Source organism: Rana temporaria, chromosome 8, assembly GCF_905171775.1.
Source record: "Rana temporaria chromosome 8, aRanTem1.1, whole genome shotgun sequence".
Classification (NCBI taxonomy): domain Eukaryota; kingdom Metazoa; phylum Chordata; class Amphibia; order Anura; family Ranidae; genus Rana; species Rana temporaria.
In genome coordinates, this window is record NC_053496.1 from 102,913,720 (window position 1) to 103,057,898 (window position 144,179).

General features: G+C 44.2%; 3 protein-coding genes across 8 annotated transcripts in view; all 3 read right to left on the reverse strand.

The window, feature by feature from the left end:
* ZSWIM8 (zinc finger SWIM-type containing 8) overlaps positions 1 to 345 on the reverse strand; it is a 137,059-nt gene extending 136,714 nt beyond the window's left edge. For 5 of the 6 annotated variants that reach the window (XM_040320444.1, XM_040320442.1, XM_040320443.1 and 2 more), the window contains exon 1: positions 1 to 268. This exon is cut by the window's left edge and continues 1,022 nt beyond it. The gene's annotated coding sequence lies outside the window, so the exon portion shown is untranslated. The other variant, XM_040320440.1, reaches the window with a different exon arrangement.
* Positions 346 to 23,440: 23,095 nt separating this feature from the next.
* On the reverse strand, positions 23,441 to 106,336 carry LOC120908932 (neurotrypsin-like). The gene is made up of 15 exons (XM_040320445.1): positions 105,704 to 106,336; positions 92,285 to 92,330; positions 87,527 to 87,769; positions 85,166 to 85,304; positions 82,944 to 83,116; positions 80,828 to 80,975; positions 61,804 to 61,982; positions 50,715 to 50,856; positions 49,874 to 50,079; positions 49,303 to 49,444; positions 40,918 to 41,117; positions 35,780 to 35,858; positions 33,109 to 33,231; positions 27,431 to 27,708; positions 23,441 to 25,002 (listed from the first exon to the last, which is right to left on the reverse strand). Exons 1-15 carry the CDS (start codon positions 105,773 to 105,775, stop codon positions 24,692 to 24,694), a joined length of 2,481 nt encoding a protein of 826 aa, XP_040176379.1. The 5' UTR covers positions 105,776 to 106,336; the 3' UTR covers positions 23,441 to 24,691.
* Positions 106,337 to 135,415: 29,079 nt separating this feature from the next.
* CHCHD1 (coiled-coil-helix-coiled-coil-helix domain containing 1) overlaps positions 135,416 to 144,179 on the reverse strand; it is a 12,091-nt gene continuing 3,327 nt past the window's right edge. Inside the window, exon 3 of the mRNA XM_040320446.1 lies at positions 135,416 to 135,676. Within this exon, the coding sequence (XP_040176380.1) occupies positions 135,569 to 135,676 (108 nt within the window). The 3' untranslated portion in view covers positions 135,416 to 135,568. The remainder of the gene's footprint in view (positions 135,677 to 144,179) is intronic.

Here is a 144,179-nt window from a genome sequence, read left to right on the forward strand (position 1 = left end):
CAGCAGCACCCCAGACGAGGTGACACACGGCGAGCCCAGGCCTCCCTCAGGGAATCTGTCAGCTGCTTCTCACTAAACAAAAGCCCCCCCCTGCTGCTGCTCTTCCCACTGGACACAATGCCCCCGTGTGGCCGGGCCGGGTACGCCGAGTCCTCTGGCCTCCTCCTGTTCCCTATGCGGGGCGCCTCGTCAGACTGCACTCCGGGTCAGAGTCTCCATCCGTCCTATGGCCAGCCCTCCCCCGCCTGCCTTGGCTTTCTCTCCCCGGCTCTACCTGGGGACAGCTCGATCAGCTGATCTCCGCTTCCGCTCTCCGCCTTCCGGCGTTCTTCACCACAGAGGGGGCTGAGTGTGCGGTGGATGAGGACGGGAAGCGCCGCTCTATAGTGACTTTGCTGTTCTATGGTACGAGGAGGACCCGGAGCCTGCATCTGTGTTTCTAAATAGAAAATGTTTGCCATGAACACTCTGCAACATGCAGGGCTCTATGAAATGTACTCGCATGTCTGTACATTTATTCATCAGTTTTATTCTACATTTCACCCGAAAAAATATTTTTAACCTTAGATTAATGCTCATTTTGCCAAGGGGAATCGGGTAGTTTTTTTTTTAAATCTAAGCAGTACTTACCGTTTAAGAGAGCGTTCTTCTTTGCCGCTTCCGGGTATGGTCTTCGGTACTGGGCGTTCCCATTTGATTGACAGGCTTCCGACGGTCGCATACATCGCGTCAATAGTAGCCGAAAGAAGCCGAACGTCTGTGCGGCTCTATACGGCGCCTGCGCACCGACGTTCGGCTACTTTCAGAAAATAGTGACGCGATGTATGCGCCTGTCAGAAGACTGTCAATCAAATAGGAACGCCCAGTCCCGCAGCCCATACCCGGAAGCGGCGGAGAAGATCTATCTCTAAAACGGTAAGTACTGCTTAGATTTAAAAAAAACTACCCGATTCCCCTTGACAAAATGAGCATGAATCTAAGGTTAAAAATTAACTTTTCGGGTGAACCTCCACTTTAACCACTTCAATACCAGGCAAATACACCCCCTTCCTGCCCAAGCCAGCTTTCGGCGCTGTTTAAATGACAATCGCGCGGTAATGCTACACTGTACCCAAATAGAATTTTTATAATTTTGTTCCCACAAATAGAGCTTTCTTATGGTGGTATTTGATCACCTCTGCGATTTTCATTTTTTGCTGAACAAATAAAAAAAGTCCGAAAATTTTGAAAAAAATAAGTTGTTCTTTTGTTTCCGTTATAAAATTTAGTAAATAAGTAAATTTTCTCCTTCACTGATGGGCACTGATAAGATGGCACCGATGAGGTGGCACTGATATGCAGCACTGATGGGCACTCAAGGGTGGCACTAGCAGGGCCGCTGATAGGCCAGTACAACTGGCCCAGTTGTACCGGGCCCGGCCAGCAGGGGGGCCCGGCAACCTGAACAGATAAGTAGTTAATTGTAAAAAAAAAAAGAAAGACCGACCAGGGTCCCTTAACAACGTCCAGCAACGAAAAAAAAAAAGAAAGACCGATCAGGGTCCCTCAACAACGTCCAGCACCCACACTCTCCCCGTGAAGAGAGAGTGAGGCAGTAAGGCGACTCAAGGGGAGCAGCGCCGGCAGAGGATATAGGCAGAGGCATCCTATGATCATCTACTGGAATAGTTTGTGGACCCTCAAGTCCAGGCAGCAGCAGGATCAGGAATAAGTGACTCCTTGAGCCCATCCAACAATTACACAGGTCAGGTCAAGTGTGTGCTTGCTTGGGGGGGAGCAGTAGTATCCATATACATTGTGGCATGGGTGGCTCTGTCTGCCCATAATGAATGTGCTGCCTGCAGAGACAGTGCCACCCATGCCGCCAAATCGCCAATGGCGTAATGTGCTGCAGACAGTGCCACTCATGACGCTAAGGCCAAAATGCATGTGCTGCCTGCAGAGACAGTGCCACCCATGCATTATGCAATTGGCAGCATGGGTGGCACTGTCCGCAGCACAATATGGCATTGGCCGCATGGGTGGCACTGTCCGCAGCACAATATGGCATTGGAGGCATGGGTGGCACTGTCTGCAGCACAATATGGCATTGGTGGCATGGGTACCACTGTCTGCAGGTAGCACATGCGTTATATACCATAACGCATGTGCTGCCTGCAGAGACAGTGCCGCCAATGCCGTAATGTGCAACAGAGAGTTTCAAGGCGGAGTTTGGGGAGGGGCCAGGGCTGAAGGCGGGACCAGGGGTGGAGCTGAAGGGCCCCTGTCAGGTAGGCTGTACGGGGCCCCATGATTTCTATCAGCTGCCCTGGGCACTGGTGGGCACTGAGAGGCGACACTGATAGGCACTAAAAGGCTGTGCTGATGGGTACTTATGAGAGGAAATAATGGGCACTGATACGTGGCATTAATATGCGTCACTGATAGATGGGACTGATAGGCATCCCTTGTGGCACTGGCATTGTGGATGGGCACTGATTGGCAGCTGCCTGGGCACAGATTGGAATTTCCCTGGTGGTCTAGGTGGCATACATGGTGGTCCAGTGTAGTGGCCTTCCCTGGTGATCCATTCCGGCGTCCTGGGCGGGCATCCAAGAGGGGGCTGTGCTGATAAACAATCAGCACAGACCCCCTCCCCTCCCTGTCAGGAGAGCAGCCGATAGGCTCTCCTCTACTTCCGTCTGTCAATGGCTCTTCCTGTTTACATCGTGATCAGCTGTGATTGGAACCTCTGTAGCGGTGTGTCAGACTGACACACTGCACCACCGATCGCCGCGATGGGCGCGCAGTGGCTGTTATTCTGCTGGACGTCTTATGACGTGCAGTCAGGATAACGCAACCACCGCCCGGCTGTCATTCTGCTGTAGACCGGACGGGAAGTGGTTAAAATAGAACTGAAGGCAAAACTTTTTTTCTTCATTTTGGATAAGAGAATTATAACCCCTGTAAGGTTTATTTTTGCCATTTAGGTTTCATTGGGGAGATTTTCTGCCCACATAACCAAAACAGCAAGTTAAAGAAAATTCCTCTAAAGTAAAGGAATCCAGGACTAGTGTCCCCATTGGAAAATATCCCCAGTATTCCTGTTTTGGGGACAACCTAAAATGTGGGCATTTCCTTTTACTTTAGCTTTTATCAATAAGGCTCTGTTCACACCAGGAGGTTTTGAATCTGCCTGCAATTTCAAAACGCTCTGCTCAAATGACAAATCGCACAACACGAATTTCAGATGCCATTCACTTTAAAGGCACCTAAAAATGCAGTGCAATTCTGCCGTGTTCTGTCACCCAAAAAAGGATCAGGAGCTTCTTTCAGGTGACAAGCTTTGCACAATGCCATTTGCCGGAATTGCAGCGCGATTTATCGCGGCAGAACCAAACTACGTTTCTAGGTGCCATTAAAATGAATAGTATATGACATTTTTCAATCAGGGGCAGAATCGCGGTACCCAAAAGTCTTTACTCTAAACGGTGACCTTTACCAAAAATGTCCTATGCAGATGAGGGACTTCTGCAGATAAAATTAACCACTTCAGCCCCGGAAGATTTGCCCTCTTAATGACCAGGCCACTTTTTGCAATACGGCACTGGGTCGCTTTAACTGACAATTGCGATGTCGTGCGATGTTGTACTCAAACAAAATTGATGTCCTTTTTTCTCCGCAAATAGAGTTTTCTTTTGATCGTATTTGATCACCTCTACAGTTTGTATTTTTTTGCACTATGAACAGAAATATGTTGAAAAAAACATAATATTTTGTACTTTTTGCTATAATTATTTTTATTATTATTATTTTTTTTTTGTTATCAGTTTAAGCCAATATATAGTCTTCTACATATTTTCGTAAAAAAATCGCAATAAGCCTATATTGATTTGCACAAAAGTTATAGCATCTGCAAAATAGGGGATATATTTATGTAATTTGTATTATTTTTTTTTTTACTAGTAATGGCAGCTATTTGCAATTTTTATTGGGACTGTGACATTGTGACGGACAGGTCGGACACTTTTGACACTTTTTTGGGACCAGTGATATTTATACAGCGATCAGAGCTAAGATTGGCCACTGATTACTGTATAAATGTTACTGGCAGGGAAGGGGTTAACACTAAGTGGCGATCAAGGGGTTAAATGTGTTCCCTCAGTGTGTGTTCTAACTGTGAGGGGACTAACTGGGGGAGGAGGCATATCACTGTTCCTACTTAGTAGGAACACACAATCTGTTTCTACTCCCCTGACAGAACAGGGATTTGTGTGTTTACACACACAGATCCCCATTCTGGCCCTATCAGGAGTGATCGGGGGTGCCCGGCGGACATCACGCCTGCCAGTCACACAGGTTTCCCTGCCTATAATTTGCATGGTAGGAGATTGTGACCGCCTCTCTATAGAGCCGGTTCACATACAGTATCTCTGCTGTGGCTCCTGTGCGAATTTGCACAGGGGGCCTGTTTGTCTTTTGCTCCGAATTCAGGCCAAAAATTCAGGCTGAAATCGGAGCTGATACAGTGAACAGGGACGCACCGGACCCCTGCTGTGAGCCGCATGCGGCAATAGTGTGAACCCAGCCTCAAAGAAAGGAAGAAGGAGAGACTGGGAAAGTTTGGAAGTAATGGTGGTCTTTGTTTCTCTTCTAGTCAATTTGTTCAGAAGGATCCGAGAGTTTCTCCAGAATCTGATACTCCTGAACCTATGCAGGTTGATGCTAGTAAGAGATCCATGTCTGCTCTGGAGAAAGAGAGAAAACATTCAGAGAAGGTATGTCTATATTGTGAGGACTGTGATGATTACGCAGTTAACTGTCCCAACAAGGTACGAAGAATTGCTGTGACTGATGTGATTGTGCCTGAACAAATAAACTCCATTAGCCAGTCTCCCCATTGATTCATGAATAGAATGAAATTAATTCTCTACTATCTAATTTTGTCATCTCTATTACTCTTATCTCCAAGGGCATTGGAATTCCTTGCTCTACTAGGCTCAGCAATAATATCCAATCAAGAAATAAATCTGCCCCTATCAACGTGGGGACGGTTGATGGTTCACACTTAACTTCAGGATCTGTTACCCATAAAACAGTTCCTCTGGTACTCCAATTTGAGGCTGACCCTCAAGAGACTATTAGTTTTTAGCTGATTAGATCATGCAAATTTCCTGTCAACCTGGGCATTTTTTATGATTTTCCACCCATAATTCCTCAATCAACGGAGAAGCACATCTTACATTTTACTGTACTCCCCCTATTGCAAGAAATACTGTAGAGAACCTTGTTAAACAAGTTCTCCACCAATCAAGGAATCACAGGTGGATGTGGTTACCACGCAGTTATATGACAACCTGCCACCACAATATCATGAGTTATGGGATGTCTAAGGTGAATGCTGATCAGTTACCCCCTCATCACCCATATGATTGTCCCATTGAACCGATCCCACGGGCTGAAATACATTTTGTTTGTCTTTTCACTCTGTCTGCTTATCTGCCTCCTCCCTCCGATGCCACATTTTGCACCTTTTGGGAGGGAGGGGGAGCGAGTACCAGCTCCTACTTCTGGGTGATCCCGAGGTAGGGAGATCACCCAGAAGATCGGCCCCACTCCTCCTTCCCCCACTGCCGGGGCAATTGCATGGGCAGTAGGAAACTGACTGTGAAGCCACAAGGCTTCACTGCCGGTATCCCTCAAAAACAATGGTGGTGGTAATGGGTGCCAACATGGCTGGATTTCTAGACAGGTAAGTGTCCTAATATTAAAAGTCAGCAGCTACGGGTATCATCTAGTCTTTATTCCTGATCTCTCTATCTCAACTCCAATTATTTTTGTTACCAACAGCTTAACTACATTGCAGGAGATTTAGGAGAAACTGATCAAGACTTTGAGGGAGGCTTAGGAATGTTAGAAGCAGGGTGCTGATAAAATCGCAGATCACTTCCTACTTTTCATGTAGGTGACAAAGTTCAACAAAAAAATTTGAAGGTCCAAATTCCATCTGCAAAGTTGGGCCAAAAGTCTGTGTGACCTTTTCAGATTTCTGTTCAAATTAATCCAGTTACCTTTCGCTTAAAACTGCCTGACCCTGTTTTTCACATATAACTACTCCAACTGTTTCATGAAAATCCCTTTTCTGGAAGAATTCTTCCACCTAGTGAGGTACAGGATGAAGAAGAATTTGTAGTGGAGAAATTGTTTGATTCCAGGATCTTTAGGAACAAATTGCATTATCTGGTTCAATAGGAAGGATATGGGCCAGAAGAAAATTCTTGGGAGCCTGGAAGAACGTTCATGTTCTTAGATTAACAAGAGAATTCCAACAGAGGTTTCCTCACACACCTGGCCCAAAGAAATTCAGGGGGTGTTCTGGGAGGAGGGGAGTACTGCCAGAGCCTAGACTTGAACCTGGGACCAAATTTGTGTCTGGCAATGACTCTTCTCGCTCAGCTACCTGAGATGCTGGAAAGCACCCTGTCTAATTAATTGGACAACCCTGTACTTCCTGTTCGCTCTTGTCTTCCCTGCTGCCATCCATATTTTGCTACCACCCATTATGAACCCTTGGCTTGTTCCTCAACTATGCTTCTGTCTGATCCCAACCTGCAACTCTTCGTTACTGACCTTTGACTAATTTACTGACTACGCTTCTGTTTGATCCTTATATTCTAACCAGGATAGAAGCCAGAGGTCAGGGCAGGTAGTGGACATTAATAACCAGGATACAAACCAGAGACCAGGGTAGGACATGGATAGCTTGGATACAATCAGAGGTCAGGGAAAGCAGTGGACAAAGATAACAAGGATAGAAGGCAGAGGTGAGGGCAGGCCATGAACATGGATAACGAAGATACCAGAGCTAGAGGTCAAGGCAGGCAGTAGACACTGGCATCCTAAATACAAGCTAGAAGTCAGGACAGTCAGCAGACATGGGTTAATTAGAATATAAACCAGAGCTCAGAGCAGACACAGATAACCTAGATAAAAGCCGGGGTAAGGGCAGGCAGTAGACACAGGTAACCAGGATACAAGCAAGAAATCAGGGCAGGCAGTGGACAGGGATAACCAGGATATAATCCAGAGGTAATGGGCAAAGCAGTGAACATGGATAATGAGGATACAAGCCAGAAGTCAGGGCAGGCAGCAAATATAGATGTCAGGGCCTGGACTTGAACCTTGGACCTCTGCTGTGTCTGCCAATGACTCTATTCGCTCAGCTGCCTGAGATGCTGGACAGCACCCTGTCTGATCTATTAGACAACCCTGCCTTGTGCCTTGACTTCTGCTGAACTCTTTGCTCCTCCCATGAACTTCCCGATTTAAGCCATGTCTCTTCACGTCCTATTTGCCAGATTATTGTGCTCTCTTCAGCCAGTATCTTGCTCTCGTCTTCTCTGCTGCCATCCATATTTTTCTACCACTTGTTATCGACCCTTGGATTGTTCCTCAACTACGCCTCTGCCTGATCCCAACCTGCAATTGTTACTGACATTTGGCTTGTTTACTGACTACACTTGTGTTTGATCCTTACCCTGCTTATCCGCTACTGGACCCGAGCTTGCTCACCTCCTGGTGGTGCGATCCCGAGATCCACAACCTGGTACTAACATAGTAAAGTCCATCTCCACAATCAGGAGCTCTGGTGAACATCGGTTAGTACTTAAACTCTGCTTAGGTGAGCCTGCGACATCCACCAGGATGGCTGCCTGTGTACCTATACTGCTAGTCAGTGGTAGCCCCACTACTGCTATAGCAACTGGTTTTCAAGGCTGACCCCTGAGCACGACAACAGGAAAGCAGCAGTCATAGAAAAGCAGAATACATGCCAGCGGTAAAGTCAGGCAGTGGATATGGATAGCCACTATACAAGCCAGAGGTCAGGACATATAATAAATACATATAATAAATATGGATACGAGTTTACAAGTCAGAGCTCAGGTCAAGCAACAGACATGACAAAAACAGGATACAAGCCAGAGGGCAGACAATGGACATGGATAACCAGGATAGAAACCAAAGGTCAGGGAAGGCAGTAAGTAGTCATGCAAAACTCAGATATAAGCCAGAGGTCAGAGCAGGCAGCAGACACAGATAACCAGCAAACAGGGCAGGCAGCAGACATGGATAAGCAGGGTACAAGCAAAAGGTCAGGGCAGGCAGTGGAAACGCATACCCAGCATACAAGTCAAAGTTTAGGGCATGCAACAAACATGGATAACCAGTATACAAATCAGAGCTCAGGGCAGGAAACTAACATGAACAATGAAGATCCAACCAGAGGTCAGGGCAGGCAGCAGACACTGCTATCCGAGATACAAGTCAAAGGTCAGGACAGTTAGCAGACATGGGTAATTTGGATACAAACCAGAGGTTGGAACAAGCAGCAGACAAACATAACCAAGACAAAAGCCAAAGTCAGGCAGGCAGCAGACACAAATAAGCAAAATACAAGCTAGAAATCAGAGCAGGTAGTGGACAGGAATAATCAGGATATAAGCCAGAGGTAAGGGACAGGCAGTAGACGTGGATAATGTGGATACAAGCCAGAGGTCAGGCAGGCAGCAGAAATGGCTAACTAGGATACAAACCAAAGGTCAGGGTAGGCAGCAAATACAGATAACTAGCATACAGGACAGGCAGCAGACATATAAAAGCAGAATACCAGCCAGAGATAAAGACAGGCAGTAGACATGGGTAACCACGGTACAAACCAAAGGTCAGGACATATTGATAGTCAGTTTATAATTTAGAGGGCAGGTCAGGCAGTCGACAAAAATAACCAGGATGCAAGCCAGAGGTCAGGGCACAGAAGTCAGAGTAGGGTACAAGTGAGGGTTAACTAGCTAGCTTTAACGAGCGTTGCTCAACTGCAACATTCCAAGTAAAACCTGTAAGTGCACGCAGTATATGCAATGCTGGAACATGGCAGGTAAGTGGTGCAGACATGCACAATAGTCAACTAATGAATGCCTATGCTCTGCCTGAATAGTGTATGCTACTGTAAAGTATATATCTAGGCTCACTGAGTAGAGTGAGGACAGGTCAGTGCCTCTGTTATTAAAATACACCATAAAATCTCTTCATGGTCTTATTATGATAATACGCCTGAACCTCACCACATGTGTAACAATTTGATTGTACAATCTTCTTTAGATCTATCAATTTGTATGTGCAAGGGCCTGCCTGATTGGATACAAATAATTGAAAAGTTTAGGTAGGCCTTCATATTATAGTTTAGGTAGATTCAACATTCATTGTACAGAATTTGTATGGTCAGATTAAAACATATATGGCTACCCTTAGGCCGCGTACAGACGAGCATACATGTACGATGAAACCGGTCCGCCGGACCGTTTTCACCGTACATGTCTGCCCGGGGATTTCTGTATGGTGGCTGTACTCACCATCATACAGAAATCCGCGCGTAAACAATACGCGGGGCGTGTCCCCGCCGTCGCCGCGACGATGACTCGGCGACGTGGGTGGCCCTGCCAGTTCAATGCTTCCACGCATGCGTCAAAGTCATTTGACGCATGCGAGGGTAGGCGGGCGCTCGGACAAGTACAGTAGGTCTGTAAAGACGACCGAACATGTCCGAGCGGGCAGGATTTCAGCGGGCTGTTTTAAAACAAGTCCAGAAATATTTACCCGCTGGAAAAAGGCTCAGCGGGCAAATGTATGCTGGAATCCTGTCCGCTCGGGCCTACACACGACCGAACATGTCTGCTGAAACTGGTCCGCGGACCAGTTTCAGCAGACATGTTCGGTCGTGTGTACGGCCCATTAGATATAAATTCCAAACCATTTTAAAGAAGAATTACAAGCATTGTATTTTTTTTACATAGTAACATGAACTAGGTATAGAGACAGGGCTCTGACGTCACACTCTTCACCTCGTCCAATGGGGGCACTCTGTCAGATATCACAGCCAGTCTTACAGGGCAGCTAGAAAGATGGGACAAAGTACATGTATTTTCTTTCATCAGGAACTGAATACTGTAAAGTGCAAAGTGATACTCCATCTTTAAAGGAGAAGTAGGGCCAAAGCTCTTTTGGCCCTACTTCTTCTGTGGGTCACAGGAGTGCACTTAGTTCTAATGCCGCATACACACGATAATTTTTCGGGTTCTAAAAAAATTAAGTTTTTTTTTTAATGTCATTAAAAACGATCGTGTGTGGGCTTCAGAGCATTTTCCGGGTTCTAAAAAATGGGCAAAAGAAAATCCGAACATGCTCAATTTTTTAACAATGTTTTTAACGTTGTTCTTTTTCGGGTTGTAAAAAAAGGTCGTGTGTGGGCTTTAACGATGTGACTCTGTGACTCTCCATGGGCTGTAATCCTGGGACGTGTGCGTTGTTGTGCGGTATCTCATCCATTTGGTTCTCCCTATCATCCACTGTTATTCAGTGTGTCGGGGTCTTCTTTTGGTCCACAGCTGACTACCTTCAGCTGTCTTGCCACAACTGATCTGTTTAAACACCTGCCACAACACCCGTCCCTCCCAGCCGCCCTTAATCAAGTGCTACTACTAGCATTGAATATTATTCTTTTTTTCCCCCTTGTTCGCCACGGGGACTTTAGTCAGCGAGCTCCACAACGGTCCTTGACCCTTGACTACCTCCTGAAGAAGCGGTTATCCGTGAAACCGGTAGAAGTCTTCGACTTCACCTCACAAACTTAGATACCCTACGGTCCTCCGTTTAAATTCTACCGCTGAAACTAATGTGAGGTTGATTGTCTTAGCCATGTTTTTTAAGCTGTATAATTTTATGTATAATAAATTAATTTTTTACCATATTGATTTGTGTTATCAGTACCGAGAAAGTCCATTCATATACATTTGGTCTTGGTGATAGTTGGTGTGGGTTTGCGGTACTAGCAGCCGCTACCACTCTATTCCCCGGTCCCCCCTTTTTATCTGTATCTTGATCAGATTATGAGATTACATGGTGGAAACAGAGTTGCGATTAATAATTTACAGTCATATCCTACCGATTAAAATCCACTTCCCTGTGTGTAGCATATCAATCAAATAAGTAGAGAGAGATCGATTGGAACATAAATCAATCACTGATCAAAATGTGTTTGGCCACCATAAGTGAAAATTTCTCATGAATATGTGAACATTTCTCAGAAAGCCTTTTATTTGGAATACAGTGAGTTCCTATGTATTATAGTTGTGTACCCCTACCCAACTGTATACACTTTTAGAGCAAGGATAGGTTTAGGTTGACACTGGACATCTACTAGAAAATTAGTCTAGTATTGCCTTATGAACGTAGGGCTGTTGAGGTCTGTAAATTCAACTGAAAATCCAAATTACTACCCAGTGAATAAGAGAGCTGAACTAAACATGATATTACACAGAAGTCAACACTCCACATTTGCATGGCTCTTCGTCTATGATACCTATAGATAATGGTTATCAGTGATTGCCATATTCAAAACCTGCTATTGAGCTTACATATATTCATCTGCAAACTTGTTTGCTTTTTTGCCGTCTTTTAAAAGACTTCAACATTTTGCAAGTATTACACAGATACTAAATACAATATAAACACGAAGTGTAAGTGGTAAAAGAAAATAGTTGAATAGCTTGCCTAACCACGGATTAGTCCAGTTTTGCAGAATTAGTGAATACCCCAGCTCATCTTTTGCATATTTGCAATGCAGATTTGTCATTCAATAATGATTCATTTATAATTGAATACTGGTGTTAGCAAACCTGAAACTTCCAACCTGAATGCATGAACTTTACGCAGTCTAGAGGTATGGCGGTCATGGTCTAATTACAGTATGGCTAGGGCTACAGTGGTGATAAAATCTTAAGCTTCTTAAAAGTGAACTCTAGACAGATAACAAAAACACAAATTAGAGCAGTTCTCTATTCATTATTATATAAATGAATGTATTTGTTGAATGCAAGTAGTGTATTTTTTTTTTATGCAATCTTTATTGTAAATTTTTAAGCATTACAAGAAATAAAGTAGGAAAAAAAAAAGAACAAAAAAATCAGCATCCATGACAGGTATCGCTTGTTTTGGAACAAATAAAAACATCAATAATAGTGCAACAGCTTAGGTTTTTGATCTTAATGCATTCAGCAGCCCCCTTAGCCCCCCTAACACTTACCTGAGGTCTCTCTTTGTTCAACGATGTCCTCAAGTGTCTCAGCCATTCAAGATTTTCCCTCCTGATTGGCTGAGCCAATCAGAGGAGAGGGGAGCGTCTGAATGGACACAGGGAGCTATGACTCGGGTGCCCCCATAATAAGCTGCTTGCTGTGGGTCACTGAACAGGAGGGAGGGGCCAGGAGCACAGAAGAGGCACCCGAGAAGAGGAGGATCCAGGCTGCTCTGTGCAAGTCCATTACAACAGAGCAGGTAAGTATAATATATATATATACACATATACGCCCATTTGCCCAGTCGTGACATTCTGTCAATGTGGTTAATCTTGGCCTGAATGTACTATAATTTGGCATCTTTACATTTGCTTGCTCACTGTGATGCAAAAATTTGTGATTTCCATCCAAAGTTTGCCCAAGAGGTAAAAAAACATATCCAAAAATTCTCTAATCTTGCTCTGCATTAAATTGTGGCCTCATCATACAAACTGGCTCCCCAGGTCGTTGTTTACAAAATAAAGAAAGCTTGCAGGGAAAATCAATTTACATGTCATTTTTTTTCTTTATAAATGTCAGTTTCGCTGCAGCAGGTTCTATACATGGTACAGATGTGCCACTTTACAGGCAGGCTAATGGGACCCCCCAGGCACTATATTTAAAATAATTTTTCATTTTTATTGTTTCACTTTAGGCACCATTAACCACTTCCCTACCGCCCATAGACATATGGGGGGTTATCCACAAAGCCGCGGCGCAACGTAACTTTTCGGATTTAAGTTACTCTGCCGCAAAATTCCCAAGTTAGGTGCCAATCCACAAAGCACTTACCTGGAATTTTGCGGCGCTGTAACTTAAATCCGTCCGGCGCAAGGCGTTCCTATTCAAATGGGCGAGTCCCATTTAAATTAGGCGCGCTCCCGCGCCGGACGTACTGCGCATGCTCCGTCGGGTAAATTACCCGACGTGCATTGCGCTAACTGACGTCGCTCCGACGTCATTTGCTTAGACGTTAACGTAAATGGCGTCCAGCGCCATTCACGGACGTCTTACGCAAACGACGTAGAATTTAAAATTCGACGCGGGAACGACGGCCATACTTAACATGGCTTAAGACAACTAGGGCTTAGCCCTAGTTTTACGCGGCGGAACTCGACGTAAACGACGTAGATTTAGAGCGACGGGCCCGTCGGAGCGTTCGTGGATCGCCGTAACTGGTCATTTGCATATTCTACGCCGGCCGCAATGGCCTCGCCACCTAGCGGCCGGCCTAGAATTGTTTCCTTAAGATCCGACAGTGTAATTCAATTACACATGTCGGATCTTCGTCCTAACTATGGGAAACTGAGTCTGTGGATCAGTTCCATAGTTAGGACCAGGGATACGACGGAGTAACAGCAGTTACTCCGCCGTATCTCTTTTGAGGATCTGGCCCATGATGTCCACAGATGGGATCTCCCATCCTGGGTGGACGTCATTAGATGGCCTGGGCTTCCCGGCCATCTGGGATTGTCGCTCTATTTTTGTTTATAGCGCAAAAAATAAAAACCGCAGAGGTGATCAAATAAACGAAAAGAAAGCTCGATTTGTAGGAAAAAAGGACATAAATTTTGTTTGGGAGCCACGTCGCACGACCACGCAATTGTCAGTTAAAGCGATGCAGGGCTAAATCGCAAAAAGTGCTCTGGTAAGGAAGGGGGTAAATTCTTTCGGGGCTGAAGTGGTTAAAATCACTGCTCTTTTAACCTCTTCATGCCCACGTTATATTAGTGCCCTTCAGTGCTGCCCATCACAACCACCTATCAGTGCCACCTACCAGTGCCGCCTCATCCGAGCCCATCACTGCCACCTTATCAGTGCCCATAAGTGCCCATCAGTGCAGCCTCATCAGCGGACATCAATGTAGGAGAAAATGACCTGTTTGCAAAAATGTTATAATAAAAATTTTGGGTCCTTTTTTGTTTGTTTAGCAAAAAATAAAAACCCCAGTAGTGATTAAATACCACCAAAGAAAGCTCTATTTGTGTGGGTGAAAAAATTGGGGGTACAGCGAAAATTGGCCTGGGCAGGAAGGGGGTTTAAGTGCCCAGTAGGCAAGTGGTTAAAAACAATATTTAAAAAAATACAGGGTAGTATCTGGGCCCCGATACCTATTTAATGGACAATAACTTGCATATAAGCCTTCAAAATGGGCACTTTTGATTTTTTAAGTTCAAGTCGCATAGACTTTAATAGGGTTTGCGGTTCGGGTCTGAACTTTTGCGATGTTTTTTGAGTTCTGGCGTGAACCGAACCAGGGGGTGTTCGGCCCAACTCTATTCAGAGCCCTCTCTCAGATACCAGTAATTAACATTCAACCAAATCATAACTGGATGACATTGCATTGTATGGCCCGTACTTTACAAACGTGCCTTCTGCTTCAGTTGCTTCAGAACTCTAATGCCCCGTACACACGATCAGATTTTTCGTCGGAAAAAAACCTTGGATGTTTTTCCAACGGAATTCCGTTCAAGCTTGGCTTGCATACACACGATCACACAAAAGTTCTCTGAACTTTCGACCGTCAAGAACGCGGTGACGTACAACACTACGACGAGCCAAGAAAATTAAGTTCAATCCTTCCGAGAATGCGTCAAATTGTTTCTGAGCATGCGTCGGAATTTTGTGCGTCGGAATTGCTACAGACGATCAGATTTTCTGAACCAGCTCTCAATCTTTTGCTGGCGGAAATTTCGACAGCAAAAGTTTGATGAAGCATACACACGGTCGGAACTTCTGTTTAAAAGCTCACATCAGACTTTTGCTGTCGGAATTTTCGATCGTGTGTATGGGGTGTTACTTCTAGCAACTTCCTGTCTACATGCACTAGCTTTAAAATATTCTGCACATCATTACTATGGACCAGATTTCTCTACCAGGGGTGTACGTGAGGATGCAAGGAAAACATGGCAGGAACACAATTGGGAAACAGTTGATGCCATCTAGTAAGAAGGTCCTTCATGACAGTTTCAATAGGTATTCAATTAATGAAAGCTGCATATTTAAAAAGATGACGTGTGCAATGTGCCCCTGTGAAAAATGGGCATGGTTACATTACGCTGATTGGGCATGTCTAAAGGAGCATGTCAAATAGAGTCTGAGCTTACTTATAATACACACTATATACAGTTTGCAGTTCTTGAACCCACAAAATACACCTTAATACCTTTACTAATAGTGAGAGTCTCACACATATAAACCTAAAGAATCATTTAAGCAGAAATAAAACAAAATAATACTTTGAGGTGTATTTGTAAAAAAATAAAAAGATATGTTTTAATGTTTTAGCGTCCACACAGCCACCGTGAATAATCCCTACAATGCTTTTAATATGTTTATTCGATGAAGGAAGAAAAAAATTATCTTCTATGCCAGTGAAGTGTGGGGAAACATTGGTGCCCCACTATTACGCACTTCCTTTTTTCTCTTCCCGCTACTGAAACTCTGCAAACTATCATTCAGGATATCACTTCGCCCAAGAGTGGATGCTTCATCTCTCAGTTCACTATTGTCAGTTCTGTACAATATTTAACCCCTTCTTAAATAGTCAGTGACAATGGCATCAAAAATACCCCCCCCCCCCTTTGTTGGTGTCAGTGACATTGGCAGCTATATTAACCTTCTTCCCTGCTGGCAGTGTGTCTGCGGTGCCAGTCGTGTATTAATAACTCCCCTCCCTGTTCATTAATGTCATTGGGTAACATATTACTCCCTCTTCATCATTGTCAGTGGTTGCAATAATACCCCTCCTTTATTGGTGTCAGAGGGTAAAGTATTAACCTCCCTTCATTGGTGTCGGTGGGTACAATCATAACCTCCTTCATTGGTGTCAGTGGGTACAATAACAACATTCCTTCAATGGAGTCATGATAGTAAAATATGGACCTCCCTTCATTGGTGTCGGTGGGTACAATCGTAACCTCTTTCATTGGTGTCAGTGGGTACAATAACAACATTCCTTCAATAGAGTCATGATAGTAAAATATGGACCTCCCTTCATTGGTGTCGGTGGGTACAATATAAACCCCCCTTCACTGGTGTGATACAGTGCAGTAAGTAAGCGTTGTCACCATAGGAAATTAAATGTGTTACTGGCAGGATCATAAGATAAAAATAAAGGGAAAAAAGAAAACCAATGCAGCCATGAACCGTTGTTTTTGGTTGTAGTTACTCTTTAAACATTGAAACATTTTATTTAATAAAACACAAAAGACTTTAGGACGTTTCTGATATCTTTAATTGCATCAGCACAAGATCCTCTGAAAAAATGACATAATTGCACTTATTTAGCAGACATGAACTTGCAGTTGATCCACTATGTGATAATATACATTTGTTTTGCAGCTCTGGACAAGTAAGCTATAAATTCAAGTTAATATTTGCAAAATTCAAAACATTAAGTGGTTGTTAAGGCTAAAGTTTTTTTTTACATTAAGTGCATTCTATGCAGTAAGGTAAAAAATAACTTTTTGGTACAGCTACTCCGCTGCCCTCCCTAAATACTTACCTGAGCCAGAATCTCGATCCACCGCTGTGCCCAAGAGCAGCGGCACTGCTCTCTCTTCTCACTGGACACAGTAAGAGTAGCGGGAGCCATTGGCTCCTGTTACTGTCAAATAAATCCAATATTGAGGGAGTGAGGCCGAGCAGCGTGTCAATAGACACACACAGTACAGCTCGGGATCGAGCCCTCACGAGTGCCTCCATAGTAAGTGACTCATTAGGAGGGAGGAGCCAGAATCGCCAGCATGGGACACAATAAGTGGAGGATCGGGGCTGCTCTGTACAAAACTATTGCCCAGAGCAGGAAAACATAACATGTCTGTAACTTAGTTTTTTTTTTTTTTTTTTAAGAGACTTTACAATCATTTTGACTGCAGTTAATGGAAACAGGATGTGTTTAAGTGTATACGGCGTCTGCTTAAAGTAAACCTGTCCATGGCCTGCTCGGGGGAAAATACTAGGTTTGGTTTACAGCAGAGAAGGGTAAGGGGTCTATACTTACCTTCCACTTGCTCCCCAGCTACCCCGTTTACCTGATAGAGAAAAACCTGGCACTTCCACCAGGCACCAGACAACGTCATTACGACGAAACGCGCATCGGGAGGAGTTGATGTGCTGACGTCCTTGTGTTTAAAGTCAGACGGTCGTTTGCCAGCGGACCGTCGCTTGCCAGCCAGCCGGCTAAATTGTTACTATTTTGCTGTTTTATCTACAAATTGATGTAAGTGCTTTTAACCTTATTAAACCGTTCTTGCTATATTGGATTTACGCTATGGTGAGCCGTTTTTATTCTTGGTAACCATAGTTTTCCCTGCACGATACTTGATTCAATACAAGCACCCAGTCTTCCATCCATTGCTCCTGTGAAGCTGGCGCTACCGCGAGTACCCGGTTAAAGGCCCTGGCTGGGGTTTGCAGCCGCAAGTTTATCTTGCTTGCTATATGGTAAGCAAGCATTTCTTTAAGTGATGGCACTTTTTGGTGGTGGATACTTCTGTTGATGTCACTCACTCATTCAAGATTTTTTGCTTTTTGTTCAGTATTGGACTCTTTATTGGACTATTATTGAAAATCTTGCACACCATGGCCTAATACTCTATTATTTATATAATTGGTTCATCAACACCTCTTGATGTTATTACACTTGGTGTCATATCATTGTTTATCATTATTGATCAATATTTTTATGTGGGTTATATAATATTTTTTACAGGTTGGGTCAGTGCGGCTACACTTTTTGCCAGTCAAAATATTCTCTGTGCTGGCACAGCTCCTCCACCACTCCCTTCATCTATCCACATAACCTTTTATGAAGCTATGAGGAGACTAGGAGGGGATATTATAGAGCAGGGTCTTCAAACGATGTCCCTCCAGTTGTTCCGGAAATACAATTCCCATCATGTCTAGTCATGTCTGTGAATGTCAGAGTTTTACAATGCCTCATGGGAAGTGTAGTTCTGCAAGACTGCAACAACTGGAGGGCCGTAGTTTAAAGATCCTTGCTGTAGAGTGTCATTTAAGTGACAAGTCTGCTGAGGCTGATAACATCACAACCATGACGGTGGAGTCCAGCAGTAGTCTCAGGCTCTAAATTCATGTTAGGTTGGCTTCCAATAGCATAGAAACAAATTCTGTGTGTTTACATCACAGAGGACTGGAAGACAGCCAAGAGCTGATCTCCATAAAAAATAGCCGAGATTTCAGTGTCTGCTGTGTATTTTGAAGGCATATGGGGCCAGATTCACGTAGAATCGCCCTACGCTGCGGCGGCGTAACGTATTACATTTACGTTACACCACCGCAAGTTTTCAGCGTAAGTGCTTGTTTCACAAAGCACTTGCCTGTAAACTTGCGGCGGCGTAGCGTAAATCCGCCCAGCGCAAGCCCGCCTAATTCAAATAGGGCAGGGACAAGCGGACGTTCGTGAATCGGCGTAACTAGTCATTTGCATATTCTACGCCGACCGCAATGGAATCGCCACCTAGCGGCCGGCCTAGAATTGCAGCCTAAGATCCGACGGTGTAAGTCACTTACACCTGTCGGATCTTAGGGCTATCTATGCGTAACCTGATTCCATGAATCAGGCGCATAGATACGACAATCGTATCTCAGAGATACGACGGCGTATCAGGAGATACGCCGTCGTATCTCTTTTGTGAATCTGGCCCATGATGTCTCCAAGACATAGTCCACCTTTTGCCAAAGTTTACTAAATGCACCCACATTAATAAAATAAAACAAAACAAGGGACAATATTTAGAAATTTTGCACAGAAGCTTGAAGAGCATGGTAACCACCATGCACAGGCTCCTGGCAACCATGCAATGTTTAAATCACAGCCCCAGGACCTTCTCTTATGGGGCTAGAAGAAGTACCGTAAATACTATACTACAATTGCAGTACCAATCAGTGCCAGTGTGATTTAAGCCCCTCTGCCCCCTTAGCAGATAGGACTTGTAGTTTTCCAAATTAACAACAGACCTGTGAATGGATTACATGGCTGTGCAAGCGTAGGATAGGGGGTGGTTGGGGGCCACAGATTGGGGATTGTTTCATGTTACACTATGGGTGTTACTACATGGATGCAACATGAACCATGAAAGGTAGACTAAACCTGTAATGTTCTTTTACTGCTTGTTCACAATAAGTTTGGGCACTGGATCACTTTAAAAGTTATATTTCACTGTACATAATAGTGAAGGGCCCATGCACAAAAACTCAAGGTCCCCTAATAACTAAGAAAAATATATGTTTTTAAACCTAATCGTAAAATTAGCTTTTTTTTTTAAGAGGTGAAAAAAGTATGTACATATTTCTAAATTTTATATTCACTGTATCTTTATAAAGTGTATACAAATGGTCAGTAATGGGATTTTTTACTCCCTGTGGCGCAAGGACCCCAGATTATTAGTTGCTTTTCTTTCTAGACATGGTCTCATCATTTTATTTGTTATCTCAAGTATTTATGGATAATGACATACAGCACTTAACTGCCCCAAATTAGGTCAAGATGACTTCATACTCAGCTGTGTAAGCCTACTGTAACCCTGGTATATTCGGAGCCCGCATTTCATCATTTCAATAGAACCATTCTTAAAATCAGCTGTCCTCAGGGAACCCCAATCAAGCTCATAAATAAAAAGGTTCTTGATGAGGCATGCAGAAATGCCTTATTTAATAGAAGAGAAATAAACACAGTTTTTATGATAAAAAAAAAAATAATACAGTGACATTTCAAGCAACTTTGGTTATGAGATCTTTATCACATTAAAAGATTCACAATAGTTAGTTCCATTTGGTATCAAAACACTGGGGTTTATTTACTAAAGCTAAAGACTGAAAAACCAGGCTCACTGCATAGAAACCAATCAGCTTCTAACCTCAGCTTGTTCAATTAAGCTTTGGCAATAATACCTGGATGCTAAATCAGTTTCTTTGCAGAAGTGAGCCTGAATTTTCACTCTTTATGTCATTTCATATTTTAAAAACAAGGAAATGTTATTGTGGTAATATAATGCCCACTGAAGTTTGCTTTTCTATAGTAACACACTCTCTTTTTAGGAGCTGACAAGCAGAGTTTACCCCACGTCCCATCTTTAAACAAAAACAAAAGTCCCCCCGGTACTAATGGGACTTTAAAGGCAACTAGTAAAGACACAGAGTAGTATAAAACGTCAAAACATAATGATACAAAAATAAAACATGTATATATCACCAATAAAAGCACATATAAACAAAAAACAGGTCACTATGCTGACTGTTATTGCATTTGTGGTCTTGTCTTCCATGTATCCAATGCGTTTCGGGACAGCGTAGTTCCCTTCATCAGGGCATTATATGCATATAAGATCACAAAAGATATTACATTTTAAAAGCGAGCATTAACATCGATCAGAACATATGAGTGAGAAAGAAATGCTGCACATCGGGAGTAATGAGAACAGATATAAACATATTAACAGAATGATCAGCAGATAATCAATAATAGTCCCTCAAAAAAAAATATTGAGAAATTCTGGCACTTACTATGCATAGACCTTAATTTAAATCCCCACATACCGGTTGTTCCAGCAATTTCATACCATAGAGCCAGATCCTTAAAGGATTGAATTTGTGGGAACATAAGACCTCTGCAGGAGACTAGACGCTTTTATTTGCGAGGGCTGTTCATACTGTCATACTGTCAATATATGAATACCCGGCCTAATACGATAGTACCAAATGCATGGTTATATAAACCACACCACTATGCAAATTGAAAAACAGCGGGAGTGGTTTATCTATTAACGTGCCAATGTAAGATTTTTTTTGTAGGAAAAACCAAGCTAGAATTTTCTAAAAGGGCTTATAGACTTGTGGAGAGTATGAAAACGGCTAACCCAGAACTCTCTCTGGGTAGACATGTAGTTAACTGCCACCAGGGTAAGTTTCCATGAATCCAATTTCTAATTCTGGACCAGGTTCATCCCAGTGCCGGAGGGGGGGGGGGGGGATTGGAACAAACGCTTATTACAACGCGAATCGCATTTGTTTGCAGACTTCGGGGCGACCTATCCCCCAGATTTAACAGCTGAGTTATTGACCCTTCCTGGAAGGTTTCCCCTCAGGAGGGTGAGTAAAAGAATAAAGAGGACCATGTTAGTTAATCTATAGGTAGAATTATTAGGGGCTTCTTTATTCCTCCTTCCTGTTTTTCCACCCTCCCCTTATGGTTGTCAGTGATAGGCTGATCATGTCATGTCTGTTTTATGGGTTTAAAAGATACTTACCTGTGTGCTATATAAATCCTTCTAGTATATATGAATCTGTATGGTAGTATCTTTAGGGATACATGCTCTTACTGCAATGTATGGTTATATTCAGAGGCTATGTTTTATGCTGCGTATTATTGCTCTGTGGGTGGGAGTGCTCCTTTCTTGACTGCAGTGCAAATGCGCCGATTCATCCTATAGGCCGCTGTTTGCTGTGGTGGGAGGATTTCATTGGTTGACTTCTCTACACGTACTACGCGCGCGCGATTTCACACAGTGACGTGGGACGCGAATGTGCTTAAGTCATGCATGACGTATTGACGCTGACGTCCAGGGTTGTATTTAAGACAGCGGGTCCAACATGACTGGGTGCTGCTGCCACGATCCCTCTATAGATTGTCTTGCTATTTATATGTCTCTAGGAAGGTATGTACAAATAACAACAATCTCTACATATAATTAAGGGCCATCTGTATAGCTCTGGTTGGATGCTACCTCATTTTTGGAGGACACTATGGCACCTTTTTGCGCTATGATATGTCTTCCTTTCAAGTCTACACTTGTTTTGTCCCAATACCTTAGGCTTCTCAGCTAATTAATTGCACTTTCCCTCCTATTTGCAGACTGCCTGATGACAACTGTCTCAAGCTGTGATATATTATATCATCTTCTACCACGGCTGCAGGTCTAATAGGGGTCCTTGTGTTGAGTATTGAGGGGCCATAGGATTTTCCCTTCCCCCACCCCATAGGGAGCCTGTGGGACTCTCTCAATTCAAGCACAACAATAATCTGCTTTTTACTTTATTATTGATTCTCTGCTGATCATTCTGTTGGTATGTTTATATCTGTTCTCATTACTCCCGATGTACAGCATTTCTTTCTCTATCATATGTTCTGATCAATGTTTTGCTCTCTTTTAGAATGCAATATATTTTGTGATCCTAAATGCACATATGTTCCTGATGAAGGGACCTACGCTGTCCCAAAACGTGTTGGATACATGGAAGACACGACCACAAATGCAACAACAGTCAGCATAGTGACCTACTTTTTGTTTATATGTGCTTTTATTGGTGATGTACACACCTTTTATGTTTGTATCATAAGATTTTGACGTTTTATACTACTGTGTCTTTACTAGGTGCCTTTAAAGTCCCATTAGTAACGAGGGGTACTTTTGTTTGTGTATATCTATTAGGGATGTTGGCAACAACTTATGATTTACCCAGGTGGTCTAATGATTCACGTCCCATCTTTAAATATTTAAGAGAGAAATACAAAAATGAATAACCATTATCAAAACTTAAAGCTGAACTCTGGAAATGAGACACACTGTATGTTTGCAATAAGCTTCTCCCTGCATTGGGGAGGTTTAATGCTCCTTTAGTTTAGGAGTGCATGGATAAGGTGCATTATTTACCCTACTCCTAGCTCTGGAACTGTTAGCAAGTTCCATACATTGGGCTCTGTTTCATAACACACATTTCGGGGCTATTAACTTGAATTTGTACATGAGGAGGCGATCATACAACCATGGCCCAAAGCTGCTTAGAGAGGACACTGCAGGGGACCGGTGAAATAGATTGAGGAAGCCTGCCAGAGCCAAGAGTAAGATACCCCTTTATTCATGCACCCCGGGGACTAAACAAACAATTGAATCTTGCAGTGCTGTTCAAGTTTAAAGTGTTACTAAACCGACAACAGTAAAATGAGTCTGTATATGCAGTAAAGCATGCTTATTATACTCACTGTGGAACCTAAGGGGTTATTCCTGCACATTGTGTAAAAAGGCTGTTTGATCCTGTCTTCTTTCAACCCTCCCCTTATTCCACAGTCACCAATCCATATCCTGATAGTACAGAGCCGTGGGTGCACTGTGCACATGCTCAGTTTGGTGTGTTTTGCAAGAGAGTTTCTTTTTCTTTTTTGGGAGGGTTTATGTGTTCGGCACAGGGCCAATCAGCACTGTCCAGACAGAGGGTCAGGGGTCCTGCAGCCTCATAGGACAGTCAGAGGAGAATGAGAACTCCTCTTACAAGCTTTAACCATTGCTCGGCCAGCACTGATAGAAGTCACAAGACTGCTATATACTGCTGATGAGAAAAGGTATTTGTCAGGAAAGGCTTCACCACAGTGCAAATGCAGTTTCTAAGTGAACACGCATGTGCATGTGCTGGCCTAGAACGTGCCTAACAGATGTGCACAGACATGCACAGACACATTTTTGTCACCAATGTTGGTGCCAAAGCGCCTATTTAAACGGAGTTTCTGCACTGGCTAATTGCGGTTTGGTCTACAGTATTTTCTGTATGTTCTTGATTCCTGTGTTTGACCTCTGAACTTGCCCCAACTTGTTCCCGACTATTCATTTCTGTTACCTGCCCTGACCCCTGGCTTGACCCTGTATTCTGCTTTTGCCTGCTGCTTATGTTCGATCCTTCCTCCAATGCATTAATGTAAAAAAAATGTCTGAAAGCAACTCCAAAGGCCCCCCCGGCTCCCTTATGCTTACCTGAGTCTGATCCAAATCCAGCGATGTGCCCAAGAGCTGCAAGACTGCCCTCTCTCTCTCTCCTCACTGGTTCAGAGGCAGCAGCAAGAGCCAATGAGGGGGCAGACCAAGCTGCTCTGTGTGTGATAATGGACACAGATAGTGCAGCTCAGGATAGAGCCAACATAAGTTCCCCCCATAGCAAGCGGCCTGCTATTGAGACACTAAGAAGGGGGGAGGAGCCAGGAGCGCCAGTGGGGAACCCGAGAAGATGAGGACCAAGGCTGCTTTGTGCAAAACCATTGCGCAGAACAGGTAAATATGACATGTTTGTTACTTTAAAAACAATGTTTTTCCCTTTACAATCACTTTAAGCATAGCTAAATGTTAGGGCAGAGGTAAAGTCTTAGGTTTGTTCACATTTATAACTTAAAAAAAAAAAGTTTCCCACCTAGTACAAACGGCTAAAGACAATGCTCTGGCACCGCCTGACTTTTGTGGCACAAGAATTGCCCACTGACCTGAAAGACCCTGGAATAGTGTTTCTTTGTCTGTTTACTGAACAGTTCATGTACTAATTTGTTCAATCATAAAGCAAGAAGAGAAGTCATACATTCTTACAACATAGGCACAACATGGAAGACATTTCACAGCTTTGTCTTTTTACATAGTAAAGACCCACAAATGAAATTTAAGGCATGTTGCGGACAAGTATTGCTCTATGATGAGACTCATGATGAATTTCTGAGTATCTAACATGGATTGCACTGATCACAATAAATAAAAAGTGTCCTTTCATTTTAGTTTTGTAACCCTTCTGATCCAGGGAGTGAACCTGCTTACCTTCGTGTACACTCCAGGATAGCCCTTTCGTCCACACCCATAACCCCAGGATGTTATCCCTACAATGACCCAATGACCGTTTGAGTTTTGGCACATGAGTGGGCCTCCACTGTCCCCCTGGCAGCTGTCTACTCGATTGTCTTCAGATAGATCTCCAGCACAGATCATACGATTTGTAAATTTTCCCTTGTAGCGTAAAACACAGGACTCCTTGGGAAGTATTGGAATGGCACCTTGAAGAAGCGTCTTGGAGTAGGATGTTCCTGTGGTAAGAAAATGACAAATCTGGTTAGGCTGAAAAGATATAAAACATTTGTGAAATGCAAAATAAAATGCGAATGTGAAAGTTTATCTAGAATTCAAGGTTGAGTCCGTTCTGGGTTTATTTATTTTTTGGATACTTCCTGTCAAAATTCCTGACTGTTCAGACTATCAATCTGGAAGATTTTGGGTGCTCCCGTCTAACCTATTTGTGTTGCAACTACTCCCGCTGTATTCTACAGAACATAACATAGAGGCTACAGTAGGTATTCAGATCAAGAGATGTAAGTGCAGAGATCTTACCGATAGTGTCCCTAGTGTGTCATAAACTAAATCAAATGGAAGGACTCACTAGCATGAACCAAAAACTGCAATATCTTTTACCCTTTAAAGTGGTTGTTAACCGACTTTCACAATTTCACACAATCCGTTCTGTCTCTTAATGCAGTAATGCATCTCTGTACCGCATTTCACGGCGGCTCCCAGTGCTCATGTAACTGGCTGTGTTTCCTCTCTGCCTATCTGACTGAAGCAGCGGGAGGGGCTGCGATTCCCCCTGCTAAAGTCAGCGGGATGCGAGGAGGAGACGAGAGAGGAGACACGGTCGGTCACATGATCGCTGGGAGCCGACGTGAAATATGGTAAAAGAGGATTTTTTTAAATAAAACACAGAGACAGAGGAGACACAGACAGTAGTGACGGAGTCACATACTCTGACCACGGTGTCAGGCTCAGCAGCCATGATACACTGTGGTCAGTTTACAGAGGGGAGGGGAGAAACTGGCAGGATCAGACAGTTTTTTTTAGGTGTTACAAGCACTGTGCAGTCTAAAATGCTTTAAAGTAGCAGGATCTGTTTTTATTTGGGGGGGGGGGGGGTCAGAAACGCTTTAATCATTTTTTTTTTTTTTTTTTTTTTTAGGCCATTTCTCTATACACCATTTTAAACAACACCAGAAATCAGCAGCTCATGTTGGTGCCAATGGGGTTTAAGACAGGCAATACACAGTTAGAGTTTCAGCCGGTTCAGCAGGAACCAGTTGAGATTTGAACCGTTAATGGGCAGGTTGAATGTACCAAGTTGATTGATCGATCAACTTGGGTACAACCTGCCAGATTCTCTTGCGTTCATCACTAGTGGCTGCTATAACTGCTAGCAATAATCATTGTCTAGTCCCAGCGTGGACAGCTTCCACTGCCCCCACCTCTCTCCCACCGTTGGAAGAAGACAATGGCCCAGCAGGAGGGATTCCCACATCAACACTGTCTGTATTGATGGGGGAATAGAGCGAATTTCTTTCCTGCAACTAGGGTTGCCACCTGTCCAGGATTCACCCGGACAGTCTGGGTTTTAAATAATTTTTAATCATTTGTCTGGGTTTCAGTCTGCTCGGAAACCCGAACATATGATTCAGACCAGACTGTGGCAGCCGGGGGTCAGGGGAAGGAACAGAGCAAGTGCTTATTGGGCAGCAGGGAGCCGCTGAGGAAAGAATGGAACTCGGTAATGCTCATCGCACTGCAGCTGAGTAATCTTGTGCAGCAATCCTGTTCTTGTCCCTGTCCCCAGTTCTGAATTGACAGAAAATACTGGAATGGCTAAACAGACTTTCATTTACATTTGTGGTGCCCCCAATTTTGGATTGCTCTTCAGAGGGCATTTGAATGGCAGTGAGGAGGTGTTATACATTACTTTCTTACTAAATTCAATTACATGGGTTGGGTTAAGAGAGCAGTAGCATAGTGTGCCACATTACTACTCTCCTTGGGGCACCCAACAGTGCCCCAGGTCTTTTACAATCCTGTAGTGTATACTACAAACAAATTGCAGTGAGACACTAAAGATTTCAGGTTTGGCTTGACAAAAAGGTGGCAACCCTACCTCCAACCTTTGGTTGCAGGAAAAAATATGCTCCGTGTATGGCTGGCCTAATGCTGGAACTGCCATCTGCGAAGTGACAGCTGGGATCCAGGCTGATTCTGCAATAGACCATGCCAAAAGAGTTCTCTGTAGCTGTGGGCACAATGCAGATCATTGCATCTGCATTGTGTTAAGAAAGCAAGTGATGTGACATCACAGCACTTCCTGTGAATATGAATACTACAATATAGCTGAAGCAGCTTTGTCTTGTCTCCCCCTGAAGCTATAGATCACTGTTATAGTGATCTATCCTGGTCTGATTGCAATCCTATTATACTAAGCAGACAGGTTCTAGAGAAAGTTTCAGAAGGAAAAAATGTTGTCACCCTGCTGACCATGCAGTGTTAGAGGTGTGTGTGAAGCGGTATTTTTCGTATCATTTTCCGATCGTGTTAACTAGGCTTAAGCCTAAAAATGTAATGGCAGGTAAATAAGTTTACATATATGTATTTTGACTGTGTGTTCAGTTGCTTAATAGAAGTTCTGCTTTGACATTAAGACACATTTACCTGTGTCCCCCCATCCAGAGATAAAGCATGTCTTCTGATAAGATGCCTTCTCCTTCCTCTCAGGCAGACAGATGGGCAGCACATGTTCACTGAAGGCCAGACACTGGTGTTCCTTTCCCTGCACTCTCACCAATGCAATATCATTGTCATTGCTGCCAGAACGATACTTCTTATGTACAGCAATCCTTTGTACAGGAAGTTCTCTTTCAAAGTCATCCTCAACACCAGTATGGTAATCGCCTACTCTGAGAGAATATCGGTGAGGCTTCTCTCCAAACCTGAGGGATTAACAAAGAAATCATGAACCCATAACAGAATACACATATGTGTAAGGTAGAAAGGGAAAAGGGGATTGTTGTGGTGCTTACATATAATAATGGAAACCAAATATAAAAAAAAAACATTTTTATATAATTTTAATGAGAATAATGTTAAAAAAGCAGACCTGAATTATTCAGAGATATTCAACATATTTATAGTAAAGGTGGTCAAGACACAGACGTTCAAGTTTTTGGCAGAAAGTTCAAATTTGTGTATTAACCCAACATGTTTCGCTTAATAGCTTCATCAGGGGATATACAAATCAATCAAAGAATGCGTAAAACACACCAGGATTCCTGAGAGAGACCACTGCCAAGGAAGGGACCGACCAACCCAGGAACAAAGAGCTCTGTGTGGCAACAGAGGGCTTACAGTGACCATGTTTAAACAAATATATTCAGAGCATGGGGAGAAGGGCGATTGGAGTATGCACCAAGTGATATGTATCCAATAGGGAAAGAAGAGGATAATTCTATATCATAGGGAAAGTCCACAGCAATCGCCCTCCGTCTTTGACCAGATGGGGTGTTCTACCATTAGCCAGACATTTTTAATACAAATAGAATACACATATATCTTCATTGACTGCGTGCCTGACAAATGTAGCTAGGAGTCCTAAATTGTTCTATGGTCTTAAGCTTCTGTACATCAAGTCATCTCCTGTCCACTTTCCTGATGTAGGAGTCCACCTTGAGTAAGCTCTGGTTTCGGATGGTATCAGAGCTTACTTGGGTAGATGATGTAATTTCTCCCAATTATATGACTGTGTTTAGACCTAAAGATTGCCTTTTAGTTGTTATATCTTGCTGGAGATGTGCTATCAGAAGGTATTGACAGATAGTCCTGAATGGGCAAAGTAACAGTGTCTCTTAAAATGTGTGTTAATAGAGCATATTGACACATGTATCCAGTTTTCTGGCTTGTGCTGTTCTTTAAATAAAATTGTTACATTTTAATTGATTTAAAATGAACTCCGGATAGGCATAAAACATCAAAAGATGCAGTTAAATATTCATTAGATATCATTATATCCAAATAGTATTAGTACTCAATGCACAACTCTGGGAAATCTGCAAATTGTAAACCTCCGCAGCAAAGGTTAACTGCTGGTTTATTCTAGGGGAGAGTAGTAGACTATACCCTGGTGACCTGCATCTATCTTGATGACATCTTGACCTTAGGCCACTGGAGCATGGGGAGAGCCCAGCCCCACTGCAAGGGAAAACTTTCAAGATTCCTGGTGTTCAACTTTAAATTTGTCCTTACACCAGCTTCCTGTAATCCCCTGCAATGCACGGCTGATTTTCTCAAGCTCACTGTCCCCACTCCAGTGACTCCTGAGCCAGGGCTGCAAGAGAGGTCTCCTCCTGCAAGTCAGGCTCTACTGCCAGGTACGCTCCATACCCAATAGTATCTGCTTGTCTAGAATGGGCATTTTGTGATCTAGATACCCATTATAGACACTATAGTCAGATCCTCCACAAGATATACTATACTAATATATATATATATATACATATATATACACACACACACACACTGTATATATACTGTATACTGTGGAGTGCATGACTATAAGTTGTCCTGTGGACAGATTCTCCCACCTGAGCTGTGGATCTCTGCAGATTCTCCAGAGTTACCATGTTCCTCTTGGCTGCTTCTCTGATTAATGCTCCCCTTGCCTAGCCTGTCAATTTAGGCGGGTGGCAATGTCTTGGTAGGTTTGAAGTTGTGCCATACTTTTACCTTTTTCAGATAAAAGATTGAACAGTGCTCCGTGAGATGTTCAAAGCTTGGAATATTTTTTTATAACCTAACCCTGCTTCAAACTTCTCCACAAATTTATCCCTGACCTGTCTGGTGTGTTCCTTGGCTTTTATGATGCTGTTTGTTCACTAAGGTTCTCTAACAAACCTCTGAAGGCTTCACAGAACAGCTGTATTTATACAGAGATTAAATCATACACAGGTGGACTTGATTTACAAATTAGGTGACTTCTAAAGGCAATTGGTTCCACTAGATTTTAGTTAGGGCTATCAGAGTAAAGGGGGCTGAATACAAATTTTCAAGGCACTGTATATACTGTATTAAACCATTTTAATCAAGTAATTGTTTAACTGGTGTAATATTGGGGGTGTTTAGCTCAAGTGGGATATGCGATTTTAAGCGATTCACGCCAGTCCGGAACTATGTTTAAGGGCTTGTTGGCCCACTTTTATTGAAAAGGCAAAAATAAACAAAATCCAAACATAGGTTCCCCACGCAGGGGGTTTTCACTGTCCACACAGAACAGTACCTTCAGCCTCCTGGCTTATACGTGCCAAAGAAAATACCAAGCCATCTGGCTCTTGTCAGCAGTAGCACAACTGCTCAGGCTCCAGCATGGAGCTCTCCTGACTCCTGTCAGCAACCTTAGACTCAGGTCTCTGGGGTTCCACAGTGCAGCCTGCACTCTCCAGCTCTCTAGCCACTTCACAGTGCACACCTGCACTCTCTGAGTTCTCCCTTGCAAGCCTGGACTCCTCGGGAGGGTGGAGCCCAGAATGCTGGTCCTGAGTCTCCTATCAGGCCCACACACACCTGCACAATCAGTGTGCTGATCAGCTCTAAAGCCTGAACCCAGGACTGGGGATTTTATTAACCATTGAGGAAACTTGAATGCCAGTTTCCTCTGTAAACTGCAAGCTCCCTGGAGCCCCTCAACCAGTCCAATTAAAAACGCTGGGTCACCACACCCCTGGGGTACCACACTACTACACTGGGTATCATTACGATCAGAAACAGTCAACCGCACTAAGCTCTCTGGTCATCGTCTAACTTCATCCAATAAACTACTGAACTTTGTCTACTAATTACAAAACTGACCTTTGATTCCTTTAAACACAAGACTACCATAATCGGACCTAGACTGGCCATCTAATGGTTGTAGCATTTGCCAAAAACAGGATTTTTATAATAGCTTACCTGTAAAATCCTTTTCTTGGAGTACACTACGGGACACAGAGCCATGTTCATTACATAATGGCTTGTATGGTCACCAGAGGTGATTGGACACTGGCACAACCAATCGGAGACAGTTCCCCTCCATATAGCCCCTTCCATCCGGGAAGTACCTCAGTTTTGTAGCAAAGCAATAAGGTTCCCTTTAAGAAGGGGGGACCTCTGTGTCCCGTGGTGTACTCCAAGAAAAGGATTTTACAGGTAAGCAGTTATAAAAATCCTGATTTCTTTATCGTGCACCACGGGACACAGAGCCATGTTCATTACATAATGGGATGTCCCAAAGCAATGCCCTATATGAAGGGGGGGGGAGACACAGATCAAGCAGACCGCCAGGGACTAGAAGCTCTATACTGCCATCTGCAGTACACTTTGCCCAAAGGCGACATCCTCATGTGCCCTCACATCTATCTGATACAATTTAGAGAATGTGTGTACTGAAGACCAAGTTGCAGCCTTACAGATCTGAGTCACCAAAGTCTGGTGGTGCACTGCCCATGAAGCACTTATCGCCCTGGTTGAGTGCGTCTTAACAGAAAAAGGAGGAGTCTAATTCTTTAAACCATAGGCTTGAAAAATAGTCTATCAAATCCACCTGGAAATAGTGGATCCTGACGCCGCTTGTCCCTTCTTGGGACCATCCGGCAAAATAAACAAAATATTTGTCTTGAGTTTCTGAGCGGTCGCCTGCCGATACACTCTCTAGATCTTGTGAGAGCTGTAAAGGTGTAACAACTTTTCCTCTGCTGTCTGCGGATTCAGAAAAAAAGAAGGTAGGACAATGTCCTGATTCAAATGAAAAGCCGACCCCACCTTAGGTAAAAAGGCAGGATGGGGTCGTAGTACAATTTTGTCTTTATGACAAACTAAATAAGGCTCTTTACAGGAAAGAGCTGCTATTTCAGATACTCTTCTAGCCGAAGACATAGCAATCAACAAGGCCAAATTTCTGCTTAAAAGAATCAGCGGAATGTGGTGAATAGGTTCAAAGGGTTACCTCTGCAACACTGATAATACTAGATTCAGATCCCATGGGCACAAGGGAGGTATGACTGCCGGTTTGAACCGCAGTACTTCCTGAATGAAAATCCGCACTAGGGAATGAGATGCCAGCGGTCTTTGAAAGAAGACTGATAGAGTTGATATTTGACCCTTAATTGTACTAAGGGCTTATTTCATATCCACTCCTAGCTGGCAGAAAGCAATAATCCTACTTATGTCATATCTCTGAGGATTCCATTTGTTAGTTTCACATCATGAAACATATGTTTTACATACTCTGTAGTAGATCTGTCTGGAAGCTGGCTTTCTGGTGTTAATAATCATAGAAAGTACCGGACCTGAGAGCACTTTCTTCTTCAGAATGTGGGTCTCAGCAGCCAAACCGTTAAATTTAGCCCTTGTAAGGAAGGATGGAACACTGGACCTTGTGATAACAGATCGTGACGAAGCGGAAGCTTCCACGGTGTTCCTACCGTCATCTTTATGATCTCGGCGTACCAAGGTCTTCTGGGCCAATCTGGGGCCACTAAGATTACCGGAATTCCTTCCCTCTTGATCCTGCAAATCAGTCTGGCATAAATCAGTGGCACTACCAGTGCATCTGATCCGTAGGCCAGAGGATCTCTTGTCCTGGCCACAAAATTGTCCAACTTCCTGTTGAACCGAGAGGCTAGTAGATCTATATCTGGGGTTCCCAATTTTTGGCAAATGGCCTGAAAGATTTCGGGATGGAGAGACCACTCTCCTGGTGATAACTGCTGGCGACTCAAATAGTCTGCTTGCCACTTTACCCATGGAATGAAAATTGCCGAAAGGCAAGGAATATGTTTTTCGGCTCATCTCAAGATGCAATTCACTTCCTTCTGGGCGCCCTGGCTGCGGGTGCCTCCTTGGTGATTGATGTAAGCCACTTCTGTAGCATTGTTGCACTGAATCCGAACTGGGTGGTCCTGTAACCTGCTTGTCCAAGTTCTGAGGGCCAAGTATACTGCCCGTAACTCCAGTAAATTGATGGGTAGCTCTCTTGGCTTTGGTCCAGGTTCCCTGGGCTGAACAAAGGGAACAAAACCAAAAAACTAATGGTGGTTTCTCTGCAGGCACTTGTGGTTTTCCTGTGGTTGAGTGCTAGAGGATGTGTCAAGTAATTTAGCAGTTACTGGCAATCCTGCTGTTCAACATTCCAATATGGGCCATGCATAATGTTCCCATTTGGCATGGTATCTTTTTGCTTTTGAACTGTGTGAAACAAATGCAAAACAGAGAAACATCAGATGTTTTTGTATCAGAAGTACTTTGCCTTTGTATTAGCTGGTATATTTTGTGTTGTGTCTGTGAGTCTTTTGCTTTCTACTAACCTTTTAAAGCAGTGAGCTGCTGTTAAGGCCCAGCAACTGCTGATCAGGGTTGCTCCACATAGTAAACGAGTTTCTGTGTGAAATCCTTTAAGTCTAAGAGAAGCTTGCCATGGCCAAACCCCCCTATAGGAAGAAATCACAACACAAATATTTAATGACTCTACTGTCCTTTTTATTGCAAGTTATATTAATACTAATAAATAAACAACAACCCACGCACCTAACCCACTATGGCCTAAAACATTAATGGAGGTGAATATTAATACTAAAACTATTCCATTAAGTTGATCTTTGAATATTACTCCACTCTGATGGCAGACCCTAACCCCAGATTTGCTACTGTCCAAGCCTTCTGGTCCTCTCTAGATATACATCTTACTGATTCTGATTGGTCTGAGTTCAGTAGTGCCTACAAAAGCTCTTCTAGGGATAGAATAATCCAAATGAAAATATTTCATCATAGTCATCTCACACCTGTTAGGTTGTATAAAATGGGCGTACGCCAACATCTGATTGTTTAAAGGGCTGTGGTGACTAAACATTGTGGTCAGAAGCATGGACATCTGCAGGTAGGGGCAAGGGGGGGCAAGCGCCCCCCTGGAATCAGGGATCGGATCAGGGCTCCCCACTCGGTCCTTATCCTAGTGCTGAGTGGGACAGCAAAGGCCTCAAGGGGTGGACAGGATGACTTTACCCAGTCTACATAGTGCGAGCGGCCCAGGAGACGGAGGCCACGGCAAAGGAGAGCAGCAAGATGCCAGAACAGCAGGCACAGCATCCCTGTCGCCTACCAGAGCCTGGAACCCCTGGACTCCTTAAACCTCCTCACCGCTCCCAGGCCTGGAGGACAGACTGACTGGGGTTCACAGAACAAGGACGGGCAGGAAATACAAGCAGCCAGGGACCTCTCCATGTCACATCAAAAATCGGATGTAAGGAACAGAGGACCTCCTGTCCTCACCCAGAATGAAAATGGGTCTTGCCAGCTGCTGGCTATCATGGACATCCTACTGGCATGCAAGGTACCGTACTGAGCATTACACACACCACTGGGACACAGGAGCACTAGAAGGACTGCAGACAAGGCTAGGGGTCTCTCTCTCTGACCCCCCCTCTCTCTCAACCCCCCATAATCCCTCTCACCCCCTCCCTCTCTCACCCATCTGCCTTTCTCACCCCCCTCTCTCTCTCTGTCACCTCGCTCTCTCTCTCTGTCACCCCCAACATCTATGCAGTCTCTTACAGTCTCTTGCGCCATGTCTGCAGTCTCTTACAGTCTCTTGAGCCATGTATGCAGTTTCTGACAGTCTCCTGTACTATGTCCGCAGTCTCTGACCACCTCCTGTAGTATGTCTGCAGTCTCTGACCCTCTCCTTTAATAAGTCTGCAGTTTATGACTGTAATAATGACATTGTTGAAAAGTGTCAGAGCATGGGTGACCTTAAAATGATGCCCCCCCGCCCCCCCTGAAAAAAAGTTCTGCGGATGCCCATGGTCAGAAGTTAACTCCTTTATTTCCATGGTCCTAGGTTTTCCCAATATACTACATCCTAAAACTGTCAACTGGGTGCTTTTGGAAAATTATCCGCATCCAAAATATGTTAAACATTTGTTACAAATGAGAAGAGAGGCAGTGCCTTCTAAGTGTAGCATAACATTTCTGGCTTTATTAAACAACAAAGAGGCAACTCACAACAGTTATGCCCCGTACACACAATCGCAATTTTCGATGGAAAAAGTCAGATGCACTTTTTCCATCGGATTTTCTGATCGTGTGTAGCTCCATCAGAGTTTTTTCATTGGAAATTCCGATGAATTGCATCGGAGTTTAGATATAGAACATGTTCTATTTTTTTCCGATGGAATTCCGATGTGATTTGGCCGGGCAAAAGCCTGATCATGTTTACGCGGCATAAGAGTGTTAACAGTATGCACATGTTAAATTTACCATGTCAAAAGTCAACAGCTATGCCCTCACCTCCATCTTTAACCACTTACGGTGGCCACTGACATGTGTAAAGAACAGTGATATATGGCTACCAGAGGAAGGGCAGCCTGGCTTCACCTATTCTGTGCTGGGTAAGAGGCAAGATAGTGATGCTCAATAGGGAGAGTAACATTAGAGACAGGCTGACTTTTTGTATACAGGAACGATTATGCACCAGAAATTTAATTATAAGCTTATACTTGGCAGAGGTTTCTGTAAACATTGGCAAAGAAAACTGTTGCTTTAAATCTGTTGATACACTCAAAATTTTTTGCTTCTGAGCTGCTATAATCCTGTCCATAAAAGGACAGAAGACATACAGTACACAACGTGTCAAGACAACTGAAAACAACTGTGCAATGTCCAAAGCTAAATTTATCATTCTTTTGGGCAATAAAAGAATTCTTTATTTTTTATCCTGTAACACAAATATGTTGAGAAGTGTTATGTTTTCTTTTAAAATTATACTCCGTTAGCACATCTTCATTTTGCCAGCATCTTACTGTCGCCTCACATTTTACCATGTTTGGTGCTAATCCAGAATGAATTGTGTTCTGGGCAGAAGTGCTTTAACATTTACATGTACTGATTTTATACACAGTCGCTTTGGCAGTAGAGGAATGAAAGAAAGGTATTTGCTTATCCTTTAACAAATAATATAATCAGGTACATTACTATTCATACCTGACTGATTTGGTTCCACCAACAATTCTCTTCTTTCGTCGAGTCACCAGACTAATTCCACACAGGGCAGATTCTGCATCTAATTGAAAAAAATTAATTTGATAAAATCTCGAATTTTTATGATTCTAAAGGCATGCAACAGTCCAGTTTTACTACCATAAACATAAACAAAAAAATAAATAAAATACAATTGTGCTATATTAAGGAAAAAAAATTATACATACATACATATATATATATATATATATATATATATATATATATATATATATATATATATATATACATACATAGTAGGTGGCCCCCCAAAAAGCCTGGGGTCTGGTGTTTTAAAATTATTAGCCTAGAGTCCCAAGGCCTGGGGTTGGCTGGGAACTCTGGGCTATACAGGGTCGGACAACCACTCCGCGCGGCCGAGTGATGTGCACACGATGTGCTGAAAAAAACGAAGTTCAATGCTTCCAAGCATGCGTCGACTTGATTCTGAGCATGCGCGGGTTTTGAACCGATGCTTTTGTGTACTAACCATCGGTTTGGACCTATTGGGCAGCGGTCCATCGGTTCGATTTTTAAGCAAGTTCTAAAAATTTGGACCGAAGGACAACGGACCGATGGGCCGTACACACGGACGGTTTGGACCGATGAAACTGGACTTCAGGCCATTTTCATCGGTTTGGACCGACCGTGTGTACGCGGCCTCAGAGGTTGTAGATGTATTGGATAAGGCCCCCTTCACTTGGGAACCTCCATCTTACAGATTCCACTTGCTCAGTGGGGGATCGCTCCACTGATCCCCGCTGAGCAGGCAGATGACATGTCCGTGTCTGCTCTCCTCTATGGGAAACTTGGGTGGAAACGGCCTGTCTGTTTTCATACGATCCTATGTGATCCTATCCACCAGACAGATGGAAAATAGGACCACCATCCATCTGGATTTTGCAGGCAGGATCGGATCGGATGGCAGCGGGAGACTGCAAGATCTGATTAGGTCCGCCTGAAAAACTGACAGGCGAACTTGATCGTGTGAAAGGACCCTTAAGCCTGGTACACACATCAGATTTTCCCGTGGACAAAGCGTAAGACTTTTATCCGAAGGGTGTTGGCAAGGAATTTGTCTTGCATACAAACTGTACACAATTGTTGGCCAACAAACATGAAACTACAAGTTTTTTCCAAAAAAATTATAAAATCTAAACCATTTCATAGATAAATAAATATAACAAAAATATAAGCTGTTGTATGAATATCTGTATATTAGTAAAAACAGATAAATAATTAAATACAATGCTAACCTAAACTCTAAAGATTTTTAAGGGGTTAATAAGATCTGTGAGGTTTGCGGACTACCTGAAATGTTCACAAATTCAGTGGAATGACACTAGCACTTAGTTTGGAATGGGATCAGTCACTTTGGTGCAAATTATTTGCCCAGAGTATTGCTACCCTATAAAGTATAAAAGAGATTCACGTACACACGATCGATTCGTCTGATGAAAACGGTCTGATGGACCGTTTTCATCAGACGAATCGATCGCGTGTTGGCCCCATCGTTTTTTTATCCATCGGTGAAAAAAACTTAGAACTTGTTTTAAAATTATCTGATGGTTAAAAAAACGATAGAAAAAAACGATAGCCTGTGGGCACGTCCATCAGTTAAAAATCCACGCATGCTCAGAATCAAGTCGACGCATGCTCGGAAGCATTGAACTTCATTTTTCTCAGCACGTTGTAGTGTTTTACGTCACCGCGTTCTGACACAATCGTTTTTTTAACCGATGGTGTGTAGGCACGACTGATGAAAGTCAGCTTTATCGGGTATCTGATGAAAAAATCCATCGGTTTAGATTCCTTTAGATATCCGATCGTGTGTACAGGGCATAAGGCTCCATGCACACTGGTATAAAAAAACATTGCTTCTACAGGAGTTTTGTGTTCTGCCTGTAGAAGCAACTCAATGTTATCCTATGGCCCGGATTCACGTAGAGCGGCGCATAGTTATGCCGGCGTAGCGTATCGAATATACGCTACGCCGACGTATCGCAGAGCGGCGAGCACAGTATTCGCAAAGCAAATGCTCCCAACGTTGCGCCGGCGTAACGTAAATTCGTAGGCGTAAGCCGTCCTAATTCAAAGTAGGTGGAAGTGGGCGTGATCCATTTAAATGAAGTGTGACCCCATGCAAATGATGGGCCGAAAGGAACGGCGCATGCGCCGTCCCGTGGACGCATCCCAGTGCGCATGCTCAGAATCACGTCGGGAATACTCCCTAAGATACGTCGAATCACTGCCTACGACGTGAACGTAACCTACGCCCAGCCCTATTCACGTACTACTACGTAAACGACGTAAAATACGACGGCTGTTACCTGGTCCATACCTTAACATGACTTACACCTGCTTTATGAGGCTTAACTTTACGCCGGGCGTACGACTTACGTAAACCGCGTATATTAATGCGCCGGGCGCAAGTACGGTCGTGAATCGGCGTATCTCAGTCATTTTCATATTGGAAGCGTAAATCAATGGGAGCGCCCCTTGCGGCCAGCGTAAATATGAGCCCATGATACGACGGTGTAGGAAATTTACATTGGTCGGATGAAGCCTAATTTCAGGCGTATCTTGCTTTCAAAGTCAGGCGCATAGATACGACGGCGCATCTGTGCACTTACGCGGCATATCTCGAGATACGTCAGCATAAGTACTACGTGAATCCGCGCCTATGTCCATGCATATTAGGACGTTTACAGGCATATTCTCATTCGCGTTTCTGATTGGAGCTCACTGGCAGAAAAAACGTAAAACTCTCCTAAACTCTGTACAAAAAATGCTCTATATGGAAGTTTTTTACTCCAAAAAGAACAGACATTTTTTTAAGCCCAGTGTGCATGGAACCTAAGTATGCCCAATGCAATTTAAGACTTCACATTATAGTCTTTGAGAACCTAACCTAATAAAAGACAGGCACTTGTATTTTTTTATGGGATTGATGAATTGTGATGTGTTGTTAGCACCTGTTTAAGGCTCGAATCACACTGCTGAGATGGCAAATTTGTATAATTTTGTCTGCGACTTTGCGCTGTGCCTTCCTTCTGACTTGGATGCTATTTAGGAGCCTCTACAAGGGCTCTGAAAGTTCACCCAAGTCAGCCCAAAGTAGCGCAGGAACCTTTTCTAAAGTCGGAGCGACTTGTGTGTTAAGACGGCTATCACATTGCATTTGACATGTCATGCGACTTGGGGTGTCACAAGTCAGATCCCATTTCGCAGCCGTGTGAACCCGAGCCTCACTGATTCCAATACATTTCATGTGCCATACTCGCTGAGCTCCGTTCACAAATCATTATGTGGTCTATTGATTTAAATAAATCATTGGATGAATGACAGCATTCTCCCTTCCTTAAAAAATTTGCATCATAAGATGATTTTCTAAGATTGTCAGCTCCACCAAGTGGCCATAATGCAGTATGTTTCTGTTTGAGCTATTTCAGGAAAAATGCTTCATTACAGCCACGAGATGGAGCTGATAATCAGGTAATTAGTATATTAAAGCAGGATTCACCCAAAAGTGGAACTTCCGCTTATCTGATTCCTCCCCACCTCCTGTGACACATTTGGCAACTTTCGGGGGGAGTGGGTACCTGTTATTACACCGGGCCGCAGAGAATTACGTCAGCAGCTTAGTGCCCCTTTCCTACTTCCTCCCTCCTTCTTCTTCTTCCTCCTCCTTCCTCCTCTCCCTCCTCCCTCCTCCTTCCTCCTCTCCCCTCTCCCTCCTTCCTCCTCCTCCTCCCTCCTCCCTCCTCCCTCCTCTCTCTCCTCTCCCTCCTCTCCCTCCTCTCCCTCCTCCCTCCTCCCCAGTGAGAGGGAGCAGAGCACTTAGCTCATGCGCAGTAGTAGGGACTAAGCCGTGAACACTACCAGGTTCCCTTACCCGCAATGGTGGCAGCAGCACCCAACCAGCCGATGGAAACGTCAGCTGCGGTGCTGACAACGCTGGACTCCAGTACATGTAAGCGTCCTAATGTTAAAAGTCAGCAGCTACAGTATGTATCTCCGGTTTAAAGACGATAAGCTCAGAAATTGCCACGGATGCGTGAAATGCTTGTCCCATTAATTCAGTAATTTTTTTTTTAAATAGGCCCCGATGTGTCACCTATATTGGAAGTATCCCTGTGGTTTAGGATATACTGTACTGTACAGTATGACTTCATTTACATGTGTCTAAAATAACTGTCTCGCTTTCATTTAAAACTCTTTGTTTCAATCTTTAAAAGCCATTTTGCATAGCAGGTTGTACTAAACTAAAGGACAAAACAAGCAGTTCTTATTTTAGACATTTTGATAAATGAGCACCAGTGTTACTGCACATTGATGAGGGTTGTCATCTCTGATTTATTATGCTGATTCTTCATCATTGAAACTTTTCAAACTAGGTGACCTCTGTTACATGACACTCAAAGTAAAGAACACATTTTTCTGCCGTTAATCCCTCTTGGTGATGTATTGCGCCTAGTTCATAAAGCATTTGCAACACTTTTGTTTCTGACAGTGACTCATGCACCAAATTTAGGTAGTTCTACGAAGTGCCATTCTTACATTGCGTTGCACTGAATGCACCAAATGTAAGGCTGCTTTCACACTGAAGAGTTTTTGAAGCCCTTTTGCTTTAAAAAAAAGCGCCTGAAAAGCTCAAGAAAATGCTTCCCTTTAAATTCTATGTATGTGTTCACACTGGGGTGGTGCGCTTCTGTTGCGGTGTAATAAATACTACTTGCCGCATTTTTTGGGCATGTTTGGTGAGTTAAGAAAAAACGCATCAAAAATGCTCCCCACCATTGAAATGAGTGGGACCGGCATCAAAAACACCATTCTAAAAGTGGCGCAGCATGAGCGAATTTCAAGTACAAGATCTAGACTGGTACATGAATTTGGCGCATTCAGCACCACTTTTACAAGGTACGAGAGACACTTTCACAAAATCTCTCTGCGCCAGTCTTTATGAATTTAAGGGATTGAGTTTTCTAGTCCTCACTTAATTCAGATCAGTTCTAGGAATTTGAGTCATTTGCAGACATTAACCAGCAGAATATATGGCACTTGGCCTATGGATCTCAGTAGTGTAATGACAAATTCTATACCTTTCAGTCCAATGATTTTCTTCTCTGCATAATCGCATATAACGCCAGCATCTTCATTGTGCCAGCAGTTGTGGATCCCGCTGTCCTGCTTCCTGCATTCTGCCAGTGTGCTCTCTGTGCCATTGCAGTCTACGTTATCCAGGTGAATTGGACCTTGTCCTTCACCAAAGTAAGCCATTGTCCTGGCTTTGGCAGGACCCCTAAATATAAAAAAATATATATATATTCGCTCGTTTTGCTCTTGAAACAGTATCATTGGCTACATTGTATATTAGTTGCTCTGTCTATCTCATGATGCACCATGTTTGCAAGAACAATACCTCTTGGGTTGATTTACTAGCTGTGCATGGTAGCCAATCAGATTCTAACTTTAGCTTGTTCAATTAAGCTTTGACAAAAAAGCTGGAAGCCGATTGGTTTCTATGCAGAGCTGCACCAGATTTTGTACTCTCGAGATTTAGTAAATTAACCCCAAAGTGTACTAGATAGCTAAAACAAACATACACCATCTGTGGCTTCAAATTATAGAGGCAACTCCACAGCAGGGAGAAATCCAACAAGCGGTCCTGTCCTATAGCGAGCTTCAAATATTTCACATAAAGGGGTGATGCCGTGATGTAGGCAAATTGTGAAAGCACTTTCTGTGTAATGCCAAAGGTTAACGGAGAACCGAGTGTGAATTGCTGTTTATAGGCAGTTTATTTATTTGTTTTTCCTAGGGTTGTCCCGATACCGATACTAGTATCGATGCCTAATCCGATACTTGGGCAGTCAGTGGTGTTCCTGTCCCCCTCCATGTACCGCTTCTGTCCCCTGCCATGCTTCGCTCCTGTCCCACTCACTGACTCTTGTCCATTCACATAACTGAAACATCATAACTGGTATTTACGATGCTTCAGTTTATGAATGAACATTCATTTTCAGTGCAGCCGAGGCTGCTGAGAAAAGGGACCTGGGGAATCTGTGTCCTTAGTCCCTCTCTGTCTCAAAGGTGAGATATGAGGGGTCTGTTAAGACCCCCGATATCTCACCAAAGCCCCCCCAACAGGGCTAAAAAAAAGTTTTTTTTTGTGCAAAAAAATGATTAAAAAAAATGGTAAATAAATAAATAAAAAAAATTTAAATAAAAAACATACCAGACACCATCCACTCCCCCCCCCTAAAAAAAGGAAGCATTGTAAAAAAAAAAACATAACAAAAAATTGTAAAAAAAATAAAAATACTGACACATGTGCCACTGTCACATGACATTAAAAAAAAGTATCAGTAATCGGTATCGGCGAGTACTTGCAAAAAGTATCGGTACTTGTACTCGGTCTTAAAAAAGTGGTATCGGAAAAACCCTAGTTTTTACATTACACTCTGTCACTTGCCAAGCTCATATACTGTTATTTTTGCTGTAGATTAGCCAATGGTACATGAACTGGAGTTGCATGGGGTTACAACCCTTTATCCAAGTCATAACGTGTTTGGTATTTGTTTAGTCATCTATTTTATTTTTGTTTTTGTTCAGGTGGAAATATTGTTAGGTTTATTCCACCTAATTGGCTGTGCCCTCAATTAGCAGCTGAATACATTTTGTTTAAAGTGGAGGTTCACCCTAAAAACTAATTTTTAACATTAGACTAAGCATAGTAAGGGCATTTACTTTCGGCAGGTCTTTTTTTTTTTTTTTAGTACATACCTTTATATTCTGATTTGGTCCAGGGCTTCCGCGTTCTGATGACTCCGGGACTGGGCGTTCCTATCCCTGCCTCAGGGTTCCGATGACTGCCGGACTGGGCGTTCCTATCCTTCGGTTCGATTATTGACGGCTTGTGAAACAGGTGACCTGTCGCACAACGCGCGTCACCAGATTTCCGGAAATAGCCGAGCTGCGAGTCGGCACTATACGGCGCCTGCGCCCTCCGTGTAGAGCTGACTGCGCAGGCGCAGTATAGTGCAGACTCGCAGCTCGGCTATTTCCCGACATCTGGTGATGCACGTTGTGCGACAGGTCACCCGTTTCACAAGCCGTCAATCATCGAACGGAAGGATAGGAACGCCCAGTCCCGCAGTCATCGGAACCCAGAAGCCCTGGACAAAAACAGAATATAAAGATATGTACGGAGAAAAAAAAAATTACCTGTCTAAAGTAAATGTCCTTAGTATGCTGGCTCTGCTAGATGTAAAGTAAAAAATGTTTGGACCCCCGCTTTAAGACAAGAGTTAGTAGGAAGCCATTTAGCTGCTGGAGTTGTGGTTGTTTTTTTGTCTTTTGTTTCTTTTTTTTTTTTTTTCATTTAGGTTGAAAAAGTTCCAAAAGGTTTAGGCTTTGTCCACCTGAAAGGGGGTTAGTGCATAGGTTTTAAGGTATAGATAAATGCATTGTTGTTGGTGTTTAATCGTTTCAATACAGGGCATTTTCACCCCCTTCCTGCCCGCCCGCACACCGGTCCCGAGCGATGGCGGTTTCGCGCGCGTGCCGCCTAGCCACCCAGGAAGCCCAGGACGTCCCTTTGATGTCCACCCGGAGGGAGGGAGGGCTCCTGCTGACGCCATTTTACAATGGTTCGGTAAGGAAGGGGTTAAATTGAGATTTTTTGAGAAGCAACGTTCACGTTAATTTTTTTAATTTTTGCTCGTACCATGGGGATCCATTTTAGAGTGGGTTCACCCTAAAGGTATCATGGTTGTTTTGATAATTTGTTCAGAAGTCAGGAATACTAAATTCCTGTGTGTCAAGGAAGGAACTATAAGTAAACATAGCAAGCGAGTAGATATTGTGTATAAGAATTTAATTCTGCTCTTGTTGTTCACTTCCAGAGTCCTGGTGGAGCGAGATTGGAGAGGATTCTGGAACAGAGATGAAAGATGTTCATCTGGTTGGCAGTTCGTCTGTGCCACACCACACCGCGTGCACGCAGAGGCGGGCAGAATTATCAACCAACATTAAGCCGATTGTACAGTCTCTGTATGAGGGGCAGTGGCCTGATGAGTTAGCATCACCGCTTAGTAAGACTTTGGCAAAACACATTGCTTACACTAATCCAAAGTGGTGGTCAAATGCCTGGATGGGCTGTACTAGTTTGGATTGGGAAAGGTGTTATGCTGTATGATCCCATATACAGAAGTGAAGAATCGCTCTGTACTGTATATTTGGTGGCATCAATGGGCTTACTGACTGGGGATTCTACCTTGTTGCATTTGAGGCTAAATTACCCACATGTGATCAGAGAGGATGGAAGCTGGAGCTAGGTTGATATTTCCCTCTGTCGGAAGCATGACCATGATGTGCTTTGTATGCCAGTTCAATACACAGTTGTGAACATGAAATTCCGGGAAGATATTTCACTCTGTGTTCTGGATGGAGAGATCATTGCTGGGAAGAAAGCACCTGGTTATTATTTGGGACATAGACGAGTTTGTTTCTTTGTCCTAGAGCAGGGGTGTCAAACTCAATTTCATCATGGGCCGCATCAGCATTATAATTGCCCTCAAAAGGGCCAGTTGTAACTGTAAGATTAGATGTCCAGTGTATCCCCCCCCCTTTACATTAGATGTCAAGAGCCACTCTACCATCAGAAGTTGAGTCCACCACTCTCCCTTATATCACAGTGCACCCCCTTTCCATATGCTGCTGCTGGGAAGAAGCTGGGTGCATTGCTTGAAAGCAGAAAGTAAGGGTCTGGAGTAGGAGCAGAGGACTGCTGGAGCTCTCCTGCAGCTGTAGGAGAGGTGCGAGGGCCACATGACATGGCCTGGAGGGCTGGATTCGGCCCGTGGGCCTTGTGTTTGACACCTGTGTCCTAGAGGATACCGATGTAATGTTAGGTTCAAGAAACACCCTGGTTCCATGACTAACAGTAGGTAGAGGTGCACGATATACCCTGGGCATGGTCACTGAAATCCAGGCACAGAGATGGAATTTTGTGGGGTTTGTCATCGTTGCAGATTTATGTGTGTTGTTAGACTCAAAATTTAAATAGGTAGCTCTCCCGCTTATATATGCAAGCGGAGGGACGAATTGACAGTTAGTCTCTTCGTACAAGTTAGAGGCTTTGGTGTCAATTCAGAGCCCTGAAGAACCACAGACATGCCAAGTTGCAGTAGGAAAGACCACTATGAGCAAGCATGCCTAATCCCGACCCCTAGCTACAGTGAGGAGTTATAGAAGGTTGGGAGCAGGAGGCGTAATTGGATGGGTCACACATATGTATATATACATTTATTATGTTAATGGGTTGATTTATGTAATGGTATAGTGTGACATAATAATGTAATACACAAGCTTAATGTATTCTAGTAAAGTTAGTCTGTAAACTAAGGTCCGTTTTGTTAGGTTGTTACAGCATTTAGACACTTTATAAAATAGAAATTGACTGGGGCCATCTTAAGTGTGGGCATCATGAAGCCAGACTGTATGACTTCCTGGATTTCAGCCTTGCAGATCTCGCACATGCTCAGTGCTGCACAAGCAATGTAATAGTTTTCAGATCAGGTTTCAGCACCTGTACTGTCCAAGTCACATGATTCTTCGAGACAGGGGAGTGCACAGACTCCTGGAAAGTTACACCCACTACATTCCCAGGAGTCTGTGCGGTGAAGCTTAAGCATGTAGGTGCAGGAAGAGGGAAGATTAACTATTCTGCTTAGCAACAACACTTTGAAGGCATCTAAAAAAAAAAAAAAAATTCATAAAGGACTAATGAATTTTTTTAAAAACTACTGATGTAATGTTATATTTATGGGTGGAACTCCACTTTAACTTCACATTTATGCAAGAATAGTTTTTTAGCTTGTATATTGCAGCATTTACTTCAGACAGGTACAAGACAAAATAAGGAAAAAGCATGTGCAGCACTAGTCAGGTAAAGAATTCATGTATTGCTACAAAAGAACTTGAATAATAAATCCAGTGTAAACCAAACAGTGTACAATCAATGTATCTTATATAATCCATCTGTCCATGTAAGATGTTGACTACAAACATATATAGACAATATAATAAATAATATATCCTCATATTATCCATATTAACCAACAGGGCTCGACCCAACATGTTTCGTCTTACACAGACATCACGTATGAGGCTGTCATGGTCATTGCAATTCCATAAAGAATATGACCCCCAAAACAGAGCAGCAGCCTATTTTGGGGGTCATATTCTTTATAAAAACGCAATGCCCATGACAGCCTCATACCCCAGATAATGTCTGTGTAAGATGAAAGGTGTTGGGTCGAGCCCTGTTGGTGCCATTGCGTTCTACAAGCTGTCATACAAAGATTATTTGATAAGCGCTTTTTTATGGACATGTGAGTGTTCTGAATTTTTTAAATAAATGTTTTCATCTTATAGTTTTACACTATGCGGAGCTATTTTGTCTCTTTTTGGATACACTGATTGAGTGGTATAGAGAAGACGGTGCCTACCTTCACATTGATGTTGCAAGTCCTTGTATTAAGTTGTGGAAGCTGATTATTCTCTACAATACCAAGGAGGAAGTAGTGTATAGATTCCATCCTTATGGTGTATATACACCCCCCCCCCCCCCATCTGTGTAGACACACTAGGCATAAGCTTAACTGGGTCCACATGTTCCAGTAAGCCCCCTTATATGGTGGTAGTTGAACCCTTCACTGTGGTGATTTTTATTGTTGGCGTTTTTTGGATTACTATGTTGAATATCTGTTTCTTCACATTTGAGCTGGACTTTTTTCTTTCTTTTTTGCCCTATTGCTTTTATTAGTTTTTTTTTTTTCATTTCCACATAATATATTATGGATGAACGCTATCCTTATTTAAACCTATGATCACATAAGGTTGTGATAATATATGAGGATATATCTCATTTATGATATTGTCTATATATGTTTGTATTCAACATCTAACACGGACACACGGATTATATAAGATACATTGATTGTTTCAAATGCCCCTATCCGAACTCATGTCAGATGGTTAGGTTTTAAATGCCATAAAACTACAGCCCCAAACACATGGTTTGATTGTCGGATGACAGAGCTTCTGATTTTTGTCAAAAGGGCGTGTGCCAGGATCTTGTCTTGCATACTAACGGTACGCAAATTGTCATTTGACAAACACAAACGTAGCGAAGTACTATGAGTGTATAAAGAGGAAGTTAATTTCCGAAATACCACCCTTTGGGCCCCTTCTGCTAATTTCATGTTAGTAGAAGTTTGGTGAGCGTTGATTTGTGATTTTCAGATCGTACAAAACAAATGCCTTAAATGCCAAAATACGTTTGGCATAATTACATGCAAAGCAGCTTCATTATTATCCCAATAAAGATGATGAGAATTTTGTCATGAATGTTAATTATAGATTACAAACAGTAGTTTACAAGCCCAAACTCATCCCAGTCGCTTGATTCCGATTATGCACGTTTGTACTTTCGACTTTTGTGTGATGGATTACTGTACTGAAAAGTACATCCGAAAATCAGACGTTGAGTTCACATAAGACGAAAATTTTATAGCCTGCACATCCAACATTTGTTGTCCGAAAATTGGAAAACAATTGTCTAAGAGTCGGTTCACACTAGGGCGACACGACTTCCAGTGCGACTTTCAGAGGCGACTCCGACACGACTTGAACATGAACCACACGGCGATCTGGGGCGATTTACAACACAACTTGAAGTCGTCTCCAGGACAGGAGACTTTCCAGTGGCCAATAAAACAACAATCAGCTCTGGGAGAGGGAGGGGGAGGGAGGGGGGCAGGAGAGGTTTGCCTGAGAAATGTATGTTATCTTCCTGGAAAGTCGCTTCAGTTAAGACAGTGATCCGACTTCTGAGGCAACTTCCATTGAAATCAATGGGTACAAATCGCCTACAAGTCGGATTGAAGTAGTACAGGTACCTTTTCTGAAGTCGGATCGCCTAAAGTCGTGTGTATTAACACCGCTTCCATTCACTTATATTGTTTTTCTCTACAGCGCGACTTGGGACGACTTGAGGCGACATGAAGTCGGATCGCAAGTCGCCCCAGTGTGAACCAGCTCTAAAGCAGCGGTCCCAAGCTTTTAAAACAAAGGGCCAGGTTATTATCCTCCACACTTTAGGGGGGCCGGATTGTGGCCACTGGCCAGCAAGGGCAGAAAATGTCCCAGGCCCGGCATCAGTGAGAATATATATGGCCTCAGGGTTGGTGGTCAATAGGAGGAAGAGTAGTGCCCCTATTAGTAGGAGGAATAGTTTCCCCATCATTGATATCAGTGGAAGAAATAGTGCCCTATTGTTGGTTCCAATGGGAGGAATAGTGCCCCAAGGGCCAGGTAAAGGCTAGCAAAGGGCCACATCTGGCCCTTGGGCTGCAGTTTGGAGACCCCTGGTCTAAAGGAGCGTACGAACGGTAAGAAATTTGGACAACAGCCTGTCAAACGACAATCCCCTTCCGATTTTCGTACTGTGTGTACGAGGCTTACGAAAAATATTCTGTTTCTTCCAGAGCCCTATATGTTGCCTATACACTTCTGGCATCTTTTTTGTCATTGTCAGATAAAACCACTAAATAAAATTGCTGTTAAATCATACAATATTAAACTAAATAAGGAAAGTATTAAATATATAGATACAAATACAAGTAAGTGATGTCGTTAAATATAATTGTACAGTATTGAAGATCTTATTAAAAAACAAAAATTATAAACAGACCTGACATTTAAAATGAAAATACAGACATTTTTTAATTAGGGAAAGGCTAGAGCTTTTAGTCCACATTGTTTTATTTCGGTCAGTGTCACTTTTAGGCAGGGCTGGACTGGGACAAAAATTTGGCCCTGGACTTCATCCAGACCGGCCCACTTTAATTCAATAAAATGCTGCCCCCACCCCCCCGAAAAATCACGCCCACCAAAAGGCCCCTACATACATTATTGTATATCATGAGAGGGTGAGAGAGAGGGGAATAAGAGAGAGAGAGAGAGAGAGTAGGGGGGTTGAGGGAAAGGGGGTGAGTGTAAGAAAAAGAGAGTGAGTGTAAAAGAGAGGGGGGTGAGTGTAGGACCCCTTTTTACACTGAGGCGTCTTTTGGGCGCCTGTAAAGCGACTGAAAAACGCTTCCGCTGCAGTCCCAGTGTGAAAGCCTGAGTGCTTTCACACTGGGGCGCTGCCAGGGCGTTAAAAAAAAGTCCTCCAAGCAGCATCTCTGTTTTAAAAAATGGCCCACTGAGCCATCGGCCCACCGGGAAACTCCCTGTAGTCCCTATGGCCAGCCCATCCCTGCTTTTAGGGACATTTTTACTTTCTGTCCTCATGACTACTATGGCAAGGCTGTGTCGCCTCTGAAAAATAAACTTCTGCTATACCTTACTCTACAACAGCATCACATTTCCTAAAGGGTCTGGTTTTCACCCTAAAAGGTTCATAGCAAGCCAATCACCTGTGGCCAAGCTGCCGGCAGACTACCACCGCATCCTTGTCCGTCCAACCATCATCACACACACTGCCCCACTCTCCATTGAGGAATATCTCCACTCTGCCTTCCTTGGTGCTCTCACCATCCATCAAACGAATTGGAGACCCTAAAACCATTAATAATATTAAGAGATTAATTGACTACCCGTCTGAAATGAAATAAAGTTATTGGATGGTTAGATAAAGACAGTGAATGGATAATGTATACAGGGATGATAGATAGATAGATAGATAGATAGATAGATAGATAGATAGATAGATAGATAGATAGATAGATAGATATGCAATTGTGATTTACCATGCTGATCATTGATCTTTTGGAAGCTTTGCAGTGAGATTTAACAAAAATGCAGAAACGTAAGTCAGAATTATCGAATATGTGAAAGTAGGTTTAAGTAGCTATTCAACAAGTACAGAGCTTGATGAATTAGTAAAGACACAAAACGTAGAGGCCCTGGACTAAATAGATTTTTCATGTCTATTTTATCCAAAATAATTAAACTTTGATTCCTCTGATAAGTTAAGTAGAATACTACCTGTTGGCAATATTTCAATGATATCATTGGTGTCATTGGAGCACTGCACTCCCACATCCTCAGAGTGAGAGCAGTCGTGCTGGCCCCAGCTACTACGTGTACAGTCCACCAGAGCGCGCTCTTTGCCTGTGCAAGACACATCGTCCAGAAGGATCAGCCCTTCTCCAGCTCCATACTCCAACTTTGATGCCAAGCTAGAAGGACCACTGCAAGGCAAAAAACTCATAAGAATAAAATATTACATTGCTGGGTGTGCAAGAAATATTATTATACTCTTTCCCATTCTTCAGCAAACATGACATTTTATTTTTACAGTACATATTATACAAACAAACATGCACCCATTCATAGGTGTGCGCAGCCTATTGCATAAGGGTGTGCACCCCAAAGCATAGGGCTATGGACAGCTTTGGTAGAGCAGTGGATGATGTCAGTAGGGCAGAGGTTATTTATTTATTTATTTAAAAAACAAATTATTATCATATCTTTACAATTGCATTATTTTTTATAACATGTTTTTTACAATCGTTTTTTGTTTTTTTTATATTATTTAGGTGCCCCATTGGAAGCTTTGGTGAAATATCAGGCCCCTGATGTCTCACTTTTGAGACAAAGAAAGGGACTGGAGACAGAGATTCCCCAGTCTCTTTCTCGTAACCAAGCAGCAGAGGAAATCTGCCCAGCACAGGGTGATTAGGGTGTGCCCAGGCACACCTGACATACCCTGTGTGCACGCCTATGCACCCATACCTGTTGCACATATGCACTGTATTATACAGTATATATTTGCTAAGCTTTAAATGCCTCTACAGCTGTATTATTGTTGAAATGTAATACATACTTGTAACCAAGCTGCCTGCAGACCACCTGGGCATTAAGTTCAGTCCATCCATCATCACACACTGTACCCCAGTCTCCCTTATAAAATACTTCCAACCTTCCTTCACCAGGTCCTTTCCCTCCAGTAAATCTCAGTGCACCATCTGAAATAAATGTAGTTACATAAATATATATTATAACCAAAAAACATGTGTGCTAGATTAGATCATTTAAGTGCATGTCAATCTGCTTACAATAGGCATTATATATGGTAACAAGATAATCAATGTCAGTCACTTAATCTGTCAGTGGTTAGAAAGTTATGGCCGATCAGTGTAAATCTGTGCCATTACAGTAAATGACACTGTTTTCTCCATGCAATTCTATTGCCTCTATTATAACACAGATCTCATTTTGTTTGTTTGCAGTTTCCACAGCTTTAAACTGTTCCTCATTTAGGCAGACTGTCCCTCTTAAAACCAAATCCCTTTGCCACTCTTTCTTCCTCAGTTGATAATCTTTTTGTTCTGATGTACATAATGTACTACTTAAAGCGGAGTTCTGCCCCTGCACAAAAAAATAAAGTTGGCAGCTACACATACTGCAGCTGCTGACTCTTAATAATAGGAAACTTACCTGTACTGGAATCCAGCAATGTCGGCACCCCATCGGCTCTTGGGTGCTGCCTCCGCCATAGTCTGTAAGAGAAACCGGCAGTGAAGCCTTGCAGCTTTACAGCTGGTTCCCTACTGCGCATGTGCAAAGCGCACTGTGCTCTCTAACTGGACCGGCGGCGGGGGGAAGGGGGAGGCGGGGGCCAAACTTCTAACGGACTCCGCTCCACCCCCGAAAGGTGCCAAATGTGGAACCGGAGGGGGGGTGAGACAGATAAGTGGGTCGAACTCTGCTTTAACTAGCAAAAATGTATACTACAGTAAACATTTTATCCAACTTCCCTACTATTGTATTATTATTATTGTTTTTTTTTTCCAACCCCCAGTATACAGGAAAAGAGGGGAGAACAAAAGCGCATAGTACACAGTATATTCATATTTATGGACAGAATTACTGGGGGCATGGCTGGGGTGTAGCCTTTGTTTACATATTTTGTTTTAAAATGATGTCTCTCTTTCTGTTCTAAAGAAGATGAGTTTCAGAGGCATTTAAGCAAACCATTATATATATATATATATATATATATATATATATATATATATATATATATATATATATATATATATTTATATTGTAAACTTTGGGGGTCTTTAAGCTCCGCGAGACAAGTGCGTAAAACCGTGTCAGTAAAGCAAAGGGTCTTTATTGGTGACCAAACAAAACAAAATAAAGCTTTACTTCAGCATCCAAAACGTCACAACAAAAGTCCTGCTTGTTTCCAGCATAAATTAGGAAAAAGTCTTTCTTCAGAAAAAACAACCAAAAGAAAGGCACATACGTTTTTAGTAAGAAGTCCTCCAGACCTTCCCTGCAGACACAGCTTCACTTCCAAACTACTCAAAAGTCCTCTCTGAGCAACTAGCAGACTTCCATCTTGTCCTCACAGGTGCACTCTCCCAACTCACTCACTCCCTCCAGCATCACTTCCTGCTTTAATGGGTGGTTGTCTGTGAGATTTTAACCCCTTGTGCGCTGGCTTCCAGGGTTTAGGAGTGGAGGCTCCATCCCACCCAAATAACACTTTGGAGCCTCCAAAATTCCAGGCCCCAAACTACTTTATTAAAGATAAAGACTGCGAGCCAGTCCTCTCTGAATTAGCGCCTGCCTGGAACTTTTCACCCACTTTTGGGTGACCCCCTGAACCTTCTACCTCTATTTAAATGGACCATAGTCCAAACAGTGGTGACGTATAGCACCCGTCCAGGACCCACCCCCGGTGTCCTGTACATATCCCCCCCCTCTGCCTCAACGCGGAGGTGTTGGAGGCAACAGTAGACACCATACAATGGACACGGGAGAGGGCATCGGCATTCTGATGCTGTCTCCCGGGTCTGTGCTCTACCATGAAATTGAACTCCTGGAGAGAAAGGAACCACCTTGTTACCCTGGCATTGGTGTGTTTATTCTGTCTCATCCAGGTAAGCGGAGCATGGTCTGACACCAAGCGGAACTTTCTGCCCAGGAGGAAATATCGCAGGGAGTCTAGAGTCCACTTGATGGCCAGACACTCCCGCTCCACCACCGCATAGTTTCTTTCAGCTGCCGTCAGCTTCCTACTAAGAAAGACGACAGGGTGCTCCTCCCCATTGATTTCCTGAGACAGGACCGCTCCCAACCCTTCGCTTGAAGCATCTGTCTGTACTACAAAATCTTTTGTAAAATCTGGAGCTACAAGCACCGGATCTTGGCACAAAGCTGTCTTAAGCTTTTGAAAAGCCGTCTCGGCCTCGGCGTTCCACTTTATCATCACTGACTTTCTGCCTCTGGTCAGGTCGGTCAGTGGTGCAGCAACAGTGGCAAAGTTGGGGACAAACCTCCTATAATAGCCAACTATGCCCAAAAACGCTCTGACCTGCTTCTTGGTTAGGGGACGGGGCCAGTCCTGTATGGCCTCCACCTTACTCATTTGGGGCTTCACCAGCCCTCTACCCACAATATACCCTAGGTATTTTACTTCCTCCATCCCAATGGCACACTTCTCGGGGTTGATGGTGAACCCTGCTCTTCTTAAGGAGTCTACGACTGCCTGAACCCGGGGAAGGTGGGACTCCCAATCAGTGCTGAAGATGACTATGTCATCTAGGTAGACAGAAGCGTACCGTTGGTGTGGACGCAGAGTTTTGTCCATGGCCCTTTGGAACGTGGCCGGGGCTGAGTGTAGAAAAAATTAAAAAATAAATCTGCGCTATCAGGGTGACAAGCAGCTACATACAATCCAGTGAAACCAAGGAAAGAATTACAAACAAACTTCAAAAAAATGCAGCGCTGGAAATAAATAGTGAGAAGACCGTGATGTCTATGTTCAACATACACAAATATGAATGTAAATAAGTGAATCCATAAAATTAAAAGTGATACCAAATATTATAGTGGAGGCACTATAGACCTTATTAAAAAAGTCAATGTCTATAAATGTATAAATCCATAAAAATAAACGTGAAAATAAGAGTCCATATACATAAACGTGGAAAGGGATGAAATCATCAATGAGAAATCATAGTGACAAGACACCCACGGTGATTCTAATTGGAATGTGATGATAGTGATAACGCCCGCCACCAAAAGGGGAGGCTTACCGGATGCGATGGACCCAAGTGAGCTTATACCCAAAGGGTCAAATAGGCTTGTAAGCAGTACAGATGAGATGGTACAGGAACACACCAACGCAAACGGACAGCAAACAACGATAAGGTCTTCGCTTGGTATCAGGTGGAGGGGATAACCCCAGCTGGGAGATGGCTCATAAAGTTGGAAGAGCTTGCCCAAGTTATGTGGAGGAAAACGAAAGGCACATAGCGTGATACCGTAAAAACAGAAACGTTTATTATCGGTTAAAACCACTTACAGTTTAGTGGATAAAAAAGGACATCAATGTTTGTAAAATGCATGGCAGCAGTAGAGTCCCGACATGTTTCGCTACAACTAGCATCGTCTGGGGTGACCACAGACGATGCTAGTTGTAGCGAAACATGTCGGGGCTGAGTGTAGACCAAATGGCATCCTCTTATATTGGAAGTGGCCTTCTGGGGTAGAGAAGGCTGTCTTCTCCCTGGCTTCCTTAGTCAGGGGAATCTGCCAGTACCCTTTTGTGAGGTCTAGCGTGGTAATGTACCTGGCAGGCCCCAACCTTTCAATTAGCTCATCTACTCGTGGCATGGGATATGCGTCGAACTTGGAGACTTCATTAAGCTTTCTGAAGTCGTTGCAGAAGCGGAGGGTGCCGTTGGGCTTGGGTACCAACATAATTGGACTTGACCATTCGCTCTGCGACTCTTCAATGACTCCATGCTCGAACATTCTTTTAACCTCTTCGGACACTGCCACCCTATGAGCTTCTGGGATACGGTAAGGCTTTAACCTGACTTTTACATTGGGCTCGGTCACAATGTCATGCTCGATGACGTTGGTGCGACCGGGCAACTCTGAAAACATATCTCTATTTTTTTGTAGAAACTCTTTTGTTTGCTGGGTTTGAGGTCTAGTCAGGGTAGAAGCAACCTGCACCAAGTCGATCCCTGCATGGTCCCCTGACTGTACCCCTACTACCGCTGACACTTGTTCTCTGTCTCTCCAGGGTTTCAACAAATTGATGTGATAGATCTGGTATGGTTTTCTTTTCCCTGGCTGGTGTACCTTGTAGTCCACCTCACCGACTTTCTCTACTACCTCAAATGGGCCCTGCCATTTGGCCAAGAATTTGCTCTCTACCGTGGGTATTAGAACAGCCACCCGGTCTCCTACTTGGAACTGTCTAATTTTAGCCGACCTGTTAAACACTCTTCTTTGGGCATCCTGGGCCTTCTGCATGTGCTCCTTCACCAGTGGCATCACCTTAGCCACCCTCTCTCGCATTTGAGAGATATGCTCTACCACCCTTTTGTGTGGTGAGGACTCACTTTCCCATGTCTCTTTTACCAGATCGAGTAACCCCCGGGGCCTTCGTCCATACACTAATTCAAATGGCGAAAAACCTGTGGATGCTTGCGGGACCTCCCGGATAGCAAATAACAGGGCAGGGAGTAACATATCCCAATCCTTCCCATCTTTCTGGACTACTCTTCTCAACATGGATTTTAGGGTTTTATTGAATCTTTCGACTAGGCCATCGGTCTGTGGGTGGTAGACAGACGTCCGCAACTGCTTAATTTGAAACAATTTGCACAAGTCCGCCATTACCTTTGACATAAAAGGGGTACCCTGGTCTGTCAGGATCTCTTTGGGGAACCCAGTTCGTGAGAACATTTGAAACAACTCCCTGGCGATGGCCTTAGAGGAGGCTTTCCTCAAAGGGACAGCTTCTGGATACCTAGTTGCGTAATCTAGGATGACCAATATGTATTGGTGGCCCCGTGCCGACTTTACCAGGGGTCCCACCAGATCCATAGCGATCCATTCAAACGGGACTTCGATAATCGGCAAGGGCACCAGAGGGTTTCTATAGTGTGGCACTGGGGCGGTTAACTGGCAAATGGGACAAGACGCACAGTATCTTTTAACCTCGGCCTTCAACCCTGGCCAGTAAAACCGGTCGTTTATCCTGGCCTCTGTTTTCTCCGCCCCCAGGTGTCCTCCCAGTGCATCGTTGTGGGCTAGATCGAGGAGCATCCGCCTATACGGTTGGGGAACCAGCAACTGCTCTATAGTTTCCCCTCGGCTCTCAGCCACTCGATACAGTAAGTCCCCCTTCAACGCAAAGTGAGGGAACCTCTGGTCTGCATCTGGCATTTGTGGGACCCCATCAACAACAGAAACCTGCTCTCGAGCATTGACCAAGGCAGGGTCCCGTAATTGGGCGGTACCAAATGCACCTCTGGACACGTCTAGATCTGGATGTACTGGCCTTGAGGATGTTTCCCCTTCATCCTCCTCAACCGGGGAGAGCTCCTCGTCATCCTCCCCCAGCATGACTTGTAATGGGAAGACCTCCCCCACCTCAGAGATCAACCCGGGTTTAAGACCTGGGTCAGGGGCATTATCCTCCACATTAGCATTCCCTGCGACTTCATTATCAATGGTAGGTATTTCTATATCAGAGGGGTGTATTTCAGCTCCGGACCCCTCGGACCCTGTCCCTTCCAGGCCCAGTGCCCCCAGTTCCCCTGGTGGTGCCATTTGCACTTCGTTCCATAGTTCCAGAAATAGTGGACAGTCCCGCCCCACTATGATGTCATGAATTAAACTGTTTACCACCCCGACCTCCTGTGTAACTGAGGCATGGCCATAAGAGACAGTCACCGGAACCAAGGGGTACTCCTTGGTATCCCCATGAATGCATACCACCCGAAGAGTTTTAGTCACTGGTCTAAGCCTCCCAAGTACCCTGGCATGTACTAATGTTACCATGCTACCGGTGTCCAGTAGGGCCCTGGCAGGAAGGTGGTTCACCCACACTTCACACTCAAACCGTTCTGCAGCCAGGTCAAGATGAGTGGTACACACACTTCGCACATAGAAGGAGCTTCTCCGACCAGTTCCGCACTCCATAGGCTCCTCCTGCAGTGGGCATTGTGCCCGGGTATGCCCCCAGGACCGACATCGCCAACATTGTATGTCTCCCATCTTTGGTACAGGAACCGACCTCCGTGGTTCTAGGGCAGATGGTGTAAACCTGCGGACGCCAACATCTGGCAAGGCTTCTCTCCTCAGGTTGGTGGCTGGTCTGGGTGTCCTTGGCGTGGGTTCTCGACGCTTGGCAGGCCCTCCACCACGGTATACCGTTCAACCAGCTCGATCAGCTGGTCAGCATTAGTAGGGTTTCCATGGCTTACCCAGCGCTGTAGGTCATCTTGTAGGGACCGTAGGTACCGGTCCATCACCACTCGTTCCACCATTTGTGGACCTGACAACTTTTCTGGCTGCAGCCATTTTTTAACTAACTGAATTAGTTCATGCATCTGGGACCTGGGTGGTTGGTCCGATTTGTACCGCCAGCGATGCACCCTCTGAGCCCGGACAGCTGTGGTCACTCCCAGGCGGGCCAGGATTTCAGCTTTTAGACGTTCATAGTCTTTGATGTGCTCAGCTGGGAGGTCAAAATAGACCTTTTGCGGGTCACAAGTGAGAAAAGGCGATATAATGCCGGCCCATTGGTCCCGGGGCCACGCTTCTCTCTCTGCTATCCTTTCAAAGGTGGTAAGAAAGGCTTCCACGTCATCACTGGGTGTTAGTTTCTGCAAAAAATGGCTGGCTCTAACAGACACTGGGTTGCTAATGGCAACGACCGCTTGCGCTTGTCCCTGAGCCAGCTGCTGTACGGCCTCCTGCAAGGCAGCCACCTGTGCTTGAGTGGACTCCTGCTGGGCCGTAAACTGGGCGGATAGCAGCCGTGTATTTTCCTGCTGCGCAGCTATAGCCTGTGCCAGGGCCTGCTGCTGCTGATCCATCGCTTCCTCATGGCGACGGTTTGACTCTGCTGACGCTTGCTGCTGGGCCACAGTGGCTTGCTGCTGGGTCACAGTGGCTTGCTGCTGGGTCACAGTGGCTTGTGCCAAAGCCTTAACGACCTCCTCCATGCCTTTGTCTGCTGTTTGTAACGCCTGGTCTGACTTCACCCAAGACATGCCATAAGTATACTGTCTCTTTAAATGTCAGTTTTAAACGGTTTTTGCGCCTGCAAATGCACTTTGCCCGCATTCGCCACCAATTGTAAACTTTGGGGGTCTTTAAGCTCCGCGAGACAAGTGCGTAAAACCGTGTCAGTAAAGCAAAGGGTCTTTATTGGTGACCAAACAAAACAAAATAAAGCTTTACTTCAGCATCCAAAACGTCACAACAAAAGTCCTGCTTGTTTCCAGCATAAATTAGGAAAAAGTCTTTCTTCAGAAAAAACAACCAAAAGAAAGGCACATACGTTTTTAGTAAGAAGTCCTCCAGACCTTCCCTGCAGACACAGCTTCACTTCCAAACTACTCAAAAGTCCTCTCTGAGCAACTAGCAGACTTCCATCTTGTCCTCACAGGTGCACTCTCCCAACTCACTCACTCCCTCCAGCATCACTTCCTGCTTTAATGGGTGGTTGTCTGTGAGATTTTAACCCCTTGTGCGCTGGCTTCCAGGGTTTAGGAGTGGAGGCTCCATCCCACCCAAATAACACTTTGGAGCCTCCAAAATTCCAGGCCCCAAACTACTTTATTAAAGATAAAGACTGCGAGCCAGTCCTCTCTGAATTAGCGCCTGCCTGGAACTTTTCACCCACTTTTGGGTGACCCCCTGAACCTTCTACCTCTATTTAAATGGACCATAGTCCAAACAGTGGTGACGTATAGCACCCGTCCAGGACCCACCCCCGGTGTCCTGTACAATATATATATATATATATATATATATATATACACACATACATATATATACACATACATATATATATATATATATATATACACATACATACATACACACACATATACATATACATACACTTTTAAGAAGGCCTGGCTTTCAGTTTCCACTCTAATTCATCACAAAGGTGTTCTATCAGGTTGAGATCAGGACTCTGTGCAGGCCAGTTAAGTTCCTCCACCCCAAACTCGCTCTGGTCCAAATAATTTGGTGGAAGGGGGATTATGGCGTGAGATTGTTTTTGCGGGGTTGGGCTTGGCCCCTTAGTTCCAGTGAAGGAAAATTTTAAGGGGTCAGCATACCAAGACATTTTGACAATTTCATGCTCCGAACTTTGTGGGAATAGTTTGGGGATGACCCCTTCCTGCTCCAACATGACTGTGCAACAGTGCCAAAGCAAGGTCCATTAAGACATGGATGAGTGAGTTTGGGGTGGAGGATTTTGACTGGCCTGCACAGAGTTATGACCTCAACCCGACAGAACACCTTTAGGATGAATTCCAGCAGAGACTGCAAGCCAGGCCTTCTCGTCCCCATCAGTAACCGACCTCACAAATGTGGTTCTGGAAGAATGGTCAAACATTCCCATAGACACACTACTAAACCTTGTGGACGGCCTTCCCAGAAGAGTTGAAGCTGCAAAGGCTGGGCCAACTCAATATTGAACCCTATGGACAAAGACTGGGATGCCATTAAAGTTCATGTGTGTGTGTAGAAGCAGGCATCCCAATACTTTTGACAATATAGTGCATGGGTGCTCAACCTGTGGCTCTCCAGCTGTTGCAAAACTACAATTCCCATAATGCCTCAGCCTTTGGGAGACATGCTTGTACCTGTCAGCGGCTTGCAATGCCTCATGGGAATTGTAGTTCCGCAACAGCTGGAGAGCCACAGGTTGAGCACCCATGATATAGTGTATGTAATGTAAAAGTATGTGCCAAAGTGAATTAAATCTGAATTCCAGCTTTCTGTGGAGAAGACGAGAAGTCCCCCCACCGCAGCCAGAACACAGTGCTGTATACTGTATGTAGTCAATGCTGCATACACTTTTCCTTCGTTTGATTGTTAGCTCAATATGCCTTTGTCGTACATTTTTTTTTTTTTTTACAAACTCTTTAAGAAGAGAAATTTTTCTGAATATGGTTAGCCTAAAGCTGGCCATACATTGATCAAAACTTAGCTGGTCCCTCCTTGACCAGTTGAATTTCAATCAGTGTGTGGGCTCCTGGGCACCTCTGCTCGACTGAATTGTTGAACTTATGTTGAAACATTTTCTGTCGATCAGCAGCTGCAGTTAATCATTGTATTCTGACAGCAGCAAATGCTAGCTGGCCGAAGAAAAAGTGGGAGAGTCCTGGGTATAGCATGGGGGAAGAAGGGAAATATGGAACAGCAATTTTAGGTAACAAGTAAAAATCTGTAAACAGCTAATCTTGTCAAGTCTACTGAGTTTACCCTATTTTGAGTTTTTGTAGCCAGGTTCCAGATATCTCGTCACAAATGTGCTCAGAAGGCTTTGCTTTAGTACACACTCTCTCTCTCTCTCACTCTCTCTTTGCTTAATTTATCATCAATCGCATTCATATTTCCAAAGCAGATTTTTTTTCTTTTCTGGTGGTTGTTAGAAACTCTTTTAACCGCCGCATGTACATATATGTCGGCAGAATGGCACGGACAGGCAGAACGACGTGCCCGCACGTCGCTGCCTAGACGTAGGTTTGGGGGTCAGATCTGGACCCTCCCTGGTACATACGGCGGTTGTTAATCGTGTGGGAGCGATCCAGGATGAGGGGGCGGCTATTAGTTTCTAGCCACCCCCTCACGATCGGTCCCCGGAGCTGAAGAACGGGGAGAGCCGTATGTAAACAAGGCTTCCCCGTGCTTCACTGTGGCGGCTGCATCGATCGTGTCATCCCTTTTATAGGGAGACACAATCGATGATGTCACACCTACAGCCACACCCCTTACAGTTGTAAACACACACTAGGTGAAACATAACTCCTTCAGTGCCCCCTGTGGTTAACTCCCAAACTGCAACTGTCATTTTCACAATAAACAATGCAATTTAAATGCATTTTTTGCTGTGAAAATGACAATGGTCCCAAAAATGTGTCAAAATTGTCCGAAGTGTCTGCCATAATGTCGCAGTCACGAAAAAAATCGCTGATCGCCGCCATTAGTAGTAAAAAAATAATAATTTATAAAAATGCAATAAAACTATCCCCTATTTTGTAAACTTTGCGCAAACCAACTGATAAACGATTATTGCGATTTTTTTTACCAAAAATATGTAGAAGAATACGTATCGGCCTAAAGGAAAAAAAAAAATTTTTTTATATATTTTTGGGGGATATTTATTATAGAAAAAATATTGTTTTTTTTTTCAAAATTGTCGCTCTATTTTTGTTTATAGCACAAAAAATAAAAACCGCAGAGGTGATCAAATACCACCAAAAGAAAGCTCTATTTGTGGGAAGAAAAGGACGCAAATTTTGTTTTGGTACAACATTGCATGACCGTGCAATTACCAATTAAAGCAGCGCAGTGCCAAATTGTAAAAACACCTCTGGGCATTTAGCTGCATATTGGTCCGGGGCTTAAGTAGTTAAACTGATGTTTTTATACATCAAAGCTTGAAATTCAGCAAGCCTGCTGTAGGTGTGTTTGGGATCCCTTGCCTGCATTACAAATAGGTAAGTGATAGAGGTTCTACACTCAAGAGATTGCAGCAAAGGGTATTAGGGTTTGCTGGTATGCTGCCGTAACATCTGGATTAAAGACTGAAGCATTATGCAGGTAGGTGAAATGCAGATACACTTATATTGTAGATTCTCCCACTGTTATCCCCGACCTCTGCCCTAATGCAAGTGTTTTATTCATCTTTCCCAAATCTGCCAACAAGGCTGCACAGTCTATTGTCAAAATCATCTGAGCCACGCCTGTGCCTACGCACTCCTTTCAGAGAAGAGTCTGTACTCTGTGGTCTGGGGTCTGGGGGTAGCGGAAGCTACAATTAAGTGTTATTGCATCAAAAGTGCAGTCACACCTAATGAAAAAACAAACTGAAGCATCACAATTTTCTTTAAATCTCAACCTACCTACATATGGGTTACAGGAAACTCCAGCATCTTCAATATGGTCACAGTTGTGATGTTCCCACTCATTCTTCTTACAAAAGTCTAATGAGGTTTCATTTCCTAGACACTCCACTTCATCAAGTAATATAGGACCAGAGCCCTGTCCATAGTGCGCCCACACCCAGGCTTTTGGCTTCCCCCTGTAATTATATATATATAAAAAATGAAAACAACATGAAAAACATACTATACAGGAATAAAATCTATTGCCATACATAAAAATATATGAAGCAAGCAATAACATTTGGAAAAACAGGATAAAATACAGTAAAACCTTGGTTTGCGAGCATACTTCGTTCCAGAAACATGTTTGTAATCCAAGGCACTTGTATATCAAAGCATTTTTTTACAGGATATAAAATACCGTATTTATCGGCCTATTGCGCGCCCCGGCGTATAGCGTGCACCCCCGAACTTGAAGAAAAATTCCTGGGAAAAAAAAAATACTTACAGTTTGGATGCCCCTCGTCTGTGTCTTGCCCGTCGTCCATCGGAGGCCTCGTCCAGTCCGGCGTCCTTCTGCGGCCATCGTGGTGTCCTCCCCGCTTCCCGCGCTGAGCCGGCATATACCGAGCGCAGTACACTCGGGTATAGTCGGACAGGCTCGGCTCCTCTCGCGTAAAGGACGTACAGGACGTGACCGCCAGAGGAGCCGAGCCTGCCCAACTATACCAGAGTGTACTGCGCTCGGTATATGCCGGCGCAGTGGTTCAAACACAGTGCGGGAAGCGGGTATCGGCGTATATCGCGCACCCACAATTTTGCCCTGATTTTCTGGGCAAAAAAGTGCGCGGTATACGCCGATAAATACGGTAAGTTGCTAAATGTTGTACCTTCATTAAATGTAACCATATTGCTACACTTAGAGGCTCCTCTCTTCTTTTTTATACTCATTTGTGAAATGACACTACTCTTATATCAAGACATCGCTTGTATATCAACGCAAAATGTATTAAAACATTTTGCTTATCTTGCAAAACGCTCTCAAACCAAGTTACTCTCAAACCAAGGTTTTACTGTAGATGTATTATTAGTTCTGACTATTTTACTATGAAATCAATTGGTAAGCATTAGAATGCTTGCCAAAAACAGTGCAGCTTCTATAAAGATACAACAGAATGGAGCACTGCTTATTAAGAGCCGGTTCACACTGGGGCGACTTGTCAGGCGACTCAGCTGCCTGACAAGTCGCGTCCCATTCTATTCAATAGAACCCTTCTAATAGGAGCAACGCAAGTCGCTCCGACTTAGAAAAAGGTTCTTGTACGACTTTGGGGGCGACTCGGGGCGACTTGCATTGACTTCTATACAGAAGTCATTTTGCAAGTCGCCTCTGAAGTCGTCTTCAGGACGCCTTGCCGAGTAGCCCCCGAAGTCGTGCCGCCCCAGTGTGAACCGGCTCTTAGTGTATATGGCTCAAGGGCAGACAAGCATTTGGAAGAACAAAATATTGCAAAATAAGTATATGGAAATGTTCCAGTGTGAGATCTGTTCAGAAAATCAGTGTTTGAAAAAGTAAAACTCATAGTTGTACAAATGTTTAGTGGTCATTGCAATGATCAATGGTAGAAATGTGTGTTAATAACAAGCTACATAGAAAACCATCATTAACATCATGGCCAGAGTAAAAAAAAAAAGTGCAGCTTACAGAATATATAACAGTAAACTACCAGCTTAGAGTAAGTTCCCCACAAAACAGTCAATGTAGCTAGAAATAAATAGCCAGATTCACGTAGATGGGCGCAACTTTAAGGCGGCGTAGCTTAAGGCATTTAAGCTACGCCGCCGTAAGTTAGCGAGGCAAGTACATGATTCTCAAAGTACTTGCCTGCTAAGTTACGGTGGCGTAGCCTAAAGCGGGCGGGCGTAATGGCGCCTAATTCAAATTTAGCTAAGGGGGCGTGTTTTATGTCAATGGGGCTTGACCTGACGTTTTTGACGGTTTTTTAACTGCGCATGCGCCGTGCGCCTACATTTCCCAGTGTGCATTTCGGATACGTCCGCCGCACGGGCCTATTGATTTTGACGTGGACGTAAACGACTTAAATCCCTATTCACGGACGACTTACGCAAACAATGTAAAATTTTCGAATTTCGACGCGGGAACGGCGGCCATACTTAACATTACTATTCCATCTATTTGATGGAATGAGTTTAGGCGGCCTATCTCTTACGTAAACGGCGTAAATGTACTGCGGAGGCCGGGCGTACGTTCGTGAATAGGCGTATCTACTGATTTGCATATTCTACGCCGACCGCAATGGAAGCGCCACCTAGCGGCCAGCAGAAATACTGCAACCCAAGATAGGACGGCGCATCTGTTTAAGCGTATCTCTGTTTGAGAATACACTTAAACTTAGGTCGGCGCAGATTCTGAGTTAGGTCGGCGTATCTACTGATACGCCGACCTAACTCTTACTGAATCTACCTAAAAAACTACAGAGACACTACGGAGCTTAAATTAGAAAAAAAAAAAAAAACAGAATTATTTGCCAGTTTGAAATCTTTGGGAATCCACATTCAAGAATTTCTTTAGGCGCTTTGGCACAGTGGAGAGTAGTGCGCATGGTAAGGGAAAACCTGAATGTTAAGTGGTGCAGCCACAGCCTGTTTTTGTATGGGAGAATATATCTTTAAGGTTCACGTCGAGCAAGTGTGACCAACCAGTGGCTCGGGGGCCACATGTGGCCCACAGAGCCCTCTGATGTGGCCGCGACCTCCTGCTCTGGGATGGAATAGAATAGTTATTAAAGGTCAGCTTATTACTAAAATCACAGTGTATATATGGAGATATCTTTTCTGCAGTGGTTATTGGGCTGCTTTCAAACTGATCCGCAGGTGCAGAGCAGTTTACCTGCGGGTACCTGCACTGAGCCATAGACTTCTGTTATTACCTGCGAGTTTGGTGAGCTTTTTGAAAGTGCAACAAGCCTGCAGAATATAATAGAAGTCTATTGCAAAGTGCAGGAAAGCCAAAAGGTACACTGCATGGCACCCGTGGTGCGGGTAAACCGCAGCGCATCAGTGTGAAAGCATCCTTGGGCCCCTTTTACATTGTCAGTCCGACAGTCTGACCAATTGGACCCTCCATTCGCTTCTAAGTAGTGGCAGACATAAACCTAATTGTGTTCTACCTCCAATACAATCCACTAAAAAGTATCGTGGGCTATGTCCGTGTCCGCTCTGTATATGAAAAGCGGACACGGACATGCCATCCACCCGCTCCACTTATTGTGGCCCGCGACCAGTTACAAAGTCGCTTAAATAGCCCTCGCTCTTCAAAAGGTTGGGTACCCCTGACGTAGAGTGCTATCAAAGCCTGGTGGTAGATATTTATCTACTTATAGTTGCAATACCTTTGTATATTTAGTGATCATATTTGCTAAAGTAGTTTCAATCTTCTCATGGATCATAGTTTGTACTGTTTTTTGGCTTCACTGAGGCACAATCTAGAGCAGGGATGTCCAACCTTTTGACTTTCCTGGGCCACGCTGTCTTGGGCCAGACATAAAATACACCAACAATAAGGATAGCTGATGAGCAGAAAAAGTCAGATCTCAAGTTAACAATCACTTATATAGATAATGTACCTATCTGAGTAATAAAACTTTATTTTTTTGTAAAAAAAATTATGATAACAGTAAAAGGAGGGCAACATAAAACTAGTCATCACAGTATTGTGCTATGAGGCTTGTCCTCTCTCTTTTTTCTTTTTCATATTCCGATCGGAGTGTTTCTGACTGAATTGCTGCATAGGGTCGTTTGTCTAATGAAAAGCAGTCTGAAGGAGACATCAGCTGAGTGGCCTGAGTGCTGCATATGGGATTAGTCGGTTAACCCATTATGAACTCACTGCTTTTTCATCATTATTCATTCATAAGTGTTGTTGTTTTCTAATTTATGTTTACACTATTCACTGAATTGAATATGATTATCACTCACTATATTGTACTAAATCAGCACTAGTTGATATTAGCGCTATCTTCACTTTTTACATATTCATTAATTGGTTTTGTTCACCTTTTTGATACGCAGCTTTTATTATTTAATTATTTTTGTTGATTATTTTTCCTTTATATTAGTTTATTTGGTAGCGCAGTAGTACCACTCTTTTCATAAAACTAGTGGGATATTTGACACTGTTTTTGATAAACTAACACATCAATAACTGGTTCCATGAATATAGTAGCAATTCTCAATTAATTCCCAAGGTACACATCAGATATATTAATACAAAAACTGGCGCTGAAGTGAATAAATAAAATACAAGTATCTGCTGCAATAAAGTGCTAAAACTTCAAAAATGTGCTATACGAATAAGGAGCAGCGCTAGCAGCTGAATAATGGAATATATAAATATGAAACTAGACCTAAGTGCCCATTAATATTTCCAAATCTGAAACAAAGCAATAAAGTGCGAATAAAACACAAATGTGCAATAATGCAAAAAGTGCAAAAAAAAGGGATTTTTTAATACAGCTTACCTGTAAAATCCTTTTCTTGGAGTACATCACGGGACACAGAGCGGCATATTCATTACTATGTGGTTATATGGAGTACCTTCAGGTGATGGACACTGGCAATCTCAAACAGGAAGTGCCTCTCCCTATATAACCCCCTCCCATAGGAGGAGTACCTCAGTTTTGTAGCAAGCAGTATGCCTCCCAAAAATGTTCCCCATAAGAGGGGTGGGAGCTCTGTGTCCCGTGATGTACTCCAAGAAAAGGATTTTACAGGTAAGCTGTATTAAAAAATGCCTTTTTCTTTATCGTACATCACGGGACACAGAGCGGCATATTCATTACTATGTGGGATGTCCCAAAGCAATGCTTAATGAGGGGAGGGAGACATCTTCCCAAAAGGATTTAATTCAGAGATACACTCAAATAATAATAATAAATCCAACTTAGTCGAGAAAAATAAATTTTAAAATTTTTAAATTTTTAACTCAAGGGTGCCCCCGATTCTGAGGGTCTTAAATCGCAGCCTGCAGCACTGCCTGCCCAAAGGCTGTATCTGTATTCCTTCTTACGTCCAACTGGTATAATTCTAGTAAACGTGTGGACTGAAGACCAGGTAGCCGCTTTGCATACTTGAGCCATAGAGAACTGATGATGTGCTGCCCAGGAGGCGCCCAATGAACAACACATCTGTTTTCCGAATCTTCTCTGTAGCTCTAAGATAGGCCCTCATGGCCCTGATAATATCCAAGGTATGCAGCAACCCTTCCTTTCTGGAAGTGGGCTTTGGGAGAAGGATGGTAGTACCAAATCCTGGTTCAGATGAGAACTGGATATAACCTTTGGTAGAAAAAGGAAGGATGAAGACGGAGAACCACCCTGTCCTTATGCAGAAGAAATGGCTCCTTACAAGATAAGGCCGCCAATTCTGACACTCTCCTGGCTGAAATTATGGCAACCAGAAAATACCAACTTCTTTGTCAGTAACACCAAAGAAAACTCAGCCAACGGCTCAAATGTTGCTTCTGCAAGTTGACACAACAAGATTTAAGTCCCACGGACAAAGTGGCGACTTAACCGGAGGATTAATACGCAAGACCCCTTGCATGAAGGTCTTAACCAGTGAGAGGGCGGCCAACGGCTTCTGAAACCACACCGACAGAGTTGAAATCTGTCCCTTAAATGTGCTTAATGCCCGGCCTTTATCCACTCCTAGCAGGAGAAAACATAACATTCTATCAATGGTATATATGCGGGAAAGCCACTTCTTGGACTCACACCAGCCTACATAGGCCCTCCCAACCCTGTAAAAAATTACTAAGGAGACAGCTTTCTAGTCCTGATTAGGGTAGAGATAACCTGTTTTAGCCAGACCTCTACCCCTGAGAATCAGGGATTTAGCCGCCAGGCCGTCAAATTTAGACGCCGTAATGCAGGGTGGAGGATCGGGCCTTGAGAGAGTAGGTCTGGTCGTAGAGGAAGAGTCCAAGGGTCTCCCCCTGTCATCTTCAGGATTAGTGAGTACCATGCCCTCCGGGGCCATGCTGGAGCAACCAGGATCACTGGCTTGTGCTCCACTCTGATCCTACGCAACAGCCGGGGTAGTAGCTGTAGCGGGGGAAAGGCATACAGGAGTTTGAACTGATGCCAAGGGCACACCAACGCATCGGTTCCGCAGGCCATCGGGTCCCTTGTCCGGGACATGAACCTGTCTAGCTTCTTGTTAAATCTCGATGCCATGACATCTACGTCTGGCACACCCCACCTTTGGCAGATTGTCTGAAAAACCAGGGGATGTAGAGACCATTCCCCTGGCGACAGAGTTTGGCGACTTAGAAAGTCTGCCTGCAAGTTGTCCACTCCGGGAATGAATATTGCCGATATGCAGGGTACATGAGCCTCTGCCCACAGAAAAATCAAGCTCCCCTCTTTTTGAGCGGCCTGACTCTTGGTTCCCCCTTGGTGGTTTATATATGCCACAGCTGTGGCATTGTCTGATTGTATTCTCACCGGGGATCCCTGCAATTTGGATGTCCATGCCAGGAGGGCTAGCAGCCCTGAGCTCCAGGATATTGATGGGCAACTGATTCTCCGCCGCTGCCTAAGTACCTTGGCGAGTGCAACCATCCAAGACCGCTCCCCAGCCTTTCAGGCTGGCATCTGTGGTCACTATCTTCCAGGCTATGGGGCTGAAAGATTTTCCCTTCAGCAGGTTCTGAGGGTTTAACCACCAGCACAGACTTTGCCGGGCTCTTGATGATAGTGCTAAAGGAAACTCTAGGGCCTGTCCTTTCTTGCTCCAAGCTGCCAAAATGGCTGCCTGTAGGACGCGTGTATGGCTCTGTGCGTAAGGTACCGCCTCGAACGTAGCCACCAGCTTGCCTAGTAAACGCATACATAGGCGAATAGTTGGTTCTTTTTTGCTTAGAACCAGCTGAATCAAATCTTTGATAGCCTTGACCTTTACCAGGGGTAAAAATACCCTTTGCTGAGCTGTGTCTAACCTCATGCCGAGATATTCCAACTGTTTTGTGGGTTGGAATGCTGATTTTTCTCGGTTAATGACCCAGCCGAACCTCTCGAGGTCTTGAACCGTGAGGGCAACCGCTCGCTCCAAACAAGGAGGTGAGTGGTCTATGATCAAGAGGTCGTCCAAATATGCTAGGACCGTGACCCCTTGGATTCTTAGATTGGCTAATATTGGAGCTAGAACCTTCGTAAACACCCGGGGGGCCGTAGCCAGTCCGAAAGGAAGCGCCACAAATTGGAAGTGACGCTGAGTCACCGAGAAGCGTAAAAATCTCTGATGTGGCTGAAAGATCGGTATATGAAGGTAAGCGTCCTTTATGTCTATGGAGGCCAGAAAGTCGTCCTTCTGGAGCGCGGCGGCCGCTGACCGAACAGATTCCATCCGGAATGACTGAACCTTTAGGTAAACGTTTAAATTCTTTAGGTCCAAAATTGGTCTGGCATCGCCGTTGGGCTTGGGTACGACAAATAGATTGGAGTAAAAACCTAGCCCTTGCTCTTGGGCTGGTACTTCTACTATCACGCCCTGACAAAGCAGACGATCCAATGACGCAAAAAATGAGGACTTCTTTGTTGGATCGTTTGGAATTCTTGACTCCTGATAATGAGGAGGAGGCAACTTTAGAAACTCTAATCTGTAGCCTGTGGCCACAGAAGATCGGACCCATCTGTCGGGGATATTGGCTTCCCAGATCTTTGAAAAGAAACAAAGCCTTCCCCCTACCCTCGTGGGTGGGGGCATCCCTTCATAAGGCAGACTTAGGGGCTGGCTTTGCTGGCTTGCGATACCATGGCTTTTTGCCCCCAGGGGCCTGCCCCTGCGATTTATTGTTAAAGTTTGATCGCGCAGGAGGCCGTCGATACTGCCTGGAATTAGAGGGCCCTGGCACAGGGGAGAGCTGCCTCTTAAATGCCGGACCCCAAAACTTCTTTTTGACTGGTAAAAGGGTACTTTTGCCACTTGAAATAGTCTGAATGTATTTATCCAGATCTTCTCCGAAGAGTCGACCTCCATGGAAAGGAAAACCTGCCAGAAGCTTCTTGCATGGAGGCTCGGCCGCCCAGTTCTTTAGCCATAAGAGCCTTCTCATATGCACTAAAAATAGTGATAAACGAGATGCCTGCTGGATGGAGTCCTTTATAGCATCCACCGCAAAGCACAGCGCTCTGGGAATATCCGATAGCTCCTCTGCCTGTTGGGCAGGGATGTCTCTAAGCATCTGTTTTGTCTGGTCCTTTAAGGCTTGACAGACCCCGATAGCAGCCACAGCTGGCTGCACCACTGCTCCTGCCGTAGCAAAGGATGCCTTTAATAGTGTTTCCAAACGTTTATCCACCGGGTCTTTAAACATATGTATGTTTTCCACCGGGCAAGTTAATGACTTATTTACACACGAGATGGCTGCGTCCACAGCTGGGAGCGCCCATCTCTTAGAAAATTTCTCTTCCATAGGGTAGATAACCGAAAACCGTTTAGGTGGCAGAAAAATTCTGTCTGGTCGTACCCAATCCTGGAAAATCAACTCCTCCAAGAGAGGATGGACCGGAAAAACTGCGTTATTCAAGGGAGCTTTCAGAGAACCCAAGGAGGAGACCGCAGGGACCTGAGGCTCAGGCAAGGGCAACTTAAATGCCGACCGGACCAAGTCTGTCAAAGACTGGATCCACAGGCTCTCCGCTTGGGAGGCTGAAAAAGGTTCCTCCACAGTAGATTCCTCCCACTCTGTTCCCTCTAGGTTCCGGTCCAACAGATCCTCCTGAACCTCTAATTCCTCGGGAGAGAGAAATTCAGCATCCGAGGATACACATCTAGGCGATGGGGATCTAGTCCGCCTTTTGCCTGGAATAGCGTTAGCGATCATAGCGGCTAACCTCTTTTCTAGCCCTCCCAGGGAGGCAGCTAGTACTTCCTCTGTGACAAACACAGGGTTGGGTGGTTCTGGGCCAGCCTCAGCACCAGCCTCCCCTAATGGCTCAACCAAGGCGACCCCTGCCGGAATAACAGGGGGGGGAAGTACCGGCATAGCTGGATTCACATCATCAGAATCAGAGGGGGAACTCTTCTGTTTTTTGGCATTTTTTGTAGCTCTTGATCCTGAACCCTTGGGAGCCATGATACAATACTGAGGGACTCTGCATATAACACCAAGTGTTTTAGCCAGGAGAGTAAAATTTAGGGTTTAGGGAATAAAGTCATAAATGTCCAAAAACCCGGTGGGACCAGTAAGCCTATTAGTAAAAATAGGTTTCTTTTTTTTTTTTTTTTTTTTTTTTTAGTACTGGCCCACCCTGATTTTTGCCAGCACCAATCCGCTGAAGGAGGGATTTTAGGCTTAACTGTATACTGTTTTGGAGCGAGCTCCAGTGTTATAATACCCTTCTGCGCCACCGGGTGTCAGAGCTCTGCCGCTCTGTGTCCTCCTTGTTCCCCTCTCAGCTGTAAACTGAGCAGAACGCTGCTTGCCGTGTATAACGGCGCTGCGGCACGCCCCTCTCTGACGTCAATACGTGCGTCACCGCCCCCTCTCCCCGAACGGCGCGAAGGCAACCTATATGAGGTGCCCGCGCGCGTGTGTCGGGGGAGGGGGCCTACACATGGAGGAGACGCGCCGCCGAACGCTAGCTCACACGGAGCCTCTGGAGGAGCGGCAGATTCAAACATTCGGTCAGGTAAGGCTCATTAGAGGCCCAACAGGAACCTCTCCTCTAGCCCTGGGATTTTTTTTTTTTTTTTTTTCAAGAAAACCCAAACCTGTCGCACAGCGAATAGCTAGCAAAAATCCTAGGACAGGGGGACCAAGTGCTGGGGGGAAGGAAGGTCATCCTGTCTTACACAGACATAGTGAACCAGGCTGCCAATGCAGAGCATATTCAGGCTAACCCCCCTAAAGATCACCCCTGGAGAGCCCACTGTCGAACCAAGTCCCGCAGGCCCTCCTCTTACCTGCTCCATGCCGCAGGACGTTTGTAAAGCACAACATGTCCAATCTTCTCCCATCTCCGTGGGTAGTGTACTAGACCTTCAGGCACTGGGGTCCTGGAAGGAACCTCTGTCCTGGACCTATACAGCACTCTGGCAAACAGGATACTTTTGGCTTTTTTAAAAAAGCTCCAAGACCTGGGCCCAGGGTCCAGCCCTCTAAAAGAGAAGCATTATAGGCTAAACCCCACGACTTGGGGCCCGGGTACTGTCCACCTTAGCACTGAGGCATTTTGGACAGATCCGGTTAGCCTGCCTTGATCCCAAGGATGTGGAGGCAAAGCTTATTCCATGACCAACACCTAAGACACTGGCGAAAAAACTGAGGTACTCCTCCTATGGGAGGGGGTTATATAGGGAGAGGCACTTCCTGTTTGAGATTGCCAGTGTCCATCACCTGAACGTACTCCATATAACCACATAGTAATGAATATGCCGCTCTGTGTCCCGTGATGTACGATAAAGAAATAGACAACACAACAGCGGCAATCGCAGAAGTCTTTGACGTGCTTGTTTTAAGATGCCCAGCGGCTCTTCACTATATTTCCTTTCTTTGTTTATTGGTGGAATGTGATATCCCTCCTACTATCAAGCATATGTTGAGAAACTCATCTGAGGAACTTTGACATTAAGATTGTTTTATGCCTACATGATCCCAGACTGAGAAGCTGAGGATCTGTCATTTCTGGTGAGTGGGGTCTCTGAAGGGGGATTGATATATCCTTTCATGGGAACTTTGGACTCATTGAAGATTTACAACTATTCAGCTCCATTAAAGCGGAGTTCCACCCAAAAATAGAACTTCCGTTTAATCCACTCCTCGCATTTGGCATGTCATTTTGTTGGGGGGGAGTGGGGGGTTCAGGAGGAGTGGGACTTTCTGTCCCACTTCCTTCTTCCACCGAGGGGCTGGTAAGGTGAATATCTTAATCGGCTTACTGCAACCCCTCCCTGTAGGCGATCGCCTGTCCAATCGGACGGCGCAGTGGGTGCCCGGCCGTGAAGCCGAAAGCTGTCACGGCCGGGTGCCCACACTTGGAATGAAGACGCCGGCCGGAGAGGGGGGGGGAGCGGAGCCCCGGCCGGCGCGTCGCTGGAACCGTGGAGCAGGTAAGTGTCTGTTTATTAGAAGCCAGCAGCTACACTTTTTGTAGCTGCTGCCTTTTAATAAACATAAAAAAAGCCTGGAACTCCCCTTTAAGTGTTTAGCACATTTATTGTGTGTTGTCTATTTTTGCACTTTATTGCTGTTTTGCACTTTGTGCATTATTTATGGGCACTTAGGTCTAGTTTCACATTTATATATTCCATTATTCAGCTGCTAGCACTGCTCCTTATTCATATATCACTCATCAGATATGTTGGTTCTAATTGTGCCTTTCGTGTGCTTCATCCTTGAAAATAGTTGCTTACAAATATGAGTGCTGCCGAAAACAAATGACATGAATAAGGTGTGATTGTGAAGAGTGGGATGTTTTTCTTTGGGAAGATAAAACTTAAAAAATTCCAGAGATACTGTCAGATTTTTCTTCGGTGGCATGTGTTTGCTAAGTGTAAACACATTTTTTACAAAAAATTCCACCCCCCCAAAAAATCAACATTTGTAAGCAAGTTTATGAATTTGTGTTGGGCCACATTCATTGCCGTCCTAATCCGCACGCAGCCCATGGGCCGCAGGTTGGACACCCCTGGTCTATAGCATTTGGCTGCTATGAATGTTTGCTATTGGAGCCTAAATTGCACATTAGTAATTTTTGCAGGACATTTATTCACGAGAACAAGAAAGGAATCTAGAGAACCAATGGTGCCCATGAGATATGACATTTAATTCAAAAATGTGGCCATAAAAATGCAAACAATCTGACAGGTCCATCAAATGTGTACATGGGACCCTAGATATCAGTGGCGGTTCGTCCATAGAGGGCGCTGGAGCGCCGCCCCCTCTGGCTCTCACCGCCACTGAGTGAAATAACATAGATTCATGCATTGCACGAATCTATGTTATTTTCGCCGCTGCCGCTGTTATTCAGATGGTCGGCGCTCAATGTCCGGCCATCTGAATAACGCCAGCTGGTTGGCTGTAGGGAAATGTCTATCAAAGCCAACGGCTCTGATAGGCTTTCCCAATACAGCCCTCGGGTCCCGGAAGCTTATTCTCGGAGCGCACAGACTGTACGCCCCTTGAATAAGATGACAGGCGTCTCAGCCAATCACGTTGGCTGGTTCTGGCTACCTGTAACCTGATTGGCTGAGACGCCTGTCAGTCATCGAGGGCGGGAGAAGACATCGTGGGACGTGGATGCCTGACTCCAGTAAAGGTAAGTGCCGGGCGGGGGGGAGGGGAGGCAGAACGCAATTTACAGGGCACAGTGGGGACAATTGGCACAGCGGCGACCATTAAAGGGCACAGTGGCTGCGTTTAATGGCATGGCACAGTGGTGACAATGGATGGCACAGTGGCTGCGTTTAATGGCATGGCACAGTGGTGACAATGGATGGCACAGTGGTGACAATGGATGGCACAGTGGCTGCGTTTAATGGCATGGCACAGTGGTGACAATGTATGGCACAGGGGCTGCGTTTAATGGCATGGCACAGTGGTGACAATGTATGGCACAGTGGCTGCGTTTAATGGCATGGCACAGTGGTGACAATGTATGGCACAGTGGTGACAATGGATGGCACAGTGGCTGTGTTTAATGGCATGGCACAGTGGTGACAATGTATGGCACAGTGGCTGCGTTTAATGGCATGGCACAGTGGTGACAATGGATGGCACAGTGACTGCGTTTAATGGCATGGCACAGTGGTGACAATGTATGGCACAGTGGCTGCGTTTAATGGCATGGCACAGTGGTGACAATGGATGGCACAGTGGTGACAATGGATGGCACAGTGGCTGCGTTTAATGGCATGGCACAGTGGTGACAATGTATGGCACAGTGGCTGCGTTTAATGGCATGGCACAGTGGTGACAATGGATGGCACAGTGACTGCGTTTAATGGCATGGCACAGTGGTGCGAATTGATGGCACAGTGGTGTGAATTGATGGCACAGTGACTGCATTTGATGGCACAGTGACTGCGTTTAATGGCATGGCACAGTGGTGCGAATTGATGGCACAGTGGTGCGAATTGATGGCATGTAACAGTGGCTGCGTTTGGGCACAGTGAGACTGCAATTTTTTTTTTCCTTTGCGCCCCCCCAAAAATTTTGAGCACCAGCCGCCACTGCTAGATATGTACATTATTGGAAACAAAAGGATGGATAGTTGGGAACAAACTTGTTTACCGTGGTTGGTACTAAAAATTATTAAAATAGCACTTTAAAGTTAATATCCAGGGCAGTAAAAACTAGAGCAGTGGTTCTCAACCTTGGGGGGTCGGGACCCCCTCAGGGGTCAAATGATGATTTGCCAGGGGTCACCAAATCCTGGGCTGTTCCTGAAGCCTGCACTGCTCTCCCAGGAAGGGAGATAAGAGGGGGAGGAACAAAAAAAAGGGAGAAAAGGGAAAAAAATTGAGAGAAAGAAAAGTTAGATGGAAAGATGGGGGGAAAAAAAAGGAAGAGAGATGAAAGGGAAAGAAAGGAGAATAAAGAGAAAGAGGGGTACATCCTAAAATGTACCATAAGGGGTTTTAATACTGTACAATTGGAAGTCACTCAGGGAGCGCTAAATGTCTGCGGGTTAGGGGTGCAAATTACTTGTCTTGCCTTGGGTGCTTTTAACCCACGCTATGAAAATAATTTTACTGTTAGAGGTCCCCACAACTTGGGAAATTTTATCAAGGGGTCACAGCACTAGAGGGTTGAGAACCACTGACCTAGAGAGAATAACTTTGTGTAGCCCAAATTCGGTCACTCCTTCCTCAAGGGTGACACGGAGATCATCTCCATTTATGGTTGTAGGAAGAGGAAGACTCCATGTATTCCTTGTGACAAGTGTCAGTAAAAAAAAATATGGATGGTGCAATGCATCCACTTGCAGGGCTGGATCTTTGATGTATGGTGGGGTTAATAAGTTGGTTGCCAGTCACTTTGTAATTTTATCTCAGAATACATTTTAGGAGGGAAGGTTAGAGATGCAGGAAACCGAAAATATGGCAACAAAGCTGAATTACATAGATAGTGTGACGAGATCCTTCCTCGCCCAGGTCCTGCTCTCCCGACACTCCTCTGCTACCAGTGAGTCAGCTTGCAGATTGCAACGTCTGATGGTCCAGTCATCCAAGGTTCCGGGATCCGAATTACAGCTATGTGCCATTCGGACCCATTAAGAACAAACACCAGGCAGGCTGTATGTAAGTTCCAACAGGACTCTTTATTTCAAGTACACAGCACACTTTTATACAGAATTTTGGAACATCCCACTCCCAACAACCGCTTTCCTATTGGTCAATTGTAAAGTATATCCAGTCTTCACTCAGGTCCCCCTTGACCATGCAAATGAGGACTTGAAATTGTCAACAGGGATTGGTCCAATAGCTTGGATAGAAAGACTTGTGTATTGAGACAGAAGCCCCAGGGGGTAATCAATGTACACAATAACCTGGTTCCAGCTAGACGGCCTGACTCCGACACCCGCTCTTAACCTGCAGAACACAATAAAAGGTATTTCGCAAGCTGGTTCCACTTAGCATTTCAAAAGCCTTGCATTGAATGTCCCTCTCCTGTGTAACATATGTCAAGTAGAAACACTTTAATATCTCAAGGTCCATGACATTACTTCCCCTGGGAACCAGTCCAACAGCCGCAGTGGGACCCAAACGGGTCAACTCGAGGATGTTGGAAAAGTAGTCTTAAAGTTCCAGGACTGTGCTGGGATGACCCATCTGCCTTCCTGTTTTGAGGTCCTGGCCCATAATCGGACGGCAAGAGGCTCACATTCAGTCCTCTCCAAAAGCCCCTGTCCCGGCTAGGTCTGTCACACATCTCCCCCTTTGGCAGGAGACTAACACTGGGAGAGACCCCAATTTCGGTACCCACCCAGTACCCCAGATACCTTGTCCCAAAGAGAGCATTACTCACCCAGCCAATCTCTGCCTCTCTCAGAGAACACGCCTGCCGCTGGGGAGAGGCCTGGACTGGCCCTTCTCCCTGGAGTCCTTTCAGCCGCTGGAGAGAAGACAGGGTGGCTGGGCTCAGTTCATCATGCCATTGGGAATCTGGGCCAACTGGCCACCATTCCTGGGGTATACCAGTGGAGACTGCAGTCCCATCCACTGATGCTAGGTAAAAATCCCCCGGTGCTTGCAAAGCAAAGCCGACATCCTCCTGTCTCAGTGCCGCACCATGTTCTGGGGTTGTGTCCGTGGAGATCGGAGTCCCATCCACTACCACAGGAACCCCCTCTCCTGTTAGTTGAGAGCAGAGGCCTGGGGCACTCTGCTCTGTTGCCAGCTCTTCCGCTGGGTTGCTGTGAGTGGAGACCACAGTCCCATCCACCGATATCCGCTCAAGCTGTAGTGGGGTGCAGCCGCCAGTAGCATCCTGTCCTGCTGCCAGTGATTCAGCTGGGAGTACGAGCTTTACCACCTCAGCTTGTTGCTGGGGAGGGGGGCCAACCGCCCCGGCTCCCTGGAACTCCACAGTTGGTCCCAGTGCTGGGCAGAGATGGCTAGCATTCTGCCCTGTTGCCAGCACTTCTGCTGGGGGTGCATAATCCATAACATCCTCTGAACAGTCCATACACTCTGTAATCTGTGGCTGGGGAGTGATCGCCATCTTCTCACCCTGAGCCTCCGGAACTGCCACAGGGGTGGGGCAGAGGTCTTGATCCCTCTGTCCGGTGACCAGCGCTTCAGCTGGGGAAGTTCCTTGTAACTCCACAAATACTGTCCTTGGTGCTGGGCAGAGCACAGTGAAGTTTGGCCCTGATACCAGCTCTTCTGTTGGAGGCTCCCCAGGTTGTTCTTCCTCAGCAGAAAAGTCTATCAAATCCCCTGTCTCTACAACTGGTGTCTGGGGATAGAGGTTCACCATCTCCTGTCCATGGAACCCAGAAGATGCTATGGGTACTGAGCAGAGGTTAGCAGAGCTCGGCCCTGCGGTCAGCACTTCAGCTTTGGGAATGGCAAGCTCCCGATTTTCCACTGCTGATTCATCAGCCAGGATTTCATCACTGTCAGCTGATATTTCCTCATAGTCCCAGGTAAAGGGAACCTCACCCTGCTGCTGAGCGGAGTCTAGCAGCTGTTTGTAGGCGATTTCCAGTTCCCATTCCTGAGCGGCCAGGAATTCCAAATCTTCCTGTAACCAGTGCACTTCCGGGACATTCAGTCTTCGCTCTCTGTGCTCCATTATTTCCTCCCAACGCCACTCCCGATCGCTCCCAAAGTTGGGATCCCTGGACATCCTCCAATACAACAATCCCAGGCCATCATAGTCAAAGCCTTCCGTGGGGCTGTCATCCGCTGACCACGGGCACTCTTGGACTACATACCACCGGAGGGCTCTGTAGCTCTCGTCCAACCGCATCTCTTCCCGGATCAGCCTGCTTAACTCTGCTGTCCACTCCTGCTTTGGTTGTTCCCCCAATAACAGCATCCGTACTTCATACTGTGACCAGTACCTTACATGGATGGAGGGGAGAGCTTTTCCCTGGTGTCGCTGCTCGCGGGCTAGCGCTTCTTTCCAGAGTTCGCAGCGGATCGAATCAGACCATCCAAGCAGGACCTCCTCTGATACTGGTCCTCTGCGCTGTATCTGCTTCTCTCGCAACCTCCTTCTGAATTCCTCTTCCATGGTTACTGATATCTGTACCTCTCCTCTCCTTTCATTTGGTGCTGCTTCTTTAGGCGTTGTCACCGATCGCCGTATTTCTGCAATTCTCAGCTCCTGTTGCCGCTCTCGTTCTCTCTGTTGTCGCTCTCGTTCTCTCTCATCCTGCCACTGGAGGTCTCTAATGGTATTCTGTATGGCGGTCTCTGATGGGTTCGCACCATATAATGCCAACCGCTGTTGAACTCGCTGCTGGAACAAGTCTTCAACTGACCGGGGTCCTGCATCACCATCCCTCTGATCCATCTCGGCTAGCGCAATGATCAGGGTGGCCTTGTTCTTCCCACCGGTCCCTCCACGGCTCTCAAGCAAGTCTTTTAGCATGGTTCTCCTCCAGGCTGCATAGCTGGTCATTCATGGTGGTGGTTTGGAGTTGTCCCAGTAACTGGAGAGCAAATCCCACCGCTGCCAACCAATGTGACGAGATCCTTCCTCGCCCAGGTCCTGCTCTCCCGACACTCCTCTGCTACCAGTGAGTCAGCTTGCAGATTGCAACGTCTGATGGTCCAGTCATCCAAGGTTCCGGGATCCGAATTACAGCTATGTGCCATTCGGACCCATTAAGAACAAACACCAGGCAGGCTGTATGTAAGTTCCAACAGGACTCTTTATTTCAAGTACACAGCACACTTTTATACAGAATTTTGGAACATCCCACTCCCAACAACCGCTTTCCTATTGGTCAATTGTAAAGTATATCCAGTCTTCACTCAGGTCCCCCTTGACCATGCAAATGAGGACTTGAAATTGTCAACAGGGATTGGTCCAATAGCTTGGATAGAAAGACTTGTGTATTGAGACAGAAGCCCCAGGGGGTAATCAATGTACACAATAACCTGGTTCCAGCTAGACGGCCTGACTCCGACACCCGCTCTTAACCTGCAGAACACAATAAAAGGTATTTCGCAAGCTGGTTCCACTTAGCATTTCAAAAGCCTTGCATTGAATGTCCCTCTCCTGTGTAACATATGTCAAGTAGAAACACTTTAATATCTCAAGGTCCATGACAGATAGCATTCTAAATCTCAAATTCCAGGGCCAGATTCACAGTAGAAATACGCCGGCGTATCTACTGATACTCCGGCGTATTTTCAAATTTGCCGCGTCGTATCTTTAGTTTGAATCCTCAAACCAAGATACGACGGCTTTAGGCTTTGATCCGACAGGCGTACGGCTTCGTACGCCTTCGGATCGTAGGTGTAATACTTCGGCGCCCGCTGGGTAGAGTTTGCGTCATTTTTCCGCGTCGGTTATGCTAATTAGCTGTTTATGGCGATCCACGAAGGTACGCGCGTTCGTCACATTCTCTTACGTCGTCGCTAGTCGGCTTTTCCCGGCGTATAGTTACGGCTGCTATTTCAAGGCTTATATTTAGACTGCCCATGTTAAAGTATGGCCGTCGTTCCCGTGTCGAATTTTAAATATTTTTTTTTTTGCGTAAGTCGTCCGTGAATAGGAAAGGACGTAATGCACGTCGCCGTTCAAAAGATTACGTCGGTGCGACGTCATTTCACGCAAAGCACAGCGGGAAATTTCAAAACGGACCATGCGCAGTACGTTCGGCGCGGGAACGCGCCTAATTTAAATGATACACGCCCCATTTGAATTAGGCAGGCTTGCGCCGGACGCATTTACGATACGCCGCCGCAAGTTTACAGGCAAGTGCTTTGTGAATCAAGCACTTGCGCTTAAAACTTGCAGCGGTGCAACGTAAATGGGATACGTTAGACCGCCGCAAATGTACCTGAATCTGGCCCCCAAAGTTTATTGTAGCTCGTGTTTTCTTAGGTATAGTTGATGATATTTGTCCCTTTAAGAGCAGCCAAATCCAGTCATATGACTTTGTAAGAGCAGTCACAGTTCAGATGCCTGAATATAAATGGATTGGTTAAGCTTAGGCATGTGCCCATATTAGTTTTGGTAAATCTAAAGATCTAAAGCTGATTATATAAGTATTGTATGGTCAGCAGACCCAAGCACCCTCCTGATGCCACCACTGCTCATCGATTCATGTAAAAAAACAATATACTCCGCAGTCTTGAAAGCAAACTTTTTCTTCACATGTCAGCTAACACAGAACAAAAGTCCCTGTAAAACATAATTAAACTTTTATATTGATACAGTATGTGAAACTATTAATAGTTTCTTTTTTAAATTAAAGTAACTTTATTTTGTAGGTTTACTGATCCTATAAATAGAGTGGTCCTATGTCTACCAGAACATGGTGGGACTTACCTAAATCCCAGCTGCCGGCAGATAACTTCAGCATCTTTTTCATCCCACCGGTCATCACAGATTGTTCCCCATCGGCTGCCAAAAAACACTTCAACGCGCCCCTCAAAGTGGTCCTTTCCTCCCACCAATCGGAGGGGCGGCTTTAAACCTGCTCTTCAGAGAAGGAAAAATAAAAGTTTATGAGTGGGAAGGTTTCTGAGACTAGAATGCTGTTTTGGTCAAATGCTTTTACATAGTCATATGAATACCAGCAGGTTGACTTTGATTAGTAGACATTCGTTATGTGCATTCGTTTTTTGTCCGAATGCATTTTTTGTCCGAATTTCTGGTATTTTCGTTATCGTTTTAACAAACGAAAACGAATGTGCAGAATCCGAAAGATCAGACATAAAAAAATACTTTATTTTCGTTTTCGTTGCTACAGTTCGATATAGTTAGATTTGACATGACACGGACAATAGCGATCTGTGGTCGAATGTGCCTAACCTTAACTCTATTAGTCCAAGATTATTCTACATAGAGAGAAAAGATTCAACATTATAGAGATAGTGTTGGGGTAGACCAATCGACATGAACAACGAAGATTTGACGAAGCAGTGAAAAATATACAAACATCGAATCTGTCATTGAAAGCTTATGGTGTCTGTCGAAAGTTCTAAAAAGATTCGACAAGCAGCTAAACTGTACAACGCCGCAATCGTACATTTCCGGTCAAATGCTCGGCCCATAGGCTATAGAAGAATTTGAATGTTGGTTGACTTGTAATAATAATTTATAAATATAATTATTATTAGTGTCATAAAACATTAGAATTCTTCTATAGCTTGTAGGCGGAACATTCGACCGGAAATGTACGATTGCGGCACCGTACAGTTTAGCTGCTCCGTCGAATCTTCTTAGAACATTCGACAGACACCATAAGCCTTTAATGACAGATTCTACCTTAATTAATTCGGATTTTCGGACAAATGCATTTTTTAACGAAAAAAAATGTAAAAAAAACAAATTTTGGGAGTAACTAAATTAACCACTTCCCGACCGCCGCATGTATATGTACGTCCACAGAATGGCACGTACAGGCAAATGGGCGTACAGGTACGTCCTTGCCTTCTAGCGGGTGGGGGGTCCGATCGGGACCCCCCCCGCTACATGCGGCGGTCGGATTCCCGCGGGGAGCGATCCGGGACGACGGCGCGGCTATTCGTTTATAGCCGCTCCGTCGCGATCGCTCCCCGGAGCTGAAGAACGAGGAGAGCCGTATGTAAACACGGCTTCCCCGTGCTTCACTGTGGCGGCTGCATCGATCGAATCATCCCTTTTATAGGGAGACTCGATCGATGACGTCAGTCCTACAGCCACACCCCCCTACAGTTGTAAACACACACTAGGTGAACCCTAACTCCTACAGCGCCCCCTGTGGTTAATTCCCAAACTGCAACTGTCATTTTCACAATAAACAATGCAATTTAAATGCATTTTTTGCTGTGAAAATGACAATGGTCCCAAAAATGTGTCAAAATTGTCCGATGTGTCCGCCATAATGTCGCAGTCACGAAAAAAATCGCTGATCGCTGCCAATAGTAATAAAAAAAAAATAATTAATAAAAATGCAATAAAACTATCCCCTATTTTGTAAACGCTATAAATTTTGCGCAAACCAATCGATAAACGCTTATTGCGATTTTTTTTACCAAAAATAGGTAGAAGAATACGTATCGGCCTAAACTGAGGAAAAAAAATGTTTTATATATGTTTTTGGGGGATATTTATTACAGCAAAAAGTAAAAAATATAGCATTTTTTTCAAAATTGTCGCTCTATTTTTGTTTATAGCGCAAAAAATAAAAACCGCAGAGGTGATCAAATACCACCAAAAGAAAGCTCTATTTGTGGGAAAAAAAGGACGCCAATTTTGTTTGGGAGCCACGTCGCACGAGCGTGCAATTGTCTGTTAAAGCGACGCAGTGCCGAATTGTAAAAATGCCTTTGGGCATTTAGCAGCATATTGGTCCGGGGCTTAAGTGGTTAATGAATTTTTCGGACGAAAACAAAATTCCGAAACAAAATATTTCAGCGTGCACATGTCTATTGATTATAAACTAGCATTAAAGAATTACCTTGAGGAGGAGAGCATGTAACTGCGGCTACCATCCTGTGTCTGCAGTCCTTGCCCTGGCTGTAGCTACAGTGTAGTAAGGCATTTTCATCCCCTCGACAATTAGCAGACTTTAGATGTATAGGGGTATTCCACAATCCATAGTCTGAGATCTTTCTGCCTAGGCCAATTTCACTGATGACAAAATAAAAGTAAATATGTACATTTAACACAATGGATAGAAAATACATAAATACAACACCTAGCAGTTCATTTACCAAGAACATACATAACTAATTTAAGATCATCTAGCCTGAATCAGACTATTTTGAGATTAAAATAAAGCTGTCCTAAACCTGGGTTATTAAGGACGGGTTCACACCACCGCCGCCGCATGCGGCTCACAGCAGGGGGCCGGTGCGTGCTGGTTCAGGTCCGATTTCAGCCAAATTTTGAGCTCAAATCATACCTGAAATGCACCAAAAAAGGCACACATTTTTCCGGCACACCGCACCGGACCCGCTGTGGAGATATGTGAAGCGGCTCCATAGAGAGCCAGTCACATTCTCCTGCTATGCGAATTGAATGCGGGGAAACGCGCATTGAATTCGCATAGGTGTGAACCCGGCCTCAAGCTGAATTTGTGCTAAAAATACGTAAGCAGAGGTTACCCTCAGTGAAAACCACATATCAAAATGATCAGTTATTTCAGAGGCAGCGGAAGTTATATGTAATCATATCATATCAAAATCATAATGTTTGCTGCAAAACTTGAGTTTTATGCCATCCTTGGATGCAACCCAAGACTAGCCTATTAGTCTACAAGGCTACACATCATATTAAAGGACCAATAGTTAGGATGGCCCAGCTCCATATTTATATAAAGCCAAGATGTACTTCTACCTACTAATGGAAGTCAGCCTTTGCTTCTGCATTTTTATTATATGGAAAATGTTAATGTCGTGGGTTTGTGACAAGTTTCCTTTAACCACTTCAGCTCTGAAAGGTTTACCTCTGTTCATGACCAGGCCATATTTTGCGATGCGACACTGACAATTGCGATTTGACACTGCGCTACCTTAACTGACAATTGCGACACTGTACCCAAATAAAATTGATGTCCCTTTATTTTGGTGGTATTTGATCTGCGTTTTTTTACGCCATTAACAAAAAAAAATGAAAAATTGGAAAAAAATAAAACATTTTTACTTTCTGCTATAAAACTTTTCAATTAAGTTTTAAAAAAAACAACGAATTTCTTCATAAATTTAGGCCAATATGTATTCTAATACATATTTCTGGTAAAAAAAAAAATCTCAATAAGCGTTTATTGATTAATTTGTTATAGCGTCTACAAACTATAGGATATATTTGTGGATTTTTTTTTACTGGTAATGGTGGTGATCAGTGACTTATAGTGGGACTGCGATATTGCGGCGGACAAATCGGACACTGACACTTTTTTGGGGACCAGTGACACTAATACAGTGATCAGTGATAAAAATATGCACTGTCACTGTACATATGACACTGGCTGGGAAGAGGTTAACATCGGCGAACAAAGGGTTAACTGTGTGCCTAGCCTGTGTTTTTGTACAGTGTGGGACCTGCTTTTACTAGGGGAAGACATGGATCTGTGTACCTGCTTTGTAGGAACAAAGGATCCATGCCTTCCCTACTGGCAAAACGACAATCTGCCTTGTTCAGACTGCCGTTTTGCCTCCAACGAAAGATTGGCGGGTGAGGTGCAGCATCTGTGCATAAACACTGGGACATGTTTGACGGTTAGGAAGATTTTAAAAAGAGGTACTTGGGGCAGTAAAGCTGCCACAAGAGAGCCAGGAGGCTAAATGTTTTGTTGATTGGTATTGATGGTGAGAACCCCCTGTGTGGGAAGATATATCCATGTGAACATTTGTGTTTTTTTTTTTTTATAAAAGTGGGCAGGAAAGTCAGGAAAACTATATCTGATGTATAATAAACTCGCTGTTTTGGCAATACTATTGAGCTAATAACCCCAACGTGTCACAAGCCCAATTGAACTTTCCAATTAAGGCGACTTTCACACTGGGGCGGTGAGAGTGTCGGTGGAAGGGGAATGTAAAGTTTGGAATATCAGATTAATAGCAGTATATGTTAAGTATTTAACAGATCACAGAGCCTCTAATGTATTGATAATGATTTATGACATTAATCTTGGATGTTACACCACTGTATCTTGTGTCAGAAATAGCTCAGACTAACCTGATTCCAAGCTGTCTGCACACCACACTTGCATCCCAATCGGTCCAATGGTCTGCACATACCGATCCCCAAACCCCATGTAAATACAGCTGTACTCCGCCACTGTTATTAGGATGGTCCCCCAACAGGCGAACGGCACCTAGTAGGAATAATTTATTAGTTTGTAATCTAAACATATTTCAAGCAGAACATACATTTTGTCAGATAAAGTTTTATGTCTGTTTAGGCTTAGTAGACTCAGATATCACACTTGTGTCAGGGTCATTACAATAAAGCAGTCAAATTGTAATAAAATCCATTTTTCTTTTAAGCTGGCCATACATTATACAATTTTCTTATTCAAATTTCCCTTAGATTTACATAGAAATTTAGAAACTTCCTATGTACCCCCTAAAGGGGTATAATGAGAAAAAGGGGATTTTAATGTGCCACAACAAAGATCAAAAACAAACACGTGCCATAAAATTACATTTTTATTTTCACATTAAAAGCAGCCCTCAAAATTTCCACTCGCCTACTAGCATTTGGCGAGTGGATTTAAGCTGGGGGCGAGTGATGACAGGGCTGCATGGCCAATCTCCCTCCAATCTGTGCCTACACTTAGAGTCCCGATGAGATTGGCGGCCGAAGAGGAAAGGTGCATGCTCGGGAAAAGTAATCTGTTGAGCTGCGCACAGGCAGAGCAGTACACAGGTGCTCTCCCCTCAATTCTCATTAAGCCATGGGACCTAACAGTATGACCTCTCTGAGCCTGCCCCCCTCCCCCGGGCCCCGACCAATGTAGCTGGAGAGCAGAAAGTAATGAGTGAGGTGGAGGATTGCAAAAATTACCACTCCGGTGCAGCGCTCACTGAAAGTTGCCCTGACATGAGAGCAGCAGCCTTCTAGTTTGTGCAGTTTTCTTCTCCTTGTGCTCTATGTAAGTGTCCAACAGTTTAGCCTGAGCACTGTGAACAGACTGGTCTCAATGTGTACTGTGCGCTGTCAGTGTGCGCTGTGCTATGGTGTCAATGGCTGTGCAGTTGTGTGGATCTCAGCACTGGATTGTACTCCCTCCCGCTGTGCTGCAGCTCCTCTCTGCCAGCCTGAATAAAAGCGGGAAGTGGGGACATGCAAGCGTGGAGCCACACACACAGGCTCCTGATGATGAGATGAATGGGAGAGAGAGAGAGGATGGATGGGAGTTGCAGAGGAGACAGCAAGAGAATGGGGAAGAGACCCAGTTCTAGTGCCCTGTCCCTCTGGTCTGCCCCAGTGCCCTGTCCCTCTGGTCTGCCCCCAGTGCCCATTTTGTTAAAGTTGTTGTTGGTAATATTGAATTTTGTAACTTGATTCTGCATAAAACATTGTCATTCCATGAGATAATCTACGAGGGCGTGTTTACGGGTGCAATTAGGCGCAGGGCAGTGTATGAATTAGGTGGGGCAACTGGTGGCGAGTAACTCTTGAGGCCTGGCTAGTGGCTCAGGACTTGAAATTTTGAGGCCTGCATATATATATATATATATAAAAAAAATAAAAAGGATCCTCAGCTGCAATCTGGTAAAAGGAATATGTATCGAAGCACTCATAGAAGAGGATAGGTGGATCCTTTAGATTTACCTTCAACTATGTAGTGCAAGGATCTACCTGATTGCATAAAAAATGTATGGGGCAGATCCACGTAGATCGGCAATTCTCTCCGCCGCCGTAACTTATTTTATTTTTTCGAATCCTCAAAGAATTTGCGCCGTAAGTTACAGCGGCGTAGTGTATCTTTGGCGGCGTAAGGGCGCGGAATTCGAATGGCTGTGATGGGGGCGTGTTTTATGTAAATACGTCGTGACCCGACGTAAACAAAGTTTTTTTTTTAACGGCGCATGCGCCGACCGTGGGGGTATCCCAGTGCGCATGCTCGAAATTAAACCGGAACAAGCCAATGTTTATGACGGTGACGTCATTCTACGCAAATTCCAATTCGCGAACGACTTACGCAAACAATGTAAAAACTGCAAAATTTGACGCGGGAACGACGGCCATACTTAACATTGAGTACGCCTCATAATAGCAGGGGTAACTATACGCTGGAAAAAGCCGAACGCAAACGACGTAAAAAAATGCGCCGGCCGGACGTACATTCGTGGATCGCCATAACTAGCTAATTTGCATACTCGACGCGGAATTCGACGGAAACACCACCTAGTGGCCGGCGGAAAAAATGCACCTAAGATCCGACGGCGTACTAAGACGTACGCCTGTCGGATCAAGCATACAATATGTCCCAAAAAAAATGTGCAAATATCAATTTTAGCCTTGCACACTCTCTATATAGAAACTTCTCATTGGCTATCCTAGAATGCATATATTTCAGATATCCAGTACCATGGCTGCAGTCACAATGTGCCCAGCTTATAATCCCGGAGGGTTGCCGATAAAAACACCATGGTGTCCTTCCTCCTTCAGGGTTCCTGCAGTAGTTATGGTCCCCCAATCCTCGGCTAGGGTACTGCTGCATGTAATCAGGAAACTCAGACCAGTTCAGACAGTCTGCACCAGACTCTGTCACAGAAATTGTGCCATTGTAGTGTCCCAGTGAAGCTACACCATCAGAGCAGAGGTTGTAACCTGCAAACAGCAAGAATTTGTTTTTTTTACCAATCTGTAAAGACATTACAGGGGATTCATTTAGTTCATTTCTAAATCTCAGAGAGTAATAATAATGTCAAATGGCAAAAACAGTTATTAATTGAGAAATTAAGTAATTAAATGATTATGGGGTCATTGGTCCCCTTTAGCTAGAGACATGCAGTAGTTGTGTCTGGGAGGGTTACGCTGAAGATGTGTTTTGCAATTTCCTTTGGAAAAGGAGTCAAGGCTTGGACATAGGGTGTTGAGAATGGAGAGAGATTTAAGGCCGGGTTCACACCTATGCGAATTGGTTGCGGCTTAAACTGCATCCAATTCGCAGAACATTTCTAAATACATTAATTTCAATGAGGCTGGTTCACATATGTGCGATTCATTCGCACTGCGCATTGCCGTAAAAACGTGTGTGTTTTCTAGGCATTGTGGTGCGGCTCAGGTGCGAATTCAGGTCCATTATTTTCTATGGGCACGCATCTGATTCGCAGATTTGTTCGTTTCTCATCAGGATTTCTCTCATTCTCCTCAATACACTTCCCCCCTCCCCTCTCCGAGGTCTCCAAATTCGCAGCTAAAACGGAGATGATCTGCTGAATAGCTCTCTTATCTTTTTGCAGAGATAACAGAGCTGGAATTCGCACTGCACAAGTGTGAATCCAGCCTAAAGGTCTGAAGAGAGAGAGAGAACTTTGGAGCAGTCATATATATAGTAAGGCACATGTGAAGCCCTGTAAAGAAGGAGAAAGACATCCTCTTAAGCCTTGTACACACGCTCATTTTTTTTCCGCCGGGAAAACCGAGGGGAAAGCCAAGAACCTGCTCGGTAGCTTTTTCCCCCTACACACGGCCGGGTTTCCCGCCCGGAAAACTGCCATAAAAGCTTTGGCCGGGAATCCCGGCCGTGTGTATGCTCCATTGGCACTGCCTCGCAGTGTTTTCCATAGGAAAGCAGTAGTAAATCTGGCGTAAAAAAAGCCGGGAATCCCAACGGGAAAATAGAGAGCAGGTTGTCTATTTTCCTGCCCGGATTCCTGTCTGTTTTCCTGCCTGTAAAACTGTGAGGAAGCATATACACGTCTGGTTTTCCCAGGCCAAAAGCTCTCTTGGCAGTTTTCCTGGCAGGAAAACCAGTCGTGTGTATGGGGCTTTAGGGTTGTGTTGTGGACTCTGTATAGCTTCTGTGCTGTGTGAATACGTAGGTATGAAATGCTCTGCAGAACAGTGTGGCAGAGAAAAGGGTTTAGGCAATTAAGTGTGCCATGGACAAGTCATCAGAATGCCCAAGTAATGGTACCAATACCCATTTTTTTCATATGATTTTTAACCTCAAAAGAAGTATGGGAATGTTTTTTATTTTAGAATCATACTTACCTAGGTGGATGCAGCATCGGTTTCGATGCGGCATCTGGCTCCCGCCAGCTACAAGGCTGAGAACCGAGCGATCAAACATAGACAATCACTCTGTTCTCAGGACTCTCTGAGCAGAGAGCTGGTGACTGTCAGTCATTGATGTCTGCTCTTCCCCCTACGTGCTCACTGGAGCGCTGGGCATAATGAGCTAGTATGCATAGCTAAATTTCCATCTTTCACCTGACTGCCCCTGCTGGCCCATTTATGAGGTAAAAAGTGTGAAAGCTGCGCTGCTAGTATAATATATGTGTCTATATCAGTATCAACATATCTAAATGGCAACCACTAAATACCATATATATGCACATATAGACACAATCAATATTAAAGTGCTCAACGTGCAATTAGTACAAAAATGAAGACAAGTGCACAGAAGAAATAGTAGTCCATATAGCCGCAATCAGCTGTGACTTCTACAGATATTCTAAATTCTTCACAGAAGCACCCGTATTTGTGTTGAAAAAAGTCCAAGACAATGGTGTCAAATAGCTGAATGAAAGCACCTCCACCTCAGGTAAATAATCTGCTTACCAGACAAACAGATCAAAATCGCATGTATCTCTATATCAGATTAGTATCCACTGCTCCGCTGCTGGATTCCTCCACAATTTCCAAAGTGGTAAAAGTAGCGTGTATTAAATGTTTTAAGCCGGCCGGCTTGAAAGTTCCGCTCGTCCTTCCGGATAGTCGCGGGTATACAGTGATGACGTCAGCACGCCGCTCCTCTTCTGTGCACTTGTCTTCATTTTTGTACTAATTGCACGTTGAGCACTTTAATATTGATTGTGTCTATATGTGCATATATATGGTATTTAGTGGTTGCCATTTAGATATGTTGATACTGATATAGACACATATATTATACTAGCAGCGCAGCTTTTACACTTTTTATATCTTTTATATGTTTATCTGACATATTTTTGCTGCAGCAGCTACACACCACTTATTATTTTGTTATCATATCATTAGGATTGCATTTTAGAGACCAGCGCTGTATTATTCCATACACATTGCACGCTATTTATGAGGTAAGCCTTGCCTTCTGCCAGCCCTTTACTGTGGATTGGCCGAGGCCCTCATAAATATTCCAGGCAGTTCCTTCTACTTATTGTCCGTTCACACTACCGTGACTTGGGATCCAACTTGTGTCGCCCCAAGTCGCGCGACATGAGAAATTACATTAATGTGAATGAGAGCCCTCCTTATACACACTACTGAAGTCACTACGACTTCAGAAAAGGTTCCTGTACTACTTCAAGGCGACTTCTAGGCAACTAGTACCCATTGATTTCAATGGAAGTCGCCTACAAAGTCGGATCAGTGTCTTAACTGAAGCAACTTTTCAGGAAGAGAAAATAGTTTTCTCAGGCAAACCCCTCCCTCCCACAGAGCTAATTATTGTTTGATTGGCCACTGGCAAAGTTATCTGTCCTGGAGGCGACTTGAAGTTGCCTCGCAAAGTCGTGCCGACTTTCATGTCGCTGTAGTGTGAACCAGCACTTAAAAGCAGATCTATCACAAAATGTCCCCATTAAAATCGAGCAGTAGAAGTTAATTAAAATAAAATTTTAGTCATCGCTGGCTGTAGCGCCACTCCCACAAAGCCTAAGGCCTCGTACACACGGGCAAGAATCTTGTCAGGAAAAAAACATTGTTTTTCCCGACGAGATTCTTGGCAAGAATCTCTTGCCGCCCGAGTGTACACACAGATCTTTCAAAAGAACTACGGTTCTCTTGAAAGGCAAGAACGCAGTGACGTCATCGCGTACGACAAGCATGCGCTCGTCACATTCGATGCCATCGCCGTCATCTTGCTTTACCCTACCTATCCCGTGGAAGCTACCGCGCATGCGTCAAAGTAATTTTGAGCATGCGCGGGTTTCCACGGCGACAGGTAAGTATACACACTCTCGGGTTTCTTGTCAGGAAACAGGCTGACAAGTATCTCGACAAAAAAATAGAGAGCAGGATCTCTATTTTTCTCGTCGAGATTCTGGCCAGATTTCCATACGAGAAACCTGAAAGCTTCGTACACACTCTCGATTTACTCGAAACCGAGCGTGTGTACGAGGCTTAAAACTATGGGCACTCCCATGGGGGTAATTACAGCCATCACAGAGTTCTGTCCCCTCTCCAATGTGCAGTACTGTGTCTCCTCATATCCTCTCCTAAGTTTACACCACAACCTGCAATTTATTGGAGAAATTTGTAACTGTCAGCTATTGTGGTGAATGATTGCAGCTGGAGAAAAGTGCTTTCATTCACAAAAACACAAATATGACAACAACACAAGCCAAGCATTATACTAGGCTGTCTCAGACAATTAGTTGCCACTATATGCTATTGTTAGCTTGTGTTTTTGTGACATTTTCTCCAGATGCGATTATTCACCACACAAGCTGACAGTTTCAACTTTCTCCAATGAATAGCAGGTGAGTAATACCACTGTCAAAGCAACCGATTAAAGTTAATGAGTGCACTACAACTAGTAGCTAGGCCTTTTTAGGGCTAAAACAGGTAGTGTGGAAGTAACAAATCGCCTATCAGCCACCCTCTAAAAAGAGATCCACTGCAGATAAATTATCAGAAGGGTGGCAAGGGCTGCCACATGTGAGAATGAGCCCTAAAGGTATCCTGGTGACATTACCTTTCTCCAATGTAGGTACGCAACACAGACTGTTCATGGGCCTACTTCAGCCTGTTAGTTCAGAATGAGTAGCCGCAGCACACTGATAAAGCCATATCTCTGCTTTCTCCACCCTTATGAATGTTAACAAAGGTAAAATGACTGTACCACACAATGTAATCAAGCCTAATTGGCCCAGACTGCTGTCTTTCCCTCTCCAAGCCTGAGTACTGCAGTTTAAGGGACTAGAGGAGGTTGGGCATATTCAGGATTACTAGATCTAAACAAAGAACACCATGAATGATTTTTTATTGAATACTCAACTGGGTTAAAGGGTGTTTATTTTTGACTGGAGTTGGGCTTGTAGGGCTATGTGTAACACAGCTGTTTCAATCTTGTTAGATAAGGAGAGTTGTGAAATTGTAGCCTAGTAGTGACGCAGGGTTCAGTCAAGTCCTTACCTGTTTTTAGCAGGTGCTTCTGTGCTTGCAGGGAATTTATGATATCCTGGGAATTTGCAAACAGAAAATAAAAGCCATTAAAAGAAAGTTACTATTTCTGGACACATATTAACTTTGTGAAACTGCAGCAATTTAGTTTACATGGGTCAGTGACTGTCCTGAAAACCACAGGTGACAATGATCTGCAAAGTCTTATTAACATGGAACTTTAAGTAAAAAGTCAACATTTGGCAAACAGGCAGGATTTCAATGCAGAAATGCCGTACTATGGGGTTTGTTTTCTAACTTTTAACCTCAGCTTGTTCAGTTAAGCTTTGGCAATAAAACCTGGAAGCCGATTGGTTTCTATGTAGAAGTAAATCTGATTTTGCACTCTCCGGCTTTAGTAAATAAACCCCTTTGTCTCTACTGCACTAAGGTTCAATTACCTGCCTGTATGCCCTGTACACAAGTAGTTCATTGTACAAATTTCGGCAATGCCAGGATGAATGAACGCACAGGAGTGACATTATCACGGCTGCGCCAATGAAAATGGCTGCCAATCGGTACCCAGAAGCTGATCCGGTCAAAGATGAAGGCAGCTGGCGGGGAGCTCCAGGAGAACGCAGCTGTGGAGAGAAGGTGAGTATAGTTCCACTTTAAATGAATGTTACAATACGAATGTACAATCTCCTTTAGATTTAGGAGAAGGGAAGTTCTGATACTAGATCTTAGGCCCCGTACACACGACCGAGTTTCTCGGCAGAATTCAGCCAGAAACTCGGTTCAGAGCTGAATTCTGCCGAGAAACCCGGCCGTGTGTACACTTTCGGCCGAGGAAGCCGACGAGGACCTCGGCGAGGAAATAGAGAACATGTTCTCTATTTCCTCGTTGTTCAATGGCAAAAGTCGGCCCGCCGAGTTCCTCGGCGGCTTCCACACTGAACTCGGCGAGGAACTCGATGTGTTTGGCACGTCGAGTTCCTCGGTCGTGTGTACGGGGCCTTAGAGGCTGCTGCAGGTATGAGCAGTTACCTCTAGTCTTCTGAACATTATACCTTCAGTGTTTCTTTTTTCTCTAGCAGTTTCTTTAAAAGAACCTTTGACTGGGGTAGAATGGAAGTTGCCATTTGCTGAGCTGAACTCTTCTCCTGGAAATGCTAGTGGATAGCTGCCATGATAAATCAGTGGGTTGAACAGCTTCTGAACCACTGATGTAAAAGTAGTATTCAGGTTAGTTATGGCTTTTTTTTATCATGCTTGTCCCAGATGAGTGACCCTGGAGGCAATGGAGTCAGAGACAGCCAGGAGGCAAACATATTCAAAAGGCAATCATTAGAGCAGCCTAAGTATTCCAGTAGAGGTTTCCTTTAAGAATCACAGCCCGCAGTAACTAATGGAACCCTAAAGTACATTACCATATGAAATCAATGTCACCTGTGGCTACAAAATAAAAATGCATTCAATATTTAGCTTAAAGATCCTGAAACAACAGCCTGCCCTGCTGTAAAGTAGTATGGGCTGAAATCACAATACTGCTGTTTGATCAGTTGTGTAATATCCATCCATCCACCATAAGGCAATGCAAAACAGGCACTATAAGACACACTGGGGGATTTACTAAATCTCAAACATACAGTATCTGGTGCAGCTGTGCATAGCTTCTAACTTCGGCTTGTTCAGTTAGGCCAGTCTCATACTTGTACGACAAATGCTCCGATATTGGGAGCTCATGTCGCATGACGTGTGCAAATCAATGGTTCCCTATGAAAGCCATCTTAACTGGTCCGACACAAGTCAGTTCGACTTTGAAAAAGGTTCCTGCACCATTTTGGTGCAACTTTTTTGATGAACCACCCCGCAGACCCCGACAACCACCGGCCAAGGTTGTCGGGAAGAGGCCCTTGTCCTCATCAACATGGGGACAAGGTGCTTTGGGGTGGGGGGCGCAGGACCCCCCAGCCTCAAAGCACCCACAACCCCATGTTGAGGGCATGTGGCTTGGTATGGTTCAGGAGGGGGGGCGCTCGCTCATCCCTCCCCACCCCCTTTGCTGACCTGCTGAGCTGCGTGTTGGGATTAAGGGCCTGGTATAGAATTTGGGGGGTGTGGGGGTTCCCCTTAAAATCCATACCAGACCGAAGGGTCTGGTATGGTCTTGGAGGAGGAACCCTGTTCTGTTTTTTCTTGTTTTTTTATTGGCGTGGAGTTTCCCCTAAAGATTCATACCAGACACAAAGTGCCTGGTATTGTCAGGATCAAATGTCAGACTTCAAGTCGCAGGGCAAAGTCAAATCCACAGTCGCACGACTGTCGTGTCGTATCAGTGTGAACCCGGCCATTAGCTTTGGCAAAAAAAACCTGGAAACTGATTGGCTACTATGCACAGCTGCACCAGATCCTGTGTGTACCAGTTTTGATATATACCAGATACCCAATAGTTATACTATATAAAGAAACAGGCACTAAACTAATTAGTAAAGGCAAGTCTTAATGTATTGTCACAAAATATGTATAATAACAAAAGAAAGCATAGAAATGGATTTACAATAGTAATTCTGGGAATTGTAGTGTAAAGGGTCCATGAGTCTCATTCCATGGCTGCTGTCCCGGACTTCAATTCTCATGATCCTCAGCATTCTGAATAGATGTCCATAGGCTTTCCTTGCTTTAGCTCGCCCCCTGCTGACTGGAGGGAATAGTGCAACACACATCCAGCAGAACAATAGAAAGTGAAAGTAAAACGGACTGTAAAGAGGATAATGTTTCTGTAGTCTAGCACCTGGCTACATTAGATTTGTCTGATTTTCTCTGCCCTCCAAGGCTCAACATTGCAACAATATAAAACCCATGGCCCAGATTCACAGAGAGTTGGGCGCACATTACGCCGCCGTAACGCAAACGCTGACGCAGCTCAGAGAGGCAAGCATGGAATTCAGCAAGCTATTGCTCCCAACGCTGTGTCGGCGTGGCGTAGGTTTCGAAGGCGCAGGCCGGCGTAGATGGAAGTGGGCTTGACCCATGCAAACCCATGCAAATGAGGCGTGACCCCATGCAAATGATAGGCCGAGCGCCAGACAAGTACGTTTAATGAACTGCGCATACGCCATGCTCACAACCACGTCGGAACAACTGCCTAAGATACGCCGGATCACTGCGTACGCCATGAACGTAACCTACGCCCAGCCAGACACACGTCCAACGTAAAATACGCCGGCTTGTGTTCCCTGGTGCAGACCTTTGCATGTCTGCTGCTGGGTTGCACCTCCTTTATGGGGCTTAACTTTACGCCGGACGTAAAACTTACGCACACCTCTCGTAGCCTGCGTCGGGCGCACGCAGGTTCGTGAATCGCCGTATTTCCCTCATTTGCATGTTTGAACGGCTAATCAATGGGAGCGGCACCATGCTCCCAGCCTAAACAAAGAAAAGAGTGGAGTTGCGCTGTGAACAAATAACAAAACTAGGCTAACACAGTGAAATTTAAGGGACCATATGTGTATAGAATGGCCCTTGCCACAAAGGCCACTAAAAATAGTCTTGTCTTCATCATTTACTACACAAGATTTGGTTCAACTAACTTCAAGTGTTTTTGGCTTATATCTGATCTTTGCTTCATAATTGAACTTTGTTTCACAATTGATTTTGTTTCACATATTTTGGACAATATTTTTAGTGGCCTTTGTGGCAAGGGCCACTCTATTCACATATGGTCCCTTAAATTTCACTGTGTTAGCCTAGTTTTGGTATTTGTTCACAACGCAACTCCACTCTTTTCTTTGTACTATTTTTGTGTGTATAACACTTAGTTGTTGCAGCTCATGTTATTTTAGCGCGGTATTTTTCTGCTTTTTCAGCCTAAATGTACGCCCACTCAGCAAGATACGTCGGCGGGGTGTAGCCTGGTTTTAGGCGCAACTCTGTTTGTGGGTCTTGCGCACAGATACGACTGCGCACATTTGCACTTACATCGGCGTAACTTGTTATACGTCGGCGTAAGTGCTTTGTGAATCCGGGCCCATGTGTTTAAGGTCCGACGTTAGTGTAAATAAAAATGCTCCCTTGCAGTGGGGCTGCCCCTGCACTGAAAGGGTTAAGCGCTCGGTTAGGTCTAGGGAAATAAGCAGTTTTACTTACCCAGTTCTCCACTTACGCAGTTGTTGGAATTCCCCTACAAGCCAGCAGTGGACTGTTACTCAGCATCCTCCTCACATTCAATGTCAGGCTATGGGCTTTTCCATTGGACATGATGGTGTCAGAAGGCCTCTGACTGCTGGGGCTGTGAGGACCTGTCTTATAGTGTGGAGGTGTCTGCATAAGCAAAGAATCGGGTAAGAAAAATGCTTTTCTTGTACCTCTAAACCTAAATGAGATTTAACCCTTGCAGAGTAAGCTTTTTAAAGGGAGAATGAAGGCTATCATTGCTGACTTCCTGTTCTGCAAATGCTGGTTGCCCAATGCCTGGCTGTCTTGCTTCAATGCTTTGACCAAGAACTAATATACATATAACGTCCCTTTGACATTCTAGGCATGCTTGTTCTGGGTCAGTGGGGTTAATTTACTAAAAACTCAAATAGGCTGTTGACTTTGCAAGCTAATTTTCGATAACACTTAGTGCATGTGGTGAAATTACCCAATTACATGCAAAGAGAAAAAAAAGCAATTTTGCTTGCACTAATTGGATGATGGAAGTCAGAAGTGCTTTCCCTCATGACCCAAGTTCTGAAGAACATACCTTTGCAAAGTGAAACTTCCCTTTCAATGTGAACAGTATATTTACCTTTAGCCTTCAATCCCACTGGCTTAATGTACCAAAGTCAGTAGGCCAGGACTTCAGCTGGACAACTAGCATTTTTCAAGCATGCAAGCAATAGCAGCTTCCATATCTCTGTACAGAAAGATTTACTTTAACGACTTGCTGACTGCCGCCAGTATATATACGTCGGCAGAATGACACGGCTGCGCAAAGCAACGTACAGGTACGTTGCTTTGACATTGCCGCTGTGCGCGCGCTCCTGCCACGAGCTCTGTGACCGTGCCTGCGGAACCTATGTCCGCTGGTGTCCTGCGATCGTGTCACAAGCTGCAGAACAGGGAGATGCCTGTGTAAACAAGGCATTTCATTGTTCTGCCTTGTGACAGGACAGTGATCTACTGCTGCCTGTCATCGGGGGCAGTGATCAGTGGTAGCCCAGCCCCCGCACAGTTAGAATCACTCTCTAGGACACACTTAAACCCCTTCTCGCCCTCTAGTGGTTAACCCCTTCTCTGCCAGTGTCATTTACACAGTAATCAGTGCATTTTTATTGCACTGATTGCTGTATAAATGACAATGGTCTTAAAATATCGTCAAAAGTGTCTGATGTGTCCGCCATAATGTCGCAGTCACAATAAAAATCGCAGATCGCCGCCAATTCTAATAAAAAAATATATAATAAAAATGCAATTAAACTATCTATTTTATAGACGCTATAACTTTTGCGCAAACCAATCAATATACGCTTATTGCGATTTTTTTTTACCAGAAATATGTAGAATACATATCAGCCTAAACTGAGAAAAAAAAAATAGTTTATTATTTCTTTTTTGAGGATATTTATTATAGCAAAAAGTAAAAAATATTGCATTTTTTCCAAAATTGTCTGTTTTTTTGTTTATAGCGCAAAAAATAAAAACCACGGAGGTGATCAAATACCACCAAAAGAAAGCTCTATTTGTGGGGAAAAAAGGACGTCAATTTTGTTTGGGAGCCACATCACATGGCCGTGCAATTGTCAGTTAAAGTGACACAGTGCCAAATCGCAAAAAATGGCCCGGTCATTGGGCAGCCAAATCCTCCAGGGCTGAAGTGGTTAAGGAAAATATGTTGCAGGCTTTTGAAAAACAGTCAAAGCCAACTGTCCAGGACTACAGGCACTAGGGTTGAAAACACACAGAAAGTTGTTGCACAGTATGCTAAATGACTGGTAGCCTGATATGCAATATACATGTGCCTATTAGGGGGAAAAAGGCTGAACGGTTCAGCAGATCTGGGGTTACAGTTTGGATGCAGCTCAAGGGGACAGCGTGCTGCAGTCAGACAAGCTGTGGCGTATAAAATGCTGCTGACAACTGAATGCGGGCCTGTCTGTGGACCTGCAATGTTGTGCTCTGCAACTCTGTTGGGAGTGTTTTTGGCACAGATGACAACATTTAATACAAAAAGTGAAAAACATATGCCGATATAAAGTACAGTTTCTGTTGATTGTATACTGGGACCAGGTTTACTTCTAGTGTTTTCATTAGGGATAACCTGTGTGCAGATAGCCTCTTCACAGGAATATCATTTTATTTTCTGTTCTGGGCCTTAAAGAACTAGCCTTGCATTCCCGTCAGCTATGAGATAAGTAAAGCCTAATGCCGCATACACACGATCGGAATTTCCGACAAGAAAAGTTTGATGTGAGCTTTTGGTTGGAAATTCTGACCCTGTGTAGGCCCCATCTGACTTTTTCTGTTGGAATTTCCAACAGCAAAAATTTGAGAGCTAGTTCTCAAATTTTCAGACGGGAAAAGTTCTTGTCGGAATTTCCGATCGTCTGTATGCAATTTTGACATGCAATCCCTCTAAGGCCTCATTAAAACAGGTGCCAAAGCACATGTAGCACTACCCGCGGGGGAGCTGCTGGTTAGTTTTGGGTCTACGCTCTGGCTATCAACCCCTAGAATTGGCTCGAACCCTCCCTTGGCACAACTGGTATTAATGAAGATTGTGGACCCCAATAAATGTTCGGGAGCACAATATCTTACTGCACCACAATAAATTATTCAAACAAATGGTTACCTTGCATTGTTATTGATCCCGTAGGATGACAGATGAACTGCACACAAATTCAACTTAACCAATGTAAGTGACGTCACGACTCCCCTGAAAGAAGCTCGGGTCGGCTCTATTCAGCGCCGGTGCGCAGGCGCCGAATAGAGCCGAGCCGACCCGAGCTTCTTTCGGAAAGTCGTGACGCGCTGTATGCGCCGTCGTTTAGCATGTCAATAGGAACGCCCACTCCCGCGGGATTCCCTACCCGGAAGCCGCGGTGAATTCTAAGGCTAAACGCTATCTACGGCAAACAAAAAAAAAAAGGTCAGTGTAATTTTATTTGCAGAACTGGGCTGGATGTAGTGTTAGAAATTTTTTATAGGGTGAACCTCCACTTTAAATATGCGTATGCTATATAACGGGTTCCAAACTGTGGCCCTTTACTTGCCTTTATTCGGCCCTTGGGGCACTATTCCGGCCACTGATTCGAAACACTATTCTGTCAACTAACATCAATGAGGCATCATTTCTCCCACTGACACCAATAATGGGGCACTATCTCTCCCAATAATACCAACAATGGGGCACCATTTCTACCACTGACAACAACAATGGAGCACTATTCCTCCCAACGATACCAATCATGGGGCACTATTCTTTCCACTGACACCAATGATAGGCATTATTTCTCTTCATAATACCAAATGTGGTAATATTTTTTTCACCGATGCCAGATAAATTTCCACTCCCGCTGGCCACAGTCCAGCCCCCCTAACAACTGAAAGACAATAAACTGGCTCTTTGTTTAGAACGCTTGGAGACCCCTGTTGTATAATATTGCACCTCAATTCTTTTTTTCCCAAAAGTGAATAGTCTTCTTGATCAGCAGTGGATTGTTATTCCCCCATTACCTTGTAAGTACCAGGCAGACACTCAGTCAAACCTCTTTTGTAGCAAGTAACTGCTCACTCACTGTATACTTGACCTTAGCGAGTGGAAAGTGTAAGGGGTAGGCAATGCAGTGTGTGCTTGCATTCTTGTGCCAACAGCACCCTAGTATTTTCCTGCCCCAGGAATGCTTGTCCAAGTGTACTCCCTGCTTCCCCCATCCAAATAGCTCAATCAACACTGTGAATGATCAGAGGGTCTTGGTCCCAATTCATGTAGGAAAGCAAAACTGTTTTAGGACTGAAAATACCACTTGGCTCAAAAAATTATGTATTCAAACCTGACTCAAAAAAATTATGATTTCAAACTTGTTCTCCAGGCTCATAATGTAACGGATTCAGGGCTGTACACACCATTTTTGCACACTGTGTAGCTACACAAGGACCCTTTGTGTCTTGGGACACATTTATACTAGATGTGGGTCAGATGGGTGCTGGATGGGAACTAAGGGGCCAAAAATCGGTCCTGCAGAGAGACCCTTTGCTAATGCTGTCTAACACTGAATGGATTTACTACTAATCTCCATTTTCTAAACCAGAGTCAGAGTCTACCTAAACTGCCCATTTAATTTCTGGGTCAACACCAGACACTTTTCCTGATAAATTCTTTATTTAATCTAGGTTACAAAACACAGAAAAAAAAAATCAGGAGTGATAGCCCCTTGCTTGGCTTTACAATGGCTTTAGCAGCTGACAGAGCCGAGACCTCTTATTGGCAATGTGCTTGAGATTGGGAAAATAACGAGTGCCCATGGTTTTCCACTTTGGGGAGATTTAAGGCGGAGTTCCACCCTAAAAATGAACTTTCTATTAACAGCTTGCCTTTAACCACTTAAGGACCACCTCCTGCACATTACATCGGCAGAATGGCACGGCTGGGCACATGCACGTACAGGTACGTCCTGTGCTAGTACCCAGCCGTGGGTCGCAGTCCGAAGCTCCGTGAGCAGGGCCACGGACCCGATCGCCGCTGGAGTCCCGCGATCGGTCCCCGGAGCTGAAGAACGGGGAGAGCTGTGTGTAAAACACAGCTTCCCCGGTCTTCACTGTGGTGGCGGCATCGATCGCGTGATCCCTTTTATAGGGATACACAATCGATGACGTCACACCTACAGCCACACCCCCCTACAGTTGTAAACACACATGAGGTCACACATAACCCCATCAGTGCCCCCTTGTGGTTAACTCCCAAACTGAAATTGTCATTTTCACAGTAAACAATGCATTTTAAATGCATTTTTTGCTGTGAAAATGACAATGGTCCCAAAAATGTGTCAAAATTGTCCAAAGTGTCCGCCATAATGTCGCAGTCACGAAAAAAAAAAAAAAAAACGCTGATCGCCACCATTAGTAGTAAAAAAAAAATATTAATAAAAATGCAATACAACTATCCCCTATTTTGTAAACGCTATAAATTTTGCGCAAACCAACCGATAAGCGCTTATTGCGATTTTTTTTTTTACCAAAAATAGGTAGAAGAATACGTATCGGCTTAAACTGAGGAAAAAAAATGTTTTTTTCATATATTTTTGGGGAATATTTATTATAGCAAAAAGTAAAAAATTGATTTTTTTTCAAAATTGTCGCTCTTTTTGTTTATAGCGCAAAAAATAAAAACCGCAGAGGTGATCAAATACCACCAAAAGAAAGCTCTATTTGTGGGGGAAAAAAAGGACGAATTTTCTTTGGGAGCCACGTCACACGACCGCGCAATTGTCTGTTAAAGAGACGCAGTGCCGAATTCGCAAAACCTGGCCGGGTCTTAAGTGGTTAATGTAAAATAAAAATGTTTTTTATTTTTATTCACTTCTATCTGGCTGTTACTAGGCAGATTTTGTCATCTGCCTACTTTCCTAGTCCTAGGTGGTTCAACTTCCTGTCCTAAGATCCCATTGCCTCCTGGGAAATGATGACACTCATTTCCCAGGTGTCTCTGAGCATTACTGTGCCCAAAAAAATAAATCGCCCAGCATGCACCTCTCCCTGAAAACCAGGAAGAAAAAGGAACTGGGCTTCACAAGCCCACACATATGATGGATACGGCCACAACATGAGCTGGAGGATATAAGGATAGTGTTTGCAATGATTTCTGGAATGATTGGGGAGCTATTAATATGTTTTAGGGACTATTTAATGTGATTAATTTTAGCTTGCAATAAAAAAGAAATTATGCCTGGAGCCCTGCTTTAAAAACTTTAAAAGCTTGATAGAAAAGAGACACATGACAACCTTCTACTTGGTGTAATAGAGTACAGTTACTTCCACCTCAGCTTTTTACGATGCTCTAAAGAGCGGTCAGTTCCGAAATAACACCGCTGGCCTTCCTGTAAGATCCAGTCTGCCACAAGAGAGTAGGGTCATTCTAGTACACCCTTTTTTTTCTCTGTAAACTAAACGTCCTCATCCGTTATCATGTACTTTCTTTCCTCTATGTGAGGTATGCTGCAGTTATGTCCATAAACACTGTGTGCACTAACCTTGGACTGGAGACAGAGCAAAATAGAAATCCAGGAACAAGTTACGCCAGTCAAGGTTGGAATTGTACATGTTTAGATTACACAAGGAAAGCTATACATATAACAACCTGTAAAACCAGTGACTAATAGGGGACATGGCGTGTTTTAAATAGTCATATATGTAGCCTATTCTGCCTTCTTAATCTGTGGGCAGTCACCAATGAACTGCATAGTTGTATACCCTTGTATGTTCTTCCATTGAATAAAAAAATCATGCTTGTTTAAAAGCAATACTTTATATCCATTACACAGGCGCCATTTATATGGAGATTTAGGGAGCTACATATAAAATAAAAGTGAGAAGTTAACCATAATAACTAATCACATTCTTTGTCTCATTTTCCAGTCAAGAAATGATTAAATATCATTGGTCCTTATGGGCAACTTCTTGTTTTTCGCTCTTTTTTTCAATTAGCCTTTCTTTGTAAGCTTTTAAGACATGAAAACATAATTTGTTCCTAAAATAATCATAGAATACCATACAAAGGCAGCCTGTCTATTAACCTGAATGATTTTCAAAAACAATGTAACTGACTTGAGCATTGTTTTAACTTTTGCTTAGTATATGAGACATGTCGTGACCAATGCCAGTAAAAGGGTTATGCCGCGTACACACGATCAGGCTTTTGCCCGGCCAGATCACATTGGAATTCAGACGGAATTCCATCGGAAAAATATTGAACATGTTCTATATCTAAAGTCCGATGGAATTCATCTGAATTTCCAATGAAAAAACTCAGATGGGGCTACACACGATCGTAAAATCCAATGGATAAAAGTCCATCTGACTCTTTCCATCGGAAATTCCGATCATGTGTACAGGGCATTAGGTGAGCAGATTTTTCTGGAGGATGAAAAATTTCTAAGGCCCCGTTCAGGTCCGCCCGTCAGTATTTTAGGTGGACCTGAACGGCGCTCCGTGCAGGTCTATGGAGCCACGGATGTTAGAGGTGACATGCCCGCTGACATCTGACCGGCTCCGATCCGCTAAAGTGTGATGGATGGAAACCCTATTTTCCATCCGTCTGGCAGATCGGATAAAAACAGGCTCTACGGTTCCTTTTCATCCGATCCCCCATTGGGCAGAGTGGCGCTCTGACAGGTCGGTCCCTGCACAGTGTGCAGAGACCAACCTGGCATCTGCCTGCTCAGCGGGGATCGACGGAGCGATCCCCGCTGAGCAAAGCGGGGTCCGCACACAGACATATCCGTGTGAAAGGGCCCTTGCAGTCTTTGGCTGGAGGTGAAATTTAAACTGTGATCACTTTATAAAAAAAAGGGCAACACAGTGGCTAAGTGGTTGACACTTCCACCTAGCACCACTAGGGTTGTCGGTTATAATCCCAACCATGGCACTACTTGCCTGGAGTTTGCATGTTCTGCCTGTGTGGGCTTCCTCTGGGTACTCCGGTTTCCTCCCACTTTCCAAAGACATGATGGTTAACGTTCTATAATTATGTCCTTTGATACAATTTGCTTAAATGACAATGCTTGTATCCTGTTTGTATTACGGAAGCACAAAATATGGCTAAAATCTGGTACTGTGGCAAGCCTTACAGTGGAAAAAGGAGGAAAGAAACATAAAAGCTTTTATTGCCAAATTATTTTTAAAGGCCACATGCACACAGCATATTTTTTCCTCCCCTGGAACGTAAAAAATACACCTAAAGCCATGTTTAGGTGCATTTAGATGCACTTAGGCACGTTAAGCAATTGGGCACTTATTCGTTCCACTGGCCAGAATATTAGGCATGTTTACAGGCTTTTATGGGCATAATTGTTCATGCTCAAAAGCTCCTCTTCAGGAAGCGCAAATGATGGGTTTTTTTTCAGCCTCTCAACGCTTATCTTCTAATACGCTTGTGAATGGCTATGTGTGCATGACCACATAGGCAACCATAGAGTTGAGTCAAACACCCGTAATAGGGACTTTTTTATGCCCTGTGTGTAAAAGTTCAAGGGCTCTGGTCAGTCATCTTGATCCTTGCCTCACCACCTAGTCCACTTTAACATGCAGCATGTCTCTACTCATAAAACAGCCTAAAATCAAAGCAGGGTCCTGTGATTATTTAAAACATGGGTCCTCAAACTATGGCCCTCCAGTTGTTCAGGAACTACAATTCCCATCATGCCTAGTCATGTCTGTGAATGTCAGAGTTTTGCAATGCCTCATGGGATGTGTAGTTCCGCAACAGCTGGAGGGCCGTAGTTTGAGGATCCCTGATTTAAAAGGTGGTGGATTCCATCTAATTTTGCAATGAAGTTGCTTTTAATTTAAAAAGAAAAATGAAAATTGCATGCAATAAAACTATTTGATTGAATTTACATTATCCTATATCTCTACATCTTTCATTCAAACATTCAGGAGAGGTTAATCACGCTACTGAATTTCTTACTAATACCCATATAAAGGCAAAACCACTCCCATTTAGCCAAGCTCGTCTTTCTCTTTGGACATGTATATATATATATTTTTCTTTTCAAGATTGTTCTAAAAGAATGACCATGCATGTATAGTATACACACTGGCAGGGCAATGTTCATTTAGCCAAGTGCATTACACGGAAAGATGGAGAGATAAAAGAATTGGAATGACAAGACCGAGAAATTTTCAGATTCCATAGCCAACCCAACCCTGGGCCTGTTCATCTCCGTCAATGACAAATGTGCTCCTGGTGATGCCCTGAGCCAAGAACAGTAAAAAAAAAAAATATCTGAATTTTCAAATGTGTATATTAAACAACAGTGTATGTGTACTGGCTCTACTTATTTTATTTCTATTATACCATCATCATTGTGTTCCACTCTTGGGATCTCAATATAGATTGATATATTGTTTGCCCAGGGTGAGTCTCTATTCTAAATAGCCTATAAATGTATATGTAACAGCCTTTACATTACACTCTTACAGCCCTACTGCTACTGCAGTGTTGCTGACACCACATCAGATCAAAAACCCAAGAGCATATTGCTGCAGCAGAATCTTGATTCATGATTTTCTGTCTTGAAAAAAAATCATTACTTACTCTGTTTTTTTTTTACTATATTATTTACAAAAGCAATAAGGGTGTGCAGTCGTGGATACACAGTATGGTGATTAGCAGAGCAAAGTCTGACACTGATAAATACTAAACATCCGTGACTTATTAATAAGAAACAGAGCTGTGTCATGGATTCTCACCTGGAAATCTCCGAACATACAACAGCTGCACACAAGGAGGATGAGCACTCCATCCAAGTGCAGTGGTTTCATTGTTGCTCAGCAATGGGATGCAGCTGATTTCTCCTTTGACACTTCCCCCTGTCAGGAACGGCTGTCTGCTCTTCATTGAGGTCCTGCAGCACCCCCAATTCTTCGCTTGCTGTTTGATGACGGGATCCTGTACAATTAGCGTCTTTAATCAATGCTGGTCCTTGCAAAGAGTTGGAAGCATTATCCAGAGAGGTGATATGCAAGTGCAGGCTAGCAGAGTGTGTGAGTGTACCAGGATCTCAGTTCCACCCACACAGCTACTATAGTTCTTAGGCAACCACCTCCTTCTTCTGACCCACCCTTGTATTCCAATCTGTCTTCTCCACCCTCTTCTTTTACAAGAGTCCCAATCAGTAAGGATTAGTGAACTAGTGACAATCTATATACTTAGTAAAGCTATGTGCTACTATATCAAATTATGTATTGGCATTTATCCAGCTGACTGTTTTGTCATTGTATTTTTTCCGACAGTCCCATACCACACAGCCTGGCAAATGCACGTCTTTGACAATTTTAATTATCTCTGGCATGGGAAGTTTCACATTCCATGATGCCATTCATTTACAGCTGGGATGATATAAAAGAAAAAAAACAGTCTGCTCCCTTTTTATTAATACTGCATTGTTCATAGACATCCATGTCTAAGACATAAAGAAAGGACATTAAACCATTTTTTTTCCATTTGACCTGGCTTGTTATGGAGACAAGAAAATATTTTAGTATAAAAGCAAAAAAAGGAGAGAAGATAAGAGTGAGTATTGTTAAACTTGGAAACAATGTCTGCTGTTTGGTGCAATTTGTCTATTCACAGGCTGCTTACATTCAGCCTCCTCTATCCATCGTGACCTGGTCCTCATCTCACTGTTGTGATTTTCATTCATTCATTTCATCCATGTCATCCATGTCATCCATTCAGCAATTGTAACAGCTGACATTGCGGGTAGGATTTATAGGAGTGTTTTCTTAGTAGGTGGTTTAAAATTGCACTCACATTGTGCCGTGACAGGGTACAAAGTTTCATTGGTACAGGGGTGGTTGCCTAGTAAAATTAGATGAGGAACATTGGATACAAGCTTCTCTTTTACCATTAGAAAGCTTTGTAACAAAGTACTGTAACCCATAGCAGCCACATAGGTTGCTGTAGAAATAAAAGATACATAAATAAAAAAAAAGGCTTACTGAATCTGTGATAAAGACTTTTCCTGCACTTTTACCACCTTTAAACACCTATGCCACTGTACCCCTTTGGCACTTAAATTGATTTCTTCAGTTTCTTCTCAGCTTAACTGACTGCTTCTCCTACTATGCATGCCTATGTAGCAAAATGGGAAAAGTTAAAGGCCAATCAATCGAAAAAACAATGGCATGATACTTGGAAAATTCTGCCAATTGTACCATTAGTATCAATATCCTCGAGTCAGCATACAAAGTTTTAACCAGGTGGTATCTGATACCTTCTAGACTCCCTTGACACATGGGGTTCTATATTAGAGGTTGCCAAACAGAAGGTGATTCTCTTGTACATGTGGACCTACCCAATGCTATGCTGTTTTTAGACTAGTGTTTACCCTTCTACAGAACATAGGTTATTTGAAATCCACCTTCCTAGAGATCATAGGCAAGCTCTTTTACATTTCACACCCCTGGACATCGCCAAGAGACTTTGTCCTCCAAGCTGCCAAACTGAAAATTACCAGACCTTGGAAAAAGCAGTTCACTTGTCTTTCCAAGGTTGAAACGTACAGTAGCTTGATGTTTTTATCATTAACAAAGAATTGACTAGTATCCTCACCAACAGCCACGCAATATTCCTCAATATTTGGGACCCGTTGAACACATACTATTACCCAGCTCTCTCTGTATAGTACTTATTCACCTAACCAAGATCTCATGTGGTAGTAGGGCATCTTTTGCGTTATACTTCCCTTTCCATTCCCTTTTCTTTCCTTCCCTCCCACATTTAATTCTTTTACACATTTATTTTATAAACTGTTAGTTGGTATGAAGTCAACACTATTTTCTCTAATTTCATATGATTAGTGGTCGAGGTTACAAAACTGCTTGACACTTTATACTTACAATACCTCTATATGAAAAATGGCATCCTGCTGTCTATCATCCCACTGTACTTCCTTTTTATTGATCACCTAATTAATGTAACGTTGGTTTAGGGACTTGTTCACATGTACCACCTGCTGTTTTGTGTTTCCCAGCGACAGCCCCAAAAACATCACTGCTCTAGAGGAGATCTTCATGAAGGAATGGGCCAACATACCAGCAACAGTGTGTGACAACCTTTTCAAGACTTACAGAAAACTTTGACCTCTGTCGTTGCCAACAAAGGATATATAACAAAGTATTGAGATGAACTTTTGATATTGACCAAATACTATTTTCCACCATAATTTGCAAGTAAATTCTTTCCAAATTAGACAATGTGATTGTCTGGATTTGTTTCCACATTTTTTTGTCTCTCATAGTTGAGGTATACCTATGACGACAATTACAGGCCTCTCTCATCTTTTTAAGTGGGAGAACTTGCACAATTGGTGGATGGTATTGTTAAGCCTAAAAGGTATAAATGATATATAAAAGGGTGGTCTTTTCATATTGAGATCTAGTGAGCCAGGTAATATGTATAGATATAGTAAAAGTGATAGCTGCTCCTAAATCTATTATATTATTTTTAGAGGATTATGGAGCCAGGCATTGGCAAGGTATACTATAGCTTGGTCATGTGGACGATTAAGCTAGATTTACAAGTTATTCATTACCTTTGTGATACAGATGTGTAGAAGTTCCTCTGATGACCTTTCCTACTGCTATTCTGTCAGATGTATTAGCTCTACTGACTTTAGGGCATCCGCTGTCATGAAGAAAAATAGTATTAGGGGGGAGGATATTGCCAAAGGAAGCTTATAATGCTTGACCTCAATTACAGGGCTATTAATTACTTATTCACATTTGCCAAACCCCCATTCTCAGACCACCACTCCACTTACCTGAATTGTGGGGTGGTTTTCCTTGCAGTTATCTGTATTTTTTTTAGCCCACACAGTCATGTCAACCATTTACAGAGAGCCAATCTACATTGCAAAAGGACTTACAGATAGCACAAATGCAGGGACATTGCAATACTTGTAGTAAACAAATCTCCATATGACCCTGGGGCTGGGATGTAAACAATGTAGGACTCTGTGCATCGCACCCCCTAATGCACCAATAGTAGTTGCAGAGCTGGTTTCAATACCGAAAAATATTAAATGCACAATTTATTAATTTGGGTGCATTTGTTACATTTTTGAAAAGGTGAACTATGCCTTTAGGCAATATATAACAAATATACGTACAGAGTTACAAACACCATTGACCTTTAACCCAAACAAAATAGTCATTGTTTAAAAGGCATTCTAAAGTGCAAGTCCAGGCAAACTGCTAAAAGTACAGTTTAAAAAAATACGGTATATGGTTTTCACTTATGAATTTACAATTCTGTGAATTACAAACATCTACCACACTGCACAGCCAGGCAGACGGCATTATTATTTTATAATCCAACAATACCATAACCAAAATTTTGTTTTGGTTTGGCCCCAGACTATTCATTGAGCAATCAGTGTAACTTTGCTCAAAAGAGCAGGAAGGTGATCCAGGAAGAAAAAACTTAAAGGGGTTGTAAAGATTATTTTTTTATTTTCTAAATAGGTTCCTTTAAGCTAGAGCATTGTTGGTTCACTTACCTTTTCCTTCGATTATGTTTTTTTTCTTTGTCTGAATTTCTTACTTCCTGTTCCTTCTCAGTAAGCTGTTCTGGCAGACTAACCCCCAGCCAGAACAGCTCGGATGATGGGGGCAACCTTACTGAGGAGAAACAGGAAGTGAGAAATTCAGACAAAGAAAACAACATTTAGAGGGAAATCTAAGGAAAAGGTAAGTGAACCAACAATGCACTAGCTTAAAGGAACCTATTTAGAAAATAGAAAGCAAACCTTTACAACCCCCTTTAAAGGGGTTGTAAAGGAATTTTTTTTTTCATAATGAGCATCCTTTACCTGTAGACATTCCTCTTTTCACTTCCTCATTGTTTGTTTTTGCTCAGAAGTTGCTCTATTTCTTCTCTGTTCGGTTCACTTCCTGCTTGTCTGATTGTTACTCACCACCGTGAAGCGAGGCTTTACTGCGGTGGTCAGCGACGTGCTCGCCCCTCCTGGGAACTACATCTGTGCGGCAGGACGCTCTCTATGTGTTAGAGACTGAATTACTGTGTGTGCCGCAATACATACTGGGAAATGTAGTTCTTACATAAATGAGCGCCGCAAACCAGGAAGTAAATGAGAGAACAGAAACTAGAACGCCGGAGGTGATGAAGATGAAGGAATTTAATAGGTATTTCCTTGTTTAACAGAATCATTACACTATTCTGTCTGTCTACCTTGCAGACATTAATTTTAGGCAAAAAAATGTTTTCCTTTACAACCCCTTTAAGAGAAGTAAGTAATAAAAACTCCTGGTTCTTAAGCAGTGGACTCCAAGCTATGGTCCGGGGGCCGGATACGGCCTTTTGCTTGCCTTTATCTAGCTCTTGAGGCACTATTCCTCCCACTGACACCAATAATAGAGCATTATTCCTTCCACTGACACAAACAAATGGGGTGTTGATATTTCTACGGACACCAACAATGGGGCACTATTTCAGCCACTGACACCAACGATGGGGCACTATTCCTCCTAATACATGGGGCATGTTTTCTCCCACAGACATTTTCTACTTCCGCTGGCCACACTCTGGCTCCCCTAAAGTCTGAGGGTCAGTAAACTTGGCCCTTTGCTTGGAAAGTTTGTAGCCTTCTGCTCTAGAATGTAACATATGAACGCAAATCACAAGACTACAAATTCTTTAGCAAGTCAGTAAACAAATATATATAGTATTTCAGCCCTGCATTTAGCTGTATTTACCATCCAAAGCGCAACTTTAATACTGCAATATAAATGATTAATAACTAAGATAATACTGTACAAAATAACACAAGCAAACTGCAATGAAAAAAGATCTGTTGTATAAAGTAAAGACGAATGAACTGTCTGGACCTACAGCCACTTCTCTTAACATACTTAATTGTTGAGTCATTGAAATGATTTGAACTTGATTAAAAATTGCAATAAAAACAGGCATCTGTTTAAACCTCTTGGTATCTGAAGGACTAAAACAGTAGCCCTCTTTTGTGATGTTTAGGGGATTGAATTAAGTGTTAAGCAAAGGGTTTCAGATTTTCTTTCTGCAGCAGACGACTGAGAATGACTCATACTCATGAAACTGACGACATTTAACCTTTGCAGAATGGCTATATTTCAGGCAATTTCTTTAAACCAGAGTAAAATGCAAAATAACAAAATTTCTGTTCATTCTTTGGACAATGAAGGTCATTTTAACAGAGAAAAATGTGGCTGTGACTCTATAGTGGAAATGGTTTTCCACTTCAATTTGTGATATCATGCATCTATTTTTGCACAGTTGCTCTTCATTTCATAGAGTTGCTAATGGATTATTGAGACAATAGAAAAAGAGAAAGCACAAGCAAGAAATGTAAAACAAAATTTATATATATATATATATATATATATATATATATATATATATATATATATATATATATATATATAAACATACAGTAGAAGTCATTATGTGTGATAGTGAGGCAGTTAGCAATGCATACATCAGTGTAGAGAAAAATCCCCTTATGTTATGGTCAATGGTAGATGAATTAATTCCCATGTATTGTTTGCTCCCACTGATGATTTCTGACAAACGTATGCATGAAGATTTACTTTTAGTTTGAAAAATGGGTAACCCCATTTCCCCCAATTCTCACAACCCCTCTTACCAAAATTTCAGTATACATTTTCTAAAACTTGAGTCATAATCACATCATTTCAAAGTTAGAATTCACAATTTTTTTTTGATGTGTGGATAACTTTATTGAGTCCAGTGTTACACAAAACCCTAGAGCAGTGGTCCCCACCCAAACTGTGGCCCAGGGGCCGGATTTGGCCCTTTGCTTATATCTGGCCCTTGGGTAATTTTTTCTCTCACTGACACCAACAATGGAGCACTATTCCTCCTGTTTATACAAACAATGGGACACTATTCCTCCCATTAATATAAATAATGGGGCACAAATCCTCCCATTATTACAAATAATGGGGCACAAATCCTCCCATTGACTCCAATGATTGGGCACTATTCTTTCTATTGACACCAATAATTGGACATTATTCTTTCCATTAACACCAATTATTGGGCACTATTCCTCCTATTGACACCAGTGATTGTACACTATTCCTTCCATTGATAGCAACGGTGTGGCACTGTTCCTCCCACTGACACCAATGTTCAGGCACTATTCCTTTCACTGACACCAATGATAGGGCAGGATTACTCCCATTGATAGCAACGATGGGGCAATATTCCTCTTAATGGCACCAATGACAAAACTATTTCTCCCACTGACAGGGCACTATTCCTCCAACTGACACCAACAATGGGGCAATATTCCTCTCACTAACACCAGTGATGGAGCACCATTTCTCCCACTGACACCAATGGGGCACTGTTCCTCCAATTGATACTATTCCTTCTGTAAAGGAAATTTGTAAGTTCTATTTTGTATGGATTGCACACTGCACACACTGTGCACACGGCACTAATAATGTTTTCATTACATGTTTGCATTCTTTTGAGTCCTGATTAGAATAAGCCTGCCTATGTTACGCCCCTTGTTACCATAAAGGTATTGTAATATTCATGCGATACCTACATAATCATGTGTATAAAAACCTTCAATTGCATAAAAATAAAGCAGAACAGTTATTTGGAAAGATGCAGAGTATCTTTTTGTGTCTGTTCCCTACTGCAGTAGTTATTAAAGCGGTTGTATACCCTGTACATTTTTTATTTTTTTACACCTGTAAAGGAAAAGCCATAATGAGCTAGTATGCACCGCATACTAGCTCATTATGAAATACTTACCTTAAAACGAGGTGAAGAGAACTTACCTGGTCCACGCCGAGCGAGATGTCATCTTGCTCCGGCGTGTCTTCCGGGTATCACCGCTCCAGCTCTGTGATTGGCTGGAGCGGCGATGACGGTCCTTTAGCCGAGGATCCCCGCTGCGCATGCGCCGTTGCGGGGCACATTGCGGGGGGAATATTTCCTAAACCGTACAGGTTTAGGAGATATTCTTTATACCTACAGGTAAGCCTTATTATATGCTTACCTGTAGGTAAAAGTAAAAAAGTGGGGTATACAACCACTAATTTAGAACCACTAATCAATATGAGTTGCCTAACTATAAAATATCCAGAACAGATGTCAAGCTTTGCCTAGGAGATTTACAGGTGACCCTGAGAATCCGAAACGAGGAGTTTGGATTCTTGAGACAATAGAAACACTTTGCTTACATTTGAGTTATCAGACTTCCTTGATCGGTAAGGCATTATAGTGTATTTTTGTGTCTGTTCCCTACTGCAGTAGTTATTAATTCAGAACCACTAATCAATATGAGGATAGCAGTTGCCTATCTATAAAATATCCAGAACACTCCTAATGACATCAACAATGGGGCATTGTTCCTCAAATTGATACCAATGATGGGGCATTGTTTAATCCCACTGATGCCAGGCCATTTTCTTCTACCACTGGCCAGCCAGAAGTCTCAAAGAATAGGAGGGATTTTCTGCACCAGTTCAGGATTGGAAATCCACTGAGATCCCAATTGCCATAGAGAGGAATTGCGATTGTCTCCCGAGCGAATCGTCACAGCCAAAGGGCAATGATCCGATAGGCCACGCAAAAGATATTCGCCTATCTGAATGTCTGCCAACAGTGAAGGGTTCGCAGTGACACCAGGTCAGTGCGTGACGCCATTTTAAAAGGAGGTAGAAAAATAGGAATAAACCGAGGGATTCTTTCATCTCCATATCTCAGTCAAGTCAGCTGCCATGCCCAAACCTCAAGGTCACTTAAATGAGACGAAGGCCGTGTACACACCAGCAAACATGTACGATGAAACCGGTCCGCCGAACCGTTTTCACCGTACATGTCTGCCCGGGGCTTTCTGTACGATGGCTGTACTAACCATCGTACAGAAAGCTGCACGTAAACAATACGCGGGGCGTGTCCGCGGTGTCGTCATTCGACGCATGCGAGGGATGGCGGGCGCTCGGACATGTACGGTAGGTCTGTACAGACGACCGAACATGTCCGAGCGGGCAGGATTCCAGCGGACTGTTTTAAAACAAGTCCAGGAATATTTGGCCGCTGGGAAAAGGCCCGGCGGGGAAATGTTTGCTGGAATCCTGCACGCTCGGGCCTACACACGACGGAACATGTCTGCTGAAACTGGCCCGCAGACCAGTTTCAGCAGACATGTTTGGTCGTCTGTACGGGGCCTTAAGGGCAGAGATCTGTCCAATTCAGGAGACAGTATAGCATTAAAGTCTCCCATGACAAAAAGTTTGGCAGTCAAATAGGGGGAGATTTTATCTAGCACCGGGTAAAACAAAGCATGAGTGAAGGGTGGGGGGTACATAGACATTTACAATAATATATTGCAGGCCCCACGAGCTCAATACCTCTACCACATACTTACCCAGCGGGTCCGCGTGAAGCACATCCACCACACATAGAAGAGCTTTACCAACTAGTACAGAAACACCTCTAGAGAAATTAGAGTAGGTGGTATGAAACACCTTCTGCACCCAAGGTTTCCTACATGCGTAAATGCGCCTGCCCATAAGGTGCATTTCTTGAAGTAGTAAAATGTCAGGGGCATTGGTCCTAACATATTGGAACATCAAAGCGTGTTTAAATTTGGAGTTGAGCCTCTGGATATTCCATTACATTATTTTAAAGCAAGTATTGTTCCTATCCAACATGGGTAATGAAAAACCCAGGGGGAGTTGGATCAATAAACCAGGGAGCAGAGGGGACAGGGGACCCAAAAAGAGCAGAAAAATCATCAGAAGCCTGTACACTTGTAAATAGCTAATTGAGGTCCAGAAAAAAAAAAGAAAAAAAAAAAAGAAAAAAAAAGAAAAAACAAACATATACAAAAACTGAAAAAGCATCCCAGAGGCTATAAAAGCCTAACCTGCCAAAGCTCCTGAGGAGCAGAGAAACAAGAAAAGCCCAGAGAAGCAGAGGCTTTGACTCTAACTGAAACTAGTCCAGTTATAAACTGACTGCACCATTAGAGTCAACGGCGGGATGGCGTGCACGTGAGGACGTGGCGCGCTCGTAGGTGGGGGGAATGAAGAGCGATGGGGTTGCCTGAAGGGAAGGACGGACCGCACTATCTGAAGGGAGGAGACGGCTGACGGACGCCCCTACGCTGCACGCTACACGCTGACAACCGTGCCATACAGTGGAGGACCCGCACGGACATCATACGTTTGGTAGCGGAGGTCCAGAGCCTAGCATAGGGCACTGCAGGCTACGCTGTGCGGACGGGGGAGACTCGGGAGAACCCGATGAACACCTAGTGAGTAGCGAGGACAGAAGAGCGGCAGAGAGGAGGCGGGACGCGCGGCGGGAGGACCGAGCCCCGACAGACGTGCCCATCAAGGCACAGTTAACAGAGAACAGAAAGCTACAAACCGTGAGATCAGCAGTGGGAAATCACCTACACAGACAGGAAGCACGGAGGTAAGGCAGGGGAAACTCCTGAAGGAGGATCGGATAGGACTGCTAAGGAGCTGGAACAGGTCTGTTATACACTATTTACCCTTCTCCTCTATGTGTTGGAACTAAATAGAAGCATAAATGAAATCCGCAGGTACGTGGACTTTCTACTATTGGAAAATTTAATACTACTACTATTCGTTTTTTATTCTTTAACTGAAGGGGACTGCTCTTTGATATTAAGTCCATAAAGCCTATAAAGTCTATTAAACTAGAGATGTACCATGTGAGTGCCATTTGAGAATTGAGTGAGAAAAGAGCCTTGGATACAAAGTATAAACCCTCAAAATATCTCAAAACGGTGCTCTTAAACAGATACCTGGGTCTATGATTTTTGTGTTATGTACACTGAACAAATGCATGCTATACATCTTGTACAGACATGAAAATTAATAATACGGTATGCAAATCAGCACCTGGGTATATCTGAACTCTGAACTTTTTTTTTTTTTTTTTTTTTCTCAAAAGAGAGGAAGGGGAAAAGGGGAAAAAAATTCTATGTTACCCCTGACACTGGCCCGAAACCTCATAGAAGAAACTACAGCCATATGTAAATAGGGGAGGTCAAGTTATTAAAAGGAGATCTGAGGATTAGCGTAATTAACAAGAGGGACCCCAGATGAAATTGCGTCCTCTCAGTGATATTACATCCCAAATCATTAATTCCCTCCCATCTCTTCACCTTTTGGTTTTCTTGTTTGCCGCATGTTTTCTTGAGTTGTTGCTGTCTGATTTTTACCCTAATCTCCTGACTCGGCAAGTTTTGTAGAGCCGGAGTGAGTGGAACGTAAGGGGCGAGGGAAAAAGTATACCCAAGCTAAAACATACGGAAATAGTGCGGAGATATGCCCGCATATCATCCGTAAGTAATAAACCCCAAATAAGCCCTGTTCTCCAATACGAGAACAAAGACACGGAAAGGGCGTTATCTTTAAAACTGCCTAAGTACAGGAGATTAAAAGAGGTGGTGGCTAAGTTGAAAGAAGGAAATAACTAAATAAGGGGGGAGGAAATAGGGGGTCGAGCTGGGGAAGAGAATCAGAAGAGGGAGGCAAGCAATGCACAGGATGGCGAGTAGATCCACAAAAGGCCGAAGACACCAAGCGACAAAATAGCAACAAGCTCCATCAGATCGTTTATGGTCAAAGACGATAGCCCACGAAAACAGGGGGCAATAAAGCAACAACAGATGAATAAGGATAAAGAGAAATAGAAAGAAAACAAGAAAACCTCAGAACGGAGACTCAAGAGAAACATCAATAGAATTAAGAGAGGGGATGGCGGAGAGCGACCCAGAAAATAGTAGGACGGATGAACAGCGGGCACCAACACAGCCCATCTTAAAGGGAGAAATGGAAGTAATGTTGCTGAGATTGGAGAACGCGATCAAGGGAGAAATACAGACCCTACGGACAGATCTCGGACATTTACTTTCTAGAGTAGAGTCAGCAGAAGAGAAGATAGATCAGCAAGAAGTAGAATCAAACATTTTAAAAGAGCAACTGGAACAGATGCAACTCAAACAGAGACAAATTATGTATAGACTGGAAGACCAGGAAAACAGAAATCGGAGACAGAATCTGAGAATAAGATCTTTACCAGAGGAGAATGGGGAGGAGCTTAAGATAATAATACAGAAAATATTCAACCCCCTATTGGAACGAGCGCTAGAAGAAACAATTGGGATAGAAAGAGTGCACCGAGTGGGAGATCCCAAAAGAACAGAGACGGAGCGTACCAGAGACATCATTGTAAGGTTCCAGCTATATGAAGACAAGGACAAGATTTAGAAGAAACTAAGGGGGGCACCCCCGTTAGTGTATAATGGACGAGAGCTCCAGGTCTTTGCAGACCTAGCCCCCGATACATTGACAAGGAGGCGGCTCTTAAAACCACTTATAAATCAGCTCGTAAATCAGAAAATTAAATATAACTGGGGGTTCCCCGCCTGTCTAATAGCAACGAAGGAAGGGAGGTCCGCAGTATTGAGGTTTCCGGAAGACCTCAAAGATTTTTGTAGCAGATTAGAAATACAGACCCCTGACCTGCCCGGTTGGGAGTAGCGAATGGGCAGAAGTAGTTAAAGAGGAAAAGATAAACAAGAATTCTATAATATATAAAAAAAAAAAAAAAAAAATGCGGCCCGTACCGTACCCTAGATAGACGAGATAGACCCTTCACCCCCCTGACTCGAAGTAGTCAGGAGGGGAGGAGAGAAGGCAATCCCAGACCCCACCTGGAGAGATTCGAACCAAGATATGCTAGCTGGTTCGGAGGTCATCAGATGGCCAAGAGGGGGAGGGGGGGAGGGTGTGAGGGGGGAGGGAAGGGCAGGGGGGAGGAAGTTCCTTCTCACCAGGACAGCCAACAGGAAAAAATTCAAAGGAAAATAAGATGTCAGACCCGAAGATGAAAACAAGGAGGAAAAAAAGATGCCGGTAGTCAAATGTGTATCATATAACGTAAAAGGCCTCAATAGCCCGGTAAAGAGACACAAAATATTGAAAGAGTTGAAAAGATTGAGAACCGACATAGCCTTCTTACAAGAAACCCACCTCTCAATTAATTCTAATATTAGGTTATATTCCCAGGACCACCCAACATGGTACTATGGAGACACAGTCTCCAAAAGAGCTAGAGGAGTGGCGATTGGAATCGCCAAGGGGACTCGGTTTAAATTATCGAGTAGAATGACAGATCCAGAAGGGAGGTTCCTGTTTTTAAAAGGGAGGATCGAAGAGATGGAATGCACTCTTGTAAACATATACGCTCCGAATGATCGCCCTATAAAATACGTAGCTGAGATACTGGGGAAGTTAAAAGATTTTGGAACAGGAAAGGTGATATTGGGAGGAGACCTAAATTTCTGCATGGACCCAAAAATTGACAAGACACTACAGACACAGGGAATTAAGAATACACAGATAAGAAAGATAAAAAAAAGCCTCTATGGAAACCAATTGGTTGATGTGTGGAGAATTTTAAATCCTGAACAGAGAGACTACACGTTTTATTCACCGGTACATGGAAGCTATTCCCGGATCGACTACTTTTTAGTAGATCATAACATCCTGGAAATGGTAGTTGAAACTAAAATTGAAGCAATTACAGTATCCGACCATGCTCCAATTAGCATATCCTTGAAAATAGAGGGAAACCAGAAACCAAGACAAATCTGGAGACTCAATGAGGAGCTATTGATGGAAGAATCCAGCTTAACGAGGATAAAAAAAGATCTAGAAGAATACTTTAGGCTAAACGATATAGAGGGAATATCGACAGCAACAATATGGGACGCACACAAAGCTGTAATAAGAGGGACCCTAATATCGGAAGGAGCAAGGAAAAAAAAAAAGAAAAAAGCCGCAAAAAAGACGAGTTAATCACGGAAATATTCAAATTAGAACAGAAACACAAAAAAACGGGAATGAAACAAGAACTATACCAGGACTTGGTGAATAAACGAAATGAACTTAAAGAACTTATGGACCAGGAAACAAGAAGAGAGTTCAACCTCATCGCGAAGGAAAGATACAAATGGGGAAATAAAACACATAAACACCTTGCCAGGATGGTTCAGAAGAAGAAAACAAGGAACTATATAGAGAAGATCAAAAAAGAAAACGGGCAGGAGGCACATACAACAAAAGATATTGCTGAAACTTTTAGAGCATATTATGAAAAGCTATATGCAGTCGAACAGACAATCCGACAAGAGGAGGAGAAAAAAGATAAGACCTCAGAATTCCTTAATGCAGCTGGTCTGACAATAATGAACCAAAACGACAGCTTGACGATGGACAGACCAATTACAGAAAAAGAAATTCAAACAGCCTTGACAGGATGTGCGTCGGGTAAAAGTCCAGGGCCAGACGGCTTTACGGCCATATATTATAAAAAATGTAAGGAGATTCTCCTGCCAGTACTATGCAGATATTTCAATGGCCTAGGAGGAGACTTTGGTATGAGCAGAGAGGCCTTAGAGGCAATTATCACAGTCATACCAAAGGAAGGCAAAGATATCAAAAGCTGTTCCGGGTATAGACCGATCTCTCTCCTGAATGCCGATACAAAATTGTTTGCGAAAGTATTGGCAGAGAGAATCAAACAGAATATGGTAAAACTGATCCACCCTGACCAGACAGGTTTTGTCCAGGGAAGGGAGGGAAGAGACAATGGCGTCAGAGCCCTACTGATTCTTCAAAAAATAAAAGAAAATGGATCCCCAGCTCTATTCCTGTCGATAGACGCGGAAAAAGCGTTTGACAGGGTAGACTGGGGATTCATGATACAAACCTTGGACAAAATGGGTTTCGGACGGAGGATGTTAGACTGGATCAAGACCCTTTACCGATCCCCAACGGCCAAGATAAAAGTAAATGGTAGCCTCTCAGAATCTTTTATAATGAAGAACGGAAGAAGGCAGGGATGTCCTCTATCCCCCCTTTTGTTTGTACTGTCTCTTGAACCTTTCCTGGCTAAGATCCGTAAAAACGTGGACATTGAAGGAGTTAAGACAGAGGAGGAGGAACACAAGCTATCAGCATTCGCAGATGATGTACTCTTTTACTTGGTGAACCCCATAACATCAATCCCCAAGCTGCTGACCTTATGTAAGCAATATGGGGAAATTTCAAACTTTAAATTAAACGTCACAAAAACGGAAATATTAAACGGAAATATAAATAGGATAGAGGAAAGACTATTAAGATCAACTTTTCAATTCCCCTGGGTGAGGGAAATTAAATATTTAGGAATTCGACTAGCAAATACTATAAAAAAAATATATGAAACTAATTACATACCTCTCCTGGATGAAATAAAGGCTGAAATAAAAAGGGTAAAAAATAGACCCATATCCTGGATAGGGCGAATAATTTTTTGTAAAATGGTCCTACTACCCAAAATTGTATATAAATTCCAAATGATCCCTATTGCTCTACCAAGATCTATGCTTAACACACTGAAAAAAAAAATCATGAATTATATATGGAGCCACAAGAAGCACCGAATCTCCTTACAGACTCTGAAACAACCCAAGTCTAAGGGAGGTCTCGCAGTACCGGACATAAAAAAATATGAGGCGGTCATAATATCAAGAGTGGTGGAGTGGGCCAGGGTCAACAAAGAAAAAAGGTGGGTCGGTCTGGAGAACACACTATCAAAGGTGAAGCTTGAAGCTATAATATGGAATCCCCCCCAATTTAAAGAATTAAGCACGAAAACACATGAGATTACTAAAAATGCACTTAAAGTATGGAACACGGTCTATAAAAAAATAGAGAAGGACTTTAATTCACCCCTTATAGCACTGAAAAATAATGATTATTTTGCACCAGGGAAAACACAAGTGGGGGGAAATTGGATAAAGAAAGACACCGCACAATTAAAGGACATAATTAAAGACGGACACTTGATAACACTTTTAGAACTAAAACAAAAAAAAAAGTTTGATGGAAATCAACGAATGGAGGTATCAACAGCTCAGTCATTTTGTTCAAAAGTTACCACCCCCACTAAGATCAGGTGACCAGCTAACGGAGATGGAAAAATTATGCTCTACAGAGACCTCTAAAGGCACCATCTCAAAGGTGTACAGGATCTTGGTGGAGAATGACGAGCAGGAGATTCCACCATTCATTGAAAAATGGGAAAGGGAACTTGGAATACACCATGATAAGACCCAACTAAAGAAAATGCTGAAACTGGTACACTCCTCCGTGGTAGATAGCCAAACCGCTGAAATGAACTACAAATGTATTGCTAGATGGTACATAACACCGAACAAATTACATAAATTCAAAGAAGACCAATCAGGACACTGCTGGAGGGGCTGCGAGACCCCAGGAACCATGGCCCACCTTTGGTGGGAATGCCCCAAAATAAAGAGATTCTGGGAGAAGATATTGGAACATATAGAAGCAATCACAAAAAGTAAAATACAGAAGGACCCATGGACCATTCTCTTTCACGGAGGGGAAGAAGGGATCAAAAAATACAAAGACTCCCTGGTGCCGCACTTGTTGAACGCGGCAAAGAAGCTAATTCCTAGAAAATGGCAAGAGCTAGAATGCCCCATGATATGGGAATGGATTGACGCGGTGGAACAAACAAACATACTCGATGGAAGAACTAAGGGAAGGCATAGAAGGGAACAATAGGGGTCAATGTAAGAAATGGGATGGATGGAGAGCTTTTAAGAGGTCTTGGAGCTATGTCGAAAATCTAAGGGCTGACACTTGAGATTTCGGAAGAGATAGATAAAGAGGCTGAGCATGGTGAGAGGGAAGATCTGGGGAGGGAAGGGAAGGGGAACAAAAACGGGAAAAGAAGATAGTATATTTTGAACTTTGTTAAAATAAACACTTAAAAATTATACTATAACAAATTATTAAAAAAAAAAAAAAAAAAAAAAAGGCAAGATAAAATTCCACCTTTACTAATGATGCAAAGCCAAAATGGAGACGCTAAAGGGCCGGTAAGAGAACTTGTGCGCTCCAGGTAAAACTCTACTAGGTGGAGCCTGAAGTAAAGGATAAAAAAAAAAAAAAAAAATAAAAAAAAAATAACTGACTGCAAATAGTGTGGGCAACAAAATTATGGAGCCCTAAACAGGGGCCAACAAGGCCTAAAAGAGTCCAGATTCCAGCGCTGCACGTCGCCAGTTTAGTGGCAAATACTAAGTTACTGAGGAATCCCAAAAGAATAAGGATCAGGCAATTCTGCTCTGGATAAACAGGCATCAGCAGCGAGAGTAGAACCTGCATATTGTCAACACCACATGGTGAATCGTGGGGGAGAACAAAGGAGAAAGAAAAAAAAGGGTAACTTGCGAGTCAAAGGGGGAAATAAGGAATCTTCAACTCTGTGGGTGTCCAGCGGTCAGCGAGTAGTAGGTAAACAGCCTGAAGCATGGTCTGGCGAACATCCAACCAGGATGCGGTAGCATCTAGAGTATCAAAGAAGTGCACAGAGGACCAATCGACCACCTGAAGCTTGCTTGGAAACAAGAGACTAAGTCAGGCCCTTCTCCCTGAGCCTTTTGCGGATCTCCAAAAAAAAAAGAGCGTCGCCTTTGTTGCACCTCAGGGTAGTAATCCATAAAGATGGAAATCTTGGCATTCTCGAGGTCAGGCTTGTACCACACAGCAGCCAGGATCATGTTGCGATCTCGATAGTTTAGTAATTTTAGCAAGAAGGGCCATGGAAGTGCTCCTGGGATAGGAGTGGGAGTGTGAGGGACACGGTGTGCAAGTTGGTGGGAGATTTTGTAGGCCCATGAATAAAGTCTGTGTGACTGCAGTGGTGTTAGTGCCCTCTGCCCATTCAGGCAACCCCAGCATTCTGAGATTAATGCGGCTTAGCCAGTTTTCAGTGTCCACAGCCTTCTCCTGTAAAGCCTTGACTTGCCTTTGCAGGGCATGTAATTCAGTGGAGTCCAGGCTAACCACATCTTCCACCTGAGATTTTACAGGATTGCATGATAAAAATCAGCAGAGCTTCCCCTAAGATCTACAGCAACTGCACTTGTATTACACAGTGGATTTACCCTTAGTAAATCAGTCACAGCTGAAGAAGTCTGGGTGCTTACTGACATCATAGGAGTAGAGGTTTGCATGTCCAAAATGGCCACCGCAACTCTGGTGAGAGACAGGCACAGACTTGCTGCCAGAGCGGGGCGACATGGGAGGAGCCACTGATGTTCAAGTCTTTGCCTTGTCCAATACACTGCACATTGTGTTGGGCTTGAAGGACACAGGGATGTGATGCTTGTTTAAAAAAAAAAAAAAAAAAAAAATGGGATTACATATGGGATAACTATGTTACTTCATGAGTTTGATGGTTCTGTGGTTTTTCTTGACCTTGTAGGTGCTTTAACAAAAGCCCATCTGAGTAGTCACAATCTTTAACTGTACACCTGAGATGGCTGTGGTCTTTGTCTTTAGACTGTTTGTTGGTACCATTTCATGTTGCAGAATTCCAATACCCGCTCTATGTAATGCTGATCTCCTAAATTCTTTTTTATATGCACTCACTCCAGATGGCTGCATATCATAGCCCATGTCTAGTTTCCTGATGGTGATAATGGTAGACAGTCATGTACATTGAAACAGGGCACAACAAGTGTAAAATTAATGCCCATAATTAAGCATTAATATTAAAAAAAAGTTCAAATGAATGAAGATATGGGATTCGCAGTATAAGGTGCTGTAATCCAAATCTATGTTCTCCATCCACCGTGCTTTCAAAAGTGCAACGTGCATAGGTGCTTCACCCGATGTGACAATCAAATGCGCTCACCGAATGTATACGGCCATAAATGACCATCAGGCATATACAGGGTTCTTTAACAAAATCCTCTCTTGCGGCCTCTCTCAGTCTCAACAGGATCAATCCCCCAGTATAATTCAACAGAAACTGCTCTCCATTAATGTCTATATATTCCAAATAATCTGGAAAGTTCAAAAGGCTCCACCACAATGAGCCACAAAAACGGAAATAGTGCGATACCGTCTTTTTATTAAGATTACTTAGAGGGTAAAAACGTGGTGTAAACGGAGAGCGATACAATCCACGGCATGCGTCTCAGCCATTTCAATTGAAAAACATACAGCTCCAGTGTCAGACGTGCTATGTCAATTTTCTATGCATTTCGCGATCCTCACGTTTTCCTGATGGCGCGAGGATCGCGAAATGCATAGAAAATTGTCCTACACCCCACTTCTACCAATCTGCTCAGGAAGGAGAGGGACTCTTGTGTACATCGCTAGATTGGAGTGGGCTCAGGTAGGTACAGGGGGGGGGGGGGGCCTGGGTTGGATTTTGTAGCACAGGTTTTTTACCTTAATTTATAGAACGTAATAAGGTGAAAAACCCTAAAGTGATTGTAAAGCTTTCTTTTAAAAAACAAAAAAACAAACATGTCATACTTACCTCCAATGTGCAGCTCGTTTTGCAGAGTGGCCCCGATCCTCGGCTCCTGGGGTCTCTCTACAGCTCTTATGGCTCCTCCCTGCATCCGATAACCCCCCTAAAGAAGTGCTCCCCACATGGGGGGGGGGTGTAACCTTGCGGGCACGCTCGAGTCCAGCATTTGCGCCAATAGACACGAAAGCCTGACTCCGCCCGCCCTATTGGATTTGATTGACAGCAACGGGAGCCAATGGTTGCACTGCTATCAATCTATTCAATCAAGAGTCGGTACCCCGTGGAGAGAGGGACATCGCGTCCCCGCCGAGTGAATTCCAGGGCTCAGGAAAGTAAAACTAGGGGGCTGGGGGGGGGGCGGTGACTGCCAGAAGTTATTTTACTTGAATGCATAGGAAGCATTAAGGTGAAAAAACACGAGGGTTTACAACCCCTTTAACATGAAGTGCCTAAACAAAGACTCATTGCATAAACTAAGCATTACTTTAAGATGCACCACTGTACTTATGTGCACTCCACTCTTGCAGTGATGCACCTTTAACATTTCAGCCCGTTCAAAGAATGGGCACACTTTTGCTACTCTATTTAAAGTTGCCCTCTACATCCAGACCAGCAACATACCCGTACAGACAGACACTGTTGGCATCCAAAAGGACACAGCAATCACAAAGCGGGTGCACGGGAGGCACATTCTGGAAGGACGTCCATGGACGCCTGCCCACAATGAGAGAGACAGGCTGTAGTGCGGTATTAAAGTGGTTATTATTTAAAGCAAACTCACCCATGTTCCAATGCTTTATTTTGCTGAGAAACTACTTTGAAAAACAGCCCCCAGCATTTCTGGCTGTGGCCATCTTGGGTAAGGCAGATTATTCATGAAGCATCTGTTTGCTGGAATTCATTTTCCCTTAGATCAGGCAGGAGGGTATGCTTAAATGAGGAAAACCCCTCCTGAAGACTCCTGGCATGTATGACATAATTTACAGGTTATGAGATGAAATCCCTTGCATGGGTAAATAAAAATATTGTTCCCCAAGACTTAGGATTACAGTAAGAAAACCAAGTCTGTGGGTCCTGAACAATATAGCAACCATAAAGATGATTATAGAATTTAGAAAATAAACTCAAACTGGTATTTTATGACCAAATGTGGCCCTCTCACTCCTCTATGTCACACTAGCAGTCCAGTCTTTGCTATAAAAAATAAAAAAAAGCCAGTGACAAAATAACTAAGAGACCACTTTATTTTGCTTACTGTAGCGCCCCCTTAATGTTTGAATCAGTAAGACAGTCTGTTGCTGCCCCCTTACTTGCTAGCACAGATCTGCAGCATTTTGACTGCCAAAGGTAGTGACACGAATTAACAAAGTTATCAATTGCAATTAAGTAATACTATCCCAGACAAGTGTTTTCCAAGGAGGAGTTCTCTATAAAAACATAAGATGGCTCATGAGCTTTCAGCTGGATCGTGGATCTTTGGGGATTGCTGGAGATCGATCTCTTTGCTTCAGCACTCTATGTCAAGTTACCCAGATTCATCTCATGCCTCCCTAATCCCCAGAAGGAGGATGCTCTATCAAGCCCATGGTTGTGCACTCTTGCTTATGCCTTAAAGATGAAACAAAAAAATAAAAGTAATCTAATGAATATAGTCGACCGATATTTAACGCCATGCTCACAAGAGTCTCTCTCTCTTTGATTGCTGCTGGTTACCGCCCACCCTCAACATCACAGCTGAATTTTGACAGCTCTTATCTCTACATTCAGTTATTTGTCAGTTTCACTCAGTGCGAAACCTGCCAGTGCCAACCACTGCCACGTGCCAGTTCCACCTGTCAGTGCCTTTAGGACATCAAGTGTGTGGTAGACAGGAGTAATCAGGGGGGAGGGGAGTGGGAAGGGGTAGGTTAAAAAAATATATATATATTTTTATTATTATTAAAAAAAATATATATATATATTATATATATGCCTAAAACATCGACAATGTTAAATAAAAATAAATAAATCGGCCATCATATATCAGCCATTGGCTGCCCTGATTAAGAAATATTGGCATCGGCTAGAAAAAACCCACATCGGTCGACCTCTAAGAAAGACATACACAATAGCCAGTGCTTATTATACAGAGTGCATATGCAAACAATAAATACAATTTAAATTGAAAAAACAAAAGTGTTGTTTGTATAGGGGACCTCTTGAGACACACACCTGCACACTCACTTCAGATTTAGACTCAGAGAATCAGGTCAAATGCACATTTCACACTCGGGAATTCTGACGCTATTGCACATCAGAATATTAGTAGGGGCAGCATACACACTGCTCAAAATAAGCGTAGGGTCCGACAATGGATCCAAAGTTTTATCCCAATGGCAGTCAGAGTGTCATTGTCTAACCTGTAGAGGTCTGCACATCCCTCCATGATATGCCTCCATGCAAGGCAATGGCATACCAACACATTATGAAATGCTCACCTTGGAACGATGCCCTCCAGCGCTGTAAAGTCACCACTGAAAGGGCCGACTTGTTTCCCCATGTCTGTCTTCCGGGTTCGCAAGCTCCGGGTATGAGATTGGCTGGAGCAACGATAGCGTCAATCCCGTGGAAACGGCAGTTTCCAGCACAGGCTCTGATGGTCCGGCACTATAAGCCGGACCTTCACAGTGCATATGTTGATGATGTCACAGGCTTAATGCACTCTGAATATCTCCTAAACTGTGCAAGTTGGAGATATTTAAAGTACCTACCTAGTAAGCCTTATTATAGGCTTACCTGTAGGTACAAAGGGTAGTACAGAGTTTACTACCACTTTAACTGACCAGATCAATATCTCAGGAGTTGTATTGGACTTGATGCTATACACCGAATAAAAATAAAAAAGTGTAATACCATTGCACGGAGCAGGCAAGTAGAACATGTTTTTTTTTTAGTGGAAAAAAAAATTATCTATTTGAAATTGTAATCATAACACCTAGAACCCAAAAACGGAAAAAAAAAAAAATAGGATTTTTGTACTCAGCGTAAAATCCATTTCTCCGAGTTCATGGACGGACACAGCAGCATTGACCTTAGGGTTATATATCCTTCCTTTCAGGAGAGACTAGGCAGAAAAAACAGCACTTCAAGTGTTAAAACACTTCTCAGTACAGCACGTCCCAGGGGGCGGGTCCCCCGGGTACATCCCACTCTCTTGCATCATGCAGCCTCAGTTCATAAACAAGCAGTACAAACAAAGGAGGGGTGGGTGATGTGTCCGTCCATGAACTCAGAGAAATGGATTTTACTGCGAGTACAAAAAAACTATTTTCTCTTCCGTTCATGGACGGACACAGCAGCATTGACCTTAGGGACATCCCCAAGCAGTGTCAATTTTTTTTGAGGGGTGGGGGAAAAAAAACAAAAAAAAAAAAAAAAAAAAAAAAAAACAACAACACAGCAAACCAATCTTCACCCCAAACAAACCAGAGTTCCTCAACGGAAGAACTTCAACCTTAAACTGCCGCCTATAAAACCTGGCGGACAAAGGAGGCATCCGAAGATGCACTCACATCCACCTTGTAAAACTTTGAGAAGGTGTGGATTGATGACCAGGTCGCTGCCTTACACACCTGTAAAACAGATGCTTGATGGCGGAAAGCCCAAGAGGCACCAATCGCCCTGGTCAAATGCGCTGTAACCTGAAAGGGAGGCGCCCGCCCCTTTAGGCCTGGAGCACGACCTGTCTGATCCACCTAGAAATGGTGGCCGACAAGACAGCCAGACCCTTCTTAGGACCAGTCACCGACACGAACAGTGAGTCCAACCTCCGAAACGGAGCAGTAACAGACAAGTACACCCGTAGGGCCCGAACCACGTCCAAGGAATGTAAAGTGGCCTCCTTGGGGTTTTTCAGCCGAGGACATAAGGATGAACAATGTCCTCATTAATGTGAAAAGCCGAAACAACCTTTAGGAGGAATGACGGCTGTGGCCGCAGCACCACCTTATCCTTATGGATGACCAAGTAAGGAGCCTTGCAGGACAAGGCCGCCAGTTCCGATACTCGTCTGACCAAGGTAATCGCCACCAGAAAAACCACCTTCTGGGACAGTCAACAGAAGAATCTTCCGTATGTCCTCAAACAGAGCTTCTTGAAGCACCGAAAGGACTAAATTCAAGTCCCATGGAGACAGTGGAGGGCACACAGGAGGGGCTACATGCCAAACCCCCTGCACAAACGTACGCACCAGGGAATGTGCCGCCAAGGGTCGCTGAAAGTAGACAGCTAAAGACGAAATCTGACTCTTAACCGTACTTAAGGCGAGAGCCTGATCCACTCCACGCTGTAAGAACAGCAGAATCCGGGACATCACGTATGTACGGGGGTGCCATCTCATCTCTTCACACATGGCGATGTAGGCCTTGCACGTACGATGGTAAATCTTTCTTGAAGTAGACTTCCGTGCTCGTAACATGGTAGAGACCACCGAGCCCGACAGGCCTCGATCCTTCAGCACCTGGCTCTCAACAGCCACGCCGTTAAAGCCAGCGACTGTAAAGCAGGGTGAAAGACCGGACCCTGCGACAGAAAATCTTCTCTCAGAGGTAGACGCCAGGGGACGTCTACCACCAGACGCACAAAGTCCACGTACCAGGGACGGCGCGGCCAATCCGGAGTGATTAGGATTGTTGGTATCCCCTCGACTGCCACTCTGCGCAGCAGGCAAGGAAGAAGCTTCAGAGGAGGGAAGGCGTAGATTAGGCGATAGTGACCCCATGGTGCCAACAAAGCGTCCGACGCGTCCGCCCACGGATCCCTTGACCTGGCCACGAACCGTGACACCTTCCGATTGAGACGGGACGCCAGAAGGTCTACGTCTGGAATGCCCCATCTTTGGCACAGACTCTAAAACACCTCCGGGTGTAGCGACCATTCTCCTTGGTCTAGCCCAGGGATCCTCAAACTGCGGCCCTACAGCTGTTGTGGAACTACAAATCCCATGAGGCATTGCAAAACTCTGACATTCACAGACATGACTAGGCATGATGGGAATTGTAGTTCCTGAACACCTGGAGGGCCGTAGTTTGAAGACCCATGGTCTAGCGTTCGGCGACTTAGGTAGTCGGCGTGCAAATTCAGCAACCGTGGAATGTACACAGCCGACAGAGCCGGAACGTACCTTCCGGCCCACCGGAGGATGTCACTGCAGCCAAGCTCCGCGTGCCCCCCTGATGATTGACATACGCCACTGCCTTGGCGTTGTCGGACTGGATCCTGACCGGTCGGTCCTGTAGACCCAGAGACCACTTGGAGAGACAACTTGATCGCTCGGAGCTCCAGTACATTGATTGGTAGGCAGGACTCCTCCTGAGTCCAGCGCCCCTGGGCTGACTGGACACCCCCCAGCCGGAGAGGCTGGCATTCGTCATGATCACGGTCCAATTGCACGGCAGAAATGATTTTCCGGCCCAAAGTGCCGGAGATGTCAGCCACCACACTAGGGAGGACATGACCAGGCGACTCACCCGAATCTGGTAATCCAGAGACAAAGGGAGCTTGTCCCAACGTGACAGAATCTCTTTTTGCAATGCTCGAGTGTGAAATTGGGCATACGGCACTGCCTCAAAAGAGGCCACCATCAGACCCAGCACCCTCAGACAAAAGCGAAGCGACACCCATTTCTGGGTCATCAGCCGCTGCACCGCAGACTGCAGTTTTTCCATTGGGAGGAAAACTCTCGCCTCTGGAGTCCAGGACTAACCCCAGGTATTCCAGCCGCTGAGACTGTACCAGTACTGACTTCTGGGTATTCAATAGCCAACCGAATTCTCGGAGGGTTTGACAGGTGATAGACACGTCCTCTTCTAACTCTGAGCTTGAAGAAGGTCGTCCAGGTATCCTACGATAGCGATCCTGCGCTGCCTCAGCAGGGCCAGAATCGGAGCCAGCACCTTGGTGAAAACCCGTGGTGCAGAGGCCAGGCCGAACAGGAGGGCCACAAATTGAAAGTGGTCCTCTCCGATCGCAAAACGCAGAAATCTCTGGTGTTTTGCGCATATGGGGGATATGCAGGTACGCATCCTTGATATCCAAGGATGCTAGGAAACCCCCCTGATGGAGCGCTGCTACAACTGAGCAAATCAACTCCATCCTGAATTTTTGCACTTTGACAAAACAATTGAGGGCCTTGAGGTCCAGGATTGGACAGACCCCTTCCTTCTTCCGATTGGAGTAATACCCCTGAAACCGTTCTGTTGAAGGAAACGGTACAACCACCCCCCTGACCAGCAGATCCTGGACAGCTCCTTCCGGCGACCCGGAGGGAAAAGATCTGTTTGGTGGGCAAGAGAGAAACTATCTTGTACTCCGAGAAAACTACTTTGTAAACCCAACGGTCGGAAAGGAGAGACCTCCACCAAGCCGCGAAGCCGGTCCCCCACCCGAGATGCGGGGGCAGACCTTGATGCATGAGCAGGCTTGTTAGATTGCGGTACTAGGGGCGCTTTAGCTCCCTGGAAACGTTTTCCTGCCGCACTTGGCGGGCAAAATAACGCTTGGGGGCAGTAAAGGAGGGTCCCTGCTTACGGCAAGGCTCCTTTCCGTTCCCAGATTGTGGGAGCAGAGTGCCCTTACCGCCTGTAGCATCCTTTATGATGTCATCCAGGGACACCCCAAAAAGCCGTTCACCCTTAAAGGGTAAGTCCACTAAAGCCTTTTTAGAAGACCCGAAGTCCGAAAACCAACACTTCAGCCACACCAGGCGTCTTAGTACCACCTCGTAGGCGGAGGCCCTGGAGAGCAAGGGGAGCGTATCCAGGGCCGACTCACAGACAGACTTCAGGCCCTGTACCAACTGTTCGGCCAGGTCCACACAGAGCTCAGAAGCATTCTGTGCCTCCAGTTCCTGCAGCAAGGACTTTGCCTGTTCGGTAAGTGTCTGCGACACCAGAGCCCTGGCCAGAACCGGTCACACCGCCAACCCCACTACTGTGAACATGGAGCGGGCCACAGCCTCCACTCTCCTATCTGCGGGATCCTTAAAAGCGGGAGCCCTTTCCTCAGGTAACATGGTAGCCTTGTTCAGCCTGGACACAGGGGGGTCCACTGACGGAGGAGAGATCCACTTTTTTTAAAAAGTCCTCTTCAAAACGGTTTGGAACGGACCGCAAAGTATTTTGGAACAGCAAAAACTTTATGCGGCCGATCCCATTCCTTGTACAACAATTTGTCCAGATATGGAACACAAGGAAACACTTCCTCAAGTTTGAGTATCCTGCACCGCAGTGATAAGAGCTCCAACAAATTCCTTATGCGCTGACCCTGAAGCAGAGTCCTCACTGTCCGTGTGGGCTAAGCCTGCAACATCTGACAACGGAACCAGGGCCAGATGCAATAGCAGGGCCTGATTCCATGTCAGAGACATTCCCAGAAGCAGACGCAGGGAGGGGGTGCTTTTTACCCCCCTTCTGGCCACTTGCAGCTTCAATCCTGGCAACAAACGCCTCAAGGACTGCCACCATAGCATCCACCAAGGTCGCAGGGGCACTAAGGGTTAACTCTGGCATGGTTGGGGTAGAAGCCTCCGGTTCAGACTCCATGCTGACCCACCTATATATGCCGCCTTAGTACTGCAAGACAGGACCCACAGGTCACCCTCCCGGCCGTAACAGAGCAGGGGACCCCCCAGGAGACTCACCACCCTGACCAGAGTGCAGCGCTGCTGAAGAGCTGAGAGCGCTGTCCGTGCTGTGCCGTCCCTCAGGAAGTATTCTGCGGGCTTTGGCGCCGTTATTTTGGGCACTAGAGGCCAAAAGCGTTTCCAAGATGGCCGCCGACATGCAGAAAAACAGCATGTGGGCTACAAGAAAATGGCCGCCGATACATAGAACCGAAACCCCGGTAAAATGGCAGCCATACACGCGTTTTAAAACCCCAGTAACACAGCAGAACACAGTACAGCACACACAGCACCATAATGCAATAAAAAAATAGCACCTCACAGCAGCACAGCCCCCGGCAGTAACAGAGCCCCCCCCACCTCACAGCCGCCACCCAGAACGGGAAAAGAGGGAGAGGAAGGGAGAGAGGAAAGCAGGGCGAACCCTCAATCGACCTCCCCAGGAATGCACCAGCCGAACCACCCTGCTAAGGCAAGGGGATGCTACTTACCCATCCTGCGACCACCGGCTGGAGGCATTCCAGACAGAACCAACATCCGCAAAAGATACGGCATGGCTGTCGGCCCGGCACACTGTGACGAAGCCATAGAGACCGGTCATATGTGTGCCCTGAAGCATATAGCTCACCGGCCACCCAGGGCTCGAGTCCTGCGGGAACGCGTGGGAACGGCGTCCCTGCACTTTTTTTACAGCAGGAACGCGCGTTCCCTTTGCAGGACTCGAGCAGAGATTAGGATTGGGCGCCGGGCGGGTTTAGGCAGCGGAGCAGCAGGCGTCCCCCCACTGAAGAGACAGCGAGGCAGAGCGGGCGGGTTCAGAGACTGCGGGCGGGATTAGGCAGCGGAGCAGCAGGCACCCCCCCCCCGTAGCGTAAGCGAGGCTGAGCGGGCGGGTTCAGAGACAGCGGGCGGGATTAGGCAGCGGCGCGCAATTTCAGAAGACTCACAGAGAGAGGAACCAGAGGTAGTGGCTTTGCGGGGGCGGGGGGGGGTGTGCGAGCCACACTGGAGTGACACCCGTCAGGTCCTGCCCTGCTCTCCGTGGTCGCGGCTCTGATCAGTTTTGGCACGAGCAGAGTGATGCCTCCCCCTCCTCCTGCATGTCTACACAGGGGACCCGACCAGTCCACTAGTGCTGTCCGTGCATGTCAGGATCATCTGAGGTACATTATGGTACTGAAGGGGGAAAATCTGTACTGTGGGGGTCTGTACTGAATGGGGAAAATCTGTACTGTGGGGGTCTGTACTGAAGGGGGAAACTCTGTACTGTGGGGGTCTGTACTGAAGGGGGGAAATCTGTACTGTGGGGGTCTGTACTGAAGGGGGGAAATCTGTACTGTGGGGGTCTGTACTGAAGGGGGAAAATCTGTACTGTGGGGGTCTGTACTGAAGGGGGAAAATCTTTACTGTGGGGGTCTGTACTGAATGGGGAAAATCTGTACTGTGGGGGTCTGTACTGAAGGGGGAAAATCTGTACTGTGGGGGTCTGTACTGAAGGGGGAAAATCTGTACAGTGGGGGTCTGTACTGAAGGGGGAAAATCTGTACTGTGGGGGTCTGTACTGAAGGGGGAAACTCTGTACTGTGGGGGTCTGTACTGAAGGGGGGAAATCTGTACTGTGGGGGTCTGTACTGAAGGGGGAAAATCTGTACTGTGGGGGTCTGTACTGAAGGGGGGAAATCTGTACTGTGGGGGTCTGTACTGAAGGGGGAAAATCCGTACTGTGGGGGTCTGTACTGAAGGGGGAAACTCTGTACTGTGGGGGTCTGTACTGAAGGGGGAAACTCTGTACTGTGGGGGTCTGTACTGAAGGGGGGAAATCTGTACTGTGGGGGTCTGTACTGAAGGGGGGAAATCTGTACTGTGGGGGTCTGTACTGAAGGGGGAAACTCTGTACTGTGGGGGTCTGTACTGAAGGGGGAAACTCTGTACTGTGGGGGTCTGTACTGAAGGGGGGAAATCTGTACTGTGGGGGTCTGTACTGAAGGGGGGAATCTGTACTGAAGGGTGATATGTACTGAATGGGGGGTGATATGTACTGAATGGGGGGATCTGTACTGAATGGGGGGGTCTGTACTGAATGGGGGGGTCTGTACTGAAGGGGGAGGGCTTTGTACTGAAGGGGGAGGTATTTGTACTGAAGGGGGGGGGGGATTTGTACTGAATGGGGGTGATCTGTACTGAATGGGGGGGGATCTGTACTGGGGGGGATCTGTACTGTGAGGGGAGGGGATCTGTACTGTGGGCGGGGGAGTACGTAAGTAAGTTTGCAGAGGCTAAAAACCTAACCTACCTAAGGCAGTGTTGTATCACAGTGGCTTAGCTGTGTTAACTGTCTGATGTTTTTAATGGTATTCAGCAATGAGGGGGATAATGTACTTCCACTGATGCATTGGTGACCAGTGGCAGTTTATTAACCCCTTTGTGCTGCATTAGTGACACCAGTGTCAGTGTTTATTACCCCTATTTGGTGCAGCATGAAAAGGTTCATAAACACTGACACTGGTGTCACTAATGCAGCACAAAGGGGTTAATAAACTGCCACTGGCCAGTGGTGTATTTTATACTACCCAACCCATAAAATCCGCACCCCTCTTATCTACATACCACCCACCCCCCATAATTTTTTTTTTGTTTTGTTTTTGGTGGGGGAGTGGATCTTGGGTGGGAGTTCCCACACTTTTTTCCCCAGGACTTGACCCCTGCGGCCACCCCTGGAGCAATGGGGCATGTCGTGGACGGCCTAGCTAAAGGCAAACACACGCTCGATGGCCGAACATGGGGGGGGCTACAAGGATCAAGATCCAGCCTGTCACCCAGTCGGCAGTTGATTGTAGATCCCAGGATGCAAAAATGCAGGAAAGAATAAAAAAAAAAAAAAAAAAAAAAAAAAAAAAAGAAATCGCAAAAAAACTCCAGAGCACATGGGCTCCACATACATATATTTGAGCTGCATGATTAATCCTTAAGAATCAAAAGCACAATCTTTTTCCCTTCGCGATCTTCAAAACAGCATGTCACAATTCTTTCTAACAAGTGCAGAGAGTTCTCACAGTTGGGGGGGGGGGGAAGCAGATGCCCTAGAGAATAAAATGGTGGTTGTTGCAATTTTTTTAAAATTATATATATATATATATATATATATATATATATATATATATATATATATATATATATATATATATATATATATATATATATATATATATATATATATATATATATATATATATATATATATATCACACATATACATACACACACACAAACACACAGGCAAAACAAAGTTCTACATCAATGACAAAACAAGGTCTTCCAGGTTAAAAGAACATCTTTATAATAAAAGCTCACAACTCATTTGTTTCAAGATAAGGCACATAGGGCCCATAACATTCTGGAATTTTCCATTCTGCAGTTCAGACACATCCCAGTTAATAAAGTTCTATTCAAGGTAAAAGTTGAAGATCTAGATCTCGTGTTTGATACTTGGATACTTTCTTAGCAATCTGTTTACTTTGTCTGGTGGCAACAATGCTGTTGGAAGTTCTTGATGCAAACCTGCCTTTCGATCAGCCTGCAAAAAAATTGTAGCAAAGATATTAGAATTTTCATTTTTCGAAAGCACTAAAGAGATTTTCTCTAACAAACCAGTAAACAAAAAGGACATGCTTTGAACAGAAAAGTGGAATAAAAAGGTTCCCCTACTTTCTTGCATGAACAAGATTTGCCATTTTTCTCAGTCTTGGAGTGGCTACTTTCCCACAAAAAACAAGTCCAGCCCTTGCACGCATGACAAAATATGGTTGCACACGTTTTTAGGTTACATTTATAATAGATGGTTAGGTAACTATATACACATATTAAAGGGTTAAAGGGTTGTAAAGACAAAAATATTTTCCTCTTAAAATTAAAGTCTGACAGTAGCTGATAAAGTAAAAAGTAATGTTTTGCATTATAACTAGTTTGATACCTATTGAAATCGAGCTGTTTTATTCACCTCCGTCACTCCTGAATCGTTATTCTCTCTGACTTCCTGGTTTGCGGTGCGCATTCATTCTTGCTACATCACGGCCTAATGGGAACTACAGTTCCCATTAGGCTTAGCCTCCATGCCTGTGAGGGATAAGAGAGCATCTTCACGCAGGGCTGTAGTCATAGGGAGGGGGTGAGCACATTCTGCTTTCCACCATGCAAAACGGCTCAGATGCTGGTGGAAAGCAAGAAGAGGAGTGACAGGAAATGGCATTTTGAAACCTGGATTACTGTATTTTGGAGGTCAAAAGGAAAAACAAGGTAAGTGATATTTAAATGCTCTAGCTTACAGCAATCAATTGATCTAATAAAAAAACGAACCTTTAGTGTTCCTTTAAGTCTTTAGACAGCAACTGTTCAAACACATGTGAGCAATGGCATCTACCATATTTCGGTATTAATGGAATTTGGTCATCTTATTTTAATGTTACAGTGGAACCCTTGAATTCCGAGCATACTCCGTTCCAGGAGAATGCTTAAAAACCAAACCAGTACTCGCATATCAAAGCAAGTTTCCCCATCGAAGTCAATGGAAATGAAAATAATTTTTTTCCGCATTGACTTCAAATGGCATGCAATACCGCATGCGGGCAGAGGTGGGGGGTGCCAGAGAGCCTCGTATATACACTAGGAAAGGGCCGAGGACATCTCGGCTGAACTTGGAAAACCTCAGGAACAGAGAATGTATGAGATTTTTTCAAGCATTTTCGAACGGCTCTGATCAGCACCATTCAGCTCTGCTTGGCTCCGGCGCCCCCCGCCACCTCAGGCCAAATACGGTATTGCACACCACTTTGGCTTGAATCCTGCTCGTTTTGCGAGACACTCGCAAACCGAGTCAGGATTTATTTTTTAAATACAGTGCTCGTATTGCAAACGCTCATTAACCGCGCAACTCGCAATCCGAGGTTCCACTGTATTTAATAATAGCCTAGAAGTCCACTCTAACACTAAAATCCCTGTCTCTACAGACATCCATGATCTAACAATAACCTATCCAGTCCTGTAAAGAAGAAAATAGTATAAATACCTTTTTTGAAGCCGGTCTGACCCAATTCCACACTGAGCCGTCAGCTGTGGTGGTAGGTGCAGAGGAGGCAGCCGACAACAGAAGCCCCATGAAAAAGTCTATGGGTGACGTCACTCCCCATTCATTTCACAGCTGTTGTCGGTTGTGTCCTCTGCAGAGCTTCTGCCGCTTGGGATAAAAAAAAAGAAAAGTATGTATAGTAATTTCTTCTTCAAAGAGCTAGATAGGTTAGTGTTATTTTGTGGATGCACCAATTGACACTTTGTGGGAGCCAGTGACACCAATACAGCAATCAGTGCTAAAAATATGCAGTCACTACACCAAGGACACTGGCTAGAAAGTGGTTAATGGTGTGCCCAACTAGGGGGAGCACCATCAGGTGTTCTAGGAGCATAAATTACACATCTATATTCATTCCAACCCATCACACTTTTGAAGGTCCTGGAGTACCAGGACAGTGGAATTAACCACAAAATGACCCAATTTTGGAAAGAAAACAGCCATTGCATATTCTATAAGGCATGGGCTGCAGATAAGTACATTGGTAGTCTAATGGTCTGTAAATATGTACTCGGTTACTGTGATGGGCTGCAGGGTGGGAGGGGGATGAGTGGTCCTGCTGGCATCATTTTACAAAATGTAGCCCCTCACAGTTACTCTTGTTGGGAGCAGGAACGGGCTCTGCTGTTAAAAAAAATGTACATGCACCTGTCAAACAGGTAGAGGGGAAAAAAAAAAAAAAAAATGGACCTCAAGTGTTGTTGCCGGGAACGAGCAGGGGTTCTTACCATCTCTCAACTCTATGAGAGGTGGGTACAAAAGTTTAACAGTTGGTAAGGGAATTTTCTTTGAACCCAAGATGGTTTTTAAAATGTTTGCAGCTGCGTCATGGCTTGTATGCCAAATTTTCTTCTGCTCCCGTTTTGTTTCCCCCGGTCCCAGTCTTGGAAAGAGTGGTTCAGGCAATTGTAACCAAAGTAGGGCTGCAACTAACGATTATTTTCATAATTAGTTGGCCGATTTTTGCGATTAATCGGTTAATGAAAAAAATAAAATAAAAAAAAGGCTGGCCCTACAAAGTTTTTTCTTAAGAAATGTTTTTATTCTTTTAAGAATGTTAATTCGATTTTCTAATGGTCAGTGGGGTCAAATCAACGTTAGATTTCAACCACAGTGACAGAGAAGTTTAGAAATAGAAAACTTTTTGGTGAAAGGAATTTTTGGACAATGTATGTGGTTTTCGTTCAGAAATTACATTCGTTTTATAAACGGATTGTTAAAATCAAGTGAAAATTTCAAACATTCTTTCATTCATCGAATGTACAAATATTTTTCGTATTATATATTATTAACAATAGTGATCGTTTGCTCTTTTTGTACTATAAAGGGCCAATTGTTTTTTTAACCCATTATGTTACTGCCCGATTAATCGATTATGAAAATAGTAAAATGGATTAATTTCATAATCCATTTGTTGTTTCAGCCCTAAACCAAAGGCTTAATATCCGTTACATACAAATCTCTTTTACAAGGTATTTCTAATAAGTTTTACTGTCCAAGAGAAAAATGAGAGTGCGATATTGGTCCTCTCTCTGATTATGTCTGGGAAAGGATTCTTCGTCTTGTCTCTTTCACCCTCATTTAGACGAACACAATTTTAAATATTGCATAGATCGTATAGGACCCCCAAATGTGTGTTCAAAATTGACTTAAAGCGGGAGGTCCTGCGAAAAAAAAATTAAAAGCCAGCAGCTACAAATACTGCAGCTGCTGACTTTTAATAAATGGACACTTACCTGTCCAGGGTGCCCGCGATGTCGGCAGCAAAAGATGAGCAATCGCTCATCTCTCGGCTGCCCCCGCCGCCATCCTTGGTGAGGGAATCAAGAAGTGAAGCCTTGCGGCTTCATTGCCCGGTTCCTTACTGCTCATGAGCAAGTAGCGCAGTGCGTTCCCAATGGTCCCCGCTGTCTCCTGGGACCAGTGTGTTCCCCAGAAGACAGCGGGGGCGGGGGTTAGTCTCTCCCCGGAAGTGGGTGCAAATACCTGTATTATACAGGTATCTGCACCCCCCTCCCCCTGAAAGGTGCCAAATGCGACACCGGAGGAAGGGGGGGGATGGTTCTGAAAAGCGGAAGTTTCATTATTGGGTGGAACTCCGCTTCAAACAATTGACTCGGCCTGCTCTAGATGTGGCAATCTGGGGTCATTGATACAACTATTATGGCGATGCCCGAAACTCCAGGAGGTACTGAGCAGAGGTAGTGGGTAGACCTAAAGGAACACTAAAGGCAGATTTTTTTTTTTTTTAAACAAACATGTTATACTTACCTCCACTGGGCAGCTCGTTTTGCAGAGTATCCCCGAAACCGGTCTTCTGGGGTCCCTCGGCGGCTGTCTCTGCTCCTCCTCGCAAAAGCTTTCCACCTTCATGCGAGCAAGCTCGCATGGTGGAAAGCTTTTGCGAGCGCGCTACCGTGATACAGCGGCGGCCATAGCCACCGACTATCACTCGGGCCCGCCCCCCAACGTGCCGCGTCATCCGCTGTAATTGACAGCAGCACCAGCCAATGCCTGCGCTGTTATCAATCCGTCCAGCCTAGCCAATCAAACGGCCAGGCTGGGAACCGAAGATATAGCGCTGCTGAAGTTTGAAGGAGCATTCAAATTGCTGCGCATCCTCCAGCGGCATGTAACCATCAACAGTGATAGAATAATTCAGGAGACTTCTTCGTACAGGATGATGGGGCTACGGAAGGAGTAGCTGTGGACAAGGAGCCGGTGGAACAGGCTGCTTTGGCAGCCAAGGTGGAAGGCAAACTAGTATGAGTCTGAGGAGGATGAGGATGGCTTAGTTATCCACTCTTCTGCAGGTTGTGGCTTAACATAACCAGAAGCGGAGGGGAAACCCAACAAGCATGCCCTGCCTGCAACCACCACTTTTCACTGTAGACAGAGGCCGCTTGCCTTCTTTTAGTGGTCTGTCAGAATCTGCCTCTCCTTGTTGGTCTGTTGGACATGATTTTTTTTTTTTAACTTTTGATTATAGGAGTGTGGGGTGGAAATATGCTGCTTGGGTGCAACGCTTTTGTGCTTAATGCACCAAAAATCATTTTATTAAAAAAAATAAAAATATAAGTGTGCAGCAATAGTGGAGAATTATTTTTTATACACACTTGAGTAGCACAACACTATTATATACTCTGCACTGACTGCATGCACAATCCACTAACTACCCTGCCTAATCTCTCTCCACTACATGTGGGTGCCGTTGGAAGCATCCTTATATAGTGTGGGTCGTGGACTTTGGCCAATCATGGCTCTGACAGTACATCGCGCTGTGATTGGCCAAAGCATACAGGTCAGGAGCATGCTTTGTCCAATCAGCAGCCATCAACGCACTGCGATTTCGCAGTGCATTATGGGGTGCCTGGCGAACGTCCCACGAACACCCCATTAGTTTGTAGGCCATTCATCCTTGTTATGCTGTAGGATTATTTTATATATAGTACATATGAATTATTAATGTGTCCCCACACTTTCTATTTACCTATGGCTTTGCACACACCTCATTTAAAGCCCCAACTTCCTCTCATTCCCATCACTGCATGGGGATCACAGGGAGGAATCTGAAGGAGAGCCAGCCGGATCTCCCGCTGCGACACAGCTTGGATCGAAAAGCCGGCTGCTGTTAAACAAAGCGCCGCCTCCAGGAGCAGCTCCTATGATAGACAGCACACTGTTTCAATTTCCCAGCAGTGGACCAGTGTGCTTGTCCATCATAGGAGCCATTCCAGGAGGCGAGACTTTGACAGCGGCCTGCATTTCAGATCCAAGCTGTGTCATCTGGCTGGCTCTCCTCCAGTTTCCTTGAAGAGGTAGTGCATTCTTTTTTTCCATCTGCGGCGCTGCACCGATTTAAAAAAGTAGTTCCTGTACTACTTTTTGCGATTTCGGGCCACGATTTACATTGACATCTGTGCAGAAACCTGCACAGATGTCTCTTAAATCGCGGCCGAAATCGGGACTGCCAGCGGGAGTGAAGCCGTGCGAGTTCAGCTGAAATCGCACGGCTTCACTCCCGCAGCCCAGTGTGAACCAGGGCTTAAAGATTTGATCCCTTTCATGACCAAGCCATAGTGTGCTATTCGGCACTGTGATACTTTAACTGGCAATTCCCTGCTTTGCAGGGAAAAGAAACAAAAGCAATTGTTTTCTCTGTATAGTGCCGTGTGTTTATCAACACAGGGCTCTAGGCTGTTATTTCAGACATGAATCGTTCGCCAGGAACTGTTGATAAATTCCCTCTGTGCCAAATCACAGGAGAGTAGGCAGACAGGGGCTAAAACGTGTGCCCAAAACTGGGAAATAGACAGCAATATACTAGTAAGTCACTGTGCCTGTAGATGCTGCCCTGCCACAGTATATGTACTGTAGTGGGCCGGCAAGCAAAGTCCAAATCCAGCCACAATAAACTTACCTGGGTTAAGGCAGTTAAAGATTACATTCCCACAAAAGCAACCCCCCCCCCCCCCCCCATCATATACAAATAATTGATACAAGGTATCATAGGATGGCGCTAAGGCTCCCATAATTTAAATTATGTTACACGTCCCTTAAATTGGAGATAGAGAATTTGAAAACATTTTAAATCACTGTTTGATTGTTTTTCCATTTTTTAATCAATTTATAATAAAAACATTTTTAATGTTAACATTTTGCATCTCAGTGCCTATGAATTCCAAGTACCAATTCTCTATTAAAGCCGGAAAAAAAAAAAAAAATATTAAAAGCCAGCAGCTACAAATACTGCAGCTGCTGACTTTTAATATTAGGACACTTACCTGTCCTGGAGTCCAGTGCCATCGGTAGCAGAGGACGAGCGGTCGCTCGTCACTCTGCTGCCCCCACCGCCATCCTCCGTGAGGGAACCAGGATGTGAAGCATTGCGGCTTCACTGCCCGGTTCCCCATGCGTGAGTCGTGTGCGCCGCGCTCACTGGTCCCTGCTGTGTTCTGGGAGCCATGTGTTTCCCAGAACACAACGGGGGGGACAGGATCTGCACCCCTCCCCCTGAAAGGTGTCAAATGTGAAACCGGAGGGGGGGGGGTTCTGATGAGCAGAAGTTCAACTTTAGGGTGGAGCTCCACTATGTATGACTGTGTGTCCCTAGCGTGTCGAGATCCTACGGGGTGGAATGACCGCACCAGCCAAGCAGACACTGGCTGGAAAAAGCGCCTAGAGGCGATTAAGTTCGCATGTGTAGCGATATACAAGTCATTCATTCATTCATTTCCCCCAAGGTGAAGAGGAAAGACAAAAATAAATACATTTTACTTCAGTAAGGAATGGTGAGAACCTCTATGTTTTTGCTGTTTTCTGTGGTTTCCTGTATCAATGACAATCAAATCCTGTTTCCTGTACTGGTGTCGTAGAGGCAAAGTAGGAATAGTTCTCCAAGGGACAATAGACAATTAAAAAACAAAATTTTACTACAATATTGAAAGCAAGATTTTATTTTTTAAGTTTTTGGATCGACTTACTAGTGCATACTTCTGTCAAACTGTTACTGCACTCTATGACCCTGTTGGGGAGATTCCACCTCGCTTTCTGTCCCTCTGATAGAGGTTTTAATTCGAGGTGCACCAAATAGAAATTTTGATGCCAAAACCAAACATGCAGGATGCACTTGGCTGAAAACGACATACATACAGCTGCACGATTCTGGCCATAAAGAGAATCAGATTTTTTTGCTTAGAATAAAGATCACGATTCTCTCGGCATAAAATCTTTCACATTATACAAAAAAACATTGGGCTAACTTTAATGGTTGCTTTTAACTCATTAAAGTAATTTTTTGGGAAAAAATATTGCAACAACCACCATTTTATTCTCGAAGGTCTCCACTAAAAATAATAAAATTATAATATATATATATATATATATATATATATATATATATATATATATATATATATATATATATATATATATATATATATATATATATATATATATATATATATATATATATATATATATATATATCTTGGGGTTTTAAGTAATTATCTAGCAAAAAAAGTAATTTTAACTTGATTGCAACAAATGTCAGAAAAAGGTTTAGTGTTTAAGGGGCTTGTAAAGGAATTTGTTTTCCCCCCTAAATAGCTTCCTTTACTTTAGTGCAGTCCTCCTTCACTTACCTCATCCTTCCATTTTGCTTTTAAATGTCCTTATTTCTTCAGAGAAATCCTCACTTCCTGTTCTTCTGTCTGTAACTCACCACCGTAATGCAAGGCTTTCTTCCTGGTGTTGAGAAAGTCTCTTGAGGGGGCGAGCAGGAGTGTCAGGACGCCCACCAACACACAGCTCCTTTATCTGCAAAGTAGAGTGTCCTGACTTGCCTGCTCGCCCCCTCAAGAGGCTTTCTCCACACCAGGAAGAAAGCCTTCTATTACGGTGTGTAGTTACAGACAGAAGAACAGGAAGTGAGGATTTCTCAGAAGAAATAAGGACATTTAAAAGCAAAATGGAAGGATGATGTAAGTGAAGGAGGACTGCACTAAGGTAAAGGAAGCTATTTAGGGAAAAAAAAAAAATTAAAATAAAATCCTTTACAACCCCTATAACTGCTTGCCGACCGCCGCACGCAGATATACGTCTGCAGCATGGCACGGACTGGCAAAAGGACGTATATATGTCCCCTCTAAGAAGCGGCATTGTGGACGCGCCACTGCGACTCCAACCACGGGTCCCGCGGACTCAATGTCCGCCGTCATACCCGCGATCGTGTCACGGTGAGGAAGAATGGGGAAATGCTGATGTAAACAAGCATTTCCCCAGTCTTCCTAGTGACAGGACAGCGATTACAGCTTCCTGTAATCCGAAGCTGTGATCACTGTCGTGTCACACATGGCCCATCCCCCCTACAGTTAGAAGCACTCACTAGGGCACACTTAACCCCGTCAGCACCACCTAGTGGCTAACATTCACTGAGAGTAATTTTCACAGTAAT

Bases quoted from the DNA above. Each gene is read 5' to 3' on its own strand.
- LOC120908932 (XM_040320445.1), bottom strand. From the start codon at position 105,775: ATGAAACCACTGCACTTGGATGGAGTGCTCATCCTCCTTGTGTGCAGC. The intron at 92,331-105,703 runs GTGAGAATCCAT...GCAAATTCCCAG, and splicing joins GTATGTTCGGAGATTTCCAG to GATATCATAAATTCCCTGCA. The intron at 25,003-27,430 runs GTAAATGTGTCT...TTCTTACCACAG, and splicing joins CTCTGGATGGGGGGACACAG to GAACATCCTACTCCAAGACG.